The following is a 141,093-nucleotide window of genomic DNA, read 5'->3' on the forward strand; positions in this document are numbered from 1 at the left end:
TGAATTGATTTGCGGTTGTTACACCCTTTCATCCTTGTAACATTAATCAACCTCCAAAATTGATAAACATGTCCATTAACACCCAACATAAGCAAAAATATATTGGAAATTTTGGAGAAAATCTCCCGTATCCATTGGGAAATCCTTAGAGAAACATCATGGCTTGATTCAAATGCCCTCAAATCAAGAAAAAAAAAATTATTTCTCTAAAATATAAGAATGTTTATTTTAATAGTTCCAATAAATGATTTTCCTTTACTTCTACATTTCTATTCTTCTCATATTTATTAATTAATTGACAATTATTACATTAAGTTTCCATTAATTCAATAGTTTAGTCTCTAATGCTTGTAATGTCTGGTTTGTATCATTTTTGCGCTTGAATGGGCTGATTTTGAGAAATGGACACCCGAGTTTGAGATTTGTTTTCTTGGTCCAATTCAGATAGCGGAGAAGTCTCGAGCTCTTGTTTTCCTCCGAATTGAATCACCAAATCTTTGAGTGGCATAAACGACATATGATCCTCATTTACCTGACTTGGATAACACTTGAGAGTGTTTAGATCTCCATTTCCAGATCCAACATCAACACACTTCACAATAACTTTAAATGGCATTGGACGAGATGTTAAATGTGGAGATGATTTTACATCAGTTATTTTTTTAAACTTTGGTGGTGGGTTTGCAGCATTGACACTAACCACAAAAGACATATTGACGTATGAGTTATGAAAGGAAGGGTGGCGGAAACAATTTATAGAATAATTTATTTACTTTTTAGAAACAATTTTAAAGTTATTTTTGTTTCAGTCAAAGACTGCTGTTCCAATGTATATCTTCATTAATTTTATTAAACAACAATTAATAATTACTATATTCTAATATTTTTTAGCGTTGAACAAATCATGAATTACTCATAATTATCAATGATATCATAAATGTTGGGGTTGATTATAGAGAATCTTACATTAAGACACACTTTTTATAAAACTTTATTCATTTTGACACACTTTTTGACCATAACACACTTTTTACCTCTATTTTCACTGTTCACTTACTTTTTAGACCAATTTACCCTCAATAACACACTTCATAGTCTCATCTCCTCCTCCCCACGTTTTAGGTTACTCAATTATTCTTTTTTTTTTAAACTAACTTTTTACATCTCTCTCTCTTTTTTTAACGCTTTTTATTTTTCTCTTTTTTGATATTTGTAATCACTTTATTTACTTATTCATACATATATTGTCATTTTTTTATATATATAATGCATTATAATTATATTTTTTCTACAGTTTAAAATATATTTTACTATTTAAGATGAATAACTATACCACACAATTCTATTATCATTGAATATATGTTCAATACTTTTTTGATACTCAAAATGGATAGATGAATACTTCTCGATGATCATCTTAAAAAAAAATGAATGTCTAATTAATCAAACATCATGTCTATATTCTAATGCTGCATGAGATCCCATCCAAGTGGTTGAATCCATGTGGTTATTGTGTATCGTCTAATGTAACATCTTAGAAATACTCATTCATGTGGTCAATTATCCAAACAGTTGAATCTATGTGGTCAACTGTCCAAGCGGATGAATCCACTTGTTCATATAACTACCATGACATTAATATTTACTAGCTAGTTTGTTCATTCATACTACCATGCATACATAACCAATCCACGTTTATTCATACAACCATCAACACATAACAAATCTACTCGTTCATATCCATCAAAAACTATGTTTGAATAATTGTTCGCTATAATGTGGATGGTTAATATGCATAGATGAATACTTACTTTTGAATGATCAGAAAAAAATATATGAATACCTAGTTAATCAGACAGCTTGTAGATAAGTAACAATTTTAATCCTTCATGTCCATTAAATCAAGTCCACATGGACGATGAGTTATACACGTCCACTAAAAACTATTTGTAGTTTGGTGAAGTAGTCATAGTTAATTATCAAACATTTTTAACATTATCATAGCCCATAAAAACCAAAGCATGAAACCGTTCATTATATCCTAACCTTAAACCTCTTAGCCATAAGCACTACGCCCTAAACACTAAACCCTAAATCCTAAACTTTAGACCTTAAACCTTAGATCCTAAACCATAATTTGAAGATCTTTGACTAGAACACATGAAATTGACCCCAAACTTATAAATGATAATGTAGACCATATTCCCTAAAAAGGTTAACCTTGAACTCTAAATTAGCCAATTTTTTTACTTCTTTTATTACATTTTTTTATAAATTTTCAAATTCATTGATATTGTTCTTAACTGTTAAAAAAAGATTTGGAGATTGAATCGTTGGTTTTTATGCTAGAAACAGTTGAAATATGGCACCTCAATCCTTTGAGCTTAAAAGAAAGATTTTATTAAAAAAAACTCTCTAAGCAAGTGTTAACTAGAAATGTCCACCTAAACCTGTCCACATGTTCATGATTTGTATGACATCATTTCATGGATGAAATTCTATATATTGAACATAAAACTAAATAACTATAAACATATAAGCATCTGAATTTGATTTTATGGATGATAAATATATAAAAATGCAAAGGTAAAAAGATATAAATGTGGCTACGAAATCTATATTATTAAATCAGAGCTACAAACATATCATTATCCACCACTTAAGATTATTAAAACATTTATCAAAGAAATGCAGTAAGATAAATAGTATTAGACCCTCTAAATTACCGAGAAGAGTCATGTTCTTCTTCTTGTCTCCACAATATCAAACCCTCTAAATTATCAAAAGAGTTTCTTTTTTTGTTTTCAAATTAAAAAAGAAAAGAAATAAATCAATAAAGTTAGAGAGAGAGATTTCTTGTTTGATGGCATTGTTGTTAATAAAATTATAGTTAGAGGATATGATAGTTAATAAACATAGAAAAATATCTAAATAGGAGAAAGTGTGTTGAATGATAAATACATTTTTTTATAAAAGTGTGCTAGACTGGAGATATTCCTTGATTATATGCCTACAAAAAAAACATTAAATGTGGTATTGTCATCTGGAACGCACTCCAATCATCTAAAACATATTCATTTACTGAGGGTGGATGCTACTAAATTAGGCACTCTCTTAGTGTCAAAGAAAAAAAAATGTCCCAAAAGAATAGGAGAAACAATCACTTAAAAAATCTACAACAAAACAAAAATGACAAGGCATTCAATAATCTACATAAATTCATGGCTTTAGTGATGGATTTCCCGAGAGGATAGATTACATGGTTTCAGTGATGAAGGCGTACACTTTCTTTCCAAAAGAGGTGTCCCATTATGCGAAGAAAGAAAACATCTTCTACAACCTTGTCCATTTGCTACATTTACATGGTGTCTCTATTTAAGAAATATGAACGTGTACTCTATCTTGCAAATTCATATAGGATATCGTATCAGGTTGGACGCATTCTCTTCAGGCGTCTTTTTTCCTTGGTCTTTCGTTTTTTCATATTCCTTTCTATGAGTGAGACATGCGTTCATTATCAGAAAGATGCTCTACATTATCCCTATGTCACAAGTAATTGATTAAACAAGATAAAAACATAGCGGATGAGTTTCTCATCTATCTTAATATGTTGTTTTTTTTTTGTAAGATACATTATCGTTTGATATATATCATATTCATTGCTTTGTTTTATTTCTGTATTTTACGTATCATATTGTTTGGTTATTCGTCAATGTTTTCGTGTTATTCTGTATTTCTTAATCCGGTCGAAATATCGAATTTAAAGATAGAAAAAAATAATTATAGGGTTTTTTTTCCTTTATATATGAGAGTTACTCTTGTACATGTATAGTGGTTGTGTTTCTCGGCGTGGAAGAGCTAGCACACCGTTTTTCTTTGCAATGAGAGTTGGTTCTTATTCGATATTTGCCTTCGATCCCAAATGGGCTCCGCCATATTTAATATGAAAGGTGAAATTAAAGTTTCAGTACAACATCCACTCTTCACATTTGTTGGTTAAGGCTAAAGTTGATAATTGGCCAACCCACTCTTCTCAAACAAGTTTCATTGCGAATGATCAGTCAAGGGAAAGCCTATTTCCTTAATCGTTTACTTAAAAGTATAGTTCATTTCATCTCTATTTAGTGCACTGTTTTGTCTAATTGGATATTATGTAAGGCTAAAGTTGATAATCGGCCAATCCACTGTTTTGTGTATAATCTTCTATTTCTAATTGGATATGATGTTAAGGTAGATTAATTTAAAATAATGATTAACTGAAATTAATCACTGGATATCTAGATCTTAGACTAATGTCATGTATAAAAAGGTGTTCCTATAAATTTTTAAATCAGACTTATTTGAGCTTTTTTTAACGCAGTAAAAAATATTTTTTTTTTGTTTCTCTAAACTATTTAATAGTCACATTTTTAAGAAACATCGAACATAATTTTTCTAAAAGAATTTTTGCAAATATTTCTTCTGTATTGTTTTGGTTGCACTATAAAAGTAAGAAATAATATTTTAAATAATAAATTCTAATTTCATGAAATAGATGGAATGTTTTTTTTGTACCACTTTAATTTTACATATGGTTCGTTTCTTTTATTTTTCAAAAGTAATATATTTTTTCAAAAGTATTATTTTTTTGATTAGTGAAAAATTTGTAAAATGAATATTTATGAAAGGCATAAATTTTCGTAGGTAGGAGTTCATCCGAATTTTGGTTTCCCGGTAAAGATTATTACCACTATACTACTTTTGAAAACGTGTGGTACAAATAATTCAATGTTTTATTTTTTGGGTATCAGTGTTTTAATTCAATTATTGCTGCCATATCTTACTTTGTGTGTCCCATCTGATGTTATTTACTACGTACCCAGTGCGGTTAAATAATAAATGGACGTGTCTACCCGTACGGATGTGGCTGTGGTTAAATTAACTACGAACGCTGAATATATTAACACAACGTGACAAGGGAATAAGTGAAACAATCAATATACACGACGATTCGGAAGATAATGTTGTGTAAATTATTGGCCAATTTATATAGTTTTTAAAAAAAAATTAAACCTTTACGCTGCATATATTAACACAACGTGACAAGTTATCACATCTTCATTGTTAGCTGATGTGTGACAGTACAAATTTATTACAGATAGAGAACAATAGTGTGATAAGATCCATCTATTTTTCTTTCTTTCTTTCTTTTTTCGGTTGGAACACTTTCATTTACTAAAAAGGAATAAAAGAAAAGAGCACTCAACAGTTCAACTAACTTTCCTGTTTTTAATTATATTCTTAGGACAGTTAAGAGCCTAACCACATGCTCTTCTTCATGACTATCAAATTTTTCTTTTCTATTAAAAATAGTTAATCAAATTGAAAATATGGGTGCCATTTATGATTTGTGAAATTAGTGTTCACTTGTTAGTTTGTGACTTATGGATTAAATATTAATATGGGACGCAAGTAAATTACATCGCATGTTTTTTTTTTTGTACATGGCTTTCTAAATTGCATCGCATGTTCACCCTGACTCCTAGTCCAACTCCTAAGTTCATAACACAATAAGAACATAGGTTTAGGCTTAGGTTCACGTTCACGTTCAGGTACATTTAATCAAGGGCGGACCCAAGTGAGAGAATATGGGGTTAGTTAACCCCTCATTAAATTAAAAAAAAAGTTATATAGTGTAAATTTACCAATTTTTAATACAATTTATTATAATGAACCCATAAAAAATAATTTATTTAGTCTAAAACCCATAAATCTATTTGCTTTTGTTTAATTGTTTTTCAATATTTTATTAGTCTATTTCTAAAAGTTATATTTTTGTATGTTTTAATTAACAGAAATATAGAAGAAAATAAAATCTTTCTTTTTCTGAATTATCTCTAATATTTATTGATTTTACATATTGTCATATCACATAAAACCAAAAATAAAATATAAAATCCAATATTTTCTAACTTTCTTTCTTCAACAAAGCAAAAACTTCTAATTTAATTAGGATAAGTATATTTAACAAAAAAAAAATATTTCTCTCAAAAATTGATTCTTAAAGTTATATTTCGACCCCATTAAAAAAGGTTTCTAGATTCGCTGTTGCATTTAATACATATATTACACTAGTACATGTCTAGTTATTATAAAGAAAATAACTAATTGCAAATGTAAACTTTGATAATTTTTAAATATTCTCAAAACACTTTAAATGTAAGAGAGGATTATTGCATTGGTAAATTAGACGTGGCCGGTGAACATGCCATGCAATGAGAAATAAGTTTGACGGTACATTTTACGATATTCATCTCTAAAATATATAATTCCCTTTGTTTTATATAAGAAGCGTCATCTTACCATTTTCCACACAAATTTTAAAAAAAACATATAAGTTATTCTGTTACATGTTACATACACTAAAATTTATTTTATTTCTACCTAATAAGCTATAGTAAAACTCATATAGTTTTTTTCCTTTCTTTTAATGCGCAAGGTAAAATTTATTGCCCCTTTGGAAAATATAAAGAAGTACGTATAAGTATTACGAAAAACAAAAAAAAAGAAGAAGTACGTATAAGTATTGATATCAATATTCATATGACATCGGTATCCATAAATAGTTGTTATTTATCTCTGAATTAAGACAATTCAAAACAGTAACAATTAAACTAGAGGCAGTACTCAATATCAGAAGCAAAATTCATCATAACAAGTGAACTCAACTCGAACTCGTCTCCATGATCCCACAAAGCGTTATTGCCATAATAGTGACTCGGATCATTAGTACTTGCCACTAAGACACCGGTTTGGTCCGGTTCGGGTTTTGGTTTATCCTCATACGAAGCTGATACGATGCCGTCGAAGTCCTTGGCTAAATTCTCGTAGATATTTTCTTGTTGATGATGAAGAGAAGAAGTTGTGGTGGCGGTGATGAACAATGACGGCGGGGAGTTTTCATCATCTCCGGTGGTTTTTACGGCGGATGAGTAATCTCCGACGAGTTTTTTGCTGAGATGAGTGTTCCAGTAATTCTTGACTTGGTTATCTGTTCTTCCCGGTACTCTTTTAGCTATTAAAGACCATCTGAATTTGGGGGAGAGTATCTTAAATATAGTATCTAAATGATATGATTGTGACATCTATCTGAATATGATTTATTATAAATGAATGTATATTTAATATTTTATATACAAACCTAGAGAGAGGTATAATTTTTTTTTTCGAATTGTGGAAAACGTTTCTATATATGTAATGAATTTGATCTTGAAAAGCGACTATTTTCACCATATACACTTAATATGAAAATTATATTTAAAAAATGAATATATTTTAAGTTTAAAAGATATACTTGAAGAATGTATGGAGAAACACCTTTTAAAATTGAAGTAATCCACCGAAGGCACCAACACATATGAGAAAGCAATTATTTTTCTTGTGCTACTTATTTTATTGTTGACATTCGCAAATAAAACATTTAACTATTTTTCACTAAAAACTCTTTCAAATTAAAAGACATGGCATATAATATAGTATTAATTACATAAAAATGTATGTACCTATTGCCGAGGAGCTTGTGGAGACGAATAATGAGGTCTTCTTCTTGTTCAGTGAAAGTGCCTTTCTTCACATTAGGGCTCAGATAATTCATCCATCTCAGTCTACAACTTTTCCCACACCTCTTCAGCCCTAACAATTCATTAGAATAAAACAAAACCCAAAATTAATCAAGTTGAGTGATATAGAAAAACTAGCTAGAGACTAAGATTTATATAAAGAAAACACATTGAGAGAGAGAGAGAGATGGTACCAGTTTTTCTGACGACACTACAAGAAAACAAGCCAATAGCGACTACACTATTAGTCATTATTTAGTCGCTAAAAGGAGTGTTACGACCAAATTGCGACTAAAACCTGTAGTCGCTAACTGAGAGTCGCTAAAATTTATAGTCGTAATTTTAGTCGCCAAATGGCGACTACATTACGACAATCTTTTGTAGTCGTAAATCAGTCGTAAATCAGTCGTAATGTAGTCACTAAGTTAGTGACTAGTTTACGACTACATTAAGACTATTTGTATAGTCGTAAATTAGTCACTAAATGTAGTGACTACTTTACGACTACTTTACGATTATGTATTTAAATAATATTACATATAAATATTTATATTTATATTATAAATATTTATTTTGATTTATCTTTAATTTTATATTTGAATTTTGTTTTACAAATTCTCTTTAATTGGATTTACATCTAATTCTTATATTTGAACAATTATAAAAATAACTACAATTAATATTACATAAACAAAACACATCTTAACAAAACACATCTTAAGTATCATCATATTCATTACAACCCAAGTTCAAAAGATTAACAAAAAGAAAGAAACATCATATTCATTACAACCCCAAGTTCAAAAGATAACAAAAAGAAAAAACATTGATCAAGAAAACAACAAGAAAAGCTTCTTCCAATCGTTTCCCAAGTTAGCTTCGTCTGCTTGTATCCTTCTCAAATCTGGAATTGATCCCTGTTATAACACAATACCTTAAGGTTCTGTCAAGTTGAAAAAATGAAGGTACAAAGAAAAAGAAATGATCCCAGATGATTGTATAAGATGAGCTAGAAGTGAAGAGTACCTTAAGCAGATGTTGATGGAGTTGGAGTTGTCTCTTTAGCTGAATGGCTTGCAACAAACTTCTGAAACCGCGGATCACATTCCCTCAGAAAATCTTCCACGATGGAGAATTGGTCAATCTTGCCGTTCTGGGCAGCAATAACTTTGGATTGCGCAGCAAGTTCTGCATCACGCCGCTGCAGTTGAGCAGCCTGTTCTTCATCATGCGCAGCAAGCCGCTCCAGTTGAGCAGCCTGTTCTTCTATCATGCGTTGAGCTTTCTTCAACTGTTCTTCGAGAGCCACAAAGGTAGTTGAGCCACATGCTTGCTTATGCGTTCCATCGACAAGGCAGTCCTTGAGGCTTCCAACTCCATAAGGTGTTCCTCTTGAATCCTTCTCAGTGGACTTGAAAATAAGAGAAAAGTGGAGGTTAGAAGATGACAAATTAAACTCCAAGACTATAAATGTGTATTGGTTTTTTAAAAAAGTTACCTCCAGGAAAATTTCTGTATATTCTTCTGTTGTGAGGTCCCGTGGCCGTGATTCTCCATCTGACACAGCAAAAGACTCTGCCTCGAGCTGAGACAACCTCTCTTGAACAGTCTTCTCATATGTCCCTGCAATCTTTTCTGCCTTCCGATCAACATATGTACCATCAGGCTTTGTATGTGCCTTGATGAAAACCTCACCAAGTCGGACTTCTCTTCCCAATTCCTCAACCTGCAATGTTATAAGAGATTAACTTTAAAAAATAACAGTTAAGTAAGAATAACAGTTAAATAACAGAGTAAATAACACTTAACCATTTCGTCTTGAAGCTGTTGATAAGACTTTGGCCCTGAGAGGTGGACATGAGGACCTAGGCCGTTACGGTCAGACATACGGGCCTGAGAGTAGGTTTTACTCTTTTGTTGTGCTTCTTCAGTGTCCCAGTAATCCTCCATCGTGCTCCAGAGAGTGTCTCCAATCCAGGTTGGTTGAACTCGACTAGTCCTCACATTGCTAACCATGTCTTTGATCCGCTTTTGACAGATTTTCTCAAAATAAGCTTGAACAGTTCCGGTTATCAAAGGATCCCAGGTGTGGGTTTTCTAGAAAAAAGGAGCTATTGTTAGTGAAAAGAAGACATGTAAAGCTATGTGACATAAGGCTTATTGTAAGTGAAAAGAAGACATGTGACATATATCCTTACCGCGAACTCAATGAAGTATCTCTCTTGTTTGTCCCGCGGCACACATGTCCAGCTGTAGAAGGGACCTTCGAATTTGTTTAGAAGAATTTTAGTAATCTTCCGAACAAGTTTTGACCCTTTGTCACGAGTAAACCTCGAAAAGAAACAATACAAGAGGCATCAGTTAATGAGTCAAAAGAAACAATACTTCAACCAGTAAACATAAACAATACTTCAACCAGTAAACATAAACATGAATCTCAATACACAAGCAATATATCATAATACACAAGCAATGAATACACAAACATGAATCTAAAGACACAATCCTAAAGACACAATAAACCAAACGAAATCATAATAAACTTACTCTCGTTATCATAATCACAATCCTAAAGACACAATAAACCAAACGAAATAAACATAAACCAAACGAAATAAACATGAATCTAAAGACACAATCCTAAAGACACAATAAACCAAACGAAATCATAATAAACGAAATAAACATTGACCTACAGATTTCTCTTCTAACATTCACAAAACACCATTACAAAAATAACAAAAAAAAAGAAAAATCATACCATTGGGTGTTCGGTAAGGGTGTGGGAGAGAGGACCGTGGTGAACTTATCCCGACCTGGCACCACAAGCAGGGCATTTAGAGCCCGAACCACGTCCTCCTGGAGCTCCGGCAACACCGTAGAAGTTTCTTCTTCGAAGTTGTTGCCCTGGGACGATGGATGCGATGGATGACTACGAGTCTGATGACTACGAGCCTGAGAGCGTTGAGCTGGAGAAGGCGGAGAGTCATCTTGAAGAGTTGCATGAGTCGCTGGATTGTAGTTAACTTCTACTGAAGGAGACCGGCGTACTTGAGGTGGAGGTTGGCGAGTAACGGAGCCCTGAAATAGTTGTTGAGGCGGAGGATAGTCCCGGATCTGGGATTTCGTTGAATGTCGTGGCAAAATGGGGACTTCATCAGGTGTCTGCTGCGTACGAGGAGCTTGGACTGCCGGCGTGAAGTCGTACTGACTGGGTAGATTAGTATGTCGTAGTCTTGACCCTCCGGGAATCTGAGAATGATTACGATCGAGTTTTCTCTTTCTTCCTCGAGCAGGCATCGTGTGATGATTGAGACAAGAGACTGAGAAGAGAGATTGAGAAGAGAGAGTGTCGATTGAGAAGAGAGATTGAGAAGAGAAAGACGATTGAGAAGAGAGAGTGTGAAGAGAGACTGTCGATTGCGGCTTTAGGGTTTGTCTCGAGGAACCCTTGTCTCGAATGAGAAGAGATAAGAAGATTAGGGTTTTTTTTTTAACGGAATGTTAATGGATTTGGGCCTAAATTGGGTAATTAACCTAGATTTGGGCCTAAATTAATGCAATGACCTTAAACAAAAAAAATTTCTAAGTTCAATAATTCTATATATAACTAAATTTAATAATTTCTAAGTTCAATAATTTCTAAATTCAATAATTTCTAAGATTAAGAATTAATTTATAAGTTTAAGATTAGAGTTTATAATATATTATTCTATATATAATTTCTATCTTAATTATAATAATAAATCTTCACATAAATTATTTTAGTATTTATTAATCCTTAATGAATATTGAAACAAAAAAATAAATAAGGAAAAGATTCTATATATAACCAATATAGATGCTTTAAATAGAGCATATTCATAAGTACAAATCCTATGCAAATATTGTTTGTGAATAAAAGTAAAAAAATGATAGGCTTCTTAAAAAATGCATCGAACGGATGCATCATAACTCTTCTACCCGAGAGACATCTATTGTTCTTGCAAACACTACATGGACAGAAAAACTTACCGCCATTATTCTGAACTGTATCTTGGCTACTTCCAAACGAGAATTGGTCCAACCCCACTAATTCGAATTCTAATGAAAAATTTCCTGCCATTATATATATATATATATATATATATATATATATATTGTGTTTTTTTAAGAACTATATATATATTTTTTTGGAGAAAATAAAAGTTTTTATAAAGTCAAATTTTTTTTTTGATCTACATTTTTTTTTGGGGAAGGAAAGACAATTGTGTTGGCATGAGATGACAAATGGATGCAATTTGTTTTTAAAGACTACATCTATGCCACTAATAGGCGACTACTCAATATCAGTTGGCCCCCACAGAAAAAACACGTTTTTTAACTGTCTTTTATGACTATTTGGCGACTACTCGGTGACTGTTTAACGACTCGCCGAATGAGTCGTAGAATAGTCGCTAAATTGACGACTATATTACGACCATCTAATGTGGTCGTAAAGCAGTGACTGTTTGGCGAGTAAATTACTGTAGTCACAACATAGTCGCAAAGTGGTCACTATCTGGTCGTTATTTTTGGCGACTACAAATGTAGTCGCTACTTGTAGTCGCTAATTGACTGTTTTCTTGTAGTGCGATGCGGTTCCATTGGCCAGTGCCGTGAGTAAGAACATAGTCCATAAGGATGTTGTCTTCTTCAACTGTCCATAACCCTTTCTTGTATTCTTGATTCTCTCTTTCTTCTCTTCTCCTTATTCTCATCCTCTCTTTTTTTTTTATTCTCTGATTATTTTTGTGTCTGTGTGTGTGCGTGTGAGAGAGAGAGGAAGAGATTGTTTCCGTGACACGTGCTTATATACACACACTCATCAATACGTATCCTTGGGTAATTAATCATGACTATTTGCATAGGCGCATATTTATCTCTGTTACCCTACATTCCCACCGGCTACGTACCTTATTTTTATTTATTTTAAAGCCAAAATTTGGCAGTTGGTTCTATTATGTTTATTATACTTTCTGGCAATACAGGTAAGTATTTATTTACCCCCAAAGAAAAAAAAAATTTACTACATGTGAATCAGATTTTTTGCAAAATGTTATATTGTAAGTTTAACAGGTTTGCATTTTTATTCTTTTTTTTTAACATCTAAAATTTTATTGATAAATTTGGTTTCACAACAAAGTAGATTACAACAGTTTAGAATACAATACCCAAACAAGGGAAACATATGCCGGCAAACTACAAGAATATCCCCAGAAACATTAGCCTACAAGAGAGAAACAAAGTCCCAAAATAAAGGGAAACAGATTGCAAACAAAAGATAATACAAGGGGAAGACAAAAGAACTAAACTCTAAAATTGAACAAAAGCATAAAAGATTCCCATCAAACTTCCCTATAAATCCTGTAAATGACGAAAGCACTAGAAGACCGGAAACCTCACACCAAAGACAACCAGAAAGCAAATCGACAGAGAAGAAAGAAGGAGCCCAACACGACCAGAGACACAAATACAACTTCCATCACACCTCACCAGTCGATTAGAGAGAACTAAAAACTTTAGGGAAAAGGCAGAAACCTTTAAAACGACTGGAGACAAGCCACGCAAGATCAGCTATTCTTACACACGGACACTCGTCGAACCAGCTTCAGCCACCTACAGACTTAAAACTGACAACGTCTTCGCAAAATAAGAAGTAGAGAACCATTCCACTGCTTTGACTAAAACCTAACTCTAAAGCTTCCAACAGGAAACTCGAAGAAAGGCTAGTAGGTGACTCAGCAACAAAATACCATCCAAATGGCTAACACCAAGAACGAACCTAGAGCATAAAACTAATCTCAAACCAGCAAGAGGGCTCTAAGAAAAGGAAGAGCAATTTCCAGATTCTAACCCCCAACATATCAACTACCGAAGAAAAACCAAGAACTGACTCAACAAAGATAACACTAAAGCCACCACCAAGCAAACTGGGGATATACCAAACGAGTTTGACTTGATGAGAATGTAGCCAAAGGTAACCTAACCACTTTCTAAACAAAGAGACCTAAGGCAGCACTAACAGGACAGAAGAATACAAAGGCCAGATGTTACCGTAGAGGAGGCAAAAGCATCTCAGCCGCAGTAGAGACCAACGACCCGTCTATTACCATCAAACAACTAAGGCCAACGAACACCATATCTGAAATTACGCTCAAGAACAGTCATCGATTAGACAGAACAAGTCGCGGTTCACCATCGCGAACCAAAAGGAGGCGACGCGCAAGGAGGATCTCGCCGCACACGGAGAAGATACAAACTTTGATGCTATTCCGAAACCTTTGAAGCTATTCGTCGGAGAAGGGCTGGGGAAGGCTCATGATTAACTAGACATGAAAGAGACAGACAAAGGACGACCCTCTCACAACTCCGGCGAGGAGCGTCGGTGACCGGAAAGATCAGATCGAAGTAAAGACTTGACGACGGCGGCTAGGGCGAACTTCTTTTCGAGAGAGAGAAAAAAAGATTCACACTGATGATTTTGAAGTTTGTATTTTTATTCACTTCATGTTAACCAGTTTGTTTGTTACATTGTATACTCTATAACTTCAATACACTAATTTTTTTTTATATATAAGAACTACAATATGCTAGACTACTATTTACTAAATTCTACTAAAATTATCATTTTTTGTTGGAATATTTAATTTGATATTAATGTTTAGTTATATATAGAACAGAGTCGGAACAAATTAATTTAAAAGTTCCACAGTTCACCATAGAACAACAGGGCCAGGAGGATAAGTTTTTTTTGGTTTTGAGTTAATTTGGTTGTACGTATATGAACTTGAATCATCAAAAAAAAAAAAAGTTATTATTTGAATCTCTTATATATTATAGCAGCTTAGTCAATATATTATTAATCTATCACTCAACAGAATTAGAATTTTCAAGATTGTGAGTTCAAGCGCCTATAATAAATATAAAAGAGATTAAAATAACCTGCTATAGTTTCCGGGCTCCAAAACATATGGACTTGACATCTGTAACTTATTAGTTATATATAAATTGAATATACAAGCACATATTGTATATTACTCATTTATATATGTGTATACATTGAATATACAAGTACATATTAAAATATATTTGAGTATAATAACTTTGTCCCAACTAACAAGTTAAGCGGTGGATAAAAATAGTGAATAGGTTACGAATATTGTCTCTCAATTAATGAAATTACTCAAGTGAGATCCGCTGGTCACTTGTCTCCACACCACACACTCTCCTGTATTTTGATTCTCGAGCTAGCATTACCCATTATAAAATATGTATACATTTTTGTTTTATATGAACACCCTTATAAAATGCTATATACATTTGTTTTATATATCGATAGTAGTACACATATATATATATATGTGTGTTTGTTTTTATAGTTTCCACTAATTATATAATTTTTAAAAATAAAAATTAAAACTATATAGATATTACTACCTTTTTTTTACTAAATTGAGAACTTAAATTATTTCTTGAAAAATGTTTAATTATTTACATAAAAGTAGGTATTATTCTTATCACTATTTGTATTACTTATAGATTAACTGTTTTATATAGAAAGGGGAGTTCTTGAACGAAACTCCGACTAATTTCCAAAATCCATAAAAGTTTGGGGTTATTTTTGTTACTAAAACTTTTTACGGATGACTAAAACCTACAACTACGATGTGATGAATGATTTTTTTTTCTTTTCCTTTTTCTGAGATACCTAAGAAGAATAGATCAAAACTATTGATTTACTTCTTTAGTTTAGGTTATTAATTTGGGGGCCATAAGGTCAAAAGAAAGCCAAACAAACATATATATGATTGGAATAGTCAAGCTCTCAACAAGATATTCTCTAAAGAAGCAGTTGAGGAATGGAAACGACATGTCGTATCGTATATACCTACGTACCAAGTATATTTAATCATTACCAAGTCTGCTCGAAAAGCGTAGTTCTATATTTAACTATTTATGGTTATATATCTAAATGAAGAAACCCGTGATTTATGAATTATGACCCTACAGATTCAAAGACAAAAATATAATGCAAAACCGTAGAAGATAGATAGAGATTCCTTATTACATAATTTGCATTACAAAAAAATTATAAATACCATGTCAGTGTCTTGTTTGGTGGTGTTGTTTATAAATTGTAAAGGATGACACATATATTAAAGTCCACGTAGGGACCTTTCTCCTGATCATCTCAGATTCCGGTCGTTGTCACATATCTCGTGGGTAATATTTTGATGTTTGGATCGTGATGTGTGCTAGAAACTAGACACATGGTACTGAATTTGTTAAAACGGGGCCGGGGAAAAAAATGCAAAAATAACCTCAAACTCGGTAGAGAGTCACAACGAAAGCTGCTGGCGATTAAAAAATTTGTCTTTATTTTCCTCCATTATCTCTTCTTTATCTCTTAAATTTTTACTGCTGCAACTTAAATCACTAAGAAAACCAGCAACACAACTTAAGTTTTAGTTTGAAAGCATCGACAGCCGTTGGATTTAAAAAATCAAATTGCCGTTATGAGATCTGTAAAAACAGTATCTTCATCTTCACCGTAAAAATAGATATCTTTGTTGGGAGTTTGCTGAATTTATAATTATACACCTTGGAATATTCCAAAACCAAAAGTCAGTCGCTGATATGAATGGTACGACTCTTAAAAGAACATGGCCAAACTTATTTGTTTGCCAAAGCTAGCTACCTTTCACCTCTAGGCTCCAACACAACCATCCAAGTCACCACCCAACCTCGATTAAATTATCCCTATCATCAACCGTATAGAGATTATGAAACCGTGTAAAAGCTATTAAGTTTAATTACATCATTTTGGATATTTATAAAACAAACCTAATGTCAAATAAAGACCTTAAAATGACTTAACAGTAGTTAAACTAATAACCTAAACGTATGAAATCGAAAAATAAAATTATAAAATCAATTTGTCTCACAATATGACATATTAAGGATCATCCCATCCCATGAACATAACATCATCTTCATCTTTTTTTTCGCTAGAAAGCATAATTATCCCCATCGAATATGGGAATCACCTTGTTGTGATGTTGCCTCCACGATCTCAGATTTTCGGTAGAACTTTTCTGAATTTTTTCTTGTCTTTGTATTCAAATTGGCCCTCGAATAAAGAAAGAAACTTTCAATAAAAAAGAAAGAAAGAACAGAGTAAGATGAGTTTTATCTCACAATAATCTTTTTAATTGTGATCACTAATTAACTACACTCCCTTCAGTGAAGGAAAAAAACACTCTTACTTTATTAATCCAAAATCTGAAATCTTGTAGTTTTACAACACGACAATAATTGTTTAAATAGAAACCAACGTAACAGACACAAGTAAAGAGTTGAAGTCCTTAACAATAAGTCAGGCCTCTTAATCATAAATAAATTTAACATACATATTAATAATAATACCTAAACTCAAATTATCGATCAATAGTCGTCTAAGAGGAAAAGTTCCACCTCAACAAAGAAGGATTCAGAGAGAAAGGGTTCATGAACTTGAACGACGTTTTTTTTTTAAAAACTTCCTAAGAAGTTTATGTTTTTAAGTTCTGTTTATATCAAGTTTCTTCCGCTGTTGTAATAGTTTGCTTCTCTTTATTTTTTATTTTTTTATTTTTTTATTTTTTTTATTTTTAAAGTAAAGTGGATTCTTCCACTGTAGGCTTCTTTGTAGTGGCCTAATTTGTAATAAAGTTTGAACTCTTGTACAAAAAAAAAGAAGAAAAAAAACTACTCTAGGTCAAGAGAATGAAATAATAGGAACGCATATCAGAAACTAAGCAAGATTTAGAAGAACAATTTCAACCACTTGTACAGAGACTGTGATCAGGGTGTGTCGAGGAGAAAATCATCATCCAGTGGGCATCGCGTGAACGCAGGCGGTACATCCCAGCCTTCAAACCCTATTGGTAGATTCAGGAGGTTAAAGACTATGACGAGATATAAAACTGCGTATACAAAATAGTGTTTAAGAAAATCTGTCATACATGTCTCCAACCATATATGTGTAGGTGAGTTAGTTTTTCATATGCTGGTTTTTCCAAGTGTATGTTTAAGCTTTGGCTTTAATAAAATCGTAGAACAAAGAGATTTTGTGAAATGGTTTTCTTATTTCGTAATCGTAACAATTTTTACAGATTAATGCTATATACATCAAAATAGAAGTAAACCGGATCTAAACTAAATCGATAATCAATTGAGATTAAGTTAACCAATGTTATTAACCAGCTACTCTAATATCCCCCTCAAGATGGCGAGGAATAAATGTTAATGACTCTCATCTTGCTGATATTCTCTTGAAAGGGAGCTTGGTATAGAGCCTTCGTCAAAACGTCGGCGTGCTGATTGTCGGTCTGTACATACATGGTCTTGATGAGACTATCTTCAATAGCTTCACGAACCTTATGGCAATCAAACTCAATGTGCTTCGTACGTTTATGGTAAACTGAGTTGCTAGCGATGTGAAGAGATGCAGTATTATCACAATATAGATATGCAGGAGAGGCAAAAGAAAAACTCAAAACCTTCAAAATATATGTGAACCATAAAAACTCTTTGGTAATCATGCTCATCGCTCGGTACTCAGATTCAACAGAACTCATAGAAACCATATGTTGTTTCTTGGATTTCCAAGAAACCAATGATTGGCCAATGAAGATAGCATAACCAGTGACAAATCGTCTACTATCAGGGCAACCTCCTCAATCTGCATCCAAAAAGCCACAGATAGAAAAATCATCGTCCTTACCATAGAACAAACCTTGTCCAATCGTACCCTTCAAATATCTCAAGATCTTATGAACTGTTGTGAGATGGAACTTCCTCGGAGCTGCAGAATAGTGAGCCAATTTGGACACAACATAGGAAATATCTGGCCTAGTGATAGTCAGATACTGCAATTTTCCAATAAGTCTTCTATATTATTTGATGTTTGGGATAAGTTCAGTCTGAGCTGCAGACAACTTCTTAAATGGCTTCGTAACAACCTCCAAAGATTTATCAGTACACTCTGTATCCAAACCCTCATCTTCACATTCCGCAATGGACTTCGCATGTTTAACAGCAGCTTTACGCGTAGATAAACCAGTTGCAGACATCTACAAATCAGGTTTCATAGGTATAGGAGAAGGTTTACAATCAGAGAAACTTGTAGCCTCCAGTAGATCAAGCACATATTTCTGTTGCATAAGAGTGATCTGGTGTAGGAGGTGGAAGCTTAAAAGGGGATCAAGGAGTGAATGCTCTGTTTTTACGAAGCCAAACAGAGTGTTTGATCGAAGGTGGGGATGCGAGGGGAACGAATAAGACGTTGCAGGTGATAAGAAACGAACAGGAATGGATTGAGAGTCCTCCTCACAGGGCTTGACACAAGCTCTTTTGGGCAATTAAGATTGCCTCTTTTTAGGTTTTTTATTAGACTTCAAATCAAAGATGTTGATACAATGATTTGCGACTCTATTTAAGGCCAAAAAAGAAAAGATATGTCATAATCCTAAAGCAGTTAAAAGAAAGACTCGAGCTTATCCTAACAACTGTTTAAGTAAATCCAAAACAAAACAAATAACGAAACTTGCGGTACACGCGACGACACACTGGAGCGAGTGACCACAAGTGACAGAGAAGCAAGCGGGGTGCTACATCAGGTCTCCCCAGGTGGGAGAGGATTCGACCACGAATCCGGCAGGTCATTGTCACCATGGTACGGCAAAAGATACTTGATGTTGAAGACATCGGAAGTATTCATGTGGGAAGGCAAACGGAGACGATAAGCATTCGGGTTAATGCGCTCGAGAACCTCCACCGGACCAATACAACGAACCTTAAGCTTGTTATATTCCCGAGCCGGAAGACGATCCTTGGTGAGCACGACCCAGACGAGATCACCAGGATCAAACAACAGCTCACGCCGCTCAGCATCAGCCGCAACCTTGTACTTGGCTGTGGCAGAGTACCTGATTCACATGCGCCAACTTAGAAACAAAGTCGACCGCCTGCCCATGAAACAGTGTATGGTCCGGGACCACTGTCAGATCCAAAGGACCACAAGGCAGGAGCCCATAAACAACACGGAAAGGACTGAAACCCAAACTGCGGTTCACCGCATGGTTGTGAGCAAACTCTGCCTGACACAACACCGTGTCCCATCGGCGAATGTGATCACCCACCAAGCAACGTAGCAAACTACCCAACGACCGGTTAGTAACCTCATTTTGACCATCACTCTGCGGGTGGTACGTCGTGCTCATGTCAAGAGAAGTCTTCAAGAGTTTCTACAAAGAACGCCAAAAATGACTCAAGAAATGCGAGTCACGGTCGGAGACAATGGATAATGGCAACCCATGAAGGCGATAGATGTCGCGAAAGAAAAGAGTGGCCACATTAACAGCATTGATGGTCTTCTTACAAGGAATGAAATGTGCCATCTTCGAAAAACGATCTACCACCCCAAAAATAGAATCAAAACCACGTTGAGTGCGAGGCAAGCCCAGCACAAAGTCCATACTGAGGTGAGTCCAGGGTTGAGAGGGGACCAGTAATGGCAAATAAAGTCCCGTGTTGGAGGCCTTTCCCTTACCCTTCTGACAAATGTGATAGCGAGAAACAAACCGTTCAACATCGCGACGCAAGGAAGGCCAATAATAGGATGCCGAAACAAGGCTGAGCGTACGATCACGACCAACATGAGCCTCATTATGAAGCTCACGAATGATTTGGAGGCGCATACTACATTCAGGAATACACACACGAAGCCCCTTAAACAAAAACCCCACATGAACCGTGTAGTCACTTGGTAGGCCGCGACTAACGTCGGTGAAAATTGTGGAAAAATAAGGATCAGAGGAGTACAGAGAGGCAAATGTGTCGAAACCCGGAACAGAGGAGTGAATGGAGGCCAACAAAGTGTGGCGACGGCTCAAAGCGTCAACAACACGGTTAGTCTTGCCGGTCTGATGGCGAATAGAGAAGGTAAATTGTTGCAGAAAAGCAATCCAAGAAGCATGCCGAGCAGAAACCTTTGCCTGACTATCCAAGTGTCGAAGAGCATCATGGTCTGTGAACAAGATGAAGTCCCGATGAAACAAGTAATGTCTCCAGTGGTGAATGGCTTGAACAATCGCATAAAACTCAGAGTCATAGGTACTATACCGCTGGCGGGCACCAGACAGCTTCTCACTGAAGTAGGAGATTGGTTTGCCTTGCTGACTAAGGACCGCACCAATCCCTAGCTTCGACGCATCACAATGCAACTCAAAGGTGAGAGAGAAATCAGGCAGGACTAACACGGGAGCAGAGGTAAGCTTCTCCTTGATAAGTTCGAAAGCACCAGCGGCCTCCGGGGACCATAAAAACTTCCCATCCTTAATGCAGCCCGTGAGGGAGTCATTATTGCACTGAAATGGGGAACAAACCGGCGATAAAACGCAGCCAAGCCGTGAAAACTTCGAACCTCCGTCAACGTACGAGGAATAGGCCAAGAACGAACATTTTCCACTTTAGCTTGATCGACTGTCAACCCCTTATCAGAAATGACATAGCCGAGAAACTGAACCTCATTAGCACCAAACTCACATATGTGTTTGGCAGCAAAAAACTTATCCTTGCGTAACATAAGAAGGACATCCCGAATGTGCTGTTCGTGGTCAGCGAGAGACTTACTGAAGATGAGGATATCATCAAAGTAAACCACCACGAACTTGCCAATAAATGGACGCAGTGCTTGATTCATAATTCGCATGAACGTACTCAGGGCATTCGACAAACCAAAACGGCATGACCAGCCACTCAAACAAACCTTCTCACGTCTTGAATGCTGTCTTCCACTCATCGCCAGGACGAATACGAATCTGGTGATAGCCACTCTTCACTGTTCTGTGATATTTGAGAATCACCGTCAATACCTTGGTGTAGGTCCGAGATAATCCTTTATTCTTCGATCTTGGAGAAGACACAGGCGGAGCCAATCTGGTCAAGAAGGTCATCGAGACGCGGAATGGGGAACCGGTAGCGAAATGTAACTTTGTTTGTGGCACGGCTATCAACACATATCCGCCAAGAGCCATCTTTCTTTGGAATCAACAAAGCCGGTACAACACATGGACTTAGACTCTCTCGTACGTAGCCTTTGCGCAGAAGGTCTTCTACTTGACGACGAAATTCTTCATCTTAAGAGGGGCTCATACGGTAATGAGGACGGTTGGGTAAGGTGGCTCTGGGGGTGAGATCGATATGATGTTGGATATCACGCAATGGAGGTAGACCCGTGGGAAGGTCCTCGAGAAAAACATTGTGAAACTCTCGAAGCAGAGCGGCAAACTTCGGGTGGAGGACATGATTTGGTTTGCTTACTTGCGATGTAAACACTGGCCACGCAATACCTTCAATACGCAGTTCCTCCTCAAAGGCCGTATAAGAACACAACAATTGTGGAGGAGATGACAACGGCGGCGTCGGTGGTAAGGAAAGGCTAACTGGCGCGTAACAAAGTCGTCACGAGGAGGCGGAGGTGAACAGTGGAGGTCCGACGATAGAAGTAGGACAATCTAGTGTGTTTCCACGTAAGCTTATAGGTGTTTTTTGGCACCATCATGGATGATCTTACGATCAAATTCCCAAGGCCGGCCCAAAATTTAATGGCTGACATCCATTGGAGCAATGTCGAAGTAAAAACGATCCTTATAGTATGGACCAATGGAGAATGGCACTAACGTTCGGTGAGAGACACGAACATCAACGCCTTCATGCAACAAAGTGAGTGAGTAAGGACGAGGGTGAGGTTCGACAGGAAGGTCAAGTTTGCGTACGGCCATTTCATAGATCACGTTGCGGTGCAAATGCGGTATCAAATAGTGCAGGTAGACTTGAAAATGTTGCAACGAAGCCAATTATCAGTGGGGGCTGGTGGTGCGATACACGAACGTCGAGAGACCAATGGGACACCAGTATCACCAAAGGTGCCTACATCATCTTCTTCCTGATCCTCTATTTCTTCATGGGAGTCGTAAACGTCCTCTGGAGGGGCACCATTGTCATCCAACAAGGCAGTTTTCCGTTGCTGGTTGGGACACGCAGTTTGACGGTGACCAGCTTCACCACATGAGAAACATCGAAGGGCATTGCGAGTGGAACGTTTGACACCATTATCATCTTCACGAAACCCCAACTTAATGTCCGGCTTACCAAGATCCTTGAAATCGCGTGATGGCTGGATAATGGAAGAGGTATGTTGGTCAACAGATCGAGGGCGTGACGAAGATGAGTTCCAAAGAGACGAATGGAGTTGTAGTTCAAACGAGGCAGCACGTCGGTGAGCCTCAGCCACCGTGGTCGGATCAAACTGAGCTTGGGAACTCTATAGTTGCGGGCGAAGACCTCCAATAAATCTTGACAACAACTGAAACTGGCTATCAACAAGGTCATTGCGTGTTCACAGGACATAAAACTCCTCTGCGTACTCATCGACCGAATGACTACCCTGTCTCAAATTCTGAAGTTTGTTGTACATAGTGCGATCGTAATTGTGAGGCAGGAAAGTCTCCTTGAGCTTCGTTTTCAACTTATCCCACGTCTGAATAGGAGCTTTTCCATTGCGAGACCTCATAACTTTTGTCTGCTGCCACCAAGAAGCTGCGTGATCTCGAAACTTTGTGGCCACCAATGAGACACGTCGATCAGCAGGGACACCTTTGAACTCCAGCATTTCTTCAACCGATACAAGCCAATTAAGGAGGGAATCACCTTTAATGCCACCATGGAACTCCTGAATGTCAAGGCGAAAACCAACTTCCCAACGTGAATCAATATTCCGCTGATCATTAGGGTGGAACAGAGCCAGATCACGATTCTGTTGTTCGGGAAGCACAACAGGGTTGTCGGGTTATTGCCCTTGTTGAGGAGCATTGACGTTCTGGGGACGACGAGGGTCAGCCACGATACATTCGTGAAGCAAGGCGTGAGTGAGAGCAGCGATGGAATTCTGCAACGTCGTTTAAGAGGAGAGCAAGGTGTCACGAAACTCTGTCCAGCCGATGGTGTTGTCAGGTTGGTTACCCACCAAAGTTTCTGGTTTAGGAGGCATGATTTGAGACTCGGCCAAGAACGACGCGAATCTGATACCAACTGGTGTAGAGGCGGAAGCTTAAAAGGGGATCAAGGAGCGAAGGCTCTGTTTTTACGAAGCCAAACAGAGTGTTTTATTCGAAGGTGGGGATGCGAAGGGAACGAATGAGACGTTGCAGGTGATAAGAAACAAACAGGAACGGATCGAGAGTCATCCTCTCAGGACTTGACACAAGCTCTTTTGGGCAATTAAGATTGCCTCTTTTGAGGTTTTTTATTAGACTTCAAATCAAAGATGTTGATACAATGATTTGCGACTCTATTTAAGACCAAAGAAGAAAAGATACGTCCTAATCCTAAAGCAGTTAAAAGAAAGACTCGAGCTTATCCTAACAACTGTTTAAGTAAATCCAAAACAAAACAAATAACGAAACTTGCGGTGCACGCAACGACACACTGGAGCGAGTGACAACAAGTGACAGAGAAGCAGGCGGGGTGATACATCATGATCCCTTCATCATTCCTCGTAATTTCAATACCAAGGAAGAACTTCGGAGGACCAAGATCTCGTAATTGGAAAACAGAACTCAATTGATCCCTTAAACGGCAAGCTGCATCATTAGTACTGCCAATCAAAATTTCATCCACATACACCAAAACTACCAGAAAATCTTCACTTGATTCCTTCACAAATAAAGTGTGATCTCCATGACTTTAGACTTCAATGTTTTAGTAACAACACTTACACTCAACAAATTAAATTTGAATTCAGGTATGTATAACACATTATGAAGAGCTAATGCATTAGTAAGTTGAATGTAACCAATTCCCTCTATTTTGACTGTTTGGCCATTAGGAATTCTAACATAGTTTCTTTCTAAGGTTTGGTATTCTACATACATCTCTCTCTCTCATGGGTGACATGATGACTAGCATCTGAATCTATGACCCAAGCTCTAAAAGGCAACTCAGTTTCATGAGGTATAGATGAAGTTAACATGTCATAGTAGGTGAGATCATAAAGAGAAAGGAAGGTACCAGTCATCTGGGAGATGGTTGGTACAGATTTGAAGTCGAAGCTATAGCCTTATCCAGACAGGAAGTGATGCTAGTGGATTGGAGTTTAGAGCTCAAATAAGATATCATGTGTTGAATCTGATCCTTGGACATATCTTCTCCTCTCTCTTCAAGGCAATTTTCCTTTTGAACATAAATCTGCTCGGCATTTGTCAAGTTCGTACTTCCCACAAACGTGTTCTTCTTAGCCCTTGGATGACCAGGTGGATAATCATGTACTTTGTAGCACTTATCCACTATGTGTCCCACACGAAAGCAATGTGAACATTTTGGTTTCTGGAAGTTCCCTTGAGCCAACAAGACCTGATTCGGTTCTGGTTGAACAGCCTGAGTCTGAAAAGCTGAAGGAGTCACCAAAGCCTTTCTGTTTCCAACAAAACACTGACTCTCATCCTAATCCAGAATGTTATAGATTTCACTTAACCCCAACACTGGCTTCATATTAATGATTTGACCTCGAATATTTTTGAAATTATCGTTTAATCCCATCAGGACCTTGATTAGTCGACTGATCTCCGCTTCTTCTAGCAATTCTTTCACCTGATCACAATCACACTTCTTAACTGTGCAAGACCTTGTGTTGGAAAGTTGTTTCCAAAATGTCTTCTTCTTAGTGAAATAAGTGGACAGATCAAGATCTCCCTGCTTAAGCGTAGTCATAGCTTGCTCCGGTTGGTACTTCCTTGGTAAATTGTTTACTCTGAACCTAGTAAACAAATCATTCCACATTTCAACAACATCTTGATAGTACAGTATGCTATTAGAAATCTCTTTATCCACGACGTTCAAGATCCACGATTTTACCATATTGTTACATCTACTCCAAATCTTGAAATCATAATCACTTTCACACGGTCGCAGTATAGATCCATCAACAAAGCTTTCTTAGCTTATAGAATTATCTTCATCGCTATAAACCAGCTATTGTAATTTGTTCCATCTAAAACATGAGCAACGATCGTTAAACCTAGGTGATCGAAGGATTGGAGATTGAAAGGATTATCAGATGGTTCTGATTGTCGCGACATCTATCCATGGGCTTTGTATCCCTCCGAGCGTTGAGAACGTTGTTGTTTCCCAAATCCAACTTCAGGTTCTTCATAGATCGCCGATTCGCAAGTTACCTTAGCTGTGGATCCATATTACTCTGGCGTAACACTTCGGCACTTTAGTTTTCCCCCTTTTCGCACCATTTTCTTCAAATCAAAGCTTCGAAAGAACAATCGAAAAAGATGAAGATGATTGATCGGTGTAATTTGAAGGAATCAGAAAAGTATGAAGGTGAAATCACCAGATTTTGCGGAAATTAAGCTATGATACCATAATAGAATCATAGAACAAAGAGATTTTGTGAAATGGTTTTCTTATTTCGTAATCGTAACAAACTTTACAGATGAATGCTATATACATCCAAATAGAAGTAAACCAGATCTAAACTAAACCGATTATCAATTGAGATTAAGTTAACCAATGTTATTAACCAGCTACTCTAATAGGCTTTGATCTATGTAGCATCCACGATCAACAGCCATGTCCACCACTGTTCTTTGTTTGATTTCCCAGATAGTTTTGTGTTGGTTTTTAGAAGAAACAAGTTAAATCTATATGTCTAGACAGTAGTGACTCAAACACACAAAATAAGTGGAAGCTATACTTGTAAATCGCCTTAAAGTGATCAGGTATCTCCCCAATATTTACTGTAGGACCATTGTCATTAATTAATTTGTTTTTCATTGTAGAAGTCCAAAGTCCCATATCAGTTAAGTCATGGAGATAATGCTTATTTACAACACTACAAAATCCTCATCACCACTGCATAAACCAAGGAGACGCAATGAGTAAGTAGTGGGGAAAGACCATAAACATATGTAGTCAAATGATTTATTCCCACACCTCAAGCCTCTACAGCAGTAGATGTTTATTTCATATGGCTTGAAACATTTGATGTTCCCGAGTATTTGACTACCATCGATGCTACTAATAGGGAGTTCCTTACTCCATTCATTGATATCACGTCTCTAAGAACAGCCCAGTCCCAACGGTCTGATGGAGTCACATCCCACATGTCGAATTGTAGGATTCCCTAGAGAATCACTAGATAAAGTAAACCAAGAAATTTCAACAGTTTCAATCCATCAAACTTAATTCATATGAAACAATCAAATCAATGGTTTCTCCTGCTTTCTTTCCTTTTGCTTCGGAAGAATTGTTGGTCTCTTTGTATCCACTTGACACATCCATCTCAGTCAAACTCTACCACTTTATGCATCTAATTCATTCCAGGGTTGGGTCACATCGAAAAGGCTGGCGTATTTCTATTCTTGTTATGGGAGACTGTCCATACACCCAATCCAAAAACAAAAATCCTAATGAATAATCACAGAGTCATTTGGATTGATGAGAGGGGCACTTGGACTCAACAAGATGGTTTGGACTTTGGAGGGGCTTTTCAATTTTTTTAATAGTAGATTCCCCCAGTTGTTCATCAATCTTATATTTTCTTTGGATGTTTTTCATTTGCGGGATTTTTCCTTTTTTTTTTTTTTTTTTTTTTCATTAACCTTTGAATGATCAAATTACCATTGCAAAGCTTAAAAGCCTTAAACTACACAGCCGACGATATTGTGGGTTTGAGTTTTTTCTCATTTTGTCTGGTTCAACATTCTTTTTTTTTTGGGTATACACGTTTTAAGTTTCAAAGAGTTTTAAAGTCTAAACCGAAAATAAAACTAATCCAAACCATAAGATCGGTTCAAATCATTCCAATTCTGGTTATTTCCAGTTATGCAATATAAACAGATTTTTTATGTACACAACCGGACGATCTATTTTCCGAACAATTTGATATACAAAAATATAACCCACCGGACATTTTTTTCTACACGTTATGTATATTTACTTCTTAACGACGTTTCTAAGACTCGTCCGGCTTTGGTTCGAGAGTTACAGATATTTTCTCCTTGTGATCGCCTCTTAGAACCTCTACGGTCACCTAATCAAAAATCATTACAGTGTCACAACTCTCTCTCAGATGAACAAACTTAGTTGACCAAAATGCGGATTTAGGACTTAATTTACCTCATCACCGACTTTGCATTGATCGAGAATCCGGTACAGATCACTCCCGTTAGAGACTTTTGTACCATTCACTGACGTGATTATGTCTCCAAGTACTAGTCGCCCGTAACCATCACGTTTCGTAGATTGAAGCCCCTGTAGAACAAACCAATCATCACACACATTTTAATGTTTAAACCGAAGAGTGGAACATAGAGAAATATATGTTATATGGAAACTTAATAACGAGAAGAACTTACGGCTTTCCCAGCTGGGCCACTTGGAGGAGCATCCAAGACGAGCACGCCACTTACTCCCAATTGTTCAACAGATTGGTCTGGTGCGAATTTGATACCTAAGATTGGTCTCGTGACTTTACCAAATCTCACCAACTGATCGACAATGCCTCCAACCTGAACATGAGAGAAACAGAGCACAAAACAACTTTACTCTCCCGTTAGTGGATTCAAGGATAGAGTAAGACTCTCTCTGATCGGGTTTAGCAATGGGGGAAAAAAGGAGAGAGAACTCACGGTGTCAACTGGGATCGAAAAGCCCACTCCAGAAGATGCACCAGAAGGAGAATAAATGGCTGTGTTTATACCTATTAGGGTTCCTGAACTATCTAGAAGAGGTCCTCCACTGTTACCAGGGTTAATGGCTGCATCTGTCTGTATCACATCTTGAATTGGACGACCAGTTGCAGCAGAACTGATTTCTCTTCGCAAACCACTGTACAAATCATAATACACAAACAATGCTACATCTTTAAGAAGAGACAAAAGCCAGGAATATGAATATATCCTTTTGTCTATGTTTACCAAAGTAAATCCATGTGGCATGAAGAAGGGTACAAAGGAGTAGAAATCATATAATTTGACCTTTTCATATGCGAGTAATTTGATCCGGCGTAATAATGGAAATAACACAGTGAAGATTGAGGAGAATGCAACTAAGTCTAAAACTGAGAAGAAAAAGATAATTGAACTTACCTAATAACACCAGTTGTAAGAGTATGATCAAGTCCAAACTGCAGACAAAAGGGTCTTGCTTTAGTGCATGTGTACAGGAAACAGAAGTATTGATCCAGCCAGCAATAGAAAGCATAGAGAAGAGAACTAAAAATATGATCATTTTTAAGGTTGTATTACACTCACAGGATTGCCAATGGCAAAGACTTTCTGGCCAACTAGAAGATCTGCAGAGACTCCAACAGGTATAGGTCTTAATTTATCTTTCGGTGCATCAATACGTAGAACTGCAACATCCTTGTCTTGGTCGAATCCAACAACTTTTGCATCAAATGTTGATTGATCAGCAAGAGTGACCCTGTTATATAGATCATACAACTTCCTCATCATACACAAACATCCGAAATGACCATTTTGAAAGTCTCGATACCAGAAATACCAATTTCCATATCTTCACAGAACCAATTACTATTGTTCCAGTTTAATGTAACCACTTAAACAGCCAAATTCGTGTAGTACATGAAACAAGAACAATTCCCTAGAAGTCAAACAAGTTTAATGTCAAATTACCCAAATCAATCAGATTCTCAAAAAGTTTCAACAAAACTAACCTGAGATCAGAAGCACCACGAATCACATGATAATTAGTAACAATGTGACCTTGCTTATCCCACACAAATCCTGAACCAGAACCTTGTGGCACCTCAAGCACGTCCAAAGTAAACGCGTCCTGCCTAATTCAAACCCCGAGAAACCAAATCACATTAGAAAGCTTCCTAAATCCATAGCTAAATTAACCAACCAAACGGGAGAGAAATCAAGATTTCGAGATCGGTAAATTCATTACCTGACGGCGAGATTAGTGATGTAAACAACGGAAGGAGTGTTCTCTTGAAACAATCGAACAGTCGCGAGCTCATCAGTCTGAAGCTTCCTGGGAGTACTGACTACGAACGCCGAAGCTGATTCGACAGCAGGAGACGCGGCGAACAGAGAAAAAGACAACGCGAAGGAGGTGCAGAGGAGTAAGAAAGGTTTAACGGCGGAGAAGGGAGTAAGAAGAAGAGCATCATCGTCTCCGTTGTTGTCGTTTAGTGGAAGCTTGGAGGAGAAAATTCGAAAATAGCGTTTGGATCGGATTGGGTGGAGAGAAATCGAAGTCGGAGGAGAGGATCGTGAAGGAGAGAGATTGAAGAAGGAAGATGAGTTGGAGAGTTGAGGTGAAGGAGGAGAGTGAAGGAAGAGAGTAGAAAGGAGAAGCGAACAACTCGTCGTCGTCGCCATTACTTTTGTTTCTGGACAATGGGATTGTGGCCTCTGTTTTATTTCATTATTTTTTTTGTTCTAATTAAAAAAAAAAATGGTAATCTTTGAAAATAATTTTTTTTTTCTGAGAGCAAATACGGAACCGAGAGTAACCAAATTGAACCGAAATAGTTAAACCAAAATTGTTGCTTTTTAAAATATGGAAATATTTTTAATTCAGATTTAACATAGATTCGAATTTTTGAATTAACTATTTGTTTCAAGTTTAAAAAATAATTAAATATATTTAATAACAGAATAATCAAAATAGCTAAAAGGTAATATTTTTTTAAAAGTGTCATATAATTTAATTATAAAAAAAAAGACAGGTGAAAAAAAAATCATTATAAGTGATGTTTAATGTTTTTAGTTTTTACACACAAATTAAGAGCATATAAGTTACTTATTTTCCATAAAAACATCATTAAATAATATGAATTCAGCCAACAGAAAATATACAATGTAAAATATGATTGGTCAAAACAAATTTTGCACAGAAAATTGAAAACATCACTAAACATGAAACACAGTTATTTTGCTAAAACATCACTAAAGTGAAAGAGAGGAGTAGAAAATCATACAATGTTAACCAATTGTATACTGTAATTTGTAATATCGAATCATTGCTTTTATTTGTAAGTCATCTTTTAATAAAACCAAACCAATCAAGAGATGCATCAAACCAAAATACCAAACCGAAACAAAACCAAATCAGTATATGATTTTGCTTCTTATAAAATTAAAACTTAGAAATGAACCAACAGCCTATATAAATAACGAACATTAATCCAGATTAGCCGCCCTTAATTTGGAACACTAGAAAATTAGAACTCTTGTATCCTACTCACATACGAGTAAATGGTTATTCCTATAGCCTATTCTATATATCTAGAATCTTTTACTCGAACTTATTAGAAACGTGACTTTCGATCTCTAGTAGATAAAAAGTGCAAAAAAAAATACGGTTAAAGTTTAGAGAATCTTCTGGGACGGTCTTAGTTCTTTTGGCACTTCATTGAAATTCTCGGAGTCCACATCGGATTGATACATTGGTCTCTTCCCCGTTTTCCACACAATCCCTTCAGCCAAATGTTCTTTGTTCGGTGTCAGCATTACAAAGTTTGGATCAGCTCTTTGGTAACTGCAATAAGATCATATACTGTTTTCTTTGAAACCATCAAAGCTAAAGAGGATTTTTTTTTTTTTTGGTAACTAGCTAAAGAGGGTTTGATTGATCTCAAACTAGTCACAAATGGACTGACCTGGCTTCTCTTATGTTATCAACACGGATACCGAACCCACATTCCACGTTTCCAGTCCGATGATTAGTCGTTGCTGCATAAAAAAAAGAGCACGACATGTTCAAAAACCAACGTTCATCTGGATTTTGCTGAATTTATAGCACGCAGATCACGAGTCTCCATATTTGTTTATCGAAGCATACCTGAAATATTGAATGCAAAAGATGGTTTCCACCACGACTTGAATGCTAACGAGAATGTGGAGCTTCGAGCCCCGACTTTACCCTGCAAAAATAAAAAATGTATATAACTGAGCTGTTCTTTTTGGGTAACTCGGAAAGATATGTGTTCTGCACCTTCAGCAAGAAGTTCTTATTGGCCTGCCAAGACGCAGCCATCTGCAATAAAGAATCTGCGGCATTGTCTGGTTTCTTGGAATCATCAACCCTTCAATATTAAGACAAAAATTAAGATATGTTTCCGTATAGACAAACATTAGCTAAATTGGTTTTCTACTAAGAGATGTACGCTACCTCGATTGTAGCTCGAAACCTAAATCAATGTAGTTTGTGATTCCAACAACTTGGTTTTCTTCAAAAGGATTTTGCACCTGCTCCATGTCCATTCAGTCCATTTCATATTGAGCCAAAAGCTAAGGTAAACTTTATATATGGAAGACTAGTAATAGATGCAGCACAGATATAGGACTAGTTTGAAAGAGTCGTACCCTTCTTTGGACCACTAAGTGTTGGTAGAACGAAGCGATAAACTGCATTTACAAGAAGGATAACACAATCAGCAAGACTAAGAATGCTACAAAATGGATGATATGCCATAGGACAGGTCATATGGTAGTTTATCAAGTTCCATGAGAAGTGGAGGAACTGTTTCGGCTTAAGACTTATGCATAAAGACAGCAAAACAGCCATGTTTTCTTCTACATGGATTTTTAAAGCATGACCTGAGAGCTTCTTGCTAGTTCAATCCCAATGTTAAACGAAGGACTCAAGGGGCTTTTTGACCCTACTCCATAGCCAGCAGCACAACTCCAGTTTCTTTGGTCTGTGTACTTTGCCATATCGTCGCTTCCATCTAAAACAAAATCCAATAACAAATTGTCGATGCTCAGTTTCATTCAATCACATAATGTATAGATAATAGCTTCCATGTGTGACTAGTAAAAATCTGTTCAACAGGAATAAAACAATGTACTGACTCACGTAGCGGCTCATACTGCACTCCTACTGTAAACCTTCCCATCTTGCTTACAAGCCATGCATGTTTTGGCAATTCGTTATTCGCTGAATTGAGGAATTAAAGGGTCAGCATTGTATCCAAAAGAAACAACAGCAATTTGCATAAAAATTTGATGTGCTCACCAGAAAAAGGAGTGACAGTAGCTCCGATAGACAAATTTGGAGAGCCATATCTCAACCCCATGATTCTATATTGTTCAGATAAGCTTCCACTAAAGAGAAAACATTTATTCATGTTACATTGTAGCAAATAATCTACTCAAAGTAAAACGACATCATATACACCTAAATATGACTTACTCCTTTTTTGAAATCAAAGGGTAGACTGCAAATGCCCCAATCCCATATTTAGGGTAGTAAGCAGAAGACCTCATCAGTAGAACCCTTAGTGATGACAAACAAAATAAATAATTTCAAAACATTAAACTACTGTAATGATCATAAGCTCCCACTATATATCAAAAGTAGCACGGAGTTTACGGATTTGAAGTTGAAACAGAGAGGTCCACAAAAGTATGGGGATCATCAACATCACTGCACAGTTAAGAGAAAAAAAACTGATGAGAATTCTAATTTTCCAACAACAACTTGTAATCTTTCAAACAAAACTTAACATATATACCTTTGCCAGCGAAACTCTGCATTTCCGACAAAATCTCCTTCCCTTCTGCCATCTACTGCGCCCGAAACCTTCGACTATATTAAGGAAATTTTTTGATTTTCTCTTATCCCCGATTCATCCACAAGACAGATACTTTTAAAAAGCATTATTACATAGAAACTAAAAACAGAAAAGAGTATTATCAAATGGATACAGATGCAACCAAGTCCACATGAGGGTCATCAATAGGCTTCAACAAGAACTTTGCAGTGAAATTATTTGCTTCTTCAAAGTAATCCTCAAAGAGACATTTTAATGCAAGCTTCCCAAACAACAAATTATATGAAGATTCTAACATCCTGCATCATCTCAACAACAACAATACTTCAAAATCAAACAAAATACACACATTCATATGTGTAACAAAATCAGATATCATAATTTATATCAAATCATGTCTAGATTCTCAAACATTAAAAGAAGCCTAGACTATATATATCAATCAGAGTAGTACATTAAAATTCTCTTAATAGCACAATACTTAAATGTATTCAAGCCATAGAATCCCAAAATTACTGCAACGAACCAGAATCTATATGCATTGAAACAGCGTCTAATAGATCACGATTCTAACACTAATCACACTAAATAAATGTATCAGTACAAGTTATAGAACTCAAAAAATTTTGCAACCAGAATCCGTATGGTGAGTAGAAACAGCGATTAATCGAATCAGAGAACAGATCGGAGAAGAAGAAGGATTGACCTAGTACGGGCGGAGAGAGGAGGATAATCAAAGAGCGGAGGGACAAGCACCACCGGAGGCGGTGGTTCTTTGCGCATAGAATTCCCCATATTCTACTACAACGAGAGAGAGAGCTTCTTCGATAATTGAAGGAGAGAGCTTCTTATTTAGAGCGGCGATGGTCTCGCTTCTGCTTTTTGATATACAGAGGTTTGAATATTTCAATTTTCCTACATTAAGAAGACTATATTATCAAAATCTAAGGGTTTCTCAAACAAACAAAAAAGAACAATACTATGGCTCAACCTCATCATTCACCACTTATAAAATAAAATGAGGAAATAAAATCTATATGTATTATTATAAAATTAAAAACTTAAACCGTTATTTAATAAACCTAAACCGATATATAATTTCATTTTACTTATAAAATCTAAACTCTAACCATCTTATTTGTGAACCCAAACTGACATATAATTTCGTTTTAATTGTAAAATCTAAACCCTAGCCATCTCATTTGTGAACCCAAACCCACATATAATTTCGTTTTAATTGTAAAATCTAAACCCTAGCCATCTTATTTGTAAATCCAAACTAACATATAATTTCGTTTTAATTGTAAAATCTAAATCCACATATAATTTCGTTTTAATTATAAAATATAAATCCTAACCACTTCATTTGTAAATCCAAACCGACATATAATTTTGTTCTAATTTTAAAAATCTTAACCAAACCAATATTTAACTTTCCTTAATTAAAAGTATACAGAATTTGTTTCTTTAATTTGTTTTGCTTTTTAATTTAATTTTGATTTATTTTTTAAATGAAATATTAGATGAAAGATTCTAATTGGCTGAGAGAAGGGGGGTGAACCTAAGTATTCTTCAACAAAAAAATATTCGTATTTTAAGATATTTAATAATATAATTAATAAAAAATCTCCACCTCTCCCAACAATATCAAATATTGTTATATGTGTTGTAAGAGTTTGATTTTATATTTTAATTTAAAAATTTTTATATGTATTTCACATTGTTTTCAATTTTTATTTTATTTATACAAAAATAAAACATTTTTTTTATATTTTTTGCCTCTCTAATCTATTCATATTTATTTTTAAAAAAATTTCATAGTTAAATTTAAATATGTTGGTTTTAACAAAAAAAAAATCAAGTTTATTTGAGAATTAGATGTTCCTATTTCTTTTAAACCATCAATGTGTAAGGACATCTCCATTGGCAGATCATTGTTTTGAGGTTTTAAGATTAAAAAGTATACTTTTATAAAATAAAAAAATTTTGTTTGTTAATTATAATTATACTACTCCAATGGTATATTTTTACTGGGATTCTTATTTTTGAAAAAAAAAAATATTTTTATGATCATGATAGCAGCACGTATATGAAGCAGAAACATAAAACAAATTTAATCAGATTGTTGGCAACAGTATGTTATGGGCAACATGAGAACGTCAGAGGACAATCAGTTAAAGCCATCACTGATAAACAAAAGCATCATCCGTGACCTGAAATAACAAAAAGGACAAGTAAATAACATGTAAATAATAGAAGAAGGGAAAAAACAACCACATAACCAAAGTGAAAATTGAGGAACAAATAATAAAAGATTACCTGGGAGTTTGTACCGTAGACATCTGCAGTAGAGTCTAACGAGGCAACACAAGTGGGGGGGGGGGGGGGGGGGGGGGGGCTGATTACAGGTTTTGCTCAATCAAAGTAATCTTGCTGGCTCTCCTTCTTCATCACCCACCAAACGATTTGAGTTCCACCCGCTGGATGGTGATCCATGTATTGATCTGCGGAGATTGTAACAGACAAGACGCGTCAATAATCAAGATCTAGTGAATGTCAAAGCGAATGTAAACCAATACGTTTTTTTTATTCTCTCGGGCATCATTATCGAAGCTCGATTACCGGCTAAGTTTTCTGACGTCGGCGAGCAACAGCTCCGCCGGCGTCAGGATGACTCTAGTTCCTTTTGTTTTCTCTCCTCTCAAACTATTTTCCTCCTTCCCGTTTCAGACTACCACACCTGTTTAGTGATGATTGATTTGGTGGTCGGCAGAGATGTTCTCGTTGGATTTCGGAGTGTGAGTATAATTATGATGTCCTGCTCGACGATATCTTCCATTGTTAACAACTCTGATGTGGTCTCGGCTTAGATCCGAAGAACATTTGCCTCTTACGCGCCCACTCTCGAACACTCTAGCTTTCTTCTCAGATCTGGTGGTTGGTGTTCAATCTGTTGTGTCTTCTAACTCCCGAGCTTTACTTCATCTCTCCATCGGTGACCTCGTCGCCGGTGAGATCTTGTTCTTCTTTCCACCTTCGGACCTTGTTATTGATGCGATTTATCCACTCTCTCCACTGTCTGAACTTGTTGTCAGTGAGATATGCCTCTTGTCAGGGCATTTTTCTACTTGGTTGATGCCCGCTCTACTCCTAAGAGATGATGGTGGTCTCGGCGTTTCACTACCTCCTGCTAAAGCCACCAAATCTGTAGGTAGCCGAGATCTAATCTTGGTGAAAAGCCAAAGACCTTGCCCTACGTTCATATCCACCTCCCTTACATCCTCCTTTGCCTCAGTAGCGATACCCGAAGAACTCTATTGCGGGTTATGGATAGAGATTTGCCTCGTCGCACCCATCCCAAGCCAAAGATCTTTGGATCTAAGCTACTTCGAGTTTAAATCCCTCAGATCGGAATGTCATCCTACTGGGTTTTCCTCTCTCCAAATTCAAACAAGAGATTACGTTTGGCGAGCTTTCAGATATAGTCCGCCGCGGTTAAGAGATGTATCACCGGAAGATATTGTTTTCCCTTTGTCCCTCAATGTCTTTCAGCTTAGCTGTCGAGACTGTCTTTCCTCCACCTCCGCTCCAATCCATACGATTGAGATGCTTTCAGAGTTGTTATTTGTTTTGCTCCCCCTCCCGGTGTCTATGACCGGAGAATTTCTTTTTTCCGGAAGCCATCGCCGAACTTCTCTATGGGAAGACCTAGGCCAAGCTTCGTTGCAAAGAAAGAATTCAATATGGGCTTGGTCTATTAGTGTTTTATCATGGATCATTCTCGGCCCATTAAGCCCAACAAATTTTAAAATTGGTTGTTTTAGTACTCCCCGAAGATGTCTTAATTGCCATAATTTAGATTGGTGTTATAATCAATTTTTCTCCTCATTTTATGAGAGACCCATATTATTAATTTCATCCTTGTTGGAGAGAACTTTCTCACCAATAATCATTTTAAATGATATTCCGGTTATCGTTAACCGAGAAAGCATGAATAATATAGTCATGTATTTTGGTTACATTTGGAAGTCAAGATGGATGATGATACTTGATTGTGCTTTATCTATCTTTGTTACAAGGTCTTTAGATTGGTCGATTTGGGTTTGGTCCATCTTTGTTTCATTTTGGACCTCTCATGAACATATGGTCTTTAAGCCAATATGGTCCAATAAAAATATTTCAATTTCCTCATTGAATGAGTCATTTCACGAGAATTTCCTCTCATAAGGAGAGATTTTTTTCAAGATTTGATTGTTGTTGTGGGCTCTCTTGTCCTTCTTTCATCTCCACCTTCTTGACTACACAGTTTCTTCTTGATACCCGCTTCTCGCTATCCACTTGGTATAGATCTTTCAACATGGTGCGACAAGATGGTTGTATCTTGGACTCCTTCTCGGGCACTCGACTCTTGGGAATTCATTCTTAACCTAATGTAATCTCTTGCATTCTATTATGGCAATTTGTCGTTTTGCGACCGGTGATTCGTTCTTGGACAGCCTTTTGCTATCTCATGTGAACTATCGGCTTTGTGGTTCACCCTATCTATGTGGCTTGTATGCCCTTCTATCTTCTTAGTATTAGCTTATGTTAGTTGTACTTTATGTTTATATCCTTATTGTCATGTTGAGATGATGTGGTTCACTAAGAACGTATTAATATTTGTTTTGATATCTTCCCATGTGAGTGTGTTGACTGATGTAAAGACTCATCCTAGAAGTGAGCTCTTGTCACTAGCTTAACCAAATGGGGTTTGTTTGATAAGAAAAAAAAAAAAATCAAGATCTAGCGAATGAGTAAACCTTGAACCATTCTCCATGTTACGTAGATACACCTGCAGATAGAAAACATACCAAAGAAAAAGGACGAATTTGAATATTTGCTAATTGAAGGGGACCAAATTGTGAAGCGACAGTTTTGGTATAAGCCTTGACGCCGAAGTTGATCAAATGAATTCCACCATAAGACTGCATCTCATCTGAATATATCCACCTGGAATTAAAAAAAAAAGACAGAGCAAAAGCAAACATGAACAGAGAGCAATTCGTATTCATCTGGGTAAATCAAAACACAACTTAAAGCAACTATAATCGGAGTTACCTTTGTAATGGTAAAGCCTAGATGGCAATGAGCTTCAACAACCTTCAGCTCTTTGGGTTTGTGCCTTCACCTTATCCAAAAAATTATGAAGCTTTTCATTACTTTGAGCTCTTGTTCCCAGTAGCACCTAAACAATATAACCAATAACCAAACAAAAAACACTCTCACTCATAACCAAGCTGTATTTGCTAGTAATAAGAAAGACCGATCCATCAAGAATTTAAAAGACCAACAAAACACAGTGAGTGATATGCATAAAATTTTTGAGAACAATTTAGATACCAATTTATGATCATGATCGAAGCATTAATTCTTGTGCTAATCAAACGTATGAATGTATAGTACAATTTTAACGAACTCGTCACAGCAGAACTCCTTTCTCTCCCAGACACAATTATCGAGGTATCTCTCCCATTAAACTCCTCCGACGTCGGCGAAGCTTTAGCTCGCCGGCGTCGGGACAATAGTTCCTCTCTCATGTTCCCTTTAAATCTCTGCTCGGTTAGCGTTAGTTTTATGTTTTGTCTCCCCATCTTTTGTCCCCTTTTGAAATCTCCCCAAACCCTCTTGAACCAACCTACTCTAGGTATGGCATGTGGTTCATCGATTATCGATGGAGGTGGTTTCCGGCGAACTCCACCCAGTCTTATCCTTGGTCAACCTCTGTGTCGGCGGATCTACAACCCCTGGTCTTTTTTAAATCTCGATCTGGAACCTGGCTCACCTCTGAAGACCCCTCCTCCGTACCGTCACCTGAGCCTTGCCAGGCGGAGACGGCGGCGGTGTTTGGCGATAATCTTCTCAGGATTATGGCTTCCTTCTCTTATGGGTTTCTCGCCTCAGTCACATATCACAGTCTGAACTTGGCTGTTAACGTAAAACAGAGAATTCAAAACACAATGGATTCAAAACACACAATTGATAACACTTGATATAACGTTCACAAGAAACGCAACATCAACTTCTCATCTACAAGAGTCTCAAGAGAGAAACTCCAGCAAGCTGATGAGGAAAAAAGATAGTGAGCTACCTCAAGTATTACAGAATGCATGGCCACACATGCAAACTATGGTAAAGGACATCCAGCTACATGACCTATATATAATACATGGTTATATGTCTGAAGTTTAAGAAGTTATGTGCGGAACACCATACATATCAAATGTCGACAAACCGGACGATTTGCGTTGGTGTTGACTCATCGTTGACTTGTTGGACCCGAATTAAAACCCGATCGGATTTACAAATCTGCTCTCATCGGAGCTCCAAGCCGCTTCCTAGTGACTCGTTCATAGCTCTCATGGAGTCTATCTCGATGTTACCTATCTACTCTTTTATGGTATTGGGGAATGCCCATCTTTGTAACCTTTGTATCAGTTTAAACTTTGAAATCTTTGCATCTATTCCTTTGTATTTGCTTTGATTTGAATGAATGAGAGCATCTGTTTGTCCAAAAAAAAAAAATCAAGCGTATGAATGTATCTAAATACTTAGGCTTTTTTTTTTATGAATGTAAAATTTATTCAACCAAAAAACTCTTTGTTACAAAATATGCATCCTTAGATGAAGCTTTCATTTAAAATATTTTTTTTTGAAATTTTAGACAAGAATTGTAGAATGTTTTAATCTCTCAAAACAAAGTTGTTCATGCATATATCTAATAATTTAATTACAAAATAAGAAAACATTCGTGAAGTATTAAAAAAATCAACATCAAATTATATTTTTTTCAAAATTTCCATAATTAAAAAATCAAAGATAAATTCTACATAAAAACAAATTAGTAGCAAAATTGTTTAAAAACGGTAAGCCATAAGTCCGCACATAGCTCGAGTATTCATCTAGTTTAATATAATATAACATGTTAAAAATGTATTAATATGCATTTAATTACACTTTGGTAACTCTCAAATAGTTACCTTTGATACCTCAATTTCTGTATTATCTATTAAAATAAAGGTACATATCTCACTATAACCCTCATGACCTCATATTTTAAATCTCACATAATTTTATAAATTCTATAATATTTTTTTTTCCTTGATTTAACTCAATAAAAGTTTCAGTTTATTTGAATAGGATATACATGTAATATATGATATATAGTTTAGTTTTATCATATTTTACTCGAAAATATATACTTTGTTGTTTGTTACTTTCAATTGTAGTCATTTCCTTTTTTATATTTGTATATAAATATAAATTCAAATGAATTTTTAATGTTGTAGTCATGTTATTTTTTTGTATTTGTATATAAATATAATTTTAAATGAATTTTAAATTTCTTTCGATCTTCTGATTATATGACTTTTTAATTTCTTTCGACCTCATAATTTTTAGTCGCGGTTTTTAAAATAACGTTAATTAAACAACTTTATATTATGATTTGTTTGTAGTGATATCATGTATATGTGATGAATTATTAAAAAATAATTAATAATCGTTGATTACAAAATCAAATATTATTGTTTAATTAAACTTTTAGTTGATCTCAAAATTTTATATTTATTTTCAGAAAATAGATGATTGTTAGAAAATAGCCTAAATAAAGTTAAACTTATAGTAAAATGTCAATTTTTAATGTTATAATAGAAGTATATATATATATATATATATATTAGATTTAAAAGAAAAAACTTAAGTTCCATTCTAGGTCTAAACGTTTGTTAACAAAAGAAATAGTATTTATGTTTATGTGTCTATTATGCTATAATATGTTAATTATTTTTTTCTATATGAAACATTATCATTTTATATAAATCAAAGTGTATACACAACTAAAGACTTTAACATAATAACCTAATAAAGTAGTGGCTGTTTTTTATTTTATTTTTATAGAAAATGTATTAGTCTAATAATCTATTGTTAGATTCACTTAGTTATATATGTATGAGACACTGCAAACCTACTGTTTATTATTTTGATTTTTTTCTTAATTGAAACATTTTAAATCTCTTTAAGCTATCACCATAAATAAATAAAAAATATGCATAACTAACACCCCCAAATAAATTTTATGAAAATATGTATCACAATGATTTTAAAATATGACTACAACTATAAAAATATATGGCATATGGCATGTAAGATACAATATGATTTAATTGCACTAAATATGTTATCATCAAAAAGAAAATTTGATTTCTTTACTTTATTTAAAGTCATACAACATAGTCTTTAAATTTTGATGTATACCGAAAAAACAAAATAATTATAACATATTAATTTATATTATTTTTCCAAAATAGAATAGTGATTATGTAAGAACTCAAGCGTAGAGTGTGCTAACAACCATCAAAGAAATCAGATAAGCGGACCCGCAACAACTCCCAGAGCTTTTAGCCAATCGAACATACTCACAACCATCAAAGAAATTGTAGCAATCGCGGTAATCATACAAATCTCATTGATAAATCTTGTTCTGCGTCCTGCGATTCATGCGATTAGATACAATAATTTTGAGATTTAAAAAAAAAATAGTTTCTAAATCTCAAAAACTGACCAGAAAATTTTTACCATTTGGTAAGCGCGACAGTGAAATAGAAGAACACCGTAGCCACAACCATAAACCAACTCAAATAGTCGTTGCTGCTGCTCCCCTTCATGCCGTAAAATGTTCCAAATAGAGTCATAAGGATGTGTTTTGTTGACGGTGTGTACTGGTCGAACCCCTCGCTGGTCGGGAAGAAAAATTTTACGTACTCAATTCGTTCAATTTGTAAATCACCGCCCAAAACAAAAGAAATTTTTTTCATCATTCCTTTTTGAGCAACAATACCGAAGTATATTTGGATCACCATTTGCTAACATCATAATTCTAACTTCGATCATTATTTCATCATAATGCTTTAGACACTTGATTGAAACATTTCTATTTTTGAAAGATTCATTCAATTTGGTGGTATGTTCACCTTGTTTAAGTTTCAAAAATACTTTTTTTTTTCTATGTCACTTTTCAAAAATACCCTTTCATGGTGTCCATTTTGAAAAATACCCTTTTTTAATGTATAAAATTATTAAATTCTAAATCCTAAAACCTAAATATTAAACTCTACTTCCTAAACACTATACCCTAAATATAAAATAGAGAACCCAAACCTAAAAAAAAATTCTAATAATTAATTTAACATATTGTAATTGTGTAAAAGAGGGTAGATATAAAAATATTCTAAAAGGGTATTTTTGAAAAAGGCTATGTCAAAAAGAGTATTTATAACAAATTTTCGTAGTTCTATATATTTATCAAATTTTTTGTTATATTACCAAAACTATATAACAAAATATACCACAAAAAAATATATTTTGTTATATAATTTGTTTTTGTAGTATTTGATCATTATTTTGTGGTAAGTTTTGTTATATATTGTTTAGTCAAAATATGTAATAATTGTTTTTAATTATTTATCAAAAATAAATCAAGATTAAATAAATTTTTTTTGTTGGTCAGTTATGGTTGACGGTGATCACTGAATTCCGACAACGAGAGTACCGGAGTATGTGATGACTATGTATCATTTTCACGTAGTTAAAGTTAAAGTTAAAGTTAAAGTTAGAAATCATTTTCCCTTTATATTTTAGTATCAACATTGAGAGACGCATTGATTTTTTTTGTGTTTGTAGAGAAAGTTACAGTAGTGGAAGATTTTTTCTTTTCTAAAAATCTTTTTCGTTAAAAAATCTTTTTCGTTAAAAAATCTTTTCGATTAAGAGTTAGAGTTCTTTCATCACACAATGAGGCAATCAGTTTTTTGTTAAAATTCTATTTCTTCTCTAGCTTGAAGAGACGTACATATAAATAAAAAAAGCCTTAATTATGAGATATGGATTTTTTTTGAATAGTATTATTATCTGGTAAGGACTTTTTATCCGTGATTACAGATTTATGCATTTATTTGAGATTGGAAATACAGTTTTGTCCTCTTCTTTTTCTTAGTTTCGTGAACGGCGTTGGTGAGATGGTGGTGATTGAAATGACCCAACTTATTTTTTTTTAATAATAAATAATATATAATAAATAATAATAATAATAATAATATATTACAATTAGTGGTCCCATACCCACTACCCACCTAACCACAACCACAATCAAACAGCGGAAATAACCAATATCAATAACCAATAATATTCCAATAATAAAATATCCAATAATCAAATATAACCATAAACCAATATCCAAATCATCAGAAAACATGGAACCAGCAACCTAGAAATGTTTCTAATGACCCAACTCTAGCAACCTAGCAATGCCAGACAACATCCAATCGAGTCCCTAGAACATCCTCCTCTTCATTGCCTTGATTCCACGATCACATTTTGCCTTTACCTGCACCACAAACACATATTGCAATGCATGAGTATTTTATAAACACTCAGTAAGGCAATCCTCCCATCTACTGGGCTATACACACAAGCAATAGAGACAACTCTAACCATCAACCAACAATCAACAAACAACAATAAACAAACCAGGACTCTGCATCGACCGACACCAACAAGCATCGACCGACACCACATGGAGATGCATCGACCGACACAGGGTTGGATCGACCGATACAAGTCACACTTGCATCGACCGACACTCGCACAACATCGACCGACGCATGCTCGACATAACACAAAAACCCTAAGGTTTTACGTGCCATCCTCGCACTTGCATCGACTGATGCAACATGCCAAGCATATTGTTTCCTCGAAGCTTCTTGCCGGATCTTTGTTCCTGCAACCACAAAACTCGATCCCAAGCCACAAGAAAGTTTCCTAACGTCCCAAATAACCATCTAACAAGCCTAACCGCACATAAACAAGCAGATCAGAGTAATCTCTATCTTATATAAGCCATGGTCCTACACTTACCTTTGCCAAGACGAATCTGAACCTTAAACCAACAAGAAAACACATCCAGGAAGCTCCAACAACGATCCCAGCTACAGATCTCTACAGGAACAGCTTCCAATCTCCAGAAATCACCAAGAACACTCAAAAACACTTAGGAATCTTTTCTCGCTTTCTTTTTCTCTCAAAAACGGCCAAAGTCTACTAATGAGACAAAAGAATCGACTTAAGGGTTTTCCTCTTCCTTTTGCCCAAAACGCAGCGTTTCACTTAAGTCAAAACTATATCCTAAATGTAAAATAGAGAATCCAAACAATAAAAAAAATAATTCTAAAAATTAATTTAATATATTGTAATTGTGTAAAAGAAGGTAAAAATGAAAATGTTCAAAAACAGAGGTATTTTTGAACAGGTATCCATAAATGGTATTTCTAACAAATTCTCTATTTTATAACAAAAAATTTATAATTTATAGATTTAAATAACTCAACATTCGGGAAACTCATAGAAACAATTGCGAGAGCATGCATACATATCATCATAATCACTTCTTTGTAAAAAAGAACCTATGCATCGACTGTAGCACGAACTGCAATCCGGCCGATTGATTCTATTTCCTGGAATCAGCTCAAAGCCATAGCCAACAAATGCTAATTTGTTGTAACATCCTCGAACCAAAATATAGTGCATCGACCGATGCAAGGTTGGTTTTCTGCGGACAAATTTAAGTTAAACGCTGCGTTTTGGGTTAGAAAAACCCTTAACTCGAATTTTGTCTCATTAGTCGCGTTTAGCCGCTTTTGGAGAGAAAGGAAAAGAGAGAAAAAGTTCCCTAAGCATTTTTGAGTGTTCTTGGTGATTTCTGGTGATTGGAGGCGTTTTCTGTAGAGATCTGTAGCTGAGATCGTTGTAGGAGCTTTCTAGGAGTGTGTTCTTGCTTGTTTAAGGTTCAGAAACTTCTTGGCAAAGGTAAGTGCAGGACCATGGCTTATCTAAGCTGGAGATTTCTCTGATCTGCTTGTTATATGTTTTTTGGCTTGTTAGATTGTTATTTGGGATGTTAGGAAGCTTTCTTGTGGCTTGGGATCGAGTTTTGTGGTTGTAGGAACGAAAATCCAGCGAGAAGTTTCGGGGAAAAACGATGCTCTGCATGTGCATCGGTCGATGCATTTTGTGCGTCGGTCGATGCAAGTGCAAGGACAGCGCGTAAAACTTTAGGGTTTTTGTGCTATGTCAAGCATGCGTCGGTCGATGCAATGGTCGATGCAATGGGAGCATCAGTCGATGCAAGTGAACCTTGCATCGGTCGACGCAACCCCAACTGGTGTCGGTCGATGCAGAGTCCTGGTTTGTTATTGTTGATTGTTGATTGTTGGTTGATGGTTTGAGATCTCTCTATTGCTTGTGTGTATAGCCCAGTAGATAGAAGGATCGCCTTACTGAGTGTTTATAAAATACTCATGCATTACAATTTGTGTTTGTGGTGCAGGTAAAGGCAAAGTGTGATCGTGGAATCAAGGCAATGAAGAGGAGGATGTTCTAGGGACTTGATTGGTTGTTGTCTGGCATTGCTAGGTTGCTTGAGTTGGGTCATTAGAAACATTGCTATGTTGCTGGTTCTATGATTCTTGTTGGTTGGTTTTTGGATAATGTTTATGTTATAATTATTGGATTATTATTGGATATTGGTTTTGGTTATTTCCGCTGTTGGTTGTGATTGTGGTTAGATGGCTAGTGGGTATGGGACAACTAGTTGTAGTTTATTATTATTATTATTATTATTATTATTATTATTATTATTATTATTATTATTATTATTTATTATTTATTTTTTTTAAAAAAATGGGTCGGGTCGTTTCAATTTGGTATCATAGCCCCTATGGTTCTAGGTTTGGGTTCACTAGGCTTTGTGTTGTAGATGTTTGGAATTGCATGTCTTGATTGATTATGTGAGTTAGTCAATTGTGTGTGGCATGGAGTCCTAGAACATCTTCTTCGCGCCTACAGTGTGATTCCATGGTGAGTTTTGGTTTTTGTGTTTTTGTATTATGTTAAGATTGCTTGTTAGCCTCTGTTCTTGGAAGTGCAGTGTTTAAAGGTGTTTGAGTTGTTGGTCGTGGACGGGGACGTGGTCGTGGTCATGGTCGGGCGGGTCCCGAAGCCAGCGAGTGTGTGGTCCAGAGTCCCACGAGGAGGTTCGTCAGAGGGTCGCAAGCGTATCAGGAGGGACCAAAGGGGGTTAGCCGGTGAGCGTGCCGGGGGTGCTGGGAACCCAGGTGTGGGGTTACAGCAGGTGGAGCCCAGGTCGAGGTGATCGCTTGGCAGATCTGTTGGCGTACTGTTGGAGCGGTTACCAAGAGGGGTACCAGTGCAGGCTCCAGTTGTGCTGCATGTGGCGGGGTGCAGCTGAGGGCTGCGGATGTTGAGGACTTTCCATCTTATGTTAGGAGGATAGAGCAGTGATAGATGACCGGTGCGAGATTCTTCGCGAGAGGTATTGAGCCTAGAGAGGCGGATAGATGAACATATGTAGTTGGAGCAGATATTTCTCTGTTTGCTGGGTAATCCAGTTGGATATTAGAAGTTGTGTGGGTAGGTGTAACATTGTAATGTTATACTCGTACCACGGGAAGTACCTTTTGTCGAAATATGTTTATAGTCTTTAAGGATTGTTGCTCCTAAAGGGATGGTGGTTTTCCCAGAATACCGATAGCTCGAGGGACTGTGGGCTCCGAGAGTGGTAGAGGGGATGATGTTATCCTGAGGGGATGATTAGTTCCTCTGATACCGAGATCTTGAGGATTATGGTCCAAAAGTGAGACGGTATAACTCGAAGACGGAGGTCTGAGAGTGAGATCGGTATGGCTCGAAGGTTGCGACCTAAGGGTGGGAGAGTTGGGAGCAATCAATGCCTAGGACGTGAGTATAAACATAATGAGTGAATGTAGACCTCGAGAGAGTGCTGGTGGTTTAATCTCGGGTTTTGGATGTGTTGCCCAGTGGGTCAGGGTTTTATGACTGGAGCGGTCATGAATGTGTGGCTGTTGCGGCCGGTGGTGCTGGAGTCCCGGGAAGGGTAGTTGCAGCAGGTATGATCCGGGAAAAGCATGTTTGCCAGATACATAAGTTCACGAGAAGCCTTCATGGCAGGATAAACTAATCGTTGCGACGATGTTGGATGAAGTTCATTGGAGATGGACAGGGTTGCTAGATTCAAGGTTTTGGTAAGCTTATTGGAGGGAATAAGTCAAGTGGTATGAGTTAGCGACCTGCAAAGCATTTGATGCTGTGAATCAGAATATGCGAACGTATGGTACTTGTTGATTTTATTACGCTTGTATTGTTAATTTGCTGTGGAGAATTCCAAAGGGGAAAGTTAATTTTGGATTAAGCCATCTTGAGGAAGTTTCCCTTAGAGGCAAGTTACTAGAGGTTCTTGGACTGGCAAAAGGGGTTGATTTTCAGATGGTGGTGAGTTGATGTCAGCATACTTGATTATTAGTCTAGTAGAGCTGAGGAAGTAAATAGAGGATTCTTTCGTCTTATCACTTCACCGTGGGGGGGGGGCGTCGGTGGTGTTCGTCAAGTAGAAGGACGAGGAATGGGTTTATGAGTTTGTGGTGTTGCCGTTTGGGTTGACTAACACGCCAACAGCGTTTATGAGATTGATGAACAGCGTGTTTCAGGAGTTTCTGGACGTGTCTGTCATCATTTTCATTGACGACATCCTGGTTTCCTTTAAGAGTCATGAGGAGCATGCAATGCATTTGAGAGCAGTTCTGGAGAAGCTGCAGGAGCATATGTTTTTTGCTAAGTTGAGTAAGTGTAGTTTCTGACAGCGTGAGATAGGTTTTTTGGGTCATATTGTGTTTGCAGATGGGGATTCTGTAGATCTGAAGAAGTTTCAGGTTATCAGAGATTGACCTAGACCGCAAAATGCCACAGAGATTAGGAGTTTCCTTGGGTTGCCAGGTTACTACAGGAGGTTTGTGCAGGGGTTTGCGAGCGGAGCACGTCTGATGACTAGGTTGACAAGGAAGGATGTTCCTTGTTTTTGGTCACAGGAGTGCGAGGAGGGCTTTGCAAGCCTGAAGGAGATGATGACTACTACTCCAGTTTTGGCTTTGCCTGAGCAGGGAGAACCCTATGTGGTTTATACTGATGCATCCAAAGTTGGTTTGGGGTGTGTGTTGATGCAGCATGGGATGGTGATTGCCTCTGTTTCGCGGCAGTTGCGAAAGCATGAGGGCAACTATCCTACTCATGATTTGGAGATGGCTGCTGTAGTTTTTGCCCTAAAGATTTGGAGATCTTATCTTTATGGTGCAAAGGTACAAGTGTTTAAAGATCATAAGAGCCTGAAGTATATATTCACTCAGCCTGAGCTGAACTTGAGACAGAGGCGGTGGATGGAGCTAGTGGCAGATTATGATTTGGAGATAGCTTATCACCCTGGTAAGGTTAACTCGGTTGCAGATGCTCTGAGTCGGAAGAGGGTAGCTTCGGCTCAGGAGCATGATATGGAGTCCCTGATAGGAGAGATCTGTGCGTTGAGATTGTGTGCTGTTTCTCAGGAACCGTTGGGTTTGGAGGCGGTTGATAGAGCAGATCTTCTGAGCAGGGTGCGGTTGGCTTAGGAGAAGGACTTGGGGCTGGTGAATGCCTCAAAGGATGTGGATTCAGAGTATCAGGTCTCAGATAATGGTACTATCTTGGTGCACGGTCAGATTTGTGTGCCCAAGGGTGAGGAGTTGAGGCAGGAGATTCTGAGAGAGGCTCATGCGAGCAAGTTTTCTATTCATCCAGGAGCGACTAAGATGTACCATGATCTCAAGAGGTATTATCACTGGGTTAGGATGAAGAAGGATGTAGCTAGTTGGGTCGCGAGGTGTGATGTGTGTCAGCTAGTGAAGGCTGAGCATCAGGTTCCAGGAGGGTTACTGAAGAGTCTTCCCATTCCAGAGTGGAAGTGGGATATGATTACTATGGACTTCGTGGTGGGTTTGCCAGTGTCCAGGACGTTTGATGCTATTTGGGTCATTATGGACCGGTTGACTAAGTCGGCACATTTTCTGGTTATAAAGAAGACAGATGGAGCAGCGATCTTGGCTAAGAAGTATGTGAGGGAGATAGTCAGGTTGCATGGGGTGCCAGCGAGTATTGTGTCTGATAGGGATTTTAAGTTCACTTCGGTGTTCTGGAGAGCATTTCAGGCAGAGATGGGCACTAAGGTGCATATGAGTACAGTGTAGCATCCCCAGACAGATGGACAGTCAGAGAGGACGATCCAGACGTTGAAGGATTTGCTGAGGATGTGTGTGTTGGATTGGGGTGGCCATTGGGCAGATCACCTGAACCTGGTAGAGTTTGCTTACAACAACAGCTATCAGGCGAGTATTAAGATGGCTCCTTATGAGGCTTTGTATGGGAGGCCGTGTCATACACCGTTATGCTGGACTCTGGTGGGGGAGAGGAGCATTTACGGGGCAGATTTTGTTTAGGAGACCTCAGAGAAGATTTGGGTTCTCAAGCTGAACGTGAAAGAAGCTCATGATAGGCAGAGGAGTTATGCCGATAGGAGGAGGAGAGATCTTGAGTTTCAGGTAGGAGACAGAGTATACCTCAAGGTGGCCATGTTGCAGGGTCCGAACAGGTCATTGACAAAAACTAAGTTGAGTTCGAGGTATATGGGTCCGTTCAGAGTGATTGAGCGGGTGGGACCGACAACATATAGGCTGGAGTTGCTTGAGGTTATGCGTGCGTTCCACAAGGTTTTCCATATTTCTATGTTGTGGAAATGTCTCCGTGAGGATGATCAGTTGTTAGCTAATATTCCTGAGGATTTTCAGCGTAACATGACTGTGGAGGCGAGACCAGTGAGGGTTCTCGAGAGGAGGATCAAGGAACTTTGGAAGAAGAAGATTCTTTTGATGAGATTCCTATGGGACTGTGATGGTGTTGAGGAGCAGACTTGGGAGCCTGAGTCGAGGATGCAGGCAAGGTTTAAGAAGTGGTATGAGAAGCAAGCCGCGACTTGAGCTTGTCTAGCCTAGTCTCATCTGTAATCCGTGGCTGGAGCGGAAATTGAGTATTCCAGTCCATCTCTCTTGTTTACTTGGTCGCTTAGGGGTGGGTTGTTGTGAGACTAAGTAACAAGATGAGGTGGTGCTCAGAGTACAAAATTTCCGTTAGGCGGTAGTTTGAGGAAAGATTCCTAAATTAGAAGTTTCTAAAAGTGGGAAGTTTCCAAAAGTGGAAAGTTCTAAAAAAATGGAAAGTTTTATGTGAGTTAGAATTTGTCCATTTTAGTGGTGGAGAGCCTTGGAGGGGCTTGTGTGGCCTTTATGGCGGGATGTTTAGTCAGTTTTGTAGCCTTTGTGGCGGGCTGTTTAGCTAGTTCTGTGGCCTTTGTGGCGGGCTGTTTAGACAGATGTGTGGCCTTTGTGGCGGGCTGTTTAGCTAGATGTGTGGCCTTTGTGGCGGGCTGTTTAGCCAGATGTGTGGCCTTTGTGGCGGGCTGTTTAGCCAGAGTTGCCTGTTTAGGTGGTCCTTCGGAACGAGTGGCCTTGGTGGCAGTCCTGTTTAGGACATTTGTTTGGCCTTGGTGGCGGTCCTGTTTAGGACATTTGTTTGGCCTTGGTGGCGGTCCTGTTTAGGACATTTGTTTGGCCTTTGTGGCGGTTCTGTTTAGGACATTTGTTTAGCCCTAGTGGCAGTGAGATGATCCATGTATGGTCATGAGGTATTCCAGTGAGAGGAATATGTGGTTGGTAGGACATTGTGATGTTTTACGCGAGCCACGGGAAGGATACCTGGATAGGGATAGGACTCAGACGTGTTCAGAATTGTTTGCTCGCGACTCTTAGGGGACTTTGGCTCTCCTAGTACTGCCATATTCTGAGACTTTGTGTCTTGGGATTATGGTCGGTATATCGACTTCGGATGACGATCCGGGGGCAGGTTGTAGGGTAGCAACCCGAGAGACGAATATTGGACTTCCTTATATATTATGGCATGCGGGCTTAGGCCTGATGAGGAGCCAATATTATGGCATGCAGACTTAGGTCTGATGAGGAGCCAATATTATGGCATGCAGACTTAGGTCTGATGAGAAGCCAATAAAAACTCAAGGTTTAGGCCTATGAGTAAAGGAAAGTCCATAAGTCGAGAGCAAATAATGCCTGGAGCATGAGTCTATCGCCTAGAGGTGACCTTCCGTAGATCGGTCGGAGGGTGCGGGCCGTGGAGACGGTCGCACGGGAGTCCTTGGCTGATGGATATTCGTGATTCGAGGACGAATCTATGTTGGTGGGGGAGAATTGTAACATCCGCGAACCGAAATCCCGGTTTAGGGGTTGCATCGGTCGATGCAAGGGTTGTTTCTGCGGACGAGTTTAAGTTAAACGCTGCGTTTTGGGTTAGGAAAACCCTTAACTCGTGTTTTGTCTCATTAGTCGCGTTTAGCCACTTTTGGAGAGAAAGGAAAAGAGATAAAAAGTTCCCTAAGTGTTCTTGAGTGTTCTTGGTGATTTTTGGTGATTGGAGGCATTTCCTGTAGAGATCTGTAGCTGAGATCGTTGTAGGAGCTTCCTAGGAGTGTGTTCTTGCTTGTTTAAGGTTCAGAAACTTCTTGGCAAAGGTAAGTGCAGGACCATGGCTTATCTAAGCTGGAGATTTCTCTGATCTGCTTGTTATGTGTTTTTTGGCTTGTTAGATTGTTATTTGGGACGTTAGGAAGCTTTCTTGTGGCTTGGGATCGAGTTTTGTGGTTGTAGGAACGAAGATCCGGCGAGAAGCTTCGGGGAAAAACGATGCTCGACATGTGCATCGATTTATGCACTTTGTGCGTCGGTCGATGCAAGTGCGAGGACGGCGTGTAAAACTTTAGGGTTTTCGTGCTAGTCGGTCGATGCTATGGGAGCATCGGTCGATGCAAGTGAACCTTGCATCGGTCGATGCATATCATGCGTCGGCCGACGCAACCCCAACGGGTGTCGGTCGATGCATGTTTGATGTCGGTCGATGCAGAGTCCTGGTTTGTTATTGTTGATTGTTGATTGTTTGTTGATGGTTTGAGATGTCTCTATTGCTTGTGTGTATATCTCAGTAGATGTGAGGATTGCCTAACTGAGTGTTTATAAAATACTCATGCATTGCAATTTGTGTTTGTGGTGCAGGTAAAGGCAAAGTGTGATCGTGGAATCAACACAATGAAGAGGAGGATGTTCTAGGGACTCGATTGGTTGTTGTCTGGCATTGCTAGGTTGCTAGAGTTGGGTCATTAGAAACATTGCTAGGTTTCTAGTTATATGATTCTTGTTGGTTGGTTTTTGGATATTGTTTATGTTATAATTATTAGATTATTGTTGGATATTGGTTTTGGTTATTTCCGTTGTTGGTTGTGACTGTGGTTAGGTGCCTAGTGGGTATGGGACCACTAGTTGTAGTTTATTATTATAATAATTATTATTATTTATTATTTATATTTTTAAAAAAATGGGTCGGGTCGTTTCAGTTGGATCAATTGGTGACAGCTTGTCCTGTGGGAAGGTTGTTAAAGGGTGGGGACCAGGGTTCAAGGAAAGCCTGGCGCACCAATAACCTACTGGTGGATTTGGATGAATAGTTCCTTTCCACAGTGAGGGGTTAGGATTGATGCCCTGCAGGGCCAGCTTGGGGTCCGTTGGGGCGGCTAGCGGTGGACTAGTGGGGTCCGTGGGACGGGTTGTCATATTTGTGCCCTGGTTTGACGTGTATGAAGCCTCTTAAGTGTACACAACCAATATGGAAATGTATGTTAGGATTCAATTGTGTTTCACATATATCACACCAATATACACCACTCGCCTTTTTACCAAAGGATATGGTTATAGGATGTATATCATACTTTTGGTTTCTAACCACATATGGCAAAGCAGCACACGAGAAACACAAAGCAAAATCGCATTCAATGCAGTTTAATACCTTATCGTAGTTGCTACCACAAGACCCGCATGTCTTAGGATCTGGTAAAGTGAAGAAAAAAGGATGAGGATGACCTTGGTGGACAAAAGGCACAGAGATAGAACCACACCGCACATCTAACTGAACACCGGAACCTACATAACTGAATCCGCTAGAGAACTCGGTGCAAGCAGAACACTCGAAGACACCGTTATATAACTTATGATAAGGAATCTCTGTTTGGAGTGTAAGCGGGTGGTTGTGTAGAATATGCCGTTTCTTTCGAGGGAGATTTGCACATATGGAATGAAGGATGAAATCACAATCCACACAAGCATAAAATGAATCCATATCTATGGTAAGGATGCATGCGTGACAACGCATGCTCTCTTCACCAGTTGTACCCTTGGAATTACCACCACTTTCCTTAAATCTTAGATTATGTGCATCATGACTAAAATGATTAATGAGATTCTCACCCACCACCTTGAAGGGTTCAACATCTTCAATCTCTTCTGCAGGTTCTTCCTCTAGTTCTTTCCCATCCAACACATGTCCTCTGGTCGTACATCTTGAATGAACTGCGTATTGAGGACAAACCGAGCAAGAGTAAACCTCGTATCTTCCATAAATATTTTGACGACAAACTCCACATATCCAATTTCTCGGGCCAATAAAATAAGACCATGATACGCGATGGTGGTGTCGATTGATATTTATGACGCGAGGTAAGTAGATACAATCTTTATGGATCATGAAATCGCATTGAGGACATACATAAGGAGATCGGTCACCAAACGTCCCACAAGCATTACAAGTGAAGAAGATAAGTCTGGGCATGAGTGTGAGTGTATGCTCATGCCCCTTTGGATGGTCAATCGTAAGCGGTGGTGGATTATGAGCACATACTGGATCCAAACTGAATACACATATGGAACAGTGGTAGATCAGTTTCCTAAACGTTCCTCCGCAAAAGCGACACAAGTCAATGTTGGAGCCATCATGTACTCCATGTGTGAGGAGTTTGAGGGGGTGGCGCGTATGAGAAGGATGGTTTATCTCTGACGAAGACTCAGCACATTTTTTGTGGAAGTGCATGTTGCACCAGAAACAATGGTAGCTATCACTATAACCTTCTCTTATTTCAGTGCAACCAAAACAATAGAATGCACCGTGTTAAGGTATAGAGAAACACAACACACTGATTCACACTTGGAACGCGCCAAGCCAACGCTTCTATATTCAATCTTATTAACAAAATTTATCTTTTACAAGGATACAATTTTGTCTCGGCCCTTACTCAACCTATTCTACCCAATAGGATTGATCCTGACTAAGAATGAATCTAAGACTTTCTCTTTTCTATCTAACACAACACACTGTGTAGATCTAAGAGAAGAAAATCAACCCTCTCTCTTTTTATCTATAAGAGAAGAAAACCAACCCTCTCTCTTTTCTATCTAAACTCTCACCAGTGTAGATCTAAGAGAAAGAAAAACAATTCTCTGCGCACTTAATCACCTCCCTGATTAACATCACAGAGAACTGGGAACACACCTTCTAAGCCTTATTTTTTTTGGCTTCGAAGTTTACAACTGTATCAATATTCTAGATACTCAACTTGGCTCGTGGCCTACTCCTAAAATATATATACACGATTTGAGAAACCCTAGAAGGCGAATCTCCAAGTATCAAGGGATAAGGAAACTGCTTGCTCCTGAAGCTTATCCTTTCCTTATTTTTTGTAGAGAATATTCTTCATATCTCCAAGTACAATCTCGTCTCTATCTTCAATGCCAAGTCAACAACCTTCTTCGACACATCATCATATCCACTCACGTCCTGCCACGTCAGCTCACACATCCACGTCAACAACTCAAGCGTTTGTGATCTGATGCAGCTTCCTTATTGACACAACACTCTGTTCGGCACAACAACTTGTTCCTCTCAGAGAGTTGTTCCAGAATCTGCATTTACACACCGGGACCAGTAAGATACAAAGGATGATCATGACCAGGCAGCTTCGTTCGTCTAGGCTCCCCGCAGTTTTTGTCTAGGCTCCCCGCAGTTTTTCTCATCATCAGATTGATTTGAGCTTACACTATCTTCATCGGAAAGCTCCTCCAATCGAACCATGGTGGATTGTGAATTATTTTTTTAGGGATTAAAGTATGGAAAGTGTCTCTTTAAGACAACTAAGGTTTCTTTTAAGGTTCACAGCTTGTTATGTGCTTTTAAGGATTAAGAGGAGAACAAGAAAAAAGAGAAAATTAGCCGTTGGTTCATCACTTCCGTCTAAGGGATTCACGTGCAATGTATTTATACTAATTATTTATTGATTATAGCATATATAACTCTAATCCCTTACTTTCTTCGAGGTTATATGTCTCCTTGTCTTATTTCAGATTTGGCCTCGGTTAACAAAATATAAAGTTAGTCCTTTGTCTTGCTTACAATACTAAAAGGAACTACACTGAAAAAGAAAAGCTAGCCGTTTCTCTCATTGCCATATAGAGGCCCGAGACTACAAGTTATGAATTCAAACTATATAGTCTATATATGTAAGATATTTAGAGAGTACAAAGGTGTATAAATGATTTCATATTTAGAATTGGAGGTTATATGGTTTAGTTCGAAATAGTTCTATATATTAACCATAGAGATTGTGCACATGACTCTTACACAAGCTCATTGAGAAAACAATGTGCTTAAAGGTACTTGGTTGGATTATTCTCTTACTTGTACATAGTGCTATCATGCTTATCTAAAGTAATCTTATACTCCCTCCGTTTCAATATATAAGATATTTTGGCATTTTTTTTTTGTTTCAAAGTATAAGATGTTTTGTAACTTTCCATGCAAATTTTAATATATTTTATGATATAAAGCTTGAAGTCAAAGTTACTCATTAACAAGATCGTGACAAGTATCAATTGTATATCTAAGATTTTTACGCGTGTCCGGATTACTGCTTAACATGATCGCGACATGTGTCAAATTAACGATCTTAGATTTTGATTAATTTCTAAGTTAATCGCTAGAAAAAAAAGTTAAAAAACTATTTAACATAAAAAAAAACTAATCTAAAAGCAAAAAGGAAAAATTTACTTACCACCGTAAGGAAATTGAGCATTTGTCTTATTAAAGGTTCTAAACCTATCATAAAAACAAAATTATACATAAGTAACAATAAATAACTATTTATATATATATATAAATTGAACTAATTTCTTATTATTAACCTAATTCTGCTAGATTTTTTTTTGTATTTATATAATAAGTAAGACATATATAAATGTTGGTTTCAATTTAGTTATTACCATGATCGAGACAAGTATCAAGTCTATCGATAAAATTTTACACGTGTCAAAAAGTTTAGAAAAGGAAAACTAACAATTTCATCATGTAAATTATAAATTTTTGTTTTCAAATTTAGTCGTCAACGTTATCATCACATATGTCAAGTTATCAATTTAAGAAGTTGATAAATGTAAAAATATGTTCTCAACGTAATAACAACACATTTATACAAAACTTTGTTTTTGAAGTTACTCATTAACATGATCGGAACTATATTCTATTTTTATGTTATATATTCTTATAAATATTATATATGAGATTACAACACATATAAACGTTTGTAACATGTATCATGATTTAATTTAAAATATTATATTATTTATTTCAATTTCATTATCAATTATTAATCTGTGATGATGTAAATGAAAATTTTATATGTTTTTATTCAAATTTTGTTTTCAATTAAGGATTTTGATGTGCCTGCATTTTATAGGATTTTAACTACAGTTTTTACATTTGTTTTGAGTCTTTTGTTGAGTCAAAGTGTGCTTTCAGAGTCTTTTTAGTCTTTTGTGAGTCTGTACAGGTTCTAGGCTACTTTGGAAGGAAACTGAGTGTTTTGGGGATGAAGACAAGCATCTGAAGCCAATTTGGTGAAGACTGATCAAAATAGCAAGCAGATGGAGCAAACAGAGAAAGGCATCCATGATCGGCTGATCCCCATTCGGGATTGACCATTCTCGTACCCGACTCAAGTTTTTCTTTTTCGTTTTAAATCGCCTTTTAGGGTTTTATTTTGATATTTAAGTTAGAGGTTTGACCTCCAGAGATATAAGCTTTATTTTCTGAGACTATTTTGTATTGAGAGCTGGGAGAAGATCTCTAATCCTTCTTGACACTTTGGAGAAGATTTCTAAACCCTATTTCTTATTTCTCTTTGCAATTCAATTATGTTTTCTTCATCTTTGATTTGTTGTTTCTGTTTCTCAATGTCTGAGTAGTTTACCTATTGGGTTTTGGCTTTCAAAGGGGAATTATGATTTTCTAAACTTAGGTTGTTAGATTTGGGGTTGATCTATTTTGTTCTTCATCTATTGTTGTTTTTAATGCTTAAACTGGATTAGCTACCTAGTTTATGATTTTAGGTTTAATTCATCGTGGCACCAAAAGTGTTATTGAGTTGCTTGAAAAGAACTTAGGTGAGCAAGGTGGACCTTAGCCAACGGAAGTTGAAGTTGAGGCACGTTGTGAACAGATCAAACTTGAACCTTTATTGCTTGCTTGATTTGCTAGATCCAAACGACGGTTTAGGGTTTAGTGAATTCATTGCATAGATAATTAACGCTGCGGAAGTAGGTTAGCTTTACAACAGTGATTTGAGTTCTAGAACGGTGTTTAAAGCATCCCCATATTCCACCTTAGTCCGAGAATTATATCCCCATAGATTCACTGCGCCCAATATTTTCTTTTTGATTTAGAAACAACTTATTTACTTTCCGTTTTTTAATTATTACTTTCTTCACAAACTTCTTCTTTTATCTTAGCTATATTTGTTCTTCATAGTTTCATAGTGCAATTGTTTGGTCTCTGAGGATTCGATCCTAAAGTGTTACAACGATACCACTAGATCGTGGTGGAGTACACATTAGGTTTTAATTGACCTTTGATCAATTTGGCGCTGTTTGGAGACATCCCTCCCCCGGGACGGTGTGAAGTAAGTCCGGAGGAGGGATGTCTCCAAGTTACTAATGTCGTTTTCTTTGGTTGTTTCCTTTTGATTTTTCGAGTCTTTGTGCCATTTTCTTATTTTTTATTGAGTCAAAAATGTTGGGAAACTATGATCCTTTCTAGGAATCTTTTGCTTTGAACTAACACTCTTATGATTTCTTTAGTACTTTCGAACTTAGAATGAAGCTTGGAATGAACATAAGCAGACTCAACACGCCCCAAAAGACCCTCACCGAAGAGGACATTAAGTTGATCCACTGTTGTCTCTAGCTTTGAAAGGACTTAACCGAATTTAACTTCTTGCCTTGGGACTTGGTATACATCGGACAAGACATCTCCCTTAAGCCATACAAGACATGCATCTTCTCACAAAGTAGGCTTCCCCTCTCTCTTCCCTTCACTACAAGAAAATGTCGTAAAGATAGCACATGAATATAACGTTTTTTTCCTTTATGCTATAGTTAACATACTGGCGTATTTTAGATAGAGTTTGGGTAATTGTAAACGCTATATTATGTTTTTAGAAGTTACAGTTTTTTTGAAGCGTATCTTACATAGCATTAAAAAGTTAAAAACGCTGTCTTTAGTTAAGGCTGAAAAATTATTTTTTATTTCCCGGCTAAGTACTTAGCTAAAAAAAATCATTTGTCCGCTAAATATTTGGTGAAAAAATGAAGCGGCTAACCAAATTTATTCTCCCTGTCTATTCTCCCTCACTCCATTGTTTCACTTCTCATGTTTTTTTCTCACAATCTCTGTCCATCTTCTCAAGCTCTTTTCTCACTCGTTTACTTTTTCCTTACCAATTCACCAAATTTAGAACCAGGCTTCTCCTCCGATTAAATCCTTTACCCAGATTTAAAACCAGATAGATCATCTTCTTCTTCTTCTCCATATAACGAAACCCTAGTTACGCCTTTTCAGTAGATACAGATCTTTATCTTGTCTTTCTCTCCCTTTCACTCTTTCTCTTAAAATCGATCCCTAGCCACTTGTGAAGCAAAAGAGATAGGGATTTGAAACCCTAGCCACCATCGCACATATCTCTCTTCGTATCTGCTAGATCTGTTCGTTTTCTTCCATCTGTATTGTGAAACCCGAGGTAATTACACACTTTCATCTCTTCGTTTCTCTTTAATTTATTTAGCTAGGGTTGATATTTTGATATTAGATCGGAAGATCTCGCTTGCAGATCTAGAGATCTAGTGATCTCCGTACAAGTCTCGTTTCTTTAAGAAAAGCATTGTGGGATTGATTTCAAAAAGAACATTGAGAAAGGTATTGGTGTGGTCATATATCGGCGCTTCTCAATTGGTTTTTGGTTAGTCTCTTGTCTTTCTTCTTATTGATTAGTCTCTTGTAATCTTCAACTAAAATTTTATGAATACTGGAATTTTGTGTTAGCTTCTTCTCAGGTACTCCTAAGATTTGGACTACGAAGACGTGTTGAGTGGAGGTGGAAAATTTGAAGTGATTACAAGTCATGGTCAAGGAATGTGTATTATTAAAGAACTGAAGGCTCAACTCACCAAAGGTACTCAAAACATTCTCTCCAAAAGCATTATTAGGACGATAAGACATTATTTCATGTTCAATTTAGAATTTTTTTGACTCTAAGTTGTTTCAGGTCTTGTTAAGCTTCATTCAAACTTGATCGTTGAAATTTTGGTACAGTTAAATAGTTCTTTGGTTTAAGCTTAATTCAGATTTAAGGCTCTAATCTATTATAATATCTCTTTGATTCTCGTTTTTGACTACCTTTTTGCAGATGCCGATAAGAAGAAATGCTTCCTCATAGATTAATTGTGTTGGGTAGTGGAACTTGTTTCAGGTCTTCCACAACATTCCATTGGGTCCTTTCTCTTATGGTGGATTAATTGTGTTGGGTAGTGGAACTTGTTTGGCTAGTAGAACTTTTTGTATTTGTACTTGTGGAACCTTTCTCTTGTATTTCACGATTGTGGCTATATGAACTTTTTTCTTTAGATATTGTTGGTATGACAAATGCAGGATGTTTATCTAATAAGCAAAATATAACAGAGCTAATTAATATAAGAAAAAAAAAATCTGGGGTACAATCAAAATAATAATACTAAACAAATGATATGAAACAATAAATAATAATGAAGATTAATTGCTATTATAAAGTATACAATAGCAATAAAGAAAACACAATCTAAAAGATAACTAATATAGCATAAGGTAAAACCGCTATGTAAAGTGCTATATCTATTATAACGGGCGCAGACATAGCGTTTGTCATAACGCTATGATTTTCTATTATAGCGTTTTCCGGACGCTATATATGTGACATTTTCTTGTAGTGCTTCAATACTCAATAAAAAAAAGATAAGAGAAGAATAAGTGGATATAAGTAGCAAAGAAGTGATCCGAGGGTGGTGCGTAAACCCGTGCATCCTTCGGAATTCATGGAAACCTGTCCACAAGAAAAGAGCAAAGGATTGATAAAAAAAATACAATGATACCCTAGAAAATTAGGGAGAAACCAATCATTTGGAAATGAGAAAAGAGCAGAGAAAAGGGAGCATATGAAGGAAGTCTTGGGCATTAAAAGGTTGAAGGAGTCAATAAGTTCAGTGATCGATATTCCCTCGGTGAGACCACACATTTTTACTAATATGATGTAGAGAGACAACAATGGGGATGCTGAAGGTTCTTTAAGGTTATGGAGTTCAGAGTAGGGACTGTTGATCCTAATCATGGGCAGAGTTCAAAAAGTAGTTTTTAATTTGATTTGATGAAGAGTGCAAAGAAGAGGTCCCCAAGAATATGTGAGTTTCCACTTTCAAACCTTTTCTCTGTTCCTGAGTTTTTGTCTGTTCTTGCTTGAGGACAAGCAAAGATTCAAGTCCGTGGGAATTGATGTGCCTGCATTTTATAGGATTTTTAACTATAGTTTTTACATTTGTTTTGAGTCTTTTGTTGAGTCAAAGTGTGCTTTCAGAGTCTTTTTAGTCTTTTGTGAGTATGTACAGGTTCTAGGCTACTTTGGAAGGGAATTGGGTGTTTTGGGGATGAAGACAAGCATCTGAAGCCAATTTGGAGAAGACTGATCGAAATAGCAAGCAGATGGAGCAGACAGAGAAAGGCATCTAGGATCGGCTGATCTGCATTCGGGATCGACCAGTCCCGTACCCGACTCAAGTTTTCCTTTTTCGTTTTAAACCGACTTTTAGGGTTTTATTTTGATATTTAAGTTAGAGGCTTGGCCTCCAGAGACATAAGCTTTATTTTCTGAGACTATTTTTTATTGAGAGTTGGGAGAAGATTTCTAATCCTTCTTGACACTTTGGAGAAGATTTCTAAACCCTATTTCTTATTTCTCTTTGCAATTCAATTATGTTTTCTTCATTTTTGATTTGTTGTTTCTGTTTCTCATTGTCTGAGTAGTTTACCTATTGGGTTTTGGCTTTCAAAGGGGAATTATGATTTTCTAAACTTAGGTTTTTAGATTTGGGGTTGATCTATTTTGTTCTTCATCTATTGTTGTTCTTAATGCTTAAACTGGATTAGCTACCTAGATAAGAGAAGAATAAGTGGATATAGGTAGCAAAGCAGTGATCCGAGGATGGTGCGTAAACCCGTGCATCCTTCAGAATTCATGGAAACCTGTCCACAAGAAAAGAGCAAAGGATTGATAAAAAAAATACAATGATACCCTAGAAAATTAGGGAGAAACCAATCATTTGGAAGTGAGAAAAGAGCAGAGGAAAGGGAGCATATGAAGGAAGTCTTGGGCATTAAAAGGTTGAAGGAGTCAATAAGTTCAGTGATCGATATTCCCTCGGCGAGACCACACATTTTTACTAATATGATGTAGAGAGACAACAATGGGGATGTTGAAGGTTCTTTAAGGTTGTGGAGTTCAGAGTAGGTACTGTTGATCCTAATCATGGGCAGAGTTCAAAAAGTAGTTTTTAATTTGATTTGATGAAGAGTGCAAAGAAGAGGTCCCCAAGAATATGTGAGTTTCCACTTTCAAACCTTTTCTCTGTTCCTGAGTTTTTGTCTGTTCTTGCTTGAGGACAAGCAAAGATTCAAGTCCGGGAAAATTGATGTGCATGCATTTTATAGGATTTTTAACTATAGTTTTTACATTTGTTTTGAGTCTTTTGTTGAGTCAAAGTGTGCTTTCAGAGTCTTTTTAGTCTTTTGTGAGTCTGTACAGGTTCTAGGCTACTTTGGAAGGGAACTGGGTGTTTTGGGGATGAAGACAAGCATCTGAAGCCAATATGGAGAAGACTGATCGAAATAGCAAGCAGATGGAGCAGACAGAGAAAGGCATCTAGGATCGGCTGATCTGCATTCGGGATCGACCAGTCCCGTACCCGACTCAAGTTTTCCTTTTTCGTTTTAAACCGACTTTTAGGGTTTTATTTTGATATTTAAGTTAGAGGCTCGGCCTCCAGAGACATAAGCTTTATTTTCTGAGACTATTTTGTATTGAGGGCTGGGAGAAGATCTCTAATCCTTCTTGACACTTTGGAGAAGATTTCTAAACCCTATTTCTTATTTCTCTTTGCAATTCAATTATGTTTTCTTCATTTTTGATTTGTTGTTTCTGTTTCTCATTGTCTGAGTAGTTTACCTATTGGGTTTTGGCTTTCAAAGGGGAATTATGATTTTCTAAACTTAGGTTTTTAGATTTGGGGTTGATCTATTTTGTTCTTCATATATTGTTGTTCTTAATGCTTAAACTGGATTAGCTACCTAGATAAGAGAAGAATAAGTGGATATAGGTAGCAAAGCAGTGATCCGAGGATGGTGCGTAAACCCGTGCATCCTTCGGAATTCATGGAAACCTGTCCACAAGAAAAGAGCAAAGGATTGATAAAAAAAATACAATGATACCCTAGAAAATTAGGGAGAAACCAATCATTTGGAAATGAGAAAAGAGCAGAGAAAAGGGAGCATATGAAGGAAGTCTTGGGCATTAAAAGGTTGAAGGAGTCAATAAGTTCAGTGATCGATATTCCCTCGGTGAGACCACACATTTTTACTAATATGATGTAGAGAGACAACAATGGGGATGCTGAAGGTTCTTTAAGGTTATGGAGTTCAGAGTAGGGACTGTTGATCCTAATCATGGGCAGAGTTCAAAAAGTAGTTTTTAATTTGATTTGATGAAGAGTGCAAAGAAGAGGTCCCCAAGAATATGTGAGTTTCCACTTTCAAACCTTTTCTCTGTTCCTGAGTTTTTGTCTGTTCTTGCTTGAGGACAAGCAAAGATTCAAGTCCGGGGGAATTGATGTGCCTGCATTTTATAGGATTTTTAACTATAGTTTTTACATTTGTTTTGAGTCTTTTGTTGAGTCAAAGTGTGCTTTCAGAGTCTTTTTAGTCTTTTGTGAGTCTGTACAGGTTCTAGGCTACTTTGGAAGGGAACTGAGTGTTTTGGGAATGAAGACAAGCATCTGAAGCCAATTTGGTGAAGACTGATCGAAATAGCAAGCAGATGGAGCAAACAGAGAAAGGCATCCAGGATCGGCTGATCTGCATTCGGGATCGACCAGTCCCGTACCCGACTCAAGTTTTCCTTTTTCGTTTTAAACCGACTTTTAGGGTTTTATTTTGATATTTAAGTTAGAGGCTCGGCCTCCAGAGACATAAGCTTTATTTTCTGAGACTATTTTGTATTGAGGGCTGGGAGAAGATCTCTAATCCTTCTTGACACTTTGGAGAAGATTTCTAAACCCTATTTCTTATTTCTCTTTGCAATTCAATTATGTTTTCTTCATTTTTGATTTGTTGTTTCTGTTTCTCATTGTCTGAGTAGTTTACCTATTGGGTTTTGGCTTTCAAAGGGGAATTATGATTTTCTAAACTTAGGTTTTTAGATTTGGGGTTGATCTATTTTGTTCTTCATCTATTGTTGTTCTTAATGCTTAAACTGGATTAGCTACCTAGATAAGAGAAGAATAAGTGGATATAGGTAGCAAAGCAGTGATCCGAGGATGGTGCGTAAACCCGTGCATCCTTCGGAATTCATGGAAACCTGTCCACAAGAAAAGAGCAAAGGATTGATAAAAAAAATACAATGATACCCTAGAAAATTAGGGAGAAACCAATCATTTGGAAATGAGAAAAGAGCAGAGAAAAGGGAGCATATGAAGGAAGTCTTGGGCATTAAAAGGTTGAAGGAGTCAATAAGTTCAGTGATCGATATTCCCTCGGTGAGACCACACATTTTTACTAATATGATGTAGAGAGACAACAATGGGGATGCTGAAGGTTCTTTAAGGTTATGGAGTTCAGAGTAGGGACTGTTGATCCTAATCATGGGCAGAGTTCAAAAAGTAGTTTTTAATTTGATTTGATGAAGAGTGCAAAGAAGAGGTCCCCAAGAATATGTGAGTTTCCACTTTCAAACCTTTTCTCTGTTCCTGAGTTTTTGTCTGTTCTTGCTTGAGGACAAGCAAAGATTCAAGTCCGGGGGAATTGATGTGCCTGCATTTTATAGGATTTTTAACTATAGTTTTTACATTTGTTTTGAGTCTTTTGTTGAGTCAAAGTGTGCTTTCAGAGTCTTTTTAGTCTTTTGTGAGTCTGTACAGGTTCTAGGCTACTTTGGAAGGGAACTGAGTGTTTTGGGGATGAAGACAAGCATCTGAAGCCAATTTGGTGAAGACTGATCGAAATAGCAAGCAGATGGAGCAAACAGAGAAAGGCATCCAGGATCGGCTGATCTGCATTCGAGATCGACCAGTCCCGTACCCGACTCAAGTTTTCCTTTTTCGTTTTAAACCGACTTTTAGGGTTTTATTTTGATATTTAAGTTAGAGGCTCGGCCTCCAGAGACATAAGCTTTATTTTCTGAGACTATTTTGTATTGAGGGCTGGGAGAAGATCTCTAATCCTTCTTGACACTTTGGAGAAGATTTCTAAACCCTATTTCTTATTTCTCTTTGCAATTCAATTATGTTTTCTTCAGTTTTGATTTGTTGTTTCTGTTTCTCAATGTCTGAGTAGTTTACCTATTGGGTTTTGGCTTTCAAAGGGGAATTATGATTTTCTAAACTTAGGTTGTTAGATTTGGGGTTGATCTATTTTGTTCTTCATCTATTGTTGTTCTTAATGCTTAAACTGGATTAGCTACCTAGTTTATGATTTTAGGTTTAATTCATCATGGCACCAAAAGTGTTGTTGAGTTGCTTGAAAAGAACTTAGGTAAGCAAGGTGGACCTTAGCCAACGGAAGTTGAAGTTGAGGCACGTTGTGAACAGATCAATCTTGAACCTTTATTGCTTGCTTGATTTGCTAGATCCAAACGACGGTTTAGGGTTTAGTGAATTCATTGCATAGATAGTTAACGCTGCGGAAGTAGGTTAGCTTTACAACAGTGATTTGAGTTCTAGAACAGTGTTTAATGCATTCCCATATTCCACCTTAGTCCGAGAATTATATCCCCATAGATTCCCTGCGCCCAATATTTCCTTTTTGATTTAGAAACAACTTATTTACTTTCCATTTTTTTAATTATTACTTGTTTTACAAACTTCTTGTTTTGTCTTAGCTATATTTGATCTTCATAGTTTCATAGTGCAATTGTTTGGTCTCTGAGGATTCGATCCTAAAGTGTTACAACGATACCACTAGATCGTGGTGGAGTACACATTCGGTTTTAATTGACCTTTGATCAGATTTGAACGATTAGTATTTGATTATATTCCTTCTTCTTAATATTTTTTACTTTTTAATGTAGTATTATTAGATTTTACATTATTTACTTCAATTTGATTTTCAAATTAGAAATATGTGATGATTTAAAATAAAGTTTTGTAATATTTTTTTAAGTTAACGAATTGTAATATCGAACAAATTATTTTTGAAAAAAAAATTATTATGTTGTAGTATTTTTAGTTTCTATTCATATCTATGAATTATTCAAGTTTCATATGTCATTGTGCTTATAATTTTCAATTTTTTTTTATTTTTATTATGTCAAATAAACTTCTTTTTTTTTCAATTTCTCAATTTTTATTGGGTTGGTTATAAACTCATTGCAATAGTGGAGATACTTTTTATAAGTTTTTTTTTGTGAGAATAATTTTAATGGTTAAGGAAACTATGACACAAAACAATTTTATTGATTACATGAACTATGTCAAAGTGAAAGCAAAGGAACATAAAATTGGTTCAATTTTTTCATAGATACATTGTATAGGTGGTGATAAAGAGTATACTTAATAATATATTTTTTGGTGTATGAACACATTCTTTGTGGTAAAACTTAGAGTTAATGGATGTTAATAACATGACGCTTTGACAAGTTGTTTGCATGTAAAATATTATATGAATAAGTTGTGGAATGTTTTTGAAATTTGGCAATAATGATATTCATTTTGAATGTTGGCAAAACTTTTGGTTGCTGATAATTTAATTTTAGATTATTTTAATAATTTCTATAATAAATTTAAAATATAAAAATATCAATTAGTGTATTAATGTAAAAATAAAGAAAAACTAAATTTCATCTATGGTAATATGATTTTTTTCTCTAACTAAAAAACATTTGTATATATATTTACTTCCGAAAAGTAATTTTTAATAATAGCAAAAGATTAATATATCATTTTTTATTTTTATTTGACAATTTAAGACCCGCACATCTTGCGGTCCTAATCTAATATTTAATAATCTGTAATCATTATTTATGCATTCTTCTTTATGATTGGTTGAATCTTTTTTAATTTAAATATATATGATACTTTGTAAAAGAAAAATAAACTATCTTAATATGTGTGCATTACTTTGTTATACTACCTTAAACATAACTTTGTTATATTACCTTATTAAATATATTAAGATAGTTTATTCATTACTTTGTTTACTTTGTGCACACATTAAGATAGTTTATTTTTAATTTTTTTCCTTGGACAAACAGTTTATTTTTCTTTTAAGAAAGTTTATTTTTCTTCTAAGAAAGTTTATTTTTCTTTTAAGATAGCATGAATTTGTGAGAATATTACTATCTTAAACATTACCAATATAAAATTTATTAAGGTAGTATAACAAAATAATGTTCTCTGAAATTCATGCTTTGAAGAGTTGACAAGTGGCACTCTATTTATTTCACATGTGTCTTTTGTTTTTCAAACTCATAAGTGTATCTATCTATTTGACATGTGTCTTCTTTTTTTTCAAACTCATAAGTGTATATTATATTTTCTTCTAATTTGGTTATATTATTTTATATTAAATATATTAAAACCAAGTACACTTTTTTCATTAAATTTGATTATATATTTACATATTAATTTTTTTTAAATAAAATGGAAAAATATTTAAGAAATATAGAAATTAATTGTGATATATTAATGTGATCATATTTCTAATAATTAAGAAAGAAAAAAAGATAACACATGTCAAATATAAGCATTACCAAATGTCAAAATATGAGAACAAGTTTAGAAAAAACCTAATGATATTATATAAGATTAGTGAAAGCACATCTCAAAGTGTCCAAGAAAATCAACACACAAAGATGCCTGAGGCCGGATCAATATGGGGTTTCGCGGGCACGACGATGGCGAGTCTTATGGTCTTCTGGTCAATGTACAAACAGTTTGTGCCATACCAAATCAGAGACTACTTGGAGAAATGTACTGAATATACTGAAGATAAAGATCTCACGAAAAGCCAAGCCTACGACTCCATACGCAACTATTTGTCTTCGAAATCAACGGCTCGTGCCCAAAGGTTAAAGGCCAACGAATCCAAAAACAGCAGACCGTTGGTGCTTAGTTTGGACGATCAGGAAGCAGTTGAAGATGTGTTCCAAGGGGTGAAGGTGGTGTCGTCTTTGAACGTGTGGAAGAGTTATAATAAATCTGATTCAACGGAGAAAAGGTACTTGACTCTGAGTTTTCACAATCGGCACAGAGATATGATCACAACGACTTATCTTGATCATGTTGTCAGAGTTGGGAAAGAGATAGGGTTAAATAACAGAGAGAGGAAGCTTTACACTAATAACTCGAGCCAAGAATGGTATCCATGGAGGGAAGGAAGATGGAGCAATGTTCCTTTTAATCATCCTGCAACGTTTGAAACTTTGGCTATGGATCTTGAGAAGAAAGATAGGATTAAGAAGGATTTGATAAAATTCACTAAAGGGAAGGATTACTATAAGAAAGTTGGGAAGCCATGGAAGCGAGGTTATCTCCTGTTTGGACCGCCCGGGACAGGGAAATCGACGATGATATCAGCTATGGCTAATTTCTTGGAGTATGATGTGTATGATCTTGAGCTGACGACGGTGAAAGATAACTCAGAGTTGAAGAAGATATTGATTGTTCGCTTGATCTTACGGGACATAGAAAGAAGAAGAAGGAGGAAGATGGGGATGAAGAGGATATAGAGAAGAAGATCAAGGAAGCTGAGAAGTTGCTGAAAAGGGAAAGAGGTGAAAGAGAGAGCAAGGTTACTTTGTCAGGTTTATTAAACGCCATTGATGGGTTGTGGTCAGCTTGTACTGGAGAGAAGATTATTGTGTTTACAACAAATTTTGTGGATAATCTTGATCCAGCATTGATACGTAGAGGAAGAATGGACAACCACATTGAGATGTCTTATTGCAGATTTGAAGCATTCAAGGTTTTGGCTAAGAATTACTTGGAGACTAAGTCACATGACATGTATGGAGAAATCAAGCAATTGTTGGAGGAAACCAACATGTCTCCAGCTGATGTTGCTGAGAATTTGATGCCGAAATCTGATGATGACAATGCAGATATTTGCCTTAAGCGCTTGGTTAAGGCTTTGGAAGAAGAGAAGGAGAAAGCAATGAAGTTGGCTGAGGAAGAAAAGAAGAAAGCAGAGAGAGATGCAAGGAGGAAGAAGAAGAAGAAAGTAGAGGAAGAACAGAAGAAGAAGAAGAAGGAACTAGAGGAAAATGGCAACGTTGCTCAGGATAATGTTAACCAAAATTCCAGCATAGATGTGATGAATTAATAGTTAATCAGTCTTTAGTGTGTGGTTTTGACCTTTTGGTTTAATGTCGTCAACTAAGTTTTAAATGCAATATAAATAGTTTATTGGGTCCTATCTCCTATGTGTAATCGTTCTTAATACAAAAAGAAGAATTTAAGAAAGAAAGTTATAAGTTGTACCGTGCCAGTCACAGCAATCTGCCTGTATGTTGACTTGCGATGCATCGAATTAACGTCCAATGCGCTTATCAAATTATGATGTACTATTTCAACCACATATTATTGGCTTTATTCAGAACAGTAGAACTTGTCTTCTTTTTTTTATTTCCTTGGCATGTGGAGATATATCAAACTATCATACGTTGATTTGAACTTGTGTACGTCATTAGGAGGAATCGACCTAAATGATCCAACCATATCAATTAAGCAAACCAGCTCGTATCGTCGTATGTTCTAAGTTCTACTAACTTGGTAATATTCTTGTGATCTCAAGATTCATTGTGGCTTAACACACTCTATGTACTGTACGTATTATAAGGAAACATATTGGGCTGACGAGTTATCAAGTTGGATAGACTATATATCTCCGAAAACATTTTTATACATGTTCTCCCTTGAATCATTATTTTCATCTATTTCCCCATAAACACGATAAAAAGTACACAAACCTAATATAATCGAAATAAAAACCCGATCCAATCTAAACCTCACCCAGATTCTTTATCATCTTCACCCAACCATTTTATTATTTCCATGGCTTCACTAAAAGTAATACTGATTTATAAAGCAAAAAATTATTGCTAGCTACGCCAACATATGATCACACATAGAGACAATATAAATGTTTTGTTAGCTACACAAACATGAGTTATGTGTACAACACCATAACCATCTAATTCCGATGATTTTTTTGCCGGAATTCGGTATTGACCAGTATTGACCGGTACTGACTAATATTGACAGGTGTTGACCAAAAAAAAATTAAAATTTTTATTTATTTTTTATAAACAGCAAAAGTTAAAAAAAATTACATAATTTTACTAAAATATTATATAATAATTTTTTACTACAAAATAATACAACAATATAAGATGGTATACAAATGATATGATACAAAACTAAAAACTAACTTTTGAATTTACAAAAAGAAAATGTATATATGTTATACTATTTTGTAGTAAAATTTTATTATATAATCTTTTAGTAAAGTTATGTAATTATTTTGTTAATTTTTGTTGTTTATGAAAAAAAAACAAAATTGGTCAACATCGGTCAACGCTGGTTAATATTGGTTAACACCGGATTCGGGCAAAGAAAGTATCAGAATTAGATGGTTATGGTGTATTACACATAACTCATGTTTGTTTATGTATGTCTGTATGTAATGACAATAGCTCGTTTAGTTAATAAAACATTTATATTATTTGTATGTGTGGCGATGTATTAGTATATACTTGACGTAGCTGACAACCATTTTTCATTTATAAAAAAAAAGGATATTGGCAAAGTAGTTCAATCAAAATAGAGCTATGGATACTAAAAATATATATATAAGTCCAAGTTCGATTCTCCCGAAAACTACATTTCATATCTAAACTAAACTCAGATTCATACATCAAGTATACCACTCTGCTAATGTATACTCAACAAATAATTATTACAAATTTACTACTCAAACTTATAGTTTGAATTTGTGTAATATCATACATCTACTGTCATAATGGCGAAAAATTAATAATTTTTAATGATCTTGAAGACACATTTGTAATGACCTGAATGACACGTCACATAATTAACAACTCGGTTTTTTTCCTATTTCTCACCATCCCTTATATATTAATAGAGAAGCATTCTCTTGAAAAAGCTGATGTGTCGTCGTCAGAAAACTCGAGATACATTTAGCAAAAAAATCTCTTAAATTTTCTAGTTAATTACATTAAAATACCATTATATTAAAAAAAAACAATTAACTGAATAATAATTAGATATGTCATCAATTCTCACACAAATTTAAAAATCACATATTAAAACTAATTAAATAATTACATACTATTTTAAGTCAAAATTTCACTAAAATTTACTTACAAACATACAAGTTGAAGTTATATAATTTTTAAGAAATCAATATTTTATATTAATTTCTTAAAATCAATATAAGTAAAATATTCTAAAAAGGCTATACAAACATATAAAGTTAATAAAAATAAAGAACATATAACTTATTAACAAAATCATATAAAAAATAACTATGTTAGTATTATTACCATAATAATTTAAATAACAAGCTTTCAATAGTTATTATAATTGATTATAAAAAGAAATATATTATCCATGAATTAACTCATTAAAATAAACTTAATTCCCAATAAATATAGATTTATATATATTCATAAATAAGTATAAAAATGACAACAAATTAGGGGATATCATGATGTGTGACTATTTATATATATCTAAGTATGTAAACTAATTAATGTCAACATTTACTGTGATTAATCATTAAAAATGGAAATATTGATAACCGAATAGGAATATATGTTTTAATTGTACATTAATCTATGTGCTATTAAAAAGGAATGAGACAATAACCCTTATCATTATAAATAAACTTAGTACCCAAAAAAAATCATAATATATTTAAAATGAGTGATTATTAGATTATGAAAAATTGTTATTTATAATGATAAGATTTAAATAAAATTAGATAATTATAGAATCAACTTTATTAAATAAACTTAGATTTCAATAAAAATTGTTATTTATAATGAAAAATAAACTTTATAATCCGTTATTTATAGAAAATATTAACAAACTGACTAACTCAAAATATTTAAATAGCCTAATCACAAATATTAAATCAATAAATTAGATTATCTTCAAAAAAATTAGTTTAGAATCCGATTGTTACTAACATATAATAAAATTAATTAATTAATCTACCGAGTAATTTAGTATATGTTGTTATGATTACATAAGAAACATGCAAAATTGTTATGATTACAAAATAAAACATATGAATTTGATATTTAAACTACACAAAAGACATGTTGCAATAAATAGTAACATTTTATCAATATTTTTCTTACACATTTAAAGATTTCACGGGTGAAACATATTTTTTACACAGAAAACGCAGCTTTAAATAAATAAATAAAAAACTTTAATTACATATTATGTTTGACACAAAAAAATATTAGTTCTAGAATAATAATTTTACTTATAATAATTTTTTTAAAATCGATTTATGCCACATATAGTGCGGGTTGTTACCTAGTTTAAAATTACTTGTTAAGTTTTGCATAAATATTTATACCTACATATATTTGTTAAGTTTTGCATAAATATTTATACCTACATATATATAATATCTATCTCGGATAAATTATTCAAAAACTTATACTCTCTCTCCGTCTCTTCTTCCACCGTGAAACATAACCAAAAATCTAATATTATTGAAACTAGTATGCATAATATAATAGGGTCAAACATACGGGTGTAACGTTATATTTCATAAGAGACATTGTTTCTTAGGGAGAAGTAATTTACACGTTTAGATTACGGAAAAATCCAGCATAAATGTTAAACACATGAACTCAAAAGGTCGAGATTTGTGGTTTAGGGAAGCTTGTGTTTTTGTTTTGTTTTACAATTTACAAAATGTAAAGAGAGCTTTGTGATGGTCGATATTGTATTAGAATTAGAGTCAAAAGGTATTAAGGTATAACTTTTGATCAAAAAAAAAAAAGGTATTAAGGTATAACACTCCATTAAATTAATACACCATACTTTGTGTAGACTGTAGAGGTACCTAACAGCTATCAATTTTGTTTTCAATGAACATTTTTAATAACCACTAATCATCATTTTTAGTTTTTTTTACTCCTACATATTCTTATATTTATTAATTTCTAAACAAATGTCAGTCAAATATAATCAAAACCACTATGTATGAAACATAATTTAGCAATAATATTGTGGGTGAACACTATAAACTGTGCTGTTCTATTTTCTTGCTTAAATCATTAATCTGAGAATCATATTTAGGAATCCTAACATGAAAATTACAATAGAAGATGCCATTTTACACATAATTGTAAGTGTCCAACGTTGACATTCGACTTCGAGCTAGTTATTTGATCCACAAAATCATAAAAATTGACTGCAAATAGTCAAGCAAAGCGCCCCACGTGGTTACACAACAACTTGCTATAGAAACTTTGATATATCTGTTTATTTTATAATCTACTTGTTGATAATATAATTTCATCTACTCTCTTCCCCTTAATTTAATCCATTTTCTTAAAAAGCTTAACATGCCATATAAATCGTGAAGCGACGACTTCAATAAATACCAGACTAATCTCGTATTGTCAAGCTCTTCTCATCTATACTTACTTGACATGGCTACTTCTAAAATAACCCTTGGAATCATATTTTTACTTCTCGGGCTCACTGATACGTTATCTGCTGTATCGAATAATTGCAAGTTCCCCGCAGTTTATAACTTTGGAGATTCGAATTCTGATACCGGAGCTATTTCTGCGGCTATCGGAGAGGTTCCTCCACCTAATGGCGTTGCCTTTTTTGGAAGATCTGTCGGACGACATTCTGATGGCCGTCTCATTATAGATTTCATTAGTAAGTAATCTTTGTTTTTTTTTTAAAAGTCCTTTTCTAATGTCTACATTGATTTTGTATTCAAAAATTTTGTGTTTTCAATTTGTTGGTAATTTTGCTTAGTAGAGGACAAAGCATATTTTTCTATGGTTATTGAATCGATCTTGGCGATATATTTGTTATGATTTTTGGCAGCTGAAAATCTCACGTTACCGTATCTAACACCATACTTGGATTCTGTTGGAGCTAATTACCGGCATGGTGCTAATTTTGCGACTGGTGGTTCTTGCATCCGCCCGACCGTTGCTTGTTTTAGCCCATTCCATCTTGGGACTCAAGTGTCACAATTCATTCACTTCAAGACTCGTACTTTGTCTCTCTACAACCAAACCAAAGGTATGTTCAATACCAATTGTACCAAACTGGAATTTAAAATTAATGCATGCGCTTATACATGTTCTTTTATAGGAAAAAGTCCATTTTGTAAAGGAGTCCTTGCACGGCCCAAAGATTTCTCAAAGGCTCTTTATACATTGGATATTGGCCAGAACGACCTTGCTGTTGGGTTCCAAAACATGACAGAGGAACAACTCAAAGCAACTATACCTACAATCATCGAAAACTTCACCATTGCCTTAAAAGTAAGCATCTAAATTATCGTTAGGCTTATGGGACAGTTTTATAGAAATGAATCTCTAATCTTTACAATATACTTTGTTTGTTTCCTTAGTTGTTGTACAAAGAAGGAGCAAGATTCTTCTCAATTCATAACACCGGACCAGCAGGTTGTTTACCGTATCTTCTGAAATCTTTTCCCGCTACACCGCAAGATCAGTACGGTTGTTTGAAGCCTCTTAACAATGTGGCCGTTGAGTTCAACAAGCAACTCAAGTACAAAATATCCGAACTAAACAAGGAGTTACCTTCTTCTCTCTTTACTTATATTGACGTCTACACAGCCAAATACAACTTGATCATCAAAGCAATAAATCTCGGTAAGCACTAAACCAAGAACCAATTAAACCAAATCTCATAATCTTCTGGTTTTTCTTAATCAAATCTAAATGCAGGTGTTGTGGATCCATTTGATTATTGTTGCGTTCGGGCGATCGGACGCGGAATGGGATGTGGGAAAACAATATTTCCAAATGGGACAGAACTTTATAGTACTTCCTGCAAAAACCCTACATATTTCATAAGTTGGAACGGTATACATTACACCGAAACCGCGAATATGCTAATCGCAAACCGAATCCTCGATGGTTCGATATCAGATCCACCTCTCCCAACACAAAAAGCTTGCAAGCTGACGAAAACTTAAATTTCCAAGCTAGTTTTTATTGCTTTCGAATAAATAAACCAAAATTCGATTCAGACCTTATCTTATTATATAAACGACCAAGTCATATAATCAGTAACAGGTTTGGTAATCAATCTTAAACCGGATAGTTCAGATTACCGTTTTCTTTAGTGCCAACTTTTTTATTTTGTTGCTTTGCTTAGTGACAACTTCTTGATTCGGTGGCACGTTTCTTTTTCTCATGTTACATGTGGAATAGGTATGTGTACATTCATGAACATGACAAACAGACCGGACACAAGAGTTGATCAGAAACTTACATCTAGAAGATCGGGAAAACGAGCTATTTCCCCCCCCCCCAAGAACTATCATATCTCGTTGGATGAAGGTCGAACTTGAGCCACAATCTATATAGCCATGTCAACTATGACCAATCTCTATGTCCCCCCAAATTAAAAGTTCTACACCTATATCTCCATGAAAAAAAAGTTCTATATCTAGTTACACCTAGACCTGGTTATGTGACGGTTTACTATTTGCTTAACCGTCTAACGAATAACCTAAACCAAATTTGACCAGATTAAACCTGATTTTACCCGAATTTGTCGATTTAACCAGATATATCATCTCCTTGGTTCTTTTCGCTCTCGTGGTGATCGTCTCTGCTGAAGTTATCTTCGAGGAAAAATTCGATGGTAGGCTACATACATACATTTCTCTCTTAGTCTCTTCTCTTATATTAAATCTTAAGAATGTCAATGCGATTGATGATTCTGTTTGAGATCGCTAGATTGATTCGTTTCGATTAGATGATGCCATAACCAGTTTGTTTGATCCAATCCAATGTAGTTTCAATTCGATCGAGCTTTTTTTCAAAATGATTGTTATAGATCTATGGAATTTGTGGATTTCTTGTTCTACTTGGGTTTTTTTTGAATTCGTAATTACGATCGGTGACCAAGGTTGTGATGATTAAGCCTCTCTTCGGTGACGCTCAGGATTTCACGGAAATAAGGATTTTGATGATAATTAGGAGTGTAATCCATTGAATTCATACCTTATGAGAAGTTTTAATCAGACGTTTAGACTTTCATTTTCTCGTCTGATTGATTTGTTCCTTTGTTTTCTCTTTTATTCTAAAGATGGATGGGAGAAGAGATGGGTAAAATCCGACTGTAAGAAAGAGATGAGTTTATATTGTTTGGTCTGCGGTTCACCGGATAAACGGAAGCAATTCATTTTCAGGGGGATATAGGTGTAGAACTTTTAATTTGGGGAGACATAGAGATTGGTCATAGTTGACATGGCTATATAGATTTTGGCTCAAGTTCGGGCTCCATCTAGCGAGATATGATAGTTCTTGGGGGAAATAGCTCGTTTTCCCCTCTAGAAGATCATAATAGTACCAACAAGACCAATCTAATTGCGTTTACTCTTTTTTTTTGTAAAGGAAAATTAAAATCGCCAAGATTTACAAAAACAAATGCAACAAGAATATTTTTTTTACTATTGCATAAAATCAGAAAACGCAACACCTCTTCAGTTTTTCAATCTCTCTCGACTGTGTAAGTACAGTATTTTGAATTCGTATTTCGTATATATATACATTTTAGACCGGAGCATATAACCCGGTTCATCAATAAACCGATCTCTGTCCATTTGTAATTTCAGGGTTGTTGTCCAAAAGGGTAAGAAGTGCTCTGTTTCTCTTGCTCCTTCCTCTTCCAGCTTCTTTCAACAACGCAGCTAGCCTCTGCTTCTCGTCTTCCACCTCAGGATTCGCTGTCCCGAGCTTCTCTTCTCTTGTCCCAACAACATACTCCAATATCTCTATAGCATCATCTAACCTGTAAAATACAAATAACACACATTACTTGTACCACAGGCAATCCCAAAAAACATAACCTAGCTAGAAAATGTTTGTTTTAAGTTTTTAATTTACCTTCCCATTGCGTCGTATGTTCCAGCGAGGTTACTATAAACTGCTAATGTATCAGGATGGTACGGTCCATACTCTTTCTCGAGAATGGTTTTTGCTTCTTCGAACAAATCCGCAGCTTCATTGATCGCATAACGCTGAACACAAGCGAGTCCCATCTGATTCAAAGCAATTCCGAAAAGAGCTGTTTTCTTCTCCCCACTGTTACGAAACTTCGATATCGCGCTCTTGAATATGTTGTAAGCTTCCGAGTAGTTCCCCATCATATAAGAAATCACACCCATTTGAGCTTCAATACCAGCAACCGTGTTCTGCTGACCAGGAGCGTTTCCATATATCTTCAACGCCCTTCTCAGCAACTTAAGAGACTGATCAAGCTCAGTCATCGACTGATATATCGCAGAGATCTCTATAAAACCCGTAGCAACCTCTTCCATAGGAGTTCCCGGAGTCGGTTTTAGGTAAATCTTAAGAGCGTTTTCGCAGTACGATTTGGAATCACGTAGTTTCCCTATTTTGTTGTACAAATCAGCAAGCCTGACGTAAACCGAAGCAACAGATGAATGAGTCTCACCTTTCGCTTGCTTAAACACAGCCAAAGCCTTCTGGTATGCGAATATTGCTTCATCAAAGCGAGCTAGAGACATGTAAGCATCACCTATACTGCAATCTATAGACGCAACATCTTCTCTAAGATTCTGAGACGACATTGCCATGCTAGCCAAAACGTAATGCTCAAGTGCAACCTCGTAGTCTCCTTTAGCATCGCAGATAAGCCCCATTAATTTTCTATCAGCAGCTTCTTCAATAGAAGCTGTAGTGGCAGCTCCGTTTTCTTTGTGAATGTCCAATGCCATTTGACAAAGCCTTGAGGCTTCATCAAACTGCATTGCTTGAACATGAGCTTCTGCTAAGTATCTACAAGTTTCACCAACTCGTGCATCAGATTCTCCAAGAACTTGTCTTTGGATCTCCAAACCTGCCGTGTAGAGCAAAATCGAATTTTCAACCTGACCCATAAAACCATACATGTCACCAAGCTGCATACACCCTGCAAATTTCGCTAACGCGTGATCCTCCCCGTCTTCAATCATAGGTATCTCAATAGAACGCTCAAGAACAGGCACCGCGTCGTCGTACCTCCCTAACCCTGCATATATAGCAGCCAAGATATGCAAAGACATCACCAGATTCAACCCGTGTTGTTGTTTCTCTCCTTCTACTGATTTCTCAAACGCCTTCACAGCACGAAGCGCCAGATCAAGAGCCTTATTCAGATTCTCGCCAGAAGAAACCAACTCTCTAGCTTGCTTCAACAACAACACCCCAAGCTCAGGACTCTCCTCATCCTCAGTAACCTTCCCTAAATCCGGAGACTTCCTCGAAGAGATCCTCGAACCAGGAATCTTCGGGTTAGTAGGACTGGTTTTCGCAACCTTCTTACCATTAGAATGAGATACAACAGGTTTCTTCTCACTCAAGCTACCTCCACCATTACTTTCCTCCTTCTTCTCCAAGACAATATCTTTCTTCCTCTCTCCACCATCTCCTCCAACATCTCCTCCAACCAAATGCCTCAACTCCAAATCAATCCTAGATTCAGCTCCATATGAAATAAAACTCGCCCTTGACGGAGACTGATCATCAGAGCTCTCCATTTCACAAACGTTGTGATACAATTGCTCAATAGAAGCATTCATAGCTCCATCAACTGCAAGATCTATAGAGCTCAGAGGACTCCTCGGTGAAGCTTGAAGGGCTGAATCGTCTTTTCCCCTCTCATTGCTCTCTCCTACATCCATGGCTGTTTTTGTCTTAAACTCACCAAATCTGAATCAATGGAGAATCAAAGATTTAGAGTCAAATCAGTTAAAACAAGAAGACAAAACGTCAAAAGACTCGAACCTTTCTGTTACCAAAATCGAGAAACTATAAATTCCTCTAAATAGGACGATGAGGATTCAGTTAATAACAACAGAGCACAAAGAAACCCAGAATCAAATTCAACGAAATTGAAAAGAAAAAATGAAAACTTTATACAAAATCAAGAGATAAAAATCAAACCTTTATGTGTCCTCCTCTGACTCTGAAGAACAGATTCTGTTTTTTTCGTAACTTAGTGGTTTGTGTAAGAGAAGGGATTTGGTGTATTGTACTTTTCACATTTAGGTGTTACTTTGTTTTATATCTCTTCTTCGCCTCTCATCATCTCAAAGCTAATGAGAATGATGTGTAAGATTAATACTACAAACTCTATAATGAGAGAGATGAAGCAACAATAACATTTACGCACAAACCCTTTCACTGTCCTATATGTTTTTTTGAAAAAGCTCTTTTTATTTTATTTTATGGGTCTACATGGGATTAGTTTAATTTAAATGTTTTTTTTGTTTACCTTTTAATTTAATTATTGAGTGATTGATTATGTTAAGAAAATGAAGATGATAATTGACTCTTTTTCATGTCATTAATGATTAATTATTTTAGGAAAGAGATACATACTAACAAAAAAAAAACCTAAAAAAGAAATTGAAAGATCATTCATTAGGTTGAAGAAGATTGACTCTTGAAGCAATAAAAAGAAGATGACTTCTCCCCTACTCGCACTCTCATTTTCTAAATACTTTTTATCTTTTTCCCTCAATTTTTATAAATAAATTTTAAAGAATTTAATCTTTTTTGTTTGGTGTCCACAATACTCGAATCTTTTACTGATTTTTTCGTGATTTTATTTTCACTAGTTGAGTTAAAAATAAAAAATATAGATGTGAGTTTGCTGTTAATTTAACTTAGACAGCTCAAATCACTAATAGATTTTTCTCATTTTTTTAAAAAATTATATTTTTGAAATAAAGATGTGAGTTTGCTGGTTAATTAGACAGCTCAAATCATGGTTTTATTATTTTTTTGTAATTTTTTTCCCATATTAGTTTCATTTTTAACGTTTTTTTGGTATGTGCACAAAGATACATAAAATATTTTATTGATTTTTTTTAATATTTTACTTTCATTAGTTTTTTTTGGTAGGCATTTTACTTTCATTAGTTGAGTTAAGAAAAAAAAACAGCAAATAAATAAAGAATTGAGTTTTGCCGGTTAATTAGTAGCCAGCTAATTAAAAGCTGGGGGAAAGAGATCACAAGTCTACGTCAAACCCTTCAAATTCACAGCTGTATAATATTTCCGTTGAGATTCCGCCACGTGTCATACTTAACCATTTTATTATCTCTAATCATCCCATTATTTTTTTTTATCAAATAAATTTATTATTTAAAATTTGATATTTGTTTGTGTAAAATAAAATATGTAAATAATTTTTTTTGTTTTATTCAAATTTACGTTTATTTTATATAAAAATATGTTTCACCCGTGAAATATTTGAAAATAAATAATAATTTTAACGGAGTAAAAATATTTGTATGAAATTTATTTTAATAAAACATGAATAATTATTTATTTTTTTTAAAAAATAAATTAATTTGTTGTTTTTGAAAGAAATATAATATAGTTTCAAATTAAATAACTACAAATAGTTTAATTTATTTAATGAATTTTTATTTAAGTTGCATAGATGTAATTAGGATTAATTAATAAGGTTTATTTGTTAAAATGTGCTTCAAACTCTCTGGCGACGATACATCATCATTTTTTCAAGAGTGCTTCACTATTAATATATAGGGGATGTGATCAGTGCCGACAAATTTCTTCTCTCTCCTCTCTGACTGCGACGAAGAAGGCGATACTGAAAGCACCGTTTCGTTAATTCCTTTCCTGCCGGCGTCGCTTTCAGCGTCGGCCATACTTCCGTTTCATCTTTTGTTTATAGTTTTTTCTTTTTACATAAAATCTATTCAGATCCAGAGAACTTTATATGCATCTTCTTCGATTCATGAAAGGGTTTTTAAGATTTCCCATGAGAAGAGATGTGTTTCATCAACAATTCAATCCATGGTGTCTGCCTCAATTCTATTCCCCTGATCATATAAATCTAGGTTCGATTTCAGAGAATAATGATGTAGAGCCACCATCAGAGGCCTTGAAGACGGATCAAATTCCTGAGTGTTGGCATCGCACCCGTCGAAGGACTGTTGGACTCGGTATATCTGAAACTCTCTCTTCCATAATTATGCGTTTCGGTTGGTTCTTTGTAGCCATCCATCTCTCTTGTAGAGTGTTATTCCGGCGTCCACAATTGTGTGGTTGTCGGCGTTTTGTCTCCGAATATGTTTCATCTTTCTGTAACCAATTAGCCATCTTTGGACGAAGAATGAAGTGGCATTTTCGGCAGTTGTCTTTTCCCTCCGCCAAATGGTACGAAGATGTAATTTGGATTTTTGATCCTGGTATCATATTGTTTTGGATTGACAACGAAAGCGAATGGAAGAGATGCTTAATGCATACATCGGTTCATAGCCCCGGTTCAGAACAATGCCTAATGACATCGGTTAATTTCAATGGGGGCCTTTGGGGAGGTCAACATGGAACAAGAGCTAGAAGATGGTACTTATCATGTCAGCATTTATGGGCGTTAGCTATAACAAGGAATGATATCATCTCCCGTTGCTGGAGCTGTGTTTTTGGGAAGCGATGTAACAGATGGATCGCAACCATTGATCGTTTCAAACTTTATTGGAGTTTCGTCAAAAGAACGATAGCCAAACAAGACGATCATATAGGGAAGAAGACGAATAAGGAAGATAGTAGATTTAATAATCTCCTAGCGTATAAGGCTTACCAGAAAAAGCAGCGTTTAATTTACTTGTTCGATTGTATTTTCTTCTTTTTAACGTTTAATCATTTCTTGTTAGATGTGTATGTCATAAATTGACTATGTAATTTCTGTTTCAAGTTTAATAAAGTAAAGTAGGATGTAAAAAAAAATGTGAACAGTTAAAAAATGAGCTTTTTGATGTAATGATGTGGATGCACTGTTATAATTATTACTATACTCTTTAGACTCTTTATGAAAAAAAAAAAAAAAAAAAAAAAAGAACTGGACCACTCGGTTTATAAAGGATTGGATCACTTTGATTAAATTAGTTTAAGTAAGAATAATTCTCTTAATGACAAAATGATATTACACGTGGACTACAGCTGCATACCAAGTTCGACAGCCTGGTTTTATGGCCCAGATGTGGTCCACCTTTAAGCCCATAACGGCTAATATGAGCCCTTATTGGCATCTGTGTAGGGTCTATCCAAAATGTAATTGAAACGATAACAAAAGTATATTGAAAGTTTTATAGATTTTCTACCCAAAAAATATAAATAAATGTAAACGAAAATATTTGAACACCAAGGCAAATAGTATTAAAATAATGTTTTTTTGAATACCATGAAATAAGTAAGTAAGAAATAATAATGTTTTTTAAGATTCAATTTCTCAAAAAAATTGTGAAAATACGACGATAGCCATTCAAATTTATATTGAGTCTTTTCTTTTGTCAACATCCAATTTTAATAGATAAAACTGAATTTACTTGATAAGCAGGGGCTTTTCAAATTTACTTGACCATTATAACCTCTCCTTCTCTCACTTCCACCCAAGACTTTTTCACCTGGAGGATAGGCACAGAGGATCTTTTGACCTTCTCCACCTCCAAAACGTGGGAAATGATGCGGCCTCGAGCTGTCAATCAGCACTGGACCAAGCAGGTGTGGTTTAAAGGTGCGATTCCACGACATGCTTTTATCTCCTGGCTAATCCACCTCGACCGACTTCCCACTAGATCGCGGTTGGTGACTTGGGGACTTCAAGTTGATCCCAACTGCTGTCTATGTGGCTTGACTCATGAAACACGCGACCATGTCTTCCTACGATGTGCTGTTAGTGAGGATCTATGGATGATAATAACCTCAAGCAGAGGCTTTTCAAATTTACTTGACCATGATAACCTCAAGATCACCTCAAGCAGAGGCTTTTCAAATTTACTTGACCACTATAACCTCTCCTTCTCTCACTTCCGGCTTGGATATAGGCCCTTTTCTTTCCACACATGGGATGCATTCTCAGCCTGGTTGGACCTCAAGGACAAGACTGCACCAAGACACTTACGCCGACTCGCAGCACAAGCCACCCTCTATGCCATCTGGTTCGAGCGAAACAACAGGTACCACAACAGCATCTCCGCAGACGCAAGGACCATTTTCAAGGGGTTGGATCGACAAATCAGGGACACCATCTTTGCTAAGCAGAAGAGGAAAAACTTCAAAGACCTTCTTCTCGTTTGGCTTAAGTATGCATAGGACTTTCGTTATTGTTTTCGCTACTATCCTTCCTTGTTTTTTATTTTTTTGGGACAAGGGATGATTTTGATAAACGGATATTGTAGTTTCAGTAAACCTTATGTTTAATGAAATTCACAGTTTTCAAAAAAAAAAAAAAACTGAATTTAATTTTGCCTTGGAATGAACATTTAATAATGGAGTCATATAATCTCACCCAATGCCAATAACATTAGGTTATTTGGTTGGTCGGTCTTCATATACATTGACTTGGCCAGATTCTTACAAGAGACAGAGACAACCCACACGTTTGTTCATGATGCTAAGACCTAACAACAACTTTTCTTCCTTCTGATTTGTATTTTTGTGTTTCATAAAGACAACTCTCTATAACCATATTATTGTATATTTTATCTTTCATAACGTTCATAAGCAATTAATTAATTTATGGACCGAGAACAAATTTTAATCATTGTGGATGTTGGGCGGTGCTTCCTTTCTTGAACTCTTTCGCCGCTCGAATCACTTATCAAAATCTTTATCTATTATTTGGTATTATAAATACGTACGCGTTGATACACCAACACGTTTTTGTTTTCTTCTACCGTCATTTCAAAGTTTTCGGATCGGGGAATATGTATGAAATTTTGACAAATTTGTCAATAAATACCGCAGTTCGGGTCGAGAATGTGTTGGTCAGACATAAACGTTTTATGATGAGCCGGGTAAGACTCTAAAGTAGATATGGAACAAATTCGACAGAAATTCATTAGAAAATGTTAAAATCTAAAATCTAGTGTAATCTAATTAGACGTTTATATTTTAAAAAGTTATTAATGTGTTATTGGATTAATATATTTTGAACATTCTTTCAAACTATTTCAATTTTTAGCGTTTTCCAATTTGTTAATTTCTTAGCTAGAGTTTTATTCACTGCTACGTAGTTTTGTATGACAACATTATTTGACAGGAATTTAATTGGTAAAATTAGCTCAAAATAGTATGATTTTCTTTTGGAAACTAACTATAGTTTTTTGAACATGAAATATTGTTTCTTACCTTTACAAAATATAAGATATATATGAAAGAAAAAAAATAATAATTTGAAGAGCTTTTGATAAACCAACAACACTCACAATGTTAAAACAATGTGAGTTATGATCATTGGTACTTTTTGTAACTGGTGTCTGGTGTCATGATCTTTCGTCGATTGGCAAAACCTACTATAGATAATAGTTTCATTACAAGTAAATTGGTAACACAAAACAAGAGGACTTGACATACTTTAAACTTATGCATCACCAAGCGGTCCAAACCGACAAATAACGAACCCTCTTCTCTTCTTCTATGGTTAATTTAACAATGATTGTTACAAGACAGTTTTAGAAGCCTAGGTCCATAAACCCTTTCTCTGGACCTGTAATATATAGTACTGCATGCTTCCGCAACTATATGATTTCATTATTTCTACTGCCTCACCTTCACCAATATATAACCAGTACTGTTTCCGTATTAGTACTTCATTTTATGGAAACAATGAAATTAATACATATGCTGAAGTAAAACATTTTAACATTGAACTTCTTAATGCTTTAATGATAAACATTGATGTGATCATAGAACGTATTAATCACATAAAAACACTTATAAAAATCTGATACCTATATATATAGATATATAGCTACTAGATAACTAACTATTATCAGTAATTGGTATTTATAGGTATTTGTACGTGATGGATACGTAAATAAATGGTATTTACTATGTATTTTTTTTTATGAATATTAAATTATATTCACCAAAAAAACTGTTGTACAACATTTTATATGAAGATAGAAACAGAGGTAAAGCAAAAAGTATTAGAAACAGATTAGATGGGGTGGGTTTGAAACTAGAACTGGAGACCATTCTCATAGCCAGGAACAGTTAACAAGGTGAGCAGCCGATTACAGACATTCTTGTCAATGAAACGGAGGAGACTGGAGGGTGGAGTTGGAGCTTCACCATGTCGTCTAGTATTCCTTTCCCGCCAAATGCAGTGTAGCGAAGATTGGAAGACATAACGGAGGATAAAACGTTGGAGCCGAGGGGTGGAGGAGTCAAGGAGCAGAGTGGCCAACTGATCCCAAAGCGTGGTGTACTTGATGCCTAGTACAACACTAGTCAAGGCAGATCAAACTTAAGAAGAGTAGGAGCAAGAGAAGAAAAGATGATTCAGTGTTTCCTGATGGCAGAGAACACAGTCACCGTTTGCATCAACATTTCATTGTACTAGTTTATCGCCCGTCGAGAGTCTATTATGAAAAGCAAGCTAAATGACAAAGGAGTATTTTGGAGTTGAGTGAGAGAATCAAACCCCTGTAGCCCAAGCACAAGGAGGGTGGTGTTGTCGAACCAAGTGCCAGGTAGCTGATGTTGAGAACTTAGACTTGTAAGAGCCATTCTTATGTTGCCAAAGAGGTCGATCACACCCTAGGGGCTGCAATGAGAGGCGGAGAGAGTGCAGCTCATCCTCGAGCTGGTTCAGTAGCTCTGTCCGATGCCGACGCCTGCGATGGAGAGTAAGAGCCTCGACCACTGTACTCTGTTTTGGAATCCCCATATCAATACATCCTCGAGCCCCAAACAAAGCAAATAGTTGCCCAAGAGGGCACCAAACATCGAACCAGAACGAAGTATCAAGCCCGGAGTTCACCTCCACTTTATGAAAGGTTCTGGCTAAGTTTCGATATTTCAAAATTTTCCTCCACATCCAGGAGCCACTCACACTCGTATCACTAACCGACCAGAAAGAATCAGCTCGTATGAGGTTGTTACTAACCCAACGGACCCATAGAGACGATCCAGCAGAGACACGTCAATATTATCAATATGTCACTAACCAAATCTTCAATGTAATTAAACAGGATTCATCTTTCACCTTACGTAATCCATTAAACATTTTCGTGCTTTACAATCAATCTTATGTCTTGTAAAATATATAATATAAAAAGTTTAGAACTCTTCTTTTGTATATAATATTTCATTAAATGATTCTTAACAGGCCCGACCTTAATAATGAATGTCACAAATATGGTTACGTTATTGGATACATATTTAAAAAACAAGACTACGGCAGCAATCTACGAAAGAAAACACAAAGTATGCTAATAATAAATTATTCGGAAAACTTTTTCAAAGCTCCAAGAAACAAAAAAGATTCAAGTGAAAGCAAAATATGCATTATGTAAATAAGATACTAGATTTTGATAATAGTGTCTTTAGGTTTTTATAAACACACGCATCATCATATGCCTAACAATCAAAAGTCATACAAGTATATCAAATAAAACATAATAGAAATTATAAAAAATAGTAAATATATTAGCTAGCTACCAAAAGATATATATTATGTAGATAGCAACTTTAACATAGATGTCATTTTTCTCCTCGATGGTCAGGGAATCCATTGTCAAAACATCTCCATTAGATAACTCCATTTGTGCCAAGCGTTCTAGAAGATGTTCATCATAATTTTCAGCAATTAGTTGCACTCTTTCATCAACATATGTTTCATCGGATTTTTGGTGTGTTTTTCTCATCACAGCAATGAAGGAAGAGTCTTCATTATTTGCTTCATGTGAACAAAACATTAAAGAAAGTTTAAAAAATATGAAAATTTTGAACAAAAAAACATAATCGTTACCAAACATACAAAAATTTAAATATTACCAAAACATCTTTCTTTTTTAATGAAATGTAAAATTTATTCGAATTTTTTTTACATCAAGTGCAGCTTATAGTTAAGAGTTTTTATACTAAATTTGAGTTTTAATTCCAGCTATAATTCGAGAAAACAGCTAATAGAGGGACAAGGGTCTCCTTAGCGCGAAGCTAGCCACATAGGCATATATCCTGCATAGTTTTCGTTGTCTTGAATAGAGAGCAGCCGGTTCCGTATTAGTCTATCAAGTCGTTTGATGAAAACTGCAAGTAGCACTGGAGATTCCCCATGTCAGCGGTTGTTCCTCTCCTTCTAAAGAGAATGTACGGAGGTCTGAAAAGCATATCTTAACAAAAACAGTGTAGGCTTCCCTAGAGAGTTGTCAGTGAGGAGGGCCAGTATAGTCTCCCAATATGTGGAGAAATTGGTGGCTAGAACCTTGGAGGTGAGGCCTGTCCAAATTTTCGTCGAGTATGAGCATGTGAAGAACAGACGGTTCCACGTTTCCTGGGAATCAGAATAGAGAGAACAGGATGTATCTACTCTTGTGTTCCAGTGCTGCATTCGATCTCCTGTTGTCAACCGACTGAGTGTTGCTAGCAAGACTATGAACGAGTATTTAGGGGTGGCTTGAGAGAAGCAGACACCCTTATACCACGACTTCCAATGTCCTTGAATCCTAGTGCATTCCCATGTCTCTTTTGTGTTGAACTTTGTCTTAAAATGATCCCTCAAACCTTTCCAGAGAACTATATCCTCATTTTGCACTAGCCCTCAGTGACGAACACCCTCAAGAACTGTCTCCATCTTAAATAATCAACTCTATGTCTTCATTTTCTATGCAATAATGCTTCGGCTAGTGTGGCATGTAAACCAATTCCCATATCCATACAACCCCTTGGACCTGCAAAGTCAATCAAAATACCAAAACATCTTTCACTTTTGCATAAGAACGTGATCTTGCTCTGTGAAAATGTGAACTTAAACCATCACGACTAAATAATTGCAAAGAACGAGCTTTTTTTCTTTTTTCTTTGGCATTTGGAGGCTTCCATAATCTACCATTATTTTCCAATGTTCAGACGGAATCCACTTAGGTTGTTCTCCCTTGGACTTTGCAAGACTAACCATTCGCTTTTGAGACAAGCAGCAAGAAGTGCATCAAATTTGGCTTTAACTAGATGCTCAATCGAGGCATCCCATCCAAACCTTTTCTAGAACATATATATATATATATATATATATATATATATATATATATATATATTATTAGACATGTATTAAATATAAACTTATTTCTGAAAAATAGTTTATATATAACTAAATCAAACCTTAAACGTTGAAAACATCCATCTCTATAACATTGCAGCACCTTTTTCCAGCTATACCACACTCCTTTGAAATTTCCTTCAATGATTTTCCTAACACGAGTTGATACTTCGGTGTTCGGTCGACATTGGAGGTCTGTGTCGGTCGACACCATTCTTAGCAGGCAGCTGACTTGTCTTGTTTGCTTCCTAGTTTGATTGCAGCTGACTTGTCTTGTTTGCTTCGTGGTTTGATTGTGTTTGTTGTTTGATGCATTGAAGTCTTATTTCTTGTGTGTATAGTCTAGTAGATGGGAGGATTGCCTCACTGAGTATTTGCGATAATACTCAAGCATCTCAATTGTTGTTTATGGTGAAAGTAAATACAAAGTGTGATCGTGTAATCAAGGCAATGAAGAGGTGGATGTTTTAGTGGCTCGATTGAATGATGTGTGGCTTATGTTAGGTTGCTAAAGTTGAGTCACTAGAATGTTGTGAGGTTGCTGGTTTATTGCTTCCTCGACATTGTTGGATTGTTGAACATTCGTTATTGGTTTATTCGTTATTGGAATAATGTTGGATGATTTCTTTCAGCATGTTGGCCACGTTATTTTTTGTTGGATACAAGAGACCATTGTATATGTATGAGCTTGTCTTGTGGGCGCTATTTGGTGTAGGCCGGATTCATTGTTGTTTGTTTTGTGGTCTGGGCTGGCATAGTCGAAGTTTCATGGAGGTGGCCAACAAAGAACATATCTGTCAAGCAGAGCATGGACTTGAAGAATCAAAGTGATGTAGTTGGTGGAGTTGAGTTTACTGACATTGATCATGTTAGCATCGAGAAATGATTGAATTGTGTCAATAGGTTGAAAGAAGAGAAATATGAGAAGATTGCAGCCAAAAAGAAAGAACATGTTTTTCCATTTATGACAAAGTATTTGTACGGCCATATAATATATACAAGAGAGGTGAAGGAGCCTCTAGGTTAATGTAATTATAGAGAAAGTATATATCTTAATCTACGCAATCAAACAGTGAGAAGAAAATGAGGATGGAATCTACAGATCACCTCGTGAATCTCTAGCAATTAAAACTTGGTTTATATGGAAAGTAAAGTTTTGATCGTTTAATTTGTGAAGATGAATGTAAAAGCAAAGCAACAAACTTTTATTTCAAGGATTAATTATAAAATACATAGGGGATAGAGGTACATATCAACCAATCCTCTCGGATGGTCAATGTTATAAAAAGGTACGATGGGATGTAAACCCTCATACTAATTATTAAAACATAGAAAATATGGAAGTTGACTCTTGAATAACAAACATTCATAACGTTTAACCAGAACCGTTGATCCTTGCGATGATCCTTTCGTTGAACAAATCGTCGATCTGTTTGAGAAAGTTAAATTTCGCCTCAAGGATAAGTTTGCTACGATCAGCCACAATATCACCAACCTCCTTGATTGTCTCTGTTAATTTAGTTACTTTCTCGCTGATTGAGTTGAGGGCAGTTTTCATGTCCTCCTCATCCTTAATAGCCTCATCCACATTTTGCATAAGAGACGAGATCCTTTTTTGTAGCTGGTGGACTAATTCAGATACGCTGGGGAGCGATTCTTCCAGAAGGAGCTTCTGAACATCCTGGACCGGTCGGAACTCTGACTGAGGCGTGAGCACTAGGCCATCAAAAGGATCTCCCATGGCTTTAAAGTACTTGAGCTCCTTCAAGGTGTTTAAATACCTCTTCCTTTTCCCACCAAAATCGTTTTCTTCCGACTCTTTGTCAAACTGAGCCGCGGCCTCTAGGAGGAAAAGTTGGCCCATTTCTGCTTTCTCCACGCGATCCATTACATTATCGAAAATCTCGAAAATCATCTCGATATTTCTAAAATAGGATTTAACCATACTTTTAAGAGCTATGTTGTCGCTTTGAAGAGTGAAATCTTTCACATCTAGCCTAACTTCAAATAGGTTCTTGGAGACCTCCATGCGTACTGCGTGTTGGGAAAAAAACCCAGTCTCAGCTCCAGCAGTAAGCGAGTTTATCACTGTGATGGTTGGCTGCTCAAGCGAAGAATAAAAGGATTTGAGCTCTGGGTGGTCTTCCCAAGCTGATTCGTAAGCAGTCATGTCTTCTGAGCATTTCGACATCGTTTCTTCGGATAATGCCATGGATGATATTACTGAAAAGAAAAAAGAATATCAAGAAAAGGTAGATAGAGCACAGATTTTGCATACACCGAGCTTCCAAAATCAGAGACGTTAACAACCACCCCCGTTTACCAAAATAATAATAAAAATTAAGTGTTAGTTAATATAGGTTTTTTTTCTTGTTCTAATCATTTTTTTTTGCAAGAATGATTTTATTTTAAAGTTTTTGTTTTAATGCATTATAATTAATCAACCTGAGTAAGTCATGCATAAGTACGGATTATGTAATTCACAAGTTTACAAAAAAAAAGAACGGATTATGTAGATATAATATAATGTTTTCAAAATATAATTTCCTTGATTAGATGAAAAATAATTTTGTAAAACTATTTATATATTTAATTTAATATTCATGCATCATTCTCGATAAAAATACCAATTTTGATTTCTCAATTAAAAAAAAAATTAGGAGTCACATATAAAATATTCAGTACAGAGAAAAATACAGTTACCTGTAAAAACTCATAAGAAAAAATGAAATTTTGATAATAATTAGAAAAATCGAACAGCAAAAAAAAAAAAAAGTAATAAAACAATTATTTACTTCTATAGTTGTAGGTGTAAAAAACTGTAAAAATTTGATTTCATTATATATATATATATATGCAATATTTAAAAGCAAGGATGTGCCTAACATATCAAATCGAGCTAGAGAGAGAGAATTACCAGAAATTGGATCAGACTAGAGGAGAAAAACCTTAACCTTCTTTGACCAATATATTACAGGTTTGTAGTTTGAGTGATTTGTTAGGTTAGTGATCTACAAGTATTTATCGGAGAGAAAGGAGAAGCCTGTATTGGCTAGTTACAACTATAACCTCAATAGATGTAAAGCAACATTGATAAGTTTACAAATATATAACTTATGCTAAAACAATGGAAAACACAAAACAAAAGAATACGAGCGTTTTAACTCAAGTCGGCCCGTCTAAGAATTGTTGGTGTAGACCGACACCAAAGTGGTATCGATTGACATCCACCCCAAAACATATTTTTTTGGTTCGTGTGTATTACAACCGATATCTCCAATTGTCGATCGATACCTACCCCAAAACATACTTTTAGTTCGCGGGTGTTACAACAAGACATTTCTAGTGAGAATACTACTGTAGACACTCGGTTAATACGATATTTTCTTCCTATTTTCTTTTATTTTACAACCGCTTTGTTGATGCAACAATGACTGTCAAAAAATCGGTCTTGTTTTTTTGTTTTTCAGTTTCTCCCCTCGACGTTGTTGCTTCAAGTGAGTTTCTAAATTGAAATTCCTAATTCGATATTTGTGCTTGTGCTTGCTGATGTGATGGTTTTTGTGTTTGTGATCTTGATCATGTGGCTGTGTTTGTTATGGATGGTCATTAAAATAAAAAAGGACAAAAATGAAAAAATATATTTTTGAATAGAGATAATTACAAAAATGCATTACTAACAAATTCTCATGTATTATATTAAAAATATTATTTACGAGGAATATTTACATGTTATTTTTTTTCAAGAACTATATTGTACATTATTTTAAAAATACTGACCTATTATTTATAGTCAAAATATAGATTAACGTATCATGTATTATTAAAAAGGTTATCTACTACGAATACTGGCATGTTTTTTAGTCAAAATTATATTAACGTATCATGTATTATTTGAAAAGGTTATCTACGAAGAATACTCATGGTATTATTTAATAGCTATACTCCCTTTATTCCTTATTAATCTAATTTTTAGGATTTTCTAGCCTTGGTTTTTATTGAATGTTATATGACTAATTCTTGCTTTATATAATAAGATTAGCTAACTCCAATTAGCATTAAAAATATTAACTAGCAATTAACAAAATATATATATATATATATACGGAGTTCTCGAGAGCAAATGGTACCATACTACTAGCACCCACCAAGGGTTTTTGCTTGCAAACCCTTTAAGTTAAGAATTACTATAAATTATTAAATTAAGAGTTTATATACTAGATAACTATCCAATTGAAAATAATGAAGAAAATAACTATGGTGTATGTGTTTGTGTCGGATATGCCTCTCAAAGTATTTATTTATCCTTCTCTCTTTTTTTTCCCTTCATTTATTTTTATTCGCTTCATTCTTTTTTCTTTCTCGTCAAATTACAGAAACATCTCTCATTTTTTTTTTCTCAATCGAAAACTTCATCACAAAATTCACCAACACCAACATAAATCCACTCCGCCGAGTTCATCACTATCATCTCCGTAACAACTACCGTCTTTTCCATCAGCTTTTATCCACCGAATTCATCACCGTTACCTCCGTAACGACCACCATCTCCTATATCATTACTATCACCTCGTTTTCTCTTTTCCCCACTGCTCTATTTTTCTCATTCTCTCTATCTCCTCCAACATCGGGGCAAACTTTTTTAGAGTAACTATGTGTTTTAATATTTTTACATGTATCTGTGTTTATCTATCATGTTTTTTTTAGAAAACTATTGTAATTCATTGTGTTTTTTATATAAATGACATGATATATTCCAACAAATGATAATATCGCATGATTTTTCTATTTACTCAAACCAAGAATGCTATTTTGTAATATCACATGCTATTTGTATGATAATTACATGCAATTTTAACAAGATTCATACTATTTTTTAAAATAACCCTATCACCACCTCTGTAATTACTTTCAATCACCACCATAGGCACCTCCGTAACAATGACAAACACCATCTCTTCCAACTATAACCTCAGCTTTACTTTTGGTACTCACTATGACTTATTGTAGCATTATTTCTCTCCACTTTTTCAGTCACAAATTATATCTCCTATTGAATTTTCAGATTTTGTAAAACTTGTAAATTATAAGGTTAATTTGGTAACTACTCTACCCCTACCCCACCATAAAAAGAGTCATTTACTAAAAAAATTGATTTATAGTTATTTTCTCAATTTTTTTTGGATCTATGGTTATCTACCAAAGTTGCTCTTAAATTAATATATACCTCTATAGAAGTTGGCTAGTGTAATATTTAATAAAATATGATAAGATAATGAAATAATATTTGTTTTAAAAAAACTATACTACACTAGCCAACTCAGACCATATAATCAGATTTATATTAAATATATATCATTTTATATATATATACACACTAATAGTACGTCTATGGTTGAGGAAACTAATCTGAGAAATCAGATTAACAATTTGTATAACTGACACCAACCTATCTTTTAATGTACATTTTTGTATTATCTTTACGGGTTGAATCAAAATTGAAATATATAACCCAATTCTTGATTCGGATCCTCATTAATTAGTAGTTTTTCTATATATGATTATTTATTGATATCCTAATATTTGTAATTGTTATTATTAATAAAAAATATAGTAATTAATAAATATCCTAATATTCATCAAAATTCTAATCATTTTATCTGAAACTATAACTTAAAACAAAAATTATTTAAAATCGAATTTAAATAGTATTAAAATGAATAAAATTACTTATTCAGTTATTATTAATAAAATATACATACTTATAACTTTTCAAATTCAACACTTATTTATTTAATAACTAATACTGTAATTGTTTGCAAAGACAATAAAACTATATATAACTTTAATATTAAAAACAACAAATTTTACTATTATATATAAAAATATGCAAAATATTATTTCATGCACCACGGGAACAATCCTATTTATTAATTTATAATGCTTGGCATTTTGCTATTAATTTTATAATTTAATAATTTGATTAATCTGATTTTAGCATGCTTAGCATGTCGGTAGTACGTAATGCTTAGCATGTTGGTATTAATGCTTAGCATGTCAGTATTAATTTTATACAATTATTAAGTCACGGTATTGATAGTGTAAATCGTAGACTTTTAATTATACAATTATTAGTTTACAGTATTTCTATGGTGTGAGTTGGTCTGAGTTGGCTACTGTATATTGTTTTAAAAAGGAAGAAATTAGTAAATAAATCTGTTATAAATAGTTCATGCTAAGAAAATGGGCAATTTTTTTTTATAAATTAACTAATATATAAGAACACATTATTATTATTATTATTTTTGACAATCAAACCCCATATATTAAGTTATCGAAGATGACTCTTTTTGAGAGAGAGCTAGTTACGTACCGACGAGCTTATATGGGAAAAACAGAAACTTCGTGCTCTTGAACATTTCACAAGTTTATCAGCATGGATATTATCCTCTCGAGGAATATATCTAATACTAAAATTAGCAAATATATCTCTGAAATGAGTAAAATCCTTCAATTCTGATGAAAAGGTCACCAATCCTCGATATTAGACGTCATCTTTAGGAGGTCTGAACAATCCGTAGTAAAAAAAGCTTTATCCATGTTCAACGCTAGTAAGCACTCCATAGCCCAAATAAGGATATCTAACTCTACATGCAAAAGGGATAGGTGTAACGACCCGTTTCCCTCGTACCGGCGGTACATGAGATGGTACATACACGGTAAATGGAAAGGTATGAGGACGTATCCGGAAGGATCAGGACGTATCCGGAAGGATCAAGACGTATTCGGAAGAATCAAGACGTACTTGGTACAAACCTCGGAACGAGAACAAGACGAATCAGGATCCGTAAAAGACAACGGCCGTGATTCGATAGCCAATGGTTCCAGATGGAAATGGAGAGTTCGAGACTACCGAAGTAGTGAACAGATGTTTGAACTGAAGAAAAGGAATCCTAGACCTTATATTGTAGATGATGCAAGCATGTAAGTTTCTGGATGAAAATGGCAGTGAAAGTCCAAGTCCTAGTGATAGTGGGAGTGAAAATCCTAGTGATAGTGATAGTGAGAGTGATAGTGAAGTAGACTATCCGGAAATGGTCGCATCGGTGAACGATGGATCGGGCCGATGGACAAGGATGGATCGGTTAGACTATGGGCCGATGGGTGGCCCGGGAACTCGGAAATCTTGCGAAGATTTAAGCCGACTCATGGGAAAGGAAACCCAAGAGAAATGGAAACTCGTGGAAAAGGCAAAGTTGATCGGATAAGGATAGATGCGAAAAATATGGGAAGTTAGGGAGCGATCAGGCTTATCGTTTTGAGGTAACTCGAGGCGGTTTAGTCGACCCTATATAAAGGATAGAAACCCTTAGAGAGTTCTCTAGAATTCGCATAAGACCTCTTAGCCGCCGCAAGAGAGAGAGAAGAGTTTCCATAGAGCTTGACCGAGAATTACCTAAGTCTAGATCGAGACAAAAACGGTAAGTCTTCTTCCGCCTTGATCCGTCGATAGTTCATGGGTTATACATCGGTGGTTAACGATGTAGATCTGTCCGTGTAGAGGCGGGGATCGGAATTGGGCATAGAAATCGAGAGATTAGCACCGTAGGTTGAAACCGAAGGTGAGTGCGTGACTGTGGCCGAGTTCCATGGTTGATTCTCTTGACCCGTGGTTTATTTAATCTTGTTAGTTGCTTGTCTAAGTTAATGGTTAATGTGTTCTATTGCAATATGAATGGTGGTTGGTCTAAATGACTTAGACAACTAACCTACGTGAATTGTTTGACTTGCGTGACTTGATTGTAATATACCCTGTGTCGGATTGAGATTATTGAGCTGAGCCTAGTGAGACGGGATGACTGCTCCAATATCAAGGGCTCCGTACCGTATGGCACCGACGAAGATGGCCGAATTGAAGAAACAGTTGGGTGAATTAATGGAGAAAGGGTTTGTTAGGCCGAGTAGTTCACCATGGGATACACCAGTACTCTTTGTGAAGAAGAAGGACGGAACCTTCAGACTTTGCATCGACTATCGTGGACTGAATAAAGTGACGGTGAAGAATCGATACCCTTTGCCGAGGATTGATGAGTTGCTAGATCAACTCCGGGGAGCCACATATTTCTCAAAGATTGATTTGGCTTCAGGATATCACCAAATCCCGATAGAAGAATCAGACATTCGGAAGACAGCCTTTAGGACAAGGTACGACCATTATGAATTTGTGGTTATGCCGTTTGGGTTAACTAACGCCCCCGCAGCATTCATGAAGCTTATGAACAATGTGTTTCGAGAGTATTTGGACGATTTCATGATTGTATTCATAGACGACATCTTAGTCTATTCAAAGAGTGAGGAAGAGCATGCCGCACATTTGAGGAAAGTGTTAGAAAGATTAAAAGAACAGAAACTATCCGCCAAACTTAGTAAGTGCAGTTTTTGGAAAAGAGAGATCGGTTTCTTAGGACATGTAGTATCGGACAAGGGAGTGTCCGTGGACCAGGAGAAGATTCGGTCCATAGCAGAATGGCCTAGACCGCGGAACGCCTTGGATATAAGAAGCTTCCTAGGACTGGTCGGGTACTACCGACGATTTTTCAAAGGTTTTGCGAGTATGGCACAGCCGCTGACCCAGCTAACGGGAAAGAATGTACCATATGCATGGACAGCTGATTGTGAGCAGAGTTTCTCAAGGACATGCTTACTAGTACACCAGTTTTAGCACTATCGGAACCGGATGAGCCGTATGTTATTTACACGGACGCGTCTGGTCGAGGGTTAGGGTGCGTATTAATGCAGAACGGAAGAGTGATCGCTTATGCCTCTAGGCAGCTGAGGAAGCATGAAAAGAATTATCCAACCCATGACTTGGAAATGACGGCCGTAGTGTTTGTGCTAAAAATTTGGAGGTCCTACTTGTACGGTGGAAAAGTGCAGATATACACGGACCACAAGAGCTTGCAGTACATCTTTACTCAGTCAGAACTGAACCTACGACAGCGAAGATGGATGGAACTAGTTGCGGACTATGACTTGGAAATCAGTTACCATCCGGATAAGGCCAATCTGGTGGCGGACCCCTTAAGTAGAAGAAGGTCGACTATCAATGCCGAGAGAGATGCGGAGAACCTGGTTGGTATGATCATAACCTTGCGGTTGAATGTGTTGACAGAACAGTCAAAACCGCTAGGCCTTGGGGCCGCAGACTAAGCAGATTTGTTGACTAGGGTACGAATTGCTCAAGAAAAGGATACGGATCTGATACGGTTGTCCAAGGTGGACGGAACCGAGTATGAAACCTCGAACAATGGTACCATTCTGGTTAAAGGACGAGTGTGCGTTCCGATGGACCATGATTTGCGTACCGAAATCCTTAGGGAAGTGCACCAGTACCAATTGGCTATCCACCCTGGATCCACCAAAATGTACCAGGACCTAAAACGATATTATCACAGGACGGGCATGAAGAAGGACGTGGCCAAGTGGGTTGCAGCCTACCAATACCCGAATGGAAATGGGACATGATAACCATGGATTTGTCACAAGCTTGCCGATGTGTGATAAAAAGGACGCTATATGGGTAGTCGTGGATCGATTAACCTAATCGGCACATTTATTGGCCATCAATAAGAAGGATAAGACCGAGAAATTGGCCGAGGTGTACGTACAAGAGATAGTAAGGCTGCATGGTGTTCCAGCGAGCATAGTATCAGATCGAGACTCTAAATTTACCTCAGGGCTGTGGAAGGCCCTACAAAAGCGTTTTGGGACGCGAATGGACATGAGTACGACCAACCATCTGCAAACGGACGGACAGTCCAAACGAACCATACAGACACTTGAGGATCTTTTGCGAGCAAGTGTACTGGATTGGGGAGATAATTGGGTAAGGCATTTACCACTAGAAAAATTTGCCTACAACAATAGCTTCCATGTGAGTATAGGCATGTCACCGTACGAAGCTTTATACGGTAGACCTTGTCGTACGTCCTTGTGTTTGACACAAGTAGGGGAGCAGAGCGTTTACAGTCGGGATTTCGTGGACGAAACGACTGAGAAGATTAAAATTCTGAAATTAAAGATGAAATAAGCCCAAGATAGGCAGAAAAGCTATGCGGATAAGCGCCAAAGAGAGCTAGAATTTCAGGTTGGGGACATGGTCTATCTCAACAACGTGACTTATAAGGGAAAGGATCGGGTAGCACTAAACACTAAGTTGATCCCTCGTTACATGGGACCGTATCGAATATTGGAAAGGATCGGTCCGATGGTCTACAAGTTGGAATTGCGGCCGGCCATGGCAGCTTTCCATCCGGTGTTTCATGTGTCTATGCTAGGGAAATGCATAACTGGACAGGAGAACGTGATCCCTGAATCACCACCTGATCTACAAGTGAAAATGACTATCATCGGAAGACCAGTTCGGATAATTGGTACTAAGATGAGAGGTCCGCATAAGAAAAAAAGAAGGTGAAGTTGATTCAAGTGGTATGGGACTGCGAAGGAATAGAAGAGATAACTTGGGAACCGGAAGAAGTTATCAAGGTGAACTTCAAGAAATGGTTCGATAAAAGGGAAGTTACTCGGAAGGAGAGAAAAGATTCGAGGACGAATCGGTCTTAAGTAGGGGAGAAATGTAACGACCCGTTTCCCTGGTACCGGCGGTACATGAGGTGGTACATACACGATACATGGAATGGTATGAGGACGTATCCAGAAGGATCAGGACGTATCCGGAAGGATCATGACGTATCCGGAAGGATCAGGACGTATATGGAAGGATCATGACGTATCCGGAAGAATCAGGACGTACTTGGTACAAACCTTGGAACGAGAACAAGACGAATTAGGATCCGTAAAGGACAACGGCCGTGATTCGATAGCCAATGGTTCCAGTTGGAAATGGAGAGTTTGCGACTACCGAAGTAGTGAACAGATGTTTGAACTGAAGAAAAGGAATCCTCGACGTTACATTGTAGATGATGCAAGCATGTAAGTTTCTGGATGAAAATGGTAGTGAAAGTCCTAGTGATAGTGATAGTGGGAGTGAAAGTCCTAGTGATAGTGGTAGTGGTAGTGAGAGTGAAGTAGACTATCCGGAAATGGTCGCATCGGTGAACGATGGATCAGGCCGATGGACAAGGATGGATAGGTTAGACTATAGGCCGATGGGTGGCCCGGGAACTCGGAAATCTTGCGAAGATTTAAGCCGACTCATGGGAAAGGAAACCCGAGAGAAATGGAAATTCGCGGAAAAGGCAAAATTAATCGGATGAGGATAGATGCAAAAAATATGGGAAGTTAGGGAGCGATATGGCTTATCGTTTTGAGGTAACTCGAGGCGGTTTAGTCGACCCTATATAAAGGATAGAAGCCCTTAGAGAGTTCTCTAGAATTCGCATAAGACCTCTTAGCCGCCGCAAGAGAGAGAGAAGAGTTTCCATAGAGCTTGACCGAGAATTCCCTAAGTCTAGATCGAGAGAAGAACGGTAAGTCTTCTTCCGCCTTGATCTGTCGATAGTTCATGGGTTATATATCGGTGGTTAACGATGTAGATCTGTCCGTGTAGAGGCGGGGATCAGAATTGGGCATAGAAATCGAGAGATTAGCACCGTAGGTCAAAACCGAAGGTGAGTGCGTGAATGTGGCCGAGTTCCATGGTTGATTCTCTTGACCCGTGGTTTATTTAATCTTGTTAGTTGCTTGTCTTAGTTAATGGTTAATGTGTTTTATTGCAATATGAATGGTGGGTTGTCTAAACGACTTAGACAACTAACCTACGTGAATTGTTTGACTTGCGTGACTTGATTGGAATATATCATGTGTCGGATTGAGATTATTGAGCTGAGCCTAGTGAGATGGGATGACTGCTCCTTTTTTGGACGCAGGAAAAGAAAGGTCCGGTGATCAGGACTTTAGTGGGTGACCAGCTCGTGTGACGGAGGCAAAGGAGGAAGAGGATGGTGGTTTTGGGTAGTTTGATTATGGTTTTTATTTCTAAGGATTTTTATTGTTACCATGCATGGGATAGGGATGTTTTGTTAAGGATAAATTGAACCTATAATTTAATGAATGCGTATTTTTAAGTTATTTCACCTGTTGTACATATCCGTTGTTGCACCATATCTAAACGAACGAGTAGAAATGCATAGGCCCTAAGAAATTTTTTACTGGCCGGTACGGTCACGTACTGGTTTTTAGGGTCGGGGTCTTACAATAGGCTTATGTGCGATCCTTTTAGCCCCATATGCAGGATTCTATCACCGATAGATGCAATCCAACCATGTCCACTCCAATCCACCTCTGTATGCCAAGATCCGTCTATAAAGTATACAAGAGATTCTTGTGGAATTGGGGTTGAAGGTATGCTTGCTTCTACTACCGCTGGTATTAAGTCTCTATTATTTGCTCTTTTCCAAACTTTTTCTTCTTGAATAGCTTTCTCCACTGTATCTTGCGGAGACTCAGAAATATTTTCAAACACTTTCTTGTTTCTTGCCTTCCAAATGTACCATATCACCCAAGGGAATGTCCGCAGATTTCGATCAATAGCACCATAGTCTCTACCGTTCCCATATAGAAAATCGAGGTTGCTATATAGGGAAGATGAGGGAAACACCATAGGATAGGTAGAGATTGTCGATAAAGCCCACACTTGACGTGATGGGGGGAATTCAAATAGCATATGATTTATAGTTTCCTCCTCCGCTCCACATCTAGGGCAATCCTTATCTCTACCAATATGGCGATAATGCAAGCGCTGGCATGTTGCCAAGCACCCAATCACACATTGCCACACGAAATGCTTCAGCTTTCGTGATGTTTTTAACTTCCATGCTTGTGCCTTGAGTGTCGTAAAACTAGGTCCCTGAGTAGGGAGGTTGCAAACAGGGCGAGAAATAGCTCTCGCGACTTCGTATCCAGACTTAACGGTATAGTTTCCAGACTTTGTCAGGGTCCACGAATACCCGTCCCTCGAGGCATTTAAGCTTGGTTTAATTCCCACAATAAGGGTAATTTCTTTCGGGGGAAAGAGTTCCCGAAGACACTCCATTTTCCATTTTTTTGTGTTGAAATCAGTCAAGGTGTTAAGACAAATCAAAGGATTTCTTTTGCTAGTTAATCCTTGTGGCGGTCGTGCTGGCGTATCCGGGATCCATGGTTCAGTCCATCTGCACGTGTTGAACCCCGAGCATATGGTCTTACGGATTCCGTACGAGAGAACATGTTTTGCCGCTAACATGCTCCTCCAACCATATGAAGGTCGATTTGATACATGTATCTCTAATGGACTACAATATCGAAAGTATCTCCCTTTAGGAACTTAACTAAGGAGAGAATCTAGATATCTAAGTAATCTGCATAGCTGCTTTGCCAACAGGGCAAGATTGAATTCTTCTAGTGTTCGGAAGCCTAGCCCGCCTTCTAAGAGTTGAGTACACATTTGCTCCCATGAGATCCAGTGTAATCCTTTGCTATCTGCTTTATTGCTCCACGAGAAATCAGCAATGGCACTACTTAATTTTGAGCATATATCTTTTGGTAAGAGAAAACACGAAATTACATATGTCGGAATTGCTTGCGCCACTGATTTTATCAGGACTTTCTTGCCTCCTTTGGATAGGGATTTTGAGGTCCATAAGTTTATCCTCTTATGGAGTTTATCCCTCACGAATGCAAAGACTTGTGTCTTTGATCCATGAATCTTCTCGGGAAGACCCAAGTATGTACCCATGCCTCCTTCTTGTGGATATCCCAACAATAGATTTGATCTCTTGTCGTATATGGGAAGGGATCTCGGTTCCAAACATGATGGAAGATTTGGAAAAGTTAATTTCTTGTCCGGACGCCTCGCCATAAAAGCGGATTATATCGATATTTTCCTTGCATTGATGAGGATCGGCTCTACAAAAGAATAAACTATCATCTGCAAAAAGTAAATGGGAAACCCGGGGGCTTGCGGTCAAAATGCGTAATCCCTGGATCTTTCCCTCTTTTTCGGCATTCTTAATCTGAGCGATTAGCGTCTCTGTACAAAATATAAATAGATATGGAAAAATTGGGTCCCCTTGAGGAATCCCACGAGTTGGTCTGATTCGTCCCTTTGGATCCTCGTTGATCAAAATACGATAGGACACAGAAGTAATGCATTGCATTATCCAACCCACCCATTTTTGATCAAACCCCCTTTTTTCTATCAAAGCTCTTAGGAAATTCCATTCCACCCTATCATAAGCTTTACTCATGTCCGTCTTAATTGCCATCAATTGCATTCGGTTGGCCTGGTTGGAACGGAGGACATGAAAATTTTCTTGGGCAATGAGAATATTATCTGTGATTAATCTTCCTGCCATAAAGTCAAATTGAGTCTCAGATATAAGTTCTGGCAAAAACTTCTTGAGTCGTAAACTCAAAATTTTTGAGATCACCTTATAGCTCACGTTACACAGGCTAATAGAGCAAAATTTTGACATTTCACAAGGTCATTCTCCTTTCGGGATTAAACATATATTTGTTTCATTTAGCTTGCCATCAAAAATTCCATAACTAAAAGAAATTCTTCACCATCTTAGTGAGATCGCCTTTTATGATTTTCCAAATTTTTTGGAAGAACAAAGCAGTCATCCCATCCGGACCTGGAGCCTTTCCCGGATTTAGGTGTGATGCTCGTCCATAGCAGGTGTGACCAATGTAGGTACATCTTTAATGGCCAATGTAGGGTCACTCGCATTTGAGGATGAAAAGAGATTTGTTAAAATACTCCACCACTACTTTTTCTATTCCTTCTTTTGTATCAACTCAGACTCCAAGTTGATTAAGGATGCCAGTAATTTTGTTCCTTGCCCTCCTTTTTTTGGTGGAAGCGTGGAAGAATTTTGTATTTTTATCTCCTTCTCCAAGCCAAAGTTCTCTGCTTTTTTGGTGCCAATATGCTTCCTCTTCCCTAGAAGCTTCGCAAAACCGCCATTTTAGGTTGAGGAGAGTTTCCGACGATGCTTGATCGTCTCCATAAGTCTCATCATCTTTTCTTGAAGTTCCTTGATCAGCTTTTCCGAATTTGTTTGATTATTTTTCTTCCAAATGGAGATTGCTCTTTTACAATTTTGGATTTTTTTCAAGATGGATCGTTCGACAGAATTGTTGTCCCCTCCCCATCCATCTACCACTGCTTCTTTGAGGCATGGCTTGTCTATCCAACGCTTGTCAAACATAAACTTTCTCAAAAACTTTTTTGGACGTGTAAGAATAGATGCATGAAAATTGGTTTCCTTGGTAAGGGAAATCAATGAGACCACATGAATCAATCATAGCACGGAAAGGTAGAAATGAGGCTTCCGATCTTTTTTTCCTCCTCTTTTTCATGATTCCCTGTTATTTCGTTTAAATCACCAATAATAAACCAAGGCTCAGATCTTGAAACTCCGATACGCATTAGTCTTTCCCACACATAATCCCGATTCGCAGGGATAGGGTCTCCATAAATAAATGACATATAGACCCGATTTCCATTAATAATAGTTTCGATGTCAATTAACCGGTCATCCAACAACAAAAACTTTACTAGAAAGTCATTCGTATACAATAAAGCTAAACCACCACTATTGCCCTCAGGCTCAACGGTTTCAAGGTTATCAAAACCTAAATCTGCTTGCACATCTTGCAGATAAAACTTGTCTTTTTTGGTTTCCGATAGAAATAAAAAATCTGGTGAGTATATTCGACACATCTCACGCAGTCGACGACGAGTCAATTTGGCTCCTGCTCCCTGACAATTCCATGCAATTTTCCTCATTTAATAGTTCCGGAGGGAGAATAAAACCCCACCGTACTAACACTCAAGCAATTGATTAAGAGCTCTAGCAATGAATTTACTTTTAGCATCGTAATACCAGAGCATATTAAGCAAGGTTGCAAGAGTAAGCATTCCTTAAAGGAAGATTGTAGAAATGATCTCTCATTTAACGAGGAAGTTATTACAAATTGACCAATGATATTTGGCTTTGAACTCATCTTCTTCTTTACTAACCCATCATTATTCCACGCCAAATAATTTGCAATAGAGGCCCACCAACATGAATCAGGTTGGGATTTTTTGGAGACAATCCGGCGCCGGATCACGGCGAAACTTCTGCTCTCTAACTAATGCAGAGAAATCCATCGATAGGAGCATCACTTTGTTATTCGGTTTTTTCCATGAGGGTGTGTCTAATGTCTAATGTTAACTGACTCCCTCATCGATAGGAGCATCACTTTGTTATTCGGTTTTCAATCGATGAGAAAGGTGAGACAATATCAAACGAGTTAACACGGATTTCATCGCCAACCCCAGACCTGGCTTTGTCGTAAGGGTTGACGTTCGATATGGCTGTTCCACCAGTGAAGAGCTCACCAGATCGGGATTTTGTTCCAAAAGAGGTGTGGGCCAGCGATTAGAACGAGATCGATGACATTCCTTCACACCAATTGAGACATAATTTGATAAGGATCTGGTTGGTGAAGACAATACGGATTTGAAATTGGAGGGGTGGGTGGAAAGAGGAGATGTACTTCTCAATCTCAGCCGAGAGGGATCATAACGTACAGGGAAGTGGGGTGAAGGTTGATGGCGGAGAAGGGCATCGGAGATCCGAGTCGGAGGGTTTGATGGTACACATAGATCCGGTGGTTCCGACGGAAAAGGCTGATTCAGCGGCGCCAAGGAGATCATCACATAGAGGTGGAAGATAAGAAAAACTTGATCTGGGATCAGAGGCAGATGAGGCAGAAAAATCCAGAGCTTCATCTTCAATCCGGTTTCAAGATGCTCAGATTGACCGACGAATACATTCACTAACAAAATAAGAGTCGTGTTCTTCCCAGAATGGGAGATATGGATGCCGTCAGAGAAGTCTCCGATGAAGCAAGCTAATTCGATGCCATCTTGGAGAAATATTAAACTGTGAAGCGGGAGAGCTAGGGAGCAAGGCATGAAACAACTTATGTTCTTGTCCATGGCCTTGTAATCATAGATCGTAGAACAAAACTTCAATTAGACAGGACCCTTAGCAAAAGCTAGACAGGACCCTTAGCAAAAGCTAGACAGAACTTGGAGCAGAGACTTAGCAAAAGCTAGAAGTGGGACTAAACCCTGATTGAGTCAAATTTCCTACTATACCAGGAAATTTCCCGGAGAAACACCATCCAAAGAAGAAGAATACTAAGTAAACACAGAAGTGGGAAAGGCTGGTCGGAGACACCACCGTGGACTGCCCGAAGAGGAGTAGATCTAGTATTAAGGGAGAAATTTTGAAATCTTGAGAGTTGAGCCCGAGAGCTTTTTTCCTCGTCATGAAACTCTTTTTAGAAAAACATTTTTTTTTTAAAATAATTATAAGAACACATTAATTATTATATGTTGTTCGTTGTAAAAGAAAACAACTAAGATCGGCAAATCAGAGATCGCATGTGATTAGGAAGAAGACGACTTCGATAGTGGTTTCAAAACACGGGAACCAGTATTCAAAGATAATTCAGATGCGATATTAGTTATTGGATTATATGTTCTAACTATAGTATTTACTGTATTTAATTGTCTATGTTTATAACATATATGTTTAATTCTAAGAATAGGCTTCTGTAATCATCAACTCAGTTAAATTTGGGTTAAGCTGACTTATTTCATGAGCTAACATCTCGTTTTGATACGCACCCTAAAACTTATTTAAATATTCTTATAATATAAATATTGACATAGAAATCTAAATTAATTAAATCCGAGAGTTGGTTTAGACCTAGATAATAGCTACTAAAATTTACATAACATGCAATCAAATTTAGGATTTTGGCCGTTAAAAACCATAAACTCATCAAAATCATGTTAAACACTATTTAATAATTAAAAACGGTTATTGTTAAAAGAGTTTTTTCATACATTCCGCAAACTAAAATCCAAAAGAGAAAGTATAGTAGTAGGGTAGTTCTAGTTTGTATTATCCAAACTAAATAGATATGACTAGGTAAGAACTTATTTCTAGGTCTACAACTGGATTTGCAAAGAAAAAAAAGAAAAGAAAAAACGTTAAGGTCGTTAGGAGAGAAATGTGTTTCAAAGAAGTATAAGTTCTAGAAGAAAATAAATTCTAAACTTATAAATATATTGGAAAGGGATTGAGAGAGAAATCGAGCGTGTGATACTCACTCGCGGCGATTTTTCTCTCCCAAAAACTTCTCTCTTCTGATCACAACTACTTGCACCGATGGCGGGTCCTCTATCAATTCCGGTGATGATGAGGACCCTACGGCTCATGGCGCTTCATCCGCGACTCCTCATCTTCTCGGCGACACCATGGAAACAAGATCAAGGGGGCAGTGGAAGGGAGAAGCATCTGCGAGATTCCACTAGTAAGAGCTCTATCGGCGGAATAGCGACACAGAGTGGAGAAGGAGATTCACGGCAAGGAACGGGTGAGGAAGACAGTTAGATTTAGGATCGGAGATTCTGGAAGTTTCGCCGGATCGGTCTCAATAGGGGAGGTAGACTCCGATCCGGCGAGGCTAAGCCACCGTCGAAGGTCTCTTTATCTACTCCCTACTGTCTTTCTCCCTCACGACTGAGCAAGAACTCTCCTTAACGACGACGAGCTCGATTCTCTTCCTCCTCCTCAACGCGGCTCTACGGTGGCGGGATGGAAATGGATCTTGGATCACCATCTCCGTTCGGCTAACGTCATCCAGGCTTACCGGAGGTCCTGATCCGGTAAACATCCGCAGCTCTGTTGGACGGCGGCTACAACGTGTTCTACGTTTGTAGATTAGGGTTTTCAGCATTCGGTTTGGTTCGATTTGTAAACCCAGTCGGTTTTGTATTTCATTGGTTAGTTCGGTTTGATGTAACGGGTCGGGCCCTTAGGGGATTTTGTATGGGCTTATATCCGGAAATAGCCTATTGGGCATATATTTTTAATAGAATACCCTTTAACAAAAAAAAAAAAAAATATAAGTTCTAGCAAATAATTTGGGGAATTAAAAAAAAAAAAAATATATATATATATATATATATATATATATATATATATAGTTTTGGGCAAAGAAAGAAGTTAGAAAAGAAATGCATAGCAATAAGCTTTTGATGTCTTTATGTATTAGTATAGATAGTGTTTATCTATAAATTTTTACTTATCTTTTATAGCTTTCGTAATCTGCAAGTATCTTTGGATTGCAATAATAATCATCAGTTATCAACTCTCTACACGGTATCCGAGCATTAATCCAAACGTAAATTTTTCTTCCTCTCTACGCCTTTCTTCTTCTTCCTCCTTGTCTAGACACTACAAAAAACACGGTAAGTAACGTCATTTATATTCATGGTTAACGTCGGTTGTCTAATGACTCCAATATATTGGCGTCGGTTTGGAAACCGACTTCTCGCGACCCGACGCTAAAATTAATAACTTCGGTTATAGAACTGACGTTTGGTTTAACGTTAGAGTATTTGCGTCGGTTTTCATATATTTAACGTCAGTTTTATTGTGACTTTAATATGCGCAAGTCTGTGATTAGCGTCACTCATGCAACCGACATATGTGCAGTGATTATTTGATTATTATACTAAGATAAGGATCCACCCCAATATACATTAAAGTTTTATAAATAGAATTAAATTTAATAAAAAAATTATTGTATATTATTTTTTTGGCTATAATACACTGATTTATATTTATATACCAATTTTTTTATGTATGTTACCATTAAAAGTGTAATTTTTACACTTAGGTATACTCTATGTTACAAATATATTATTTACCACTGCCTAAAAAATACCTATATGAACAAATTAAGCCAACTATTATATCTCTCTTTACTTTCACTTTTGCATAGTTTCTTTTATCACTAAAATTGTTGGCTCAAAACATTTTGAATAAAAAATAAATGACATCACAATAGTGTATGACTAACCATAGACAGAATCTTGGTTCTGCCCTCCTCCTTTATGAAGAGAATCTTGCGTCCAACCTCCTCCACCATGGAGAGAACCTTCATTCCGCCTTCCTCCCTTGGGGAGATAACCTTGCATCCAACTTCCCTTACCTTCCTCTCTTGGGTAGATAACCTTGCGTCCAACCTCGTCCACCATAGAGAGAACCTCGGCTCTGTCTTCCTCCTGTGTGGAGAGAACATGTTCACGTCTTTTAACTATCTCAAAGTCGCTTGCTCCAGCAACCAATGAAACTAAATACCCTTTTCCAACGTCACAAAATCTTTTAATAGTAACTAATGTTAAAATTCCCAATGTATTCATGGAAGTTTATTTGAAACACTATGTTGTAGCCTCTGTCTCCAAGCTCCTATGGATCTATCAACAATAATTTATGTTTTTCAAATATATCTATGTTTGTTGTAGGCTTGTGTTTGATTAGCCTATTTTATTTCTCCTTTTTATCTCCTTTTGAAATTGAACGAATCTTAATAATTATGTTTGCACAAAAAAAGGTCTATGACCAACCAATCAAGGTTGAAAAATTAGAAAACAATAATTTGATATAATTAATGAAATAATAGAAAATTATAAGCACGGTAATATATGAATCTCAAATAATTCAAAGATGAAAATATAAATTAAACAAAATAATATAAAACTGCTAAAATAAATTTTAAAATATAGTATTAGAAAAAGACGATTCATATATTAATGTTACATTTTTTTTGGTCAACATACTAATATTACCTATTCCAAACTGTAAGTAGGAGTATATTTTGGTTTAAAAAAATAAGAAAAATTTGTCTTCCCATCAAAAAGGTTTGACCAATAGAACAAAGTTGAAAGCAATATTTTTGAATAAATTATTTTGTTAGATGAATAATATGAGACGATCTATATTTATATAGAAGTGAGTATTTACATTTATTATAATTAATAATTTTCTGTATATTTTCCTTAATCCCTTTTCTATGTTTTTTGTAGAATTAATAACTTCAAATTAAAATAAGTAAATAATTTTATAATTTCGAATTTTATGAATTATATATAGATATATTCTCCTTATAATTATTTAAAAAAACTGCTTGATTTGGGCAATTTTTTTATAATTATCTTTTTACATTATTAATATTGTTTAAAACAAATTTTCTGTTTTTTTGTTGTAATCTTAAATCTTCTATTAAATATTAACTTTTACACATGTCAAAATCTCATATTAGTAATTTGACACATATCAAAATCATGGTAATAACTAACTTTCAAAACCAAACTTTATATAATAAATTTCTAATTTATGTTTGTTAATACATGAAAATTATAAATAAAAATTCATCAAAAATATTAATCTATGTAAAAGTCAGATATTCAAACATGATATCGTTTTATATGAAATGTAACTCTGTATAAAAATTTCTAGTAGCATGGATACAATCTTATAAGTTATAACAACATACAAGAGATGTTTATTACTGTAGTAAACCTATACTCTTTACCAGTGTACTGAAGCTAAATGGGAAAAATTAATATTGCTAACATATTACCAGTGTATAAGTTCTATAGCAATCCCAAGAAAGACAAACACAAAGATTACTTAATGCAGTGTATAAGTTCTATAGCAATCCCAAGAAAGACAAACACAAAGATTACTTAATATTGCTAACATATTACCAGTGTACTGAAGCTAAATGGGAAAAATTAATGAATGAATGAAACACTTTACCTTATGGAACTATGGATAGGGGTCCAACATTCTGAGGCAAGCTCGTATCCATTAGGATTGTCACAAGGAGGCTGAAAAATAGAAATGCAAACTCTTCCATCAGAATTAAATGCAGTCAAAGAGTATAAACCCTCAGAAAATTCATTTTTAAAGTTTGAGAATGGAGAGAGTTGCTTACTTATTTCCAGAATAAGCACCGGAGATACTCGATAAGAAAATGAGTCTTACGTGGAACAATACTTTCAAGTTTCCGACTTTTCTTTGGACTGATAGAGAAATCTGAAGAAAAAAAATGAAAGGAATAAAGTATATAGAGTTAAAGAAACACATAATGTAAATGGGAAACCTTTACTAAGGCTTGCAAAACAATGAACACATACGAAATTTTGAAACTAAACCTCAAACTCATAATACAACATATAAAAGGATAAGAGGACTAACCCTACAAATTCTTGCTTTATTGGAGACTAGCTTCCATTAGATCTCCCTCGTAATGCAATAGACAGATCAACAAACTCGTTCTATGTATTAGTAATTTGTACTTACATGTAGAAAAGACGTAGTGAAAGCCATAATATGCATTATTCGTAGCTATGTCAACAGTTTGAGTAGAACACGACAACATATAGGAATCAAATCGAAAACAACTATGCATTATTCATCTTTCTACACTGAAATTGGAAATATAAATCAGTAAATGTTGAATCAAATGCTCTGTTTCAAATCAAAAGACTTACTCATGTTATGAATTCAAAAATTTGGGATTCGCCCCTGAAGAACCCTAGCCCCAAATGTTTCACGAATCCAACAAATCCTGAAACGAAACCTAAAAGCACTGTTAGAATTAAACTAATTATTCAGAAACGAATAAAAATTCGAAAACAATGTACCATACTAATACAAATCATCGATCACAAGCTACCAGAAAAAGCCGTCGGAGATAGAGAACGAAAAACCTCGAATTGAAGTGAGATTTGTCTCTTCAATATTGGATCTTAACTGTTAGGAGTGGATCTGGACCCCCGCAAAAGGCCCAATCCGGAAGAAAGCCCAACAATAACAAGTTCAAGGGAGGGTATTATGGTCTTTCCGGAGACGAACCAACACGGTTACCATGGCATTTGAAGCCTCTCCTACCTCCTGTGAATCGACCCCTATTTTCAATGTCAATGAACCCCACAAAACACTAACCTACCTCAACATGAGCAACATTACTAAACTCACACCTAACAACCTCATCACCTAGCGTCTCCAGATTCGTTCTCTCCTCAAAGCACACGAGCTTCAATGTTTTATTGCCGATGAAGACTGAAACGACCCGACCTATTTTTTAAAATATATTATTAATCTAGTGATCTCATACTTACTAAGAACCTAAAATCCAATCAAACCACAATGGATAACATAAATGATACCATTAAACCAATAACTAATAAACCAATAACAAATAAATCAATAACAGTAATAAATCAACCAACAGATTCATAAAACATTAAACCAACAACCTAGCCACATTCAAACGACTAAAAACCAGACAACACATCAACGAGCCACTAGAACATCCTCCTCTTCATCGCCTTGATTCCACAATCACACTTTGCCTTTACCTACACCACAACACATATGAGATGTGTGAGTATTATCATAAACACTCAGTAAGATGATCCTCCCATCTACTGGGCTATACAAACAAGAGAAAAGACAATCACAATCAACATACAAGCAAGCAAATCAGATAATACACAACTCCACGACCTTGCATCGACCGATGCACTCTTTGCATCGACCGATGCACTCTTTGCATCGATCGATGCAATCCTCCAAAACCCTAGCTGCATCGACCGATGCAACATCTTGCATCACCGTCAAAGCCCTAACTGCATCGACCCAATGCACTCCTTGCATCGCTCGATGCAGTCACGCGACACAACGCCGAACGCGAGCCCCTCTGTCTCCTCTTGGCTCCAATACACCAAAAACGACCTCCAAAGGCCACACAACTCACAAGGAACATCCACAAACAATAAAACAAGCCAATAACAACCAAAAATCACAAAAAACAATCATCAATTCGTTTAGATCAGCCATGGTCACACACTCACCTTTGAGAATGACGAAAACTGGATCCAAACTCACAAAAATAGCCTCCCAACAAGGTCCTAACACGTTCTAGCCTCATATGTCCACTCCAAAGACAAGATCTCACAATAACAAGCACTCCAATCTCCAAATTCCTCAAGAACAGATTCTCTCTTTCTTTTCTCTCTAAAAACGACCCAACTCAGCCAAACTCATCGAACTTCTCTTTAAATACCAACCTTATGGTTTTCCCCAATTCAAAACGCTACAAAACGAGCGTTGAACGTAATTCGTCTCGCAAAACCTGACATTGCGTCGACCAATGAAACACCTGCATCGATCAATCCACATCCCAAACCGGGATTTTGATTCACGGACGTTACAATTCTCCCTCACCAATATGGATTCGTCCTTGAATCACAAACAACCATCAGCCAAGGACTCCCGTGCAACCGTCTCCACGGTCTGCACCTCCTCCGACCGATCTACAAAGGTTACCTCCAAGCGATAGACTCACGTTCCAGGCATATCCCCTCACTAGAATACCTCATGACCATACATGAATCATCAAAATATCACAAAGGCCGCCACTAAGGCCAACAAATGTCCTAAACAGGACCGCTCCAATGGCTGACAATGTCTAAATAGACCTCCACCAAGGCCAAACAAATGTCATGAACATGACCGCCAAAAAGGACAAACAATTATCCTAACAAGGACCGCCACCAAGTCCACACATCCCGAAAGACCATCACGAAGACCACTTATCCTGAATGACCATCACGAAGACCACTTGTTCCGAAGGACCGTCACGAAGACCATTCTTCCCGAAGAACCGTCACAAAAACTATACATCCGAAAGGACCATCACAAAGACCACACATCCAAAAGGATTGCCTAAATAGGCCATACGTCCCGAAAGACCGTCATAAAGACCATACATCCCCAATGACCGCCTAAACAGACAACATTGGCTAAAAAGCCTGCGACAAAGGTCACATAATTGGGTAAACAGCCCGCCACAAAGGCCACACATAGGCCACACACAGGCCACACAATGACTCAAAAATCAGCCACGAAGGCTACACGAGCCCCACCAAGGCTCTCAAACACTAAAATGGATAAATTCTAACTCCTATAAAAATTTCCATTTTTAGCACTTTCCATTTTTGAAAACTTTTCACTTTTAGAAACTTCCATTTTAGGAAACTTTTCTCTTTTAGCACAAGCTTCATGGAATCTCGTATCCCGAACACCACCTCATCTTGGTACTTAGTCGCACAACCAACCACCCTTAAGTGACCAAGTAACAAGAAAGATGGGCTGGAATACTCCATTCTGCTCCAGCCACAGACTACAACTGGGACAAGGCTAGACAAGCTCAAGTTTCAGCCTACTTCTTGAACCACTTCTTGAACCTTGTCTTCATCCTCTCCTCTGGCTCCCAAGTCTGCTCCTCAACACCATCACAGTCCCAAAAGACTCTCATCAAAAGAACCTTCTTCCTCCGAAGTTCCTTGACTCTCCTCTCGAGAATCCTCACTGGTCTCGCCTCCTAAGTCATGTTGGGCTAAAGATCCTCGGGAATCTTAGCCAACAACTGATCATACTTGTGGAGACACTTCCGCAACACCAACAAGTGGAAGACCTTGTGGAACGCGCACATAACATCATATAACTCCAGCCTATTTACCACCGGTCCCACCCGATCAATCACCTGTAACAGACCCATATACCTTAGACTCAACTTATTCTCTGTCAATGACCTGTTCGGACCCTGCAACATATCCATCTTGAGGTATACTCTGTCTCCCACCTGAAACTTAATTAAGATCTCTCCTCCTCTTATCGGCATAACTCCTCTGTCGATCCTGAGCTTCCTTCATGTTCAGCTTCAAAACTCGAATCTTCTCCGTGGTTTCCTGAATAAAAATCTCACAGTATATGCTCCTCTCCCCCACCTGAGTCCAGCATAACGGTGTACGACATGGCCTCCTATACAACGCCTCATAAGGAGCCATCCCGATAATCGCCAGGTAGTTGTTGTTGTAAGCAAACTTTACCAAGCTCAGGTGATCCACCTAATGGCCACCCCAGTCCATCACACACATCCTTAGCAAATCCTCCAACATCTGAATCGTCTTCTCTAACTGCCCATCTGTCTGAGGATGATAAGTTATACTCATATGCACCTTTGTGCCCATCAGACACGATACTAGCTAGCACCCTGTGCAATCCAATTATCTCCTTCACATACTTCTTAACCAAGTCTACTGCTCCGTCGGTCTTCTTGATGGCCCGAAAATGTGCTGACTTAGTCAACCAGTCCACAATGACCCAAATTGCATCATAGGTGTAAGACAAACGCAATCCTACCACGAAGTCCGTCGTGATCATGTCCCACTTCCACTTGGGAATAGGAAAACACTTTAACAAGTCGCCTGGAACATGATGCTCAGCGTTCACTAGCTAGAAGATGTCGCACCTCACGACCCAACTAGCTACATCCTTCTTCATCCGGGTTGAATAGAGAACATGCTCGCATGAGCCTCCCTCAGGATCTCATGCATCAACTCATTATCTTTGGGCACACAGATCTGACCATGCACAAGTATGGTACCATTGGTAGAGACCTGATACTATGAATCAACAACTCTAGAGGTATTCACCAGCTCCAAATCCTTCTCCTGAGCCAACCGCACTCTGCTCAGAAGATCTGCTCGATCAGCTGCCTCCAAACACAACGATTCCTAAGAGATAGTACACAATCTCAACACACTAATCTCTCCAACCAGAGTCTCCATGTCTTGCTCCTGAGCCGAAGCCGCCCGCTTTCGACTCAGAGCATCTGCAACCAAGTTAGCCTTACCAGGATGGTATGCTATCTCCAGATCATAATCTGCCACCAGCTCCATCCATCGCCTGTACCTCAAATTTAGCTCAGGTTGAGTGAATATATACTTCAGGCTCTTATGATCTGTAAATACTTGTACCTTCGCTCCATAAAGATAAGATCTTCAAATTTTCAGGGCAAAAACTACAGTAGCCATCTCCAAATCATGGGAAAGATAATTGTCCTCATGCTTTCGCAACTGCCACGGAGTATAGGCAATAACCTTCCCATGTTGCATCAATACACATCCCAAACCAACTCTGGATGCATCAGCATAAACCACATACAGCTCACCCTGCTCTGGCAATGTCAACACTGGCGTAGTAGTCAGCATCTCCTTCAGACTTGTGAAGCCCTCCTCACACTCCCGTGACCAAACAAAAGGGACATTCTTTCATGTCAACTTAGTCATCGGTCATGCCCTGCTCGCAAACCCCTGCACAAACCTCATGTAGTGTCCTGCCGACCCGAGAAAACTCCTGATCTCTATGCCATTATGCGGTCTAGGCCAATCTCTGATGACCTGAATCTTCTCTGGATCTACAGAAACTCCATCTGCAGACACAATGTGACATAGAAATCCCATCTCCTGCTGCCAGAAACTACACTTGCTCAACTTGGCAAACAACCTCAGCTCCCGCAGCTTCTCCGGAACTGCTCTCAGATGCACTGCATGCTCCTCTAGACTCTTAGAATAAACCAGGATGTCATCGATGAAAATGATGACAGACATATCCTGAAACTCCTGGAACATGTTGTTCATCAATCTCATAAACTCTGCTGGCGAGTTAGTCAACCCTAGAAACATCACCACGAACTCATAGTGCCCATACCTCGTCCTGAATGCATTCTTCCTCACATCTGCCTCATCTATCGAGAACTGATGGTAACCCGATGCCAAATTGATCTTAGAGAACCAAGTAGCACCTCTTAGCTGATCCAACAACTAATCGATCCTGGGAAGAGGGTACTTGTTTTTCACAATGACCCGATTCAGACCCCGATAGTCAATGTACAAGCGGAAACTCCCGTCCTTTTTCTTAACAAACAACACCGGTGCTCCCCATGGTGACACGCTAGGACGAATGAATCCCTTGCCTAGAAGATCCTCCAGCTGCTTTAGCTCTACCATCTCTGCTAGAGCCATCCTGTAAGACGCCTTGGATAACAGCGTCTTCCCCGAATCCAGCTCAATCATGAAGGGATCAGACCGAGATGGTGGAAACCCTTGCACCGACTGTAACACATCCTCAAACTCCTCTACAACTAAATACCGCTAACCAAAGACTGCCCCACTGACTCCGACATAGAAATTTTAAGCAATTAAGGATCAGGTCCCTTCTCGATCATCTTCCCGGCCTGTATGGCCGAGATCACGAGGCTCCGTGAAATCGGTCTTACTCCCTCAAAAACCAACTTCCCTTCTGGACGCTCAAACTACACCCTACCCCGATGACAATCTAGATGAACCCTGTGATGACGCAACCAATCCATCCCTTGAATAACATCATACAACTCCATGAGACTGATAAGCAAATCCACTTTTGATTAGTGATCTTAACGCTAGTTTCAGACCGAGAGGTTGGGATTAGATTTAGGGCAATCCAGGACCGGGAGGTTTTTGATGGAATGCCTGAATCAACTAATGCCAAAGATTTACGCACTTAGCCTACGATATTAGATGTGTAAGGAGTCTATTGACAATAATAAATTGGATTTTAATGCCTGCTTAAGTATGTTTCTCTAACGAGAGTTGGGTAAGAGAGTAGTTAAGTTTGATTGTTTATACCATGAGAGTGGATTAGCAAGGATTAGAAATTCATTGTCTAAAGAATAGATTACTTGAGGCCTGAAAAACATTCTAGGTTGATTAAGAATACTTATGAACCGACTACAACATCTTTAGGAGCTTTTGTATTTTGATGGTTTAAGCTTTTATTTTTAACTCGACCCTCTACCCATCTGGTACTCGATCATCAGCTTCGTGTGGTGCCTCAAGTTGTACATCATTTTGTTCTTATTTTCTTATCACCCGATCACTTACTTGATCCGGTACTCGAGTGCTTGCATCGTGTACCTAATCGAATAGTCCTTTGTTTCATTCCTTTTATTTTTGTTCATTCTAGGTTGTTAGATAAAACTACTTCTATTGTTTGGCATGACTTGCATAGTTCTGATTGCATTCTATCTGTTAGCATACAACCATTTGGATTGATTACCTTTTGTTCTAAAACTGCATAGATAATTGATACCCTGAGTGAAAATCCTGTTATTAATTTAGCGCCATTGCCATTTGGTTGAATTCTTTGTTACGTTTAGAATTCCAAAACTTGCAAGATCAAGTTCTTTTTATTCATTATTTCAGTACTGAATTGTTTGCTTTTCTGTTTGTTTGTTTCATATTTCAGGTACAATTCGAGCAACCACCCAATCCGTCACCCGATCACCAGGATTGAATTTACCATCAAGCACCTGCTCGGATACTTGTTGTTGCATGCAAACACGGTTAAAAGGTAGCCAACACCTCAGTCCTTTCATCAACAACATCAATAGACCTCAGCTACTCAGACACCAACAAGTACATCAACCACTACAGCCACCACTTGAGGAAGATATGAATCAGCAAAACGGTGAACCTGCTCCTCAAGAGAGGACCAACATTGGAGCTGGCGATGCTCCAAATACTCACACTCAGAGGCATGGTATTGTGCCTCCTGTTGATCAAAATAACAACTTTGAGATCAAGAGTAGTCCCATACAGATTATCCAGAGCAACAAGTTTCATGAACTGCCAATGGATGACCCATTTGAATGATTTTGATAGGCTCTACAGCCTAACAAAGATCAACGGAGTCAGCAAAGATGGCACATTTGGGAGAAATCTCTGCCTAAGGAGTCTATCACCACATATGAAGCATGCAATAAGGTGTTCCTTGCTAAATTTTTCTCCAACTCCAGAACAGCAAGGTTGAGGAATGACATCTCCAGCTTTGTTCAGAAAAATAATGAGACGTTTAGGGAAGCCTGGAAATGTTTCAAGGGATATGCCAGCCGATGCCCGCATCACGAATTCAGCAATGCATCCTTACTCACCATCCTCTATCGCAGAGTAGTCCCAAAAATCAGGATGTTGCAAGACACTGCTAGCAATGGAAACTTCCTCAATAAGGATGTTGATGATGGTTGAGCTCTTGTGGAAAATTTTGTCCAATCTGATGGGCATTACAATGAAGATTATGACCGATCCACGCTTCAGGGGACAACGATGCAAAGTACAGGCGGGACATAAAAGCCCTCAATGACAAGTTGGACAGGGTACTCCTCAGCCAACAAAAAAAACATTAGATTTATCTCTAACGAAGAGCAGTTTCAGCAGCAAGATGGAGAAAATGTTCAGCTTGAGGATGTACATTACATCACCAACCACGAAGGATACAACAAGGGCTACCCTTTGGCCGCTAAGGGAAACCCATCCCCACAGAAGCCTTTTGTCTAGTATAAACAAGGCTACGCTCCTAAGCAACCGTACTCTGGTGGCTATCACCAGCCAATGGCTCCACCTGGTTTCCCACCACATCAGGGACCAACCAATCAACCTCCAGAGGCCGACCTACGTGGTTTAATTCAGCAAATCATCCAAAGCCAGGCGACAACGGCAATGGACACCGCTGAACGGTTTGCGGAGATGAGTAACAAGATAGATTCTGGGTACAACGACCTCAATGCCAAGTACGAATCTCTAAATAATAAGTTGAGGTATATGGAAGGGCAAACCATAGCACCACCAGCTCGTAAACCAGGCTAACTCCTGGGTAAATCTGTTTAGACCAAAGGATTATGCTTTAACCCATGACATTTGGGTACGCAACGTAGCTAACACATTCACTGAGGACAGTGATGTTCAGGCTGGAGAGGATGTGGATCATAGGCAGATCCAAGAGCAACACGGCTTCCTAACCGAGTATCAACCTGATCAGTCACGCGATCACCTAGATCGAGTTGACTATCGAGTACCTGCTCGGGTTTCAAGCCAACAACAAGGGAAGTTCATGACCGATGCACCACTCGATGATGAACCCAAAGCTTTATCCAATCACTTTGTTTGGATGAACCATCGAGTAGACGTTCGGGTGGCAGAGTAACCTCAACCTCTTGCAACCGAGGAAGAGGATTTGGAGGAAATATTCAGGGCTGCCCTTGATATTCAATTAGAAGCACTTGCAGAGTGTATCTCCAACCGAAAAGACCCTGCACCTAAGGTTTTTTCCCCACATGCTCTTTGAGAGGAAATAGTCCGAGAGACCGCTCAGTGGAAAGAAGCAGCAAAGGAAGCCATTAGGGAAATTTGGAATGCAATCCTAATGAGTTGTGTATGTTTTGATGCAGAGTTGAGGATCCAAGAGAAACTGGATGACCCTGGCTCCTTCACATTTCCATGCTCACTGGGTCTTCGAATCTTCACCAACTGCCTGTGTGATTTAGGGGCTTCAGTTAGTGTCATGCCTCTTTCAGTTGCTAAATAAGATGGGTTTTCATGATTTTAAACCCAGTAGCCTCTACTTGGTCCTAGCTGATAGGACCATTAGGCACCCCCATGGTGTTCTAAAAAATTTATCCCCTAGGGTTGGAAAGGTGGAAATCCCCACAGTTGGTGTTGTAATCGATGCAAAAAAGAAAAAAATCAGCATTGAGCATGGAGAGCACTTCATGATGAGATTCGACATCAAAAATAGAATAAAGAGGCCAACTATCAATTGTCAGGTCTTCTCCACTCAAGTGCTGCAAATGCCAAGAGATGCAAATCACCTTTGCTAAATAACCAGGAGAAAAATTTAAAAATTCACTGAACAAGTCTGATGTATTAGAGAGGGTCTCCAAACCTCTCTATCCAAAATATAATGCTTGAGAAGCTTGAAAAGTCAAGCTTAGTGACTTTAAACTGTCCCAAAGGTATCTTCTAATTTTTAATTCAAGTTTAGAACATTTTGATCATTTGATTTCAGTATTTCTTTGACTTTATTTATTTCGAATTTTTAGAAATTAGTCTCTTAATAGCCATTTATTCATCTCGAAAAAAATTGTTTTCGAAAAATGCGAGCAACCAAAGGTGGGACACGATGGCGTAATCGACGCGCCTGATAGGGTTTATGCTCGGGTGGCAGTGAAATCCGAATTCCTCAACCTCTTATCCCACTCGCGAGGAAGTCCTAGCAACCCAACCCTCTATTTAAAGAAACCCGAGCCTCACATCTCGATCATCACAATTTGCTAAGTCTCCTTCTACCCTAAAAACCTTTCAACTCCCTAAACTTTTGTTTTCTCTTCCAAGCTCGAGTTTTTAAGAATTTATACCTACTAATCACGAGTTTCACTATTTCTTGATCTCTTCTCAAGGTTTAACCATGGCTCCCAAAATCAAGACCCACAAGAAGAAGAGCTCCTCATCTACCTCCGCCGCTGCTCAAATCGGAGGAGGAGGAGACCCTGCTCGTGAATTCACGGAGCAAGAAGACCCTTCGCATCACCTACCATCAGGTGGACGTTTCTAGTCCCCTACCCAAAGCACTACCCGATCAGCTACCTGAGACCCTGCTCGAGCACCTCATCGAGTAACTGATCCGATACGTTCCCAAAACCCTGTTGCAAGTGTTGTCCGTCAATCCTCAAGGCTTATGGACCTGTCTACATTGGAGAGGACCATCACCGATCCCATGGAGATCGACTCAGATGTAAGAGAGGGCACACACGAAGAGGACCGATCCACCTATTCAAGGAACAAGGCTTTGATCGCAAAGGGGAAGAGGAGGAGGAGCGCACAGATGGTGCGAGTCCCAATAAAGAAGAGGAGCAACAGCTTTAGCGAACCCGGAAGGCATCAAGGCGACTGAAGCAAAAGAGGTTGCATCGAATGCAAATCTGATACCACTTGTAACACCTTGACCACCACCTCTTAGTGGGCCCTATGTCCACTCTCACTCCAGGGACCCACCTTACTTAATGGGCCTCACGTCCTATCACTAGGCCCGTGAGCCTATCCATATCCGACGGTCAGTTTGCTACGTACGGGAGGCTTTAAAGACTTGTTACCGTCCCTAGAACTAATAACATGATCTTTCCTTGTGTTTTGTTCTCACTCGCACAGTTCTGACAATAACTTTCCGAAAGATCACCCATCGTGAGACTACTCCAGCTCAATCAGGTGGGGGAGAATTGTAACATCCGCTTTCTAAAACTTAGGATTGTGGGATGTGGAGCAAACCAAAGGATTGAATTTTAATTGATTTTGGTTTAATTAAATTATTGTTTAATCTAATTAAACCAAAAATCCTAGTCTCCCCCTCATAAGGTCGACGTCTCCTCTCTTTTTTTTGCTATTGTCGACATTGTTATCAGAGAGAGGGAGAGAAAGAGAGAGAACTCTTGGTTATTTGGTGTAAAGGAGGAAGAGAAGGAGATCTAGCTTTTCCTTAGAGCAAAGAGAAAAAAAGAACTCTCAGGGTTTGGGAGAAGGAGGATCTGACTGCTCTCATAAGGTATTGATTTTTGGTAGGGTTGTAGCTAAGAAATTTTCGTAGACTTTTATTTTTATAGAAGTAAATTTGAGTTAATATTTTAGGAGATATCGACAGTTTCGTGGGGCGTTTCTTATCAGTCACGGATTGAGACCAGCGGTGTGAGTTTAAGCGGAAGTAAGATATTAGTGATGAGAGTGTAAAGAACAAAAAGTGTGATGAGTGTGAAGTAAGAAAATGATTCTATTAGAGTAGTGTATTACAATGTCGGCTAAGGTCTTTAAATAGAAAGAAGAAAACTAGGGCTACACCCTTTTACTCTATACAACTTGTCGATAGGGACATAAAGAGAGAGAGAGAGAGAGCTAATCCCCATGGTGATAGCGACATGACTTGGTTTCCTTAAGAGAAACCAACATGTGACTCTCTTTAACCTTATCTCCTAATGGCTACAAGGTGAGTTTCTTGATCCTTCTCTTGGGCCTCATTAGGTGACAAGGCTTCTTCTTCTCTTCATGTAGTAACGAGACTCGGCCTTACTGATTACCATACAGACAATTGTACGGACCAGACCAAGACCGGCCAGATCATAATCAATACTCCCCCTAAAGCTTAGTCGAATTAAATGACTAAGCTTGGAACCCATGAAGCATCACCTCATTAAAAACCTTAACATAGAAAACCACATGGGACAAAACTATGTTAAGGGAAAAAGAGTGTGATGTCAATGAGTTAGAGAAGTTGATCATGGGCGTCAAAGGTCCACTAGTCCAAGCTTGCTGTGAATGTGTTCGCAAACCTTTAGACTAGCGGTCTTGGTGAAGATGTCCGCCAATTGATCTTCACTCCGAGTATGACATGGGAGGGTTACCCCTTCTTCAATCTTCTCTCGCACTTTGTGGCAATCAACCTCTATGTGTTTGGGTCTCTCATGAAAAACTGGGTTGGTGGCAATATAAATTGCAGCTTCATTATTACAGTGCATAGTGATAGGTTTTTTTGACTCAATTCCAAGATCCTTTAGGAGTACTTTGATATGCTCAAATTAAACCCTAGAGCTACTCTCTTAAATTAAGAGATCACTGCATTACTTAGGGGTCAAATTCCAGAAGGACTCAAGACTACACAATAAATTATAAAGTTTTGTTATTACGCTAAACAAGTTGATTTAAATTAAGAAAAGCAATGTAAAATACTAAATAAAGTGTTGTAAACTCAGAGGATCAAAAAGCTAGGTCTAAGAAATTTCTCAGGAAATTACAAAATATTAAATCAATAATTAAATAGGATTCAAGCAATTTAAAATCAGATCTAGAACTCTAAACACTTTTGCAAAATAAATCAGTTCTCACTGCAAATATTAACTAAATTTAAAACCAGAAAATCCAAATCTCTTTGCAAAATTCTAGGTAATAAATCAGCTTTAAAAACAAATTTAGATTGTTCACAAAATTACTAAATCAAACCTCTTTGCAAGAAGTAATTTTGTTCATCAAAAGGTTTTATCAGGAAAATCAATTATATTCTCATATCAATTTATTTTCCTAAGTTATTAATTCTAGATGACCAATCAAAGATTAATATGAAAAACAACCTATGATGAAGATCTAGAAAGATAATGAATCTTAAATAAACAGATCTAATAAATCATAAAATCTCTCTGAAAAACCCTGAACCTAACAAACAAACTACTCAGACATGTTCAATGAAACACAAATCATCATTCTGAATAATAAGCAATTGAAATTAAAAGAGTAAAGAGGGAGTTTATGAATTCTTCTCTCAAAGCAGTTCAGATCTCTCTCTCCCAAAAGCTCTCAAAATCTCACAGGGTTGCAGAAAATAAAACTTGCTAGAATTAAACTTATGGGTTTCTAAAACCCAAAAACAATATATATATGTCCTAAAACATGTCACGGACTTGTCTTGCAATTATGGAAAACTTTGGGCCAGATTTGTAAAACTTCCAAAACTTGGGTCTTCTTGCGGCTAACAGGGGTGTCGATCAAAACCATCTCTCTGAATCGATTCCAAGTTGATTTCCTCCGGATTAATGCTCCAAAATGATCCAAATTGCTCCACTTTGCTCCATCCATGCCAAAATCCTAGAAAACCTGTCAAGACTCAAAAACATCCTAGAAAACAAATAAAAAGACTCAAAAGGCACAATTATATCATGGTTAAAAACCGTAAAAACCATGATATATCATGTTAACTTTCTCATGGTTCGGTACTCGGCTTCAGCGCTTGAACATCAGACCACTTTTTTGCTTCTTAGACTTCCATGTGACTAAGTTTCCTCCTACAAACGTAGAGTAACCTGTGGTGGACCTCCTGTCTGAAGTGTCGCCAACATAGTCCGCATCGCAATAGCCTACTATCTCCGTGTTTGAGTTCCGGCCCATCCAAATGCCTTGCCCTGGGCTCCCCTTGAGATAGCTTAAGATCCGTTACACCATGCCCAAATGATACTTGGTCGGTGCTTTCATGTGTTGGCTTACTTGGTTCACCGCATATCGGCTCACCAAGGTAAGATAAATCAGCTTCTCAACAAGCCGTCGGTATCTTGTAACATCATCATTCGGCTCATCTAGTGGATCACTTGAAGCATATGTGTTTGTGTGCTTTGCTTTCTGCTTCTCCCCCTTTCGCTTGGCCTGGTAGCCTTCTTCAAGTGGAGTTAGTACTGGTTTCACACCGAGCTTCCCGGTCTCGCTTAAGAGATCAAGGGCATACTTGCGTTGTGAGAGAAATAAATCTGCTGACGAACGGTATATCTCAATCCCAAGGAAGTATCGTAACTCACCAAGGTCTTTAATATCAAAGGTTGAGTGGAGAAAGGCCTTAGTGGCGCGAATGCCTTCCTTGTCATCACCGGAAATGATGAGGTCGTCGACATAGATCAGAACGACCACCAAACCACCGGCGGAAGGGCGAGTAAATAGGGTGTGGTCAGCTTCCGAACGCTTGAAGCCATGAGCTTTGAGGGTCGAACTCAGCTTGCGGTACCAGGCCCGAGGAGAATGCTTGAAACCATAGATAGCCTTCATAAGACGAAGAACTTTGCCCGGTGTGACCATGTCTTCCAAACCCAGTGGTGGATGCATGTAGACCTCTTCATCAAGCTCCCCCTGAAGAAAGGCATTCTTGACATCCATTTGCCAAAGATCCCATGGCAAGTTAGTGGCCACGGAGAGAACAACACAGACGGTGTGAAGCTTTGGGACCGGAGCGAAGGTATCCGTGTAGTCGGTGCCATATGTTTGAGTAAAGCTACGGGCCATAAGGTGTGCTTTGTAACGCTCGACCTCGCCAGTACTTAGGTATTTGATGGTAAAGACCCACTTGGAGCTGACTGCTTTCTTCCCTTGAGGGAGGTCGGCCTCGTCCCAAGTATGGCTGCAGACCATGGCACCAGTCTGATCAGCCACGGCATCTAACCAAACTTGGTGATCTTTCGCCTCATCATAATTTTGTGGAATATAGTGTGCATCGATAGCACCAAGGAACGCCGCATGGTCTGGTGGCAACAGGGCAAGCGAACATACTGCTTGAATGGGATGAGCCACGACTTGGTTTTTGTAATATACACGCTTGTTCTTGAGACGTTCACTTCGCCGAAGAGGTGGTTGCGATGTGAGAGACTCATGCGGTGTATCACTACTATGATTCTTCCCATGTGCATCATTATCGGGTGCATGTCCTGTTTGTATACCGCCAGATGGTGTATCGAGAGACTCGGTGGTACATTCCTCTGGTGGTGTACTGCCATCATGGTTATTCTGATCATTCTTAGGTTGTGGTTCTTGAGGCTCCGGTGAAGTAGTTTCTCTTGATGCCTCATGATGTTGTTGATTTGTGATACCAAGATGATCAAGGAAGAATCGAAGGTTAGTGGCGCGGTTCGTAGTGGAGTGTGAAAGATCTTTCAGGCTCTCCCAGTCCTTCTTCGTATAGTACCCTTGACCCTCCATGAACTTCACGTCCCAAGACACATACATGCGGCCATGGAATGGATCGTAGCACTTATGCCTCTTTTATGTTGTAGAGTAGCCGATGAACATGCTCTTAGTGCTTTTTGCATCAAGCTTACTCCTTTGTTCTCCTGGTATCAAAACAAAACACACACAACTAAACACTCGTAAGTGATCGATTGACGGTTTAGTTTTAGTAAGAATTTCAAAGGGAGTTAAGTCATATAAAATCTTAGTCGGTGTGCGATTGATTAAGTAGCATGCCTTCATCACTTCATCTCCCTAAAACCTCTTAGGGACATTCATATGAAACATCATCGATCTGGCCACTTCCATAAGGTGCCTATTCTTCCTTTCCGCCACGCCATTTTGCTGAGGGGTGTACGGACAACTCGTTTGTTGTAGTATGTCGTGCTTCGAGATGTTCTTTGAGCTTGTAACTTGTATATTCCCCTCCATTGTCTGATCTAAGTACCTTGATCTTAGCATTAAAATGATTAGTAACATAGTTTTGAAAGTTTAAGAATGCATCATACACACAGTCTTTAGAGGGTACAAGTGTTATCCAAGTATACTTTGACTTCTCATCAATAAAAGTCACAAAATACTTGTTGTTATCTCTAGACAAGCATGGTGATGTCCATACATCAGAGTGAACCAAACCAAAGCAATGTTCATAAATAGTAGAGGATTTTGGAAAAACAGTCCTACAATGTTTTCCAAGAATACAAGAATCACAATTGGAACTACTAAAAGAAACACTAGGCAACAATAATTCAAGAGCGCGAGAATGAGGGTGGTCTAGCCTAGCATGCCACATAGCATTATTATTAGAATCGAGACATGAGGTAAGAGAAACAGAAGTTGAAGAGCTTGGTAAATTTTTCTTTAAAACATAAAGATCTCCACTTGCATCTCCTTCCCCAATGATCTTTCCAGTCTTAATATCTTGAAAATGTACACTATTAGGACCAAAGATGGTATAACAGTTCAAATCATTGGTTGCCTTCTTTACCGATAAAAGATTATAAGTAAATGTTGGCATATATAAGGCTTTAGAGTTCTTTTCAAACAATTTTAAGTTCCCTATTCCTTTAACTGGAACACGATACCCATTAGCAATGACAACTTTCCTTAGGGCTGGTTCTATCTTATCTAATAGATTTGGGTTACTTATCATGTGATGAGAAGCCCCCGAGTCAATAACAAGCATTTTACTAGGTTTAGAGGCAAAGAAGGTGATACCAGATTCCTTTAGTGCTGCAATAGACCGGATGAGGGCCTCCAGATCAGACTTCCTAACCAAATCTCCAAGAGATGCCGCCATTTCTGTCGTCTCTCCTTGGTTTACAGCACCGGTTCCTTGAGCACTTGTTCCTTCTTGTGAGATATTGGCTTTAAACTTGGCCGGCTTGAGATGAGGGTGAAGGATCCAGCATTTGTCTTTCATATGTCCTTTTTTCTTGCAATGGTCGCACACCACCGTCTTCCTTTCCTCATGTTTGTAGACCCCCTTGTTGGCCGTGACAAGTTCCCTTATCGCTAAAGAGACCAGAAGAGCCTTGTTCCTTTTGAACTTGGGCACACACATCATCGAGAGTAGGCAGCTTGTCACCACAAAGAATATGCTTAATGAGTTCGTTGAACACCGGGTTGAGGGTAAGGAGCAAGCCAAAAACTTTGTCCTGCTCCTTCCTTTCGATTAGAATCGCCGGATCGATGGTGCTTGGTTGTAGCATCTCGAGCTCGGCCCAAAGTGACCGAAATTTTCTTCTTGGTGCAAACTGTTGATAGCCATCTTGACTTCAAACACACGGGTTAGGTTAGTCACGTTCCCGTACACATTCGCTAGCGTGTCCCATAGCTCTTTTGCCGTCTCACAATAGGAAAAGGCTTCTAGGATGGGCGCGTCAAGCGAGTTTTGGAGAATGGCAAGCAAGGTCTGATCTTCTTGAAACCATTTGATTTACTTTTCGAGCTCAGCCACCTTGTGTTCTTCCTTTTCTTCTTTACCGTCTTCTTTGTTGGCTTTCTTGGGGCGCTGGTCTGTTTCAACATGAATCCATTGTCCCCGGCCACTAAGTGCGGTCTTTGTGGTTCTTTTCCACAACAAATAGTTTGGTCCTTTGAGCACCACAGGAGTAACAATCGGTTTGTTGTTGTCCATGGTCAAAGATTTGAGAATACAAGAGTAAAGAGGGTGTAAAGTAGAAGAGAATAGAATCGATCTTAACATTTTTGAAGTACATTTTTGTGCCATCCTCTCTTATCTTTGTATCCAAACAAGTCTCAACTAAATTCTCTACAATCCTTAGAACCAAACACAATCATTTTCTTATTTGATAATATTAATTTCCTAAAATATATCTATCTAATTTAACTCAATCTGTTAGATTAAAATATATTTCTCCTTTCATTTCTATTTAATCTTATATTTAATTATTTTAATTACTATTTAATACATAAAGTTAATAAAATTTTAGATTTTTTTCAGCATATAATGTGATTTGAATTTTTATAAACGGATATATATTAAAAATTGTCTTAGGATATTTGTAACCAAACAGGTATATGCACATATAGAGCTCGAAATACATTTTTGGAGTACAATAGGGTGCTATCACTTTTTGCCAACTTCGGGTCGGGTTTTTTACTAAAATTATAACCGATTCAATTATCCGGATCCTCCTTAAGATTGCCGAATATTTTGGGCCGGTTTTTAATCTATAGCATACTTATTTACATCCAATTAATGCCCATTGTATCTTAGGAAAGATCTAATTTGCATGCCGAATTTTTAGGACCGAGTTTGACAAAAAGAATTGATAACCCAAATTATGTAATCACATGCTCTTAATCACATCCCTATAATATAGTAACTAATTCAAGATGGATACATCTTAGGAAATATCTAATTTGCGTTTAATAAATGATTACATATTTGGTAAGATCTTATTACCTTTAAATGTACACTATTAATCCAATAATATCAACTGAGAATCATAATAAGAATATGTCAGATCATTCATTCCTAAATCATAACTAACAAATCGTAAAATGTATATTCTCAATTTGCGAATCAAGAGTTTCTACAAAAATCTACCTACAACCGTTAACAGTATATATATCAACAAAATAATAGACCCGTGGTGTACCACGGGGTAAAACCTAGTAGAGAGTATAAGAGTAGCAAAGTAAACGAAAGAGTGACTTTAGATAGTCATAGATCTGAGTAACTCGCTCTGATACCATGTGAGTTTAAGCGGAAGTAAGATATGATTGATGAGAGTGTAAAGAACAAAGAGTGTGAAGAGTGTGAAGTAAGAAAATGATTCTATTAGAGTAGTGATTACAATGTCGACTAAGGTCTTTAAATAGAAAGAAGAAAACTAGGGCTACACCCTTTTACTCTAGACAACTTGTCGATAGGGACATAAAGAGAGACAAAGAGAGCTAATCCCCATGGTGATAGCGACATGACTTGGTTTACTTAAGAGAAACCAACATGTGACTCTCTTTAACCTTATCTCCTAATGGCTACAAGGTGAGTTTCTCGATCCTTCTCTTGGGCCTCATTAGGTGACAAGGCTTCTTCTTCTCTTCATGTAGTAACGAGACTCGACCTTACTGATTACCGTACAGACGATTGTACGGACCAGACCAAGACCGGCCAGATCATAATCAATAAGCGGGTGTTTGGAGCTCGATTGCGGCTTTATTTGAGAAATGATCGTGCCGAAATTTTGTGGGAAGCTTTTGGACGTCCATACTTTTATTTTCACTGGAGAGATTGAAAAGTTAACGGTTCGTTTTGATTTTGTGGTTTCACTTGTGAGATTGTTCTTTTCTGTTTTTCTTACAGTTTGTTTTTAATGTTTGTTTGTTGTTATGATTGGTTGTAGGAGCGAGTTTGGTTGTTTTTGGCAATTGGAGAGCCTCTCTAGGTACAGGTTCACTGTGTTTCTGTTGTTGATGTTGTGGATTTACATCTTTGATTGATTATGTGAGTTCGGGAGTCGTCTCACGCCTTGTCATTTGTCTCCGCGAATCTTCTATCTAAATTTCCGCCACCTTGCTTTGTTTGGTTTGTTTTAAGAGAGTTTGGGGCATAAGGATTTTTGAGTTTATCTCACTCCTTATCATCCATCTTCGCGAGCCATCAGAGTTCTAGAATTATCAGTCTACCTACCTTAGAGCATCGATTCTTTGGGAGAATCACATCATTTCACCCTGAAGATTTGGAGATATTATATTTATGGTGCGAAGGTACATGTATTTACATATCATAAGAGCCTGAAGTATATATTCACTCAGCCTGAGCTGAATTAGATGCAGAGGCGGTGGATGGAGCTGGTGGCAGATTATGATTTGGAAATAGCCTACCACCCTGGTAAGGCTAACTAGGTTTCAGATTCTCTAATTCACAAGTGGGCGGCTTCGACTTAGGAGCAGGACATGGAATCTCTGGTAGGAGAGAATAGTGCGTTGAGGTTGTTGTCTGTTTCTCAGGAGCCGTTGGATTTGGAGGCAGCTGATCGAGCAAACCTTCTGTGCAGAGTGTGGTTGGACCAGGAGAAAGATTTGGGGCTGGTGAATGCCTCTAGAGATGTTAATTTAGAGTATCAGGTCTCAGCTAATGGTATCATACTTGTGGACGGGCGGATCTGTGTGCCCAAGGATGAGGAGTTGAGGAAGGAGATTCTGAAGGAGGCTCATGAGAGCATGTTCTATATTCATCCAGGAGCGACTAAGATATACCGTGACCTCAAGCGGTACTATCACTGGGTCGGGATGAAGAAGGATGTAGCTAGTTGGGTCGCGAGGTGCGATGTCTACCAGATAGTGAAGGCTGAGCATGAGGTTTTGGGTGGCTTGTTGAAGAGTTTGCCCATTTCATAGTTGAAGTGCGACATGATCATGATGGATTTTGTGGTAGGATTGCCAGTGTCTTGGACCTTTGATGCGATTTGGGTCATTGTGGACCGGTTGACTAAGTCGACACATTTTCTGGCTATTAAGAAGACCTATGGAGCAGCGGTCTTGGCTAAGAAGTATGTGAAGAAGATAGTGAGATTGCACGAGATGCCAACGAGTATTGTGTCTGATAGGGATTCCAAGTTCACTTTGGTGTTCTGGAAGGCATTTTAGGTAGAGATGGACACTAAGGTGCATATGAGTACAACTTATCATCCTCAGACATATGGGCAGTCAGAGAGGACGATCCAGACGCTGAAGGATTTGCTGAGGATGTGTGTGTTGGACTAGGATGGCCATTGGGCAGATCACCTGAACGTGGTGGAGTTTGCTTACAACAAAAGCTACCACGCGAGTATTGGGATGGCTCCTTATGAGGCGTTGTATGAGAGACAATGTCGTACACCGTTAGGTTGGACTCAGGTGGGGGAAATGAACATGTATGAGGCAATTTTTGTTCTAGAGACCTCAGAGAAGATTCGGGTTCTGAAGCTGAACATGAAGAAAGCTCAGGATCAGCAAAGGAGTTATGCCGACAAGAGGAGGAGAGATCTTAAATTTCAGGTGGGAGACTGATACTAGGATTTTTGTATGTCCTAGCAGGTTCAATTAACCTTATGCAGTTGTAATACTTAAGGTTTCAATCCTGTTGGGAAAATTTACTATCACTCAAGATGCAATCAAGGTATCACAAGTCAAGACAATTCAAAGAGAGTGTTTTTATCTAACAATCCTAGAATGATCAGAATGCAAAACAGAAATGTATTCTAGAACTAGAAACGAGAATGTTTGACAAGACGCGAAAATGAATGAAAACAGAAACGAGTCTAAGCATGAACTAAAAAGGCAAGAAACGAAACAGTCTCAGGAATGTAATAAAAATCAGAAAGAAAGAGGTCCTAAGGATGGGAGTAATTGATGTCGGTGGAGTATCCTAGTCTATAGAGTATTTAACATGCCACAAACAAACCATCCCTAAACAATGAACACCACTTCTTAGCTAATCCAATCTCTTGACAAAAGCTACTCAAACTCAACCACTTCCAAACCTAGCTCTCGCTAGAGAAACATGATCAAGCATGGCATGAAAAAACAAGTTCATTCACGTCAACAAACATCCTAGACAACTAATCTCTTAGGCTAGGAACGTAAGTCTCTGGCACTAGTTGGTCAGACATTTCATCGAACACCTTTTGGATGCGGAAATGTCTAAAAACCCAGTTCCAATTGATCACAGAGAAACTAGTATTTCTAACTCTAGTCCAGAAGGGAATCATACAATCAAAGCTTAAACACTCTACATCCTAAGATCCTCCTCCTAATCTATCCCATCCTCAAGAACTACCACACTACTCAGATCTGAAAATCATCATCAAGGATGCAAACATAGAAAACATTGAAACAAGCATTCTTAGATAGATTTAAAAAAATGAAGAACAACTTGTAGAAGAAATCAAATGAAAATACTGAATAAACTCAAAGGTGTCGAATTACAAGTCTCAGAACGTTTTTTGGTGGCTAGGTTAACCTTAAGGAAAAGAAACAATACGGGATAAAAGATAAGATGTCTCAGCAAAGACTTAACAAAATGTATATATCGTAGTCCAACATGGAAAGCCCTAAAACTTAAAACGACAAGGTAAAGCGTCGGTTCGGTAATCTCCTGAAGCGTGTGAAACCAAACGTCTTTCTTCTTGACATGTGCGATTGAGTCCGTGCGCGACGAATGGAATGCAATGTCATCATGGCTCGGACGGACGCGCTGGGGAGCATGGCTCGGACGGACGCGCTGGGGAGCATGGCTCAGACGGACGCATTGGGGAGCATGGCTCGGACGGACGCGCTGGGGAGCATGGCTTGGACGGATGCGCTTCCAACGTCTCCTCAATACCTGAAATACTCCAAAATGCAAAATGCATGCAAGGATGATGTAAGAACTAGCTAAACATACAAAATGCAAAGAAAAGACTAGAAAATGATGCAAACCAATGAGTTATCCTAGCTAAATGAATGATAAATATATGCTAAGGAGAGGCAAAATATAGACATATCAGAGACAGAGTGTACCTCAAGATGGCCATGTTGCAGGGTCCGAACAGGTCATTGATAGAGACTAAGTTGAGTCTGAGGTATATGGGTCCATTCAAAGTGATTGAGCGGGTGGGGCTGATAGCATACAGGCTGGACTTGCCTGAGGCTATGCGTGCATTCCACAAGGTCTTTCATGTGTCGATGCTGCGGAAGTGTCTCTGCAAGGATGATCAGTTGATCTGCAAAGGAGTTATGCTGATAAGAGGAGGAGAGATCTTAAATTTCAGGTGGGAGACAGAGTGTACCTCAAGATGGCCATGAAGCGGAGACCGAACAGGTCATTAATAGAGACTAAGTTGAGTCTGTGGTATATTGGTCCGTTCAAAGTGATTGAGCGGGTGGGGCCGATAGCATACAGGCTGGACTTGCCTGAGGTTATGCATGCGTTCCACACGGTCTTTCATGTGTCGATGCTGCGGAAGTGTCTCTGCAAGGATGATCAGTTGATTGGCAAAGGAGTTATACCGATAAGAGGAGGAGAGATCTTAAATTTCAGGTGGGAGACAGAGTGTACCTCAAGATGGCCATGTTGCGGGGTCCAAACAGGTCATTGATAGAGACTAAGTTGAGTCTAAGGTATATGGGTCCGTTAAAGTGATTGAGCGGGTGGGGCCGATAGCATACATGCTGGACTTTCCTGAGGTTATGCGTGCGTTCCACAAGGTCTTTCATGTGTCAATGATGCGGAAGTGTCTCTGCAAGGATGATCAGTTGATCAGCAAAGGAGTTATGCCGATAACAGGAGGAGAGATCTTAAATTTCAGGTGGGAGACAGAGTGTACCTCAAGATGGCTATGTTGTGGGGTCCGAACAGGTCATTGATAGAGACTAAGTTGAGTCGTAGGTATATGGGTCCGTTCAAAGTTATTGAGCGGGTGGGGGCGATAGCATACAGGTTGGACTTGCCTGAGGTTATGCGTGCGTTCAACAAGGTCTTTCATGTGTTGATGCTGCGGAAGTGTCTCTGCAAGGATGATCAGTTGTTGGCTAAGATTCCCGAGGACTTTCAGGCTAACATGACTTTGGAGGCGAGACGATTGAGGGTTCTCGAGAGGAGAGTCAAGGAACTTCGGAGGAAGAAGGTTCCTTTGATGAGAGTCCTATGGTACTGTGATGGTGTTGAGGAGCAGACTTGGGAGGCAGAGACGAAGAGTAAGACAAGGTTCAAGAAGTGGTTCAAGAAGCAGACCGCGACTTGAGCCTGTCTAGCCTGTCTAGCCTTGTCCGTGGGTGGAGCGAACTGGAGTATTCCAGCTAGGGATGTTAAAAGTGGGTTAAAACCCATTGGGTACCCGAAACCCATGTTTAATATAGGGTTTCCGGACCCGTTTTTTAGTCAGAAAAAAACAGCGTAAAAAATGGGCGGGTACCCGAAATAGTATAGTCTTATATGGGCTTATCCTATCGGGTTATGGGTACCCACGGGTTTTTTTAACACTTTGTATTAAAAGAACTTTATATCATCTCTTTCACATTAAAAAATTGAAACAGTGAAGTGACCTTAGTGCAGTGGCCAAAGGTAAGTATTTAATGCACAAGGCACCATCACACCAGGGATCGAGTCCTGCTTTCTACGAATGAAGGGATTAGGCTAATGGGTCGGCCTGTTGTGACCCAATGGTTGACAAAAAAAAAAAAATTGAAACATGAGCAGATGAACCCTAGTTTGTGAGATCTATATTGAAATATTGATTTTTAATTTTGTTAGATCTCATTTGGTTTCAGATTTGAAAAATTTAACCGAAAATAAAATGATATTTGACAACTCCAATTTAGTTTGATCTTGTTCATGTTTTGATATTTTCTGGAATTTAGAAGCAGTGCTCCTGATCGGCTATTCGACTATTAGAGCCGTGAGGATGGGTTTGACTTTTTTTGGTTTTGTCTATCGATGGGATTTGATTGTTGTACTTATTCGAAATTGTCAAATTATTTTCTACTGTATGATTAATTCTTCAGCTTTCCGTAGGATCAATGGTATCATTCAGTTGTTTTTTTCTTTTTTGTTTTTTTTTGTTTTTTTTTTCTTTGATGTGTAAATCAATGTTTTCATTTACAATTTATTCTTATAAATTCAGAAAAAAGTAAAAAAATATGAGTACCCACGGGTTTATCCACAAAATTTAAAACCTGTTCGGGTTTACCCATAAGATTTAAAATCCGTTCGGGTTTTTTCAACTCAGGTATTTTTTGGGCGGGTTTTTTTCGGGTTCGGGTCGGGCTGGGTTTTTTTACCCACCACAACATCCCTAATTCCAGCTCATCTCTCTTGTTACTTGGTGGTTGGTTGTGCGACGAAGTAACAAGATGAGGTGGTGTTTGGGATACGAAATTTCGTGAAGCTTTTGCTAAAAGTGGAAAGTTTCTTGAAATGGAAGCTTCTAAAAGTGGAAAGTTTCCAAAATTGGAGGGTGCTAAAAATGTATTGTTTTATGTGAGTTAGAATTTATCTATATTCAGCGGTTGAGAGCCTTTATGGGGCTTGTGTGGTCTTTGTGGCGGACTGTTGAGTCGTTGTGTGGCTCGTGTGGGGCGGTCTTTTGAGATGTTGTGTGGCCTTTGTGGCGGGCTGTTTAGCCAATTTTGTGGCCTTTGTGGCAGGTTGTTTAGCCAATGTTGCATGTTTAGGCGGTCCTTCAGGACGTGTGACCTGTTTAGGCAATCCTTCGAGATGTGTGGTCTTTGTGACGGATCTTCGGGATGTGTGGCATTTTTAAGAAATTCTTCGGGATGTGTGGTCTTCGTGACGGTCCTTCGAGACGAGTGGTCTTTGTGACGGTCCTTCGGGATGAGTTTTCTTTGTGACGATCCTTCGGGATGAGTAGCCTTCATGACGATCCTGTTTAGGACATTTGTTTGGCCTTGGTGGCGGTCTGTTTAGACATTTTTGGCCTTTGTGGCGGTCCTATTTAGGATATTTGTTGGCCTTCGTGGTGGCCATTGTGGCATTTTGATGATCCTTGTGTGGTCATGAGGTATTCCGGTGAGGGGATATGTGGTTGGTAGGACATTGTGTTGTTTTACGCGAGCCACGGGAGGGAGACGTGGTTAGGAGATAGGACTCAGACGTGTTCAGAATTGTTGGCTCTAAGGACAGTTGGTTCTGAACGGCTCTTGGAAAACTTTAGTTCTCCTAGTATCATCATATTCTGAGGTTTTGTGGCTTGAGAATGTAACCGGTATATCGACTTCGGATAACGATCCAGAGGCGCGCTATAGGGTGGCAACCCGAGAGACGGATATTGGACTTCCCTTATATATCATGGCATGCGGGCTTAGGCCCAATGAGAAGCCAATAATTTGGCATGCAGGCAAAGGCCTGATGAGGGGCCAACAAAAACTCAAGGTTGAGACCTATGAGTAAGGGAAAGTCCAAAAGTCGAGAGAAATAATGCTTGGAATGTTAGTCTATCGCCTGGAGGTAACCTTCGTAGATCGGTCGGAGGAGGTGTGGGCCGTGGTAACAGTTGCACGGGAGTGCTTTGCTGATGATTGTTCGAGATTCGGGGAAGAATCCTTGATGGTGGGGGAGAATTGTAACAACCACTTTCTAAAAATTAGAATTATGGGATGTAGAGAAAACCAAAGGATTGAATTTTAATTGATTTTGGGTTAATTAAATCCTAGTTTAATCTAATTAATCAGAGAGAGGAAGAGAAAGAGAGAGAACTCTTGGTTATTTGGTGTAAAGGAGGAAGAGAAGAAGATCATGCTTTTTCCTTACAGTAAAGAGAGAAACAGGGTTTGGGAGAAGGAGGATCCGACTGCTCAAATTGTTTTGGAAGGTATTGATTTTTGGCTGGGTTATAGCTAAGAAATTTTTGTAGACTCTCCTTTTTACAGAAGTGAATTTGAGTTAATATTCTAGGAGATATCGGCAGTTTTGTGGGGCATTTCTTCTCATTTGTGGATTGAGACCAGCGGGTGTTTGGGGCTTGATTGCAGGTTCATCTGAGATCTGATCGTGCCGACATTTTGTGGGAAGATTCTGGATGTCTAGACCTTTCTGTTCACTGGAGGGATTGAAAACATAGCGATTCGCTTTGATTTCATGGTTTCACTTGTGAGATTGTTCTTTTATGTTTTTCCTGGCAGTTTGTTTTTAATGTTTGTTTGTTGTTGTGATCGGTTGTAGGAGTGAGTTTGGTTGTTTTTGGTAATTGGAGAGCCTCTATTTTGGTTGTAGTTATCTTCGTGAATCACTTGTTAAGGTGAGTGCGTGAGCATGAGCTTATTTGAGCAATTGAGTTGTATGACTTATTTTGTGTGATGATGTGTAGGTGTGGTGAATGTATTATTGGGTGTTCTGTTTAATGACTAGTTTGTTATATTTTATTTGTGGTTGTACTATTGATTTGCTTGTGTGTATAGCTCGTAGATGGGAGGATCGCCTCATTGAGTATTTCTGGTAATACTCATGCATCTCATTGTGTTTGTGGTGTAGGTGAAGACAAAGTGTGACTTTGGGATCATGGCAATGAAGAATAGGATGTTCTAGGGACTTAGTTGTTATGCTTTGGTTTTTACTAGGTTGTTAGAATTAGAATGTTGATGTTAGAACCATGGTTTAAGTTGCTAGCACTTGGTCTATGATTCTGGTTAATTATTGGTTTATTATTATTGATATTTTCCGCTTCTTATTTTGTGATTTGAGTTTCTGGATATTTAATTAAATATTTTAGGCTAATTATTTATTTATTATTATTTATTATTTATTATTATTTCTTATTTATTATTATTTATTTAACAAAAAAAACTGGTCGGTCGTTTCATCTTGCTAGAGGACTAGCAAAAGATAAGTTTGGGGGTGTTGATGTCTCTCTATTTTACACCTTTTTAGGTATCTTTTTAGTCACGTTTTGCATTGTATAGAGCCTAACCTTAGAATTTTTAGGTCTCTAACCTTAGATATTTGCATTTAGGTTATTTAGGGTGTTGCATTGTCGCATTGTTGCATTTTGGATGGAAATAGGTGCTTTGGAGCCTTAAAAGAGCAAGAATGAGGAGAAACCCGAGCATGTATCCAATGGTGTGATCTTGCAAAAAGAACAGCTCGAGACTTTAACCCGACAAAACGGATCTAGACTCAAAAGGAACTACCCAAAGCCCAACCCGAGGAGGTGTTCGATCCTAGCCTCGTGTAGGTCTTCGGGCGATGCTGTGTGGCTAGGTCAAAAGGTTTATATATATAAACCTTCCTATTTTCTCACAACCAAGAACGCCAAACACGACACAACGAGAGAGAGAGCGAGAGCTACAAAGGCGTTTTTTCAGTCAATCTAAACACCCTGAATTTGTTTTAGTATTTTTCCTTTTTGTTCGAGTTTACAATTCTATTTTCTCTTCTTTACCTTTTAAGATTTGTACTCAATACTTTTTAATGCAGTTCTTCTTAATCTCGTTTTCTGTGCTGTTTGTGATGAGATCTGAGTAGTGAACTAAAGTTTATAAAGATGGGATAGGTTAGTGAGTGTTATTAATTGATTGGGATTTTTTAGCTTAATTGATTATATGAAATTTTCCTTTTGGATTAGTGATCTTAAAGCTAGTTTCAGACCGAGAGATTGGGATTAGATTTGGGGCAATCCAGCACCGAGAAGTGTCTGATGGAATGCATGAATCAACTAATACCAAAGATTTACTCACTTAGCCTAAGAGATTAGATGTGTAATGAGTCTATTGACAATAATTAATTAGATTTTAATGCCTTCTTGATTATATTTCTCCAACGAGAATTGGGTAAGAGTGTAGTTAAGTTTGATTGTTTTTACCGTCATAGTGGATTAGCAAGGATTAGAAATTTATTGTCTAGGAAATAGATTGCTTGAGGCCTATAAAACATTCTAGGTTGATTAAGAATACTTATGAACCAACTACCTCATCCTTTGGAGCTTTTGTATTTTGATTGTTTAAGTTTTTATCTTTAACTCGACCTTCTACCTGATCTGGTACTCGATCATCAGGTTCGTCTGGAGCCTCGAATTGTTCATTATTTTGTTCTTATTTTCTAGTCACCCGATCACTTACTCAATCCGGTACTCGACTGCTTGAATCGTGTGCCTCGGTTGGGTAGTCCTTTGTTTCATTCCTTTTATTTATGTTCATTCTAGGTTGTTAGATAAAACCTCTTCTATTGCTTGGCTTGACTTGCATAGATCTGATTGCATTATATCTGTTAGCATACAACCATTTGGATTGATAACCCTTTGTACTATAACTGCATAGAGAATTGATACCCTGGGTGAAAATCCTGTTATCACTCAGTATCGGTGTTGATCAACTCCAAGGCAAGTACGGCGCGAGGGCTTTGGTAAGTGTTGGTCGAAACTGCTCGGGTTTTTGGAGATGTCGAGCAGGTGTCAGTCGACACCAGTTGGGTTTCGATCGACGCCAAGTGAACAGTGTCAATCGATACCCTCTAGTGTCGGTCGACATCTTCCTCAGCAGGCGGCTGATGTTGTGTTTCCTTTTGTGTATTGCCTGGTTTGTTTATTGGTTGTTGATTGTGGCATGTGGAGATCTTATTGCATGTGTGTATAGCCCAGTAGATGAGAAGATTTCCTCACTAAGTATTTAAGAAACTACTTATGCATCTCTTTTGTGTTGCGGTGCAGGTAAAGGCAAAGTATGATCGTGGAATCAAGTTGATGAAGAGGATGATGTTCTAGAGACTCAGTTGTTTCTTCTATGTTGTTGTTAGGTTGCTAGAATGGAAAGATGTTGTCTAGAATGGTTGTTTAGGTTGGTGGTTCTATGACTTGGGGTTATTGATATGTTTATATTTTGTCTCTCCTTAGCATGTATTTATCTTGCAATTAGCTAGGATAACTCATTATTTTGCATCATTGTTAGTCTCTTTTGCATATAATGCATACTTAGGTAGTTCTGCATAAATTCTGCATTGCATTGTGCATATTGGAGTATTTCAGGTATTTAGGAGACGCCTGATAAGCGACTCGAGCATCAACTCCAGGAATGAAGCCATGTGCCTCGAGTCACACTGTTCCACTCGTCCCATTCCACTCGACCCATCTCGAGTCGACTTGCCTCTACTCGACGCGCACTAACTCGACCGTGATTCTCGCCGTCTGACTCATCCAGCCATCTCGTCCTACTCGACCGCACCCCAAGGAGAGACACCATGCGACTCGACCGCCATGTAACTTAGACGTGTTCCGACTCGACCGCACACGTCAGGAAGAAAGACTCTGTGACTCAGCCAACCTGATTCCTGAACCGCCTCTCTATCTTGTCGTTTTATGTTTTAGGGTTTTCAATGTTTTCCTATAAATACTCTCTTAAGTCTTTACCTAAGGGACAAAACTTTTATCCTAGGGTTTATGAGTAGCCACCAAAACATTTTCTTAGTTTGTAAACATGATTTCTCTTAATCTTTTCAGTTTTAGCATTTGATTTCTTCTCCAAAGTTGTTTATCTCATCTCTATTTTTTTAATCTATTTATTTAATCATGCTTGTTTCAATATTTTCTGGATTAGTGTTCTTGAGTATCATGTTTTCTTGGTTTGAGCAGTGTTAGTGTTCTTGAGGATGGGATAGATTAGGTAGAGAATCTTAGTATATAGGGTATTTAAGCTTAGATTTGTATGTTTCTCTTATGGACTAGAGTTAGAAATGCTAGTTTCTCTCTGATCAATTGGAACTACTTTTAGACATTTCCATACCCAAAAGGTGTTTGATGAAATGTCTGACCCAACTAGTGCCACAGACTTACATTCCTAGCCTTAGAGATTAGTTGTCTAGGGTGTTTGTTGACGTGAATGAGCTTGTTTGTCATGCATGTTTGATTATGTTTCTCTAGCGAGAGTTAGGTTTGGAAGTGGTTGAGTCTAGTAGCTTCTGTCAAGAGATTGGATTAGCTAAGTTGTGATGTTCATTGTCTAGGGATAGTTTGCTTGTGGCATGTTAACCACTCTGTAGACTAGGAGACTCTGCCTATATCAATTACTCCCATCCTTAGGACCTCTATCTTTCTGATTGTATTTGCATTCCTGAGACTGTTTCTATTCTTGTTGTTTAGTTCATGCTTAGAATCGTTTCTGCTTTTACTTTTTCATTTTCGCTTCTTGTCATGCATGTTCGTTTCTAGCCATCTAGTTAATTTTCGTTTTGTATTTTAATCATTCTAGGATTGTTAGACATAAACACTCACTTTGAATTGGCTTGACTTGTGATGTCTTGATTGCATCTTGAGTGACTAGCATCATCCCATTTGGATTGACACCTTAAGTACTACAACTATAAAAGGTTAATTGAACCTCCTAGGATAGACATATAAAAATCCTAGTATCAATTTGGCGCCGTTGCCATTTGGGATTCATTTTGCTACATTTGAGATTTCAAGTTTTGCAAGATTAAGTTCTGTTACACTTATCATTCTTAGTACTAACTTGTTTCGGTTGTTTGCTAGTTTGTTTTCAATCTCAGGTACATGTTGATTACAACCTTGCATGCACACTAGATCAAGAGGACATCAGAATCTCAGAGCTCGTCTTTTCACTGATCATCCCATACCAGTCACTATGGATCCAGCTCAAGGACCAATGTAACATCCACGAACCAGAATCCCGGTTTAGGGGATGCACCGATCGATGCACTATGTGCATCAGTCGGTGCAAGGTCGGTTTTGTGCGGACGAGTTTAAGTTAAATGTTGCGTTTTGGATGAAGGAAAAACCCTTAACTCGAGTTTCTGTCTCATTAGTCGTG

At 37.4% G+C, this 141,093-nt stretch overlaps 9 protein-coding genes, 1 long non-coding RNA gene, 1 other non-coding gene and 2 pseudogenes across 14 annotated transcripts; 4 read left to right on the plus strand and 9 right to left on the minus strand.

Moving 5' to 3' along the window:
• Positions 1-6,541: 6,541 nt before the first annotated feature.
• LOC104783639 (trichome differentiation protein GL1-like) lies at positions 6,542-14,186 on the minus strand. Its single transcript, XM_087510030.1, has 3 exons — positions 12,196-14,186; positions 7,542-7,671; positions 6,542-7,068 (listed from the first exon to the last, which is right to left on the minus strand). Exons 1-3 carry the CDS (start codon positions 12,335-12,337, stop codon positions 6,654-6,656), a joined length of 687 nt encoding a protein of 228 aa, XP_087366156.1. The 5' UTR covers positions 12,338-14,186; the 3' UTR covers positions 6,542-6,653.
• Positions 8,316-11,133, minus strand: LOC109132456 (uncharacterized). Its single transcript, XM_087510029.1, has 6 exons — positions 10,360-11,133; positions 9,797-9,929; positions 9,408-9,695; positions 9,097-9,324; positions 8,625-9,009; positions 8,316-8,515 (listed from the first exon to the last, which is right to left on the minus strand). Exons 1-5 carry the CDS (start codon positions 10,896-10,898, stop codon positions 8,626-8,628), a joined length of 1,572 nt encoding a protein of 523 aa, XP_087366155.1. The 5' UTR covers positions 10,899-11,133; the 3' UTR covers positions 8,316-8,515; position 8,625.
• A 13,333-nt stretch (positions 14,187-27,519) lies between the features above and the next one.
• Positions 27,520-30,170, minus strand: LOC104780040 (protease Do-like 1, chloroplastic). The gene is made up of 8 exons (XM_010504498.3): positions 29,646-30,170; positions 29,410-29,532; positions 28,985-29,156; positions 28,820-28,857; positions 28,361-28,559; positions 28,088-28,240; positions 27,849-27,983; positions 27,520-27,762 (listed from the first exon to the last, which is right to left on the minus strand). The coding sequence occupies exons 1-8, from the start codon at positions 30,080-30,082 to the stop codon at positions 27,685-27,687; spliced, it is 1,335 nt and encodes a 444-aa protein (XP_010502800.1). The 5' UTR covers positions 30,083-30,170; the 3' UTR covers positions 27,520-27,684.
• Positions 30,171-30,849: 679 nt separating this feature from the next.
• On the minus strand, positions 30,850-34,269 carry LOC104780041 (uncharacterized). 2 transcript variants are annotated; one of them, XM_010504499.3, is made up of 14 exons: positions 33,968-34,269; positions 33,416-33,560; positions 33,223-33,290; positions 33,081-33,134; positions 32,901-32,984; positions 32,724-32,812; positions 32,565-32,645; positions 32,306-32,436; positions 32,072-32,113; positions 31,878-31,954; positions 31,701-31,791; positions 31,548-31,629; positions 31,366-31,438; positions 30,850-31,244 (listed from the first exon to the last, which is right to left on the minus strand). In XM_010504499.3, the coding sequence occupies exons 1-14, from the start codon at positions 34,054-34,056 to the stop codon at positions 31,076-31,078; spliced, it is 1,275 nt and encodes a 424-aa protein (XP_010502801.1). In that variant the 5' UTR covers positions 34,057-34,269; the 3' UTR covers positions 30,850-31,075. The 2 variants fall into 2 exon arrangements, with proteins under 2 accessions (XP_010502801.1, XP_087366157.1); XM_087510031.1 differs by having other exon boundaries at positions 32,561-32,645; positions 33,968-34,167.
• A 1,034-nt stretch (positions 34,270-35,303) lies between these two features.
• Positions 35,304-36,961, minus strand: LOC104780043 (uncharacterized). The gene is made up of 3 exons (XR_015596623.1): positions 35,884-36,961; positions 35,581-35,765; positions 35,304-35,474 (listed from the first exon to the last, which is right to left on the minus strand). It is a non-coding gene; the product is annotated as an uncharacterized LOC104780043 (long non-coding RNA).
• A 15,932-nt stretch (positions 36,962-52,893) lies between these two features.
• On the minus strand, positions 52,894-54,301 carry LOC104783641 (uncharacterized). Its single transcript, XM_010508772.1, has one exon. It carries the CDS (start codon positions 54,229-54,231, stop codon positions 52,894-52,896), a length of 1,338 nt encoding a protein of 445 aa, XP_010507074.1. The 5' UTR covers positions 54,232-54,301.
• A 13,338-nt stretch (positions 54,302-67,639) lies between these two features.
• Positions 67,640-69,292, plus strand: LOC104783642 (AAA-ATPase At3g28540 pseudogene; annotated as a pseudogene).
• Positions 69,293-73,401: 4,109 nt separating this feature from the next.
• On the plus strand, positions 73,402-75,188 carry LOC104780044 (GDSL esterase/lipase At3g27950-like). The gene is made up of 5 exons (XM_010504500.2): positions 73,402-73,751; positions 73,926-74,126; positions 74,199-74,371; positions 74,461-74,725; positions 74,801-75,188. The coding sequence occupies exons 1-5, from the start codon at positions 73,514-73,516 to the stop codon at positions 75,049-75,051; spliced, it is 1,128 nt and encodes a 375-aa protein (XP_010502802.2). The 5' UTR covers positions 73,402-73,513; the 3' UTR covers positions 75,052-75,188.
• Positions 75,189-76,514: 1,326 nt separating this feature from the next.
• Positions 76,515-79,498, minus strand: LOC104780045 (protein KINESIN LIGHT CHAIN-RELATED 2). 2 transcript variants are annotated; one of them, XM_010504501.2, is made up of 3 exons: positions 79,034-79,498; positions 76,973-78,799; positions 76,515-76,877 (listed from the first exon to the last, which is right to left on the minus strand). In XM_010504501.2, the coding sequence occupies exons 2-3, from the start codon at positions 78,769-78,771 to the stop codon at positions 76,667-76,669; spliced, it is 2,010 nt and encodes a 669-aa protein (XP_010502803.1). In that variant the 5' UTR covers positions 78,772-78,799; positions 79,034-79,498; the 3' UTR covers positions 76,515-76,666. The 2 variants fall into 2 exon arrangements, with proteins under 2 accessions (XP_010502803.1, XP_010502804.1); XM_010504502.3 differs by having other exon boundaries at positions 78,875-79,041.
• A 1,738-nt stretch (positions 79,499-81,236) lies between these two features.
• LOC147945525 (uncharacterized) lies at positions 81,237-81,797 on the plus strand. The gene has a single exon (XM_087509285.1). It carries the CDS (start codon positions 81,237-81,239, stop codon positions 81,795-81,797), a length of 561 nt encoding a protein of 186 aa, XP_087365411.1.
• Positions 81,798-82,585: 788 nt separating this feature from the next.
• On the plus strand, positions 82,586-83,215 carry LOC147945526 (uncharacterized). Its single transcript, XM_087509286.1, has one exon. It carries the CDS (start codon positions 82,586-82,588, stop codon positions 83,213-83,215), a length of 630 nt encoding a protein of 209 aa, XP_087365412.1.
• Positions 83,216-89,350: 6,135 nt separating this feature from the next.
• Positions 89,351-91,247, minus strand: LOC104780046 (UPF0496 protein At3g28270 pseudogene; annotated as a pseudogene). The gene is made up of 2 exons (XR_015596121.1): positions 91,084-91,247; positions 89,351-90,389 (listed from the first exon to the last, which is right to left on the minus strand). The product of XR_015596121.1 is annotated as a UPF0496 protein At3g28270 pseudogene (transcript).
• A 26,533-nt stretch (positions 91,248-117,780) lies between these two features.
• Positions 117,781-117,887, minus strand: LOC147945527 (small nucleolar RNA R71). Its single transcript, XR_015597887.1, has one exon. It is a non-coding gene; the product is annotated as a small nucleolar RNA R71 (small nucleolar RNA).
• Between the last annotated feature and the right edge of the window lie 23,206 nt (positions 117,888-141,093).

The sequence above is a fragment of the Camelina sativa genome, chromosome 4 (genome assembly GCF_030686135.1).
Source record: "Camelina sativa cultivar CO46 ecotype springtype chromosome 4, ASM3068613v1".
NCBI classification, from domain to species: Eukaryota; Viridiplantae; Streptophyta; class Magnoliopsida; order Brassicales; family Brassicaceae; genus Camelina; species Camelina sativa.

Bases quoted from the DNA above. Each gene is read 5' to 3' on its own strand.
- LOC104780041 (XM_010504499.3), bottom strand. From the start codon at position 34,056: ATGGGGAATTCTATGCGCAAAGAACCACCGCCTCCGGTGGTGCTTGTC. The intron at 32,813-32,900 runs GTAAGTCATATT...TTTTCTCTTTAG, and splicing joins CCTTTGATTTCAAAAAAGGA to TGGAAGCTTATCTGAACAAT. The intron at 32,114-32,305 runs GTCATGCTTTAA...TTGTAAATGCAG, and splicing joins AACTAGCAAGAAGCTCTCAG to TTTATCGCTTCGTTCTACCA.
- LOC104783641 (XM_010508772.1), bottom strand. From the start codon at position 54,231: ATGCACTTCCACAAAAAATGTGCTGAGTCTTCGTCAGAGATAAACCAT.
- LOC109132456 (XM_087510029.1), bottom strand. From the start codon at position 10,898: ATGCCTGCTCGAGGAAGAAAGAGAAAACTCGATCGTAATCATTCTCAG. The intron at 9,325-9,407 runs GTTAAGTGTTAT...ATAACATTGCAG, and splicing joins AACAGCTTCAAGACGAAATG to GTTGAGGAATTGGGAAGAGA. The intron at 9,010-9,096 runs GTAACTTTTTTA...CTTATTTTCAAG, and splicing joins ATACAGAAATTTTCCTGGAG to TCCACTGAGAAGGATTCAAG.
- LOC147945526 (XM_087509286.1), top strand. From the start codon at position 82,586: ATGCGGCCTCGAGCTGTCAATCAGCACTGGACCAAGCAGGTGTGGTTT.
- LOC104780040 (XM_010504498.3), bottom strand. From the start codon at position 30,082: ATGGCGACGACGACGAGTTGTTCGCTTCTCCTTTCTACTCTCTTCCTT. The intron at 28,560-28,819 runs GTAAGTTCAATT...TGATTTGTACAG, and splicing joins CTTACAACTGGTGTTATTAG to TGGTTTGCGAAGAGAAATCA. The intron at 28,241-28,360 runs GTGAGTTCTCTC...TCTCATGTTCAG, and splicing joins TTTCGATCCCAGTTGACACC to GTTGGAGGCATTGTCGATCA.
- LOC104780044 (XM_010504500.2), top strand. From the start codon at position 73,514: ATGGCTACTTCTAAAATAACCCTTGGAATCATATTTTTACTTCTCGGG. The intron at 74,127-74,198 runs GTATGTTCAATA...GTTCTTTTATAG, and splicing joins TCTCTACAACCAAACCAAAG to GAAAAAGTCCATTTTGTAAA. The intron at 74,726-74,800 runs GTAAGCACTAAA...ATCTAAATGCAG, and splicing joins CATCAAAGCAATAAATCTCG to GTGTTGTGGATCCATTTGAT.
- LOC104783639 (XM_087510030.1), bottom strand. From the start codon at position 12,337: ATGAGAATAAGGAGAAGAGAAGAAAGAGAGAATCAAGAATACAAGAAA. The intron at 7,672-12,195 runs GTCAATTAGCGA...ATGAATTGTTAG, and splicing joins CATCGCACTACAAGAAAACA to GGCTGAAGAGGTGTGGGAAA. The intron at 7,069-7,541 runs GTACATACATTT...CCCCAAATTCAG, and splicing joins CACAAGCTCCTCGGCAATAG to ATGGTCTTTAATAGCTAAAA.
- LOC104780045 (XM_010504501.2), bottom strand. From the start codon at position 78,771: ATGGATGTAGGAGAGAGCAATGAGAGGGGAAAAGACGATTCAGCCCTT. The intron at 76,878-76,972 runs GTAAATTAAAAA...TGTATTTTACAG, and splicing joins ACATACGACGCAATGGGAAG to GTTAGATGATGCTATAGAGA.
- LOC147945525 (XM_087509285.1), top strand. From the start codon at position 81,237: ATGAAGTGGCATTTTCGGCAGTTGTCTTTTCCCTCCGCCAAATGGTAC.